The 144,179-nt window shown below is 41.4% G+C and overlaps 1 protein-coding gene across 2 annotated transcripts; it reads right to left on the bottom strand.

The window, feature by feature from the left end:
• Positions 1–26,471: 26,471 nt before the first annotated feature.
• On the bottom strand, positions 26,472–97,169 carry LOC134568672 (NXPE family member 2-like). Of its 2 annotated transcripts, XM_063427322.1 has the most exons (7): positions 96,988–97,169; positions 95,426–95,582; positions 50,055–50,157; positions 49,237–49,961; positions 42,548–42,609; positions 27,932–28,150; positions 26,472–27,080 (listed from the first exon to the last, which is right to left on the bottom strand). In XM_063427322.1, the coding sequence occupies exons 2-7, from the start codon at positions 95,434–95,436 to the stop codon at positions 26,545–26,547; spliced, it is 1,656 nt and encodes a 551-aa protein (XP_063283392.1). In that variant the 5' UTR covers positions 95,437–95,582; positions 96,988–97,169; the 3' UTR covers positions 26,472–26,544. The 2 variants fall into 2 exon arrangements, with proteins under 2 accessions (XP_063283392.1, XP_063283393.1); XM_063427323.1 differs by lacking the exon at positions 95,426–95,582.
• Positions 97,170–144,179: the final 47,010 nt, after the last annotated feature.

Below are 144,179 nucleotides of genomic sequence, written 5' to 3'. Positions count from 1 at the left end.
TCTGTAAATTAAATTATGCAAAACCTTAAACAATCCATGTTAATTCCAGTTTGTGAGGCAACAAAACACGAAAAATGCCAAGGGGGGGTGAATACTTTTGCAAGGCACTGTACATACTCATAATACAAATACAAAAAGAGAAGTCCTGCGCTTAGTAGCAGCAAGGACTACAATACACATCAGCCCCAATATATAGTAAAAACCAAAGAAAAGAAAATGTTACTTGCGCTTTCTCCTTAATCCCTATGTATATTTAGACAAATGGAGGTCATTTAGTTGCTCTATGGCCATTGGAGGGAATGCCCGCCTGCCAACGTCAAGGCAGACCCCCCTAAGCGGGTCCTAACACTGACCCTTCAGCCTGCTTCCTTGAGCTTCTGGCAAAGATATCTCTAATGAGACAGAAAGGGGTATTTTTTATATACACCCCTATACTTATTAACCCTTAATAGGGAACACATGGGATGGGCAGCAGCATTGTAACCAGGCTGTGTGATACAAAGTAAATACAAATACAAAAAGAGAAGTCCTGCGCTTAGTAGCAGCAAGGACTACAATACACATCAGCCCCAAAAACAAAAGAAAAGAAAATGTTACTTGCGCTTTCTCCTTAATCCCTATGTATTGTAATGCTATTACCTCCCTCCTTTACCCTTAATATAACTTTGAATAATATATATAGATATCAAGAGGACCGGTTTTTCTTTTCAAAATCAAACCAAAAGAGGTAGGAGAAAGTGAGGCTTGATATATCATCCAAATACAAGTAACACAGCACACCTATCAGACAAGTTGATATGAGTACAATTACACTGTGATCTATTTTCTTGGATCTTGCCATTGTTGAGATAAGTTAGATACTGAAATACTTAGCACTGTATTCTTAGAGCTAGATAGAATAGACTATCTTAAATAATGAGAGTAAAACACATACAGAGTTACAAGTACAAATGAACAAAATAGGAAAGGGAATTAAGGGATAGATGTGGCAGAACTTACTACCTATTTCATGTGTTTTCCCTTTATTTCGTCCGCTTCGTACTTCATACGAACAATATCCATTTGTCTCATTAATGAGGATCACCCCTGTACCCCATTAGAACATTCACACCAGCAACTTAAGTGTGAAACCGCAAGGGAAGTAATTAATGAATGCCACCCCTGGGTGTCCCCCATTTCGTTTAACTTAACGTACATGGTCGACAAAAGAATGTCAGCGAGGCACTCACACGAACCCCAGTAAAGGTTAGACCGCTGCCCACTTATACGAACGACATTCGGGAGATATGAACTACCGAACATAGGAACTAAACCTTGTTTTATTATATTTTGTATGGTTAAGTTTTTAAGCAAGAAAAAGTAACCAATAGAGGAAAAAAGAAAAGGAGTAAAACTATTTATTTTCCACTCTATTACTCACTTCTTACTCGATTTGTGAATAAATCAATATTTAGTGAATGTCCACTAATCATGGTTTTTTTTTTTTTTTTTATCAATCGCCTATTTATTTTGGCATCAAGGGTGAAGCTCAAAATAACAAATCAGAGGAACATGCTCATCGATTTCTGTTTAGGTTGGAATCAATAAGGTTGATTCTACAGAACAATTATTTTTGGTTCCAGGGTAAATTGTACCTTCAAACGTGTGGTGCATTGATGGACACCAGGTTCACCCCTAGCTTTACCAATTTGTTCATGGCACACTGGGAATCTCAAGATAGGAATTTTTGCGGGGAGTGGGGAATAAGCCTGGTGCTTTATAACAGATAAATTGATGATTTATTTTTAATTTAGGATGGGGGATGGAGAAGACTTTTATTTATAGATTTTATTAATTCTAATGACTGAGGTATTCAATTAACTTTTATGTACAGCCAACAAGAAGTAAAATTTTTAGACCTTACTATTTATATTGAGGAAGGGGGCATTAAAACAAAATACAAAATTGTGTAATGGCCTGCCAGGCGCTCGGCCAATAGAAAGCCTTAGTAATCACCTTTGTAATCCCCATGTGGCCTTCCAGAGGGACTTCATAGGCCAGGGTCATCAACTGGGTTCGGCAGTAGTAGGGGACAATCAGTTAGCATGTTGCCTTTCACTCCTGTCCTGGTTCGCTCGCCCTTGTCTCCGGTTTAACAAACCCTTCTCCCAGTGAATCCTATCTCTAGTGTCTTTCCCTTCCCTAAGACTATCCAGGTCAGGGTCCATCAGGGTCTAATCCCTCAGGGTCTCTGGATCTGTCCAGGGGGTCTGGGTCAAGTAATGGGGGTCAGGTCTTACCTGGTCAGCATTGGGTGCAAGGCAACTCTGCAGTCTCCACAGCCTCTAGGACAACGCCTCTGTCAGCGGTGCAGGCACCTCCCCTGCCTCAGAACAACAGAGCTTGGAGCCACCCTGTCCTGGCACAGGCGGAATGTGGGTTGCCAGGTACTTCCTGGGTCTACTTGGACACCAGTAGTGGGGCTTAGACTGGCCTGCCGCTGGTGGGGATTTCTGTCTGGGGTTTTGAAGCTTAGTCTTGCCTGCGTGGCTCCGGGTAACAACCTGGACAAAGTAACTCCATCAGTCCCAGGTCATTCCTCAATAGCACATCCACAGAGATGGAGTTCAGAACCCCCACTTCCCTGTATCCAACACCCACTCTCCAATTAAGCCACACTTGGGCCATAGGGATGGAGAGGTGGCTCCCTCCTGCCACAGCAATAACCTTCCTCTGGGGCAGCGGCTGAACACCCTTCAGCAAATCTTCTTTTAAGAACTGTTCATAAAAACATTGCAACAGCAGCCCTCCTCTCTTAAACCTAACCTCCCAGCAGGAGCTCCTGAGGTGAACAAGTCTATGCCCTTTTGGAAACTGGGCAGAGTGAGATGGCAACTTCCTGGCTCGAGAGGGCAGAAAATCTGGACTCCCTCGGCCTGACGTAGCCGCAAAGACAAAGAGTAAAGAGAGCAGCATTGGATGGATATCCTATGGGGTCGCTCAGAGCCTTGCGTCTATGCATGGGATCGGAGGGCTAGCAGTTGGATTCTAGTGGCTGAATCTGGTCAAAGTGAAACCCAGCTAAAACTTCTGTGTGGCCCGCACTCTGAGCTTCTGGAACAAGCCCTCAGGGTTGGCATAGGATAATAAGCATGGACTTCCCCCACGAACTTGCCATCTTTGCAAAAGCACCTTTGCAGGGCCCAAATGACTAACCTAATCCTAGATTTGCTTTATTTTGACGATATCTGAGTGCATGTGCCTTACAGTCACAGTTTTGTTTTCTTTGCAGTTATGTTTGCTGATCAGCAGCTTTTTGTAGCTTGAGCCAATATAGTTAACTCATATCTAGATGCTATGGATATATCAGTCTTTTTATTAGTAACCTAGTAACCTGATGATTTTTGTTTTTGCATCTCCTACCTTGTCTCCCACTCAGACACCAAAGTTTAGCATAATACATCCCTAATATAAAATAGTGCAGCTCTTGTGAAATATGTTTTGCCTCTCTGATTGTGAATAATGCCATAACTCCTCGTGTTATTGTAATTTATGCATCTGTTTTAAACCTCCCTGCACTACAAAAATAAAGAATTAAAAAATATATATTGGCGCTGCAACTGGACTCACCTTACTCCTCCGCGGATGAAGTTCTTGATGCCTCTGATGACATACCGAGATCGGAGGGCTTGGATCCTTCACCACTGATGGAAGACATGCAAGCCCCGGCTGCTTAAGTGGATATTAAGCCCTAATGAACAATATCCGTGCTTTCTTTAATGCTGACCTGGATATCATCAGGTAAGACATGTCTGTGGTCACTGCCAGAGTGAGGGGGGGGGCGAGGAGTCTGTCTCCTCCATATCCCAACACCAAGAGAGTAACGCGGAGCAGATCCGTCAACTCTAGGCAGCACATAAATCTGTCCAAATATAAATAGATTCTCTGGAAGATACAAGACGACACACAAACCTCAACGTTAGAGGTATCGCGGAAACAGTCAATGACCAAGAACTGCCGCACTTCCTACAATGCATATTTGCCTCTATAATAACTCAACATTCAGCTAAAGGCAAACAAATAGATGGCTGCTTCAGGTTGGCCAAATCCGCCAGAGCTCTGGCTGGGGTCTCTCGAGATGTGCTGGTGCACTTCCTCATGCTTCAAGACAGGATGGTTGTTCAAAACACGGTGAAGAGCAAGATGCCTTACCACTTTGAAGAGATGCAGCTCTACTTTCTACAGGATTTATGCCACTCCACTCTGACCTGGAGAAGATCCCTGCAGCGAGTCACGCAGAGATTGGTGGGTATTGTCTACAAATGGGGCCCCTCACATACCCTGATAGCTACCAAGGATAGCTGCAACTACCACATCTAATCCGCAACCGACACAGCAGCTTTCCTCCAGACATCGGTATTACCCAACCTGCAACCACCAGTGAGGTGCAGACATGCACCTGGAATGTTTCCAAGATTATTCTGTTCACTCCACAATCTGGTGCTGACACCGGTTGACACCATGAAGCACATGAAGAACCGAGACTTGGCATGCTCACATACATTCTGCTACTGTATATCATTTGTTTTAGTTTTTATCTAATGATATGGATAGCCAAAGAATTCAAAACCAACCCCAAAAAGTACATCAATTCTAAAAAAAAACAGAAAATTAAAGTGTAGTTAAACTGGAAACAGAGATGGGGTTGTTAGTTAACGAAGACCACGAAAAGGCAGACATTTTAAATAACTATTTTTCTTCACTATATATTAATGAGGATCCCATGGCAAGAGATATGCAAATGATTGCTGCAAAAAACTTGCATATAACTTGTGATTGGATGACTCGAGACAAGATGCTACAGTAGTTAAAGAAAATTAATGTTAATAAAGCTCTGGGGCCTGATGGAATTCACCCACGAGTACTTAAGGAGCTAAGTGGGGAAATATGTGAACCTCTGTAATTAATCTTTCAAGATTCTTTTGTTTCAGGTATTGTACCGGAGGACTAGAGGAAGGCAGATGTCATTCCTAAAAAAAAACAACAGAATCGGGATACGGCTGTGAAATCTACAGAGAGAACATATAGAAAAAATAGTGTGATACAGTATGCACAAAGAAATATTGCGCTGTTAATGGGTACACTCATGAGAAGTTGTAGAATATAAGTGCTCATAAGGTGCCTCCCCCGAAGTAATGGGCGGCTAGTGGTCCACTCGTCACTGGGAAATAGCTACTGGTAACACAGGACTCCAGGTAGAGGGTAGTTGAAATTTTAAATTATTTTATTTGTTAAAAGGTGATAAAACACCATAAATACAAAATAAAAGTGCAGGCAATATGTCCAACGAGTTTCGTTCCGCTAAGGAACTTCCTCAGGGACCGCAATATGAATACAGTTAAAAATAATATACAAATGTTATCCAACAAATCCTACTATCCCCTTAATACAATCCCTTAAAATATGGCCATTGCCAGAGTCCAATTGGTGCATACTGTGGGTGTGTGTATCCATTGATCCATGGCTCCATTGGTGTACCGGCAACCTCTTCCAGCTGATAGTATGCTTGCCTTTGATGCTGCAATCAAATTTGTCGCGTTCTGTGGGACCGGAACCAAAAGTGCAGGTGCTCGCGCATTTCCGCGTTCCATATGTGTTCCACAAGCGTGTAACGTTCATAGCAATAGCGGAAAAGAAGATCGGATAGGCACAAGGTCCATCAAACATAGATTGATATAAAAACAAAATGACTTAATGCTCATCTAAGTGAAAGAAAAAACATGTTAGTGTTTGCTCTTGTGGAAAAATTTGGATTGCCAAATATCATACAATCAATAAACAATTAATCAGATCCACTTTGTGGTAAGATTGATATATGATGCAATAATTAGTGATTGTGCACATTAATATTATATTCATATGACATAACATATACATTCATTGTTTACATAACTAAAGATAAAAAGATGGATATGAGCTAATATAGTATAAATGGTAACTTACTAATGGAGTGAAACGTTCATGCTCAAATAGAGTATAGCTTACACCTTCTTTAGGTGATAATTATATAGCAAATAAAAACAACCAGTTAGGTGAAAATAATAGTACTAACATTTGTAAACCAAAAATGATCACTATGAATCCTAATGAATTATGACATCCTCTTAATGTAAAATGACTAGTCAATTAACCCACATGAATTAAGTGAGACAAAACCATATAAATATGAGAAATTAATGAAAAAATTACCAATTGTATTATAATATATGTTCCCCGTAGTAGATTTATTTAAAAAATATTTAAATTTACTAGAAGAGATTTTTTAATATTTCCATTCATTTCGAATATCACACACATCGATTGGAAAAAAACATTATTATACATAAATGCTAGCAGAATAACCAGGGGATCCATGAGGGGTCTTAAAGAATATATTAAAGATTAACACTTAAGCCCAATAAGTATTCTGTACATGTATCAGTCAATAAAATATAAAAAATAAATAAAATAGAAAAAAAAAATATATATATATATAATAATAAAAAAAAAATAATAATAATACTTACAATTACAAATAAAACAGAAATACATATATATAAAAAAGTAAAATGTGAGTTTAATAAACTTAAATAAATGTCGGATCCCGGTGCTATAAACCCCAGTTAATTTAATCGAGAAAACAGACCAGATCAATACCCATATTGAGACCCCTAGGTTCCAGAGTTTTAAGTCTGTGTATCCAGAAGGACAATTTTTTAACTCTGTCTCCCCCCCCCTGCCCCCTGCCAGAAGGGTAAAACTTCAATACCAATACATTTAAACCCCTTGAAAGTAAATTGTGGGCAATTAATACAATGCGCTGGAACTGAGTGTGTAGTAAGTTGTTTCCGAATATTATTAAGGTGTTCAAGAAAACTGACCTTCAGAATACGTTTGGTCCAACCCACATATTGTTTGCCACACGGACACTGCAGCAAATATACTACGTGATCCGTGTGGCAACTAATCTCCCTTTTGATATAGAATACCTCACCCGTTATTGTGCTATGAAACTCCTAGGTTCTCCCAGTTGCAGCTGTGGTGCAAGCCTTGCATGAATGGCTTGCTTTGCACCTCTGCAAGCCAGCACCTTGTGGGAAGGTGATTGTTATCAAGGTTTTTCTAAAGTTTAAAGTTGCACCCCTTGGCAAGCAGAGCAACGACAAAACCCTAAGAAAGTTTGGACGTAAAGGAGGGAGAGGGTCGCCTTAACGGACCCTAAGGCGCAAGAACTTGAGCTAAGTATTTTTAGCTCAGAAAATTGTGAGTCATCACTTGGAACTATTTCTCACACTTTCATTATACTGTACTGCACTGATTTGTATTGTGATGTTTTGTATTTAAAGGTATACACAGAAATACTGGTACCTCTAGAAAGAGAATACCATTTTAAAGGTATACCCCTTTTATATTGGGCTACTCTGTAACTACACCAGAGCCGGTTCTATAATCTATTATTCTTCATATAAGCGCTTCCCGAGACACTCCTCTTTCTAACTATTTATGCTAAAAGATAAACCACAGTGTTATTGTAGCTTCTTTTACCTCTTGTATATATAGATTAGTAGGAAACGTATTACTCAAATTAGCGCTAGTACATCACTGTTTTTATTTAATCTGCTGTTGCTAAGGCCCGTAAAGTTTTTTCATGAATAAAAAGGGGCATAGATTCTAGGGATGAAAGCAGACTCTATTAAGTAGACTCTTTCAAGTAGGAGTTAGAAAACCAGGAGTTGCTTGGAGTGGTTTGTATACTGTGGAGAGTGGTTTGTATATTGTGGAGAGTGGTTTGTATTTTATTTTTGTTTAATCTGTTCTATTCGTAAAGTTGTTTGTTTGTTTTTAAAAAAAAAGGTGTTTTAAAAAAAAAAAAAAATGTTCCTGTGTTCTGGTTTTTCCCCCAATCAAGCTGCTGCTTGATTGGGGGAGTGTTCATTACTTGCACCTGTGTGGGATTTGTATCCCCATAAAGGCACACCCCTAACTCACTGAGCTTGCTCAAATTACTTGAAAGCAGACTCTGTTAAGTAGACTCTTGAGAGGAGTCTGCTGCTCACTGAGCAGAGTTTAGTGGGGACAGGTAGTGGAGAGGGAGGAGATAAGACAGATGGGGAACAGGCATGTAGCTGGGTGACAGTGGGGCGAGTAAGCAGGGGTGAGGGAAGAAAAAAGGGCTAGCTAGTCCTGATTTAGTGCAACCTTGCAGATTTGAGTGAAGATGTTGGGAGCATCAGCTCAGGAGTAGCTGTATTAGCGGAAGCTGTTACTTCTAACAGCCAAGGGAACAGCCCCTCTAGTACGGGTGGGGATCAAAATGTAAGGAAGGCAAGACAAGTTGTGGTGGTAGGGGACTCTATCATTAGGAGAGTAGATAGGGCAATCTGCCACTCTGATCGGCTCAACCGGATAGTTTGCTTTCTCCCGGGTGCTCGGGTCCAGCATGTTGCTGACATAGTGGATGGATTATTAGGAGGGGCTGGGGATGACCAACATGATCCATGTTGGTACCAATGACAAAGTAAGAGGAAGATGGAAGGTCCTAAAGATTGATTTCAGGGAATTAGGTAGCAAACTTAAGAAAAGGACTTCCAAGGTGGTATTCTCTGAGATATTACCTGTGCCACACGCTACAGTGGATAAGCAGCAGGAGATTAGAGAGGTCAATGCGTGGCTTAAGTCTTGCTGCAGGAAGGAAGGTTTGGGGTTTTTAGAGCACTGGGCCGACTTTGTGCAATTAGATTTGCTAAACTTCAAAATGAAAAAATGATAGCTAAAGAGAGCAAAACCAACCCCAAGGCCTTTTTAAGTACATAAATTCTAAAAAAAAAAAAAAAAAAAAAAAATGAAAGTGTAGGTACACTAAGAACTGAAACGAGGGTGTTAGTTAATGAAGACCAGGAAAAGGCAGGAATTTTAAATAACTATTTCTCCTTCGTATATGTTAAGGAAGAACCCATGGAATTAGATGTGCAAATGATTGCTACTAAAAACTTGCAGAATAATTGTAATTGGTTAACTCAAGACAAGGTGCTGCAGCAACTAAGGAAAGTTAATATAAACAAAGCTACAGGGCCTGGCGGTATCCACGAGTACTTAAGGAACTAAGTGTAGAAATAAGTGAACCTCTGTTTTTAATCTTTTTAAAGATTTTTAAAGATTCTTTTCTTTCAGGAAGTGTTCCGGAGGATTGGAGGAAGGCAGATGTGGTACCTATATTCAAAAAGGGTTCAAAATCCTTGCCTGGAAATTATAGACCTGCGAGCTTAACTTCTGTGACTGGGAAAATATTTGAAAGGTTATTAAGGGATGATATTCAAGAATTCCTTGAGAAGAACATGGTTATCAGCAAAAATCAGCATGGTTTCATGAAGCACAAGTCATGTCAAACTAACTTGATTGTGTTCTACAAAGAAGTAAGTAGAAGTATAGATCAGGGTGTTGCAGTGGATGTGATCTATTTGGATTTTGCCAAGGCATTTGATACAGTTCCACACAATAGATTAGTGTTCAAACTCAAGGAAATCGGTCTAGATGAAAATGATTGTTTTTGGGTAGAACATTGGCTTAAAAACAGAGTACAAAGAGTTGTCATTAATGGTATATTTTCAAGCTGGACAGAGGTGGCAAGTGGTGTCCCTCAGGGGTCTGTTCTGGGACCCCTTCTATTTAACATGTTTATAAATAATCTTGAAGACAGCATTGAAAGTCATGTTTCAGTGTTTGCAGATGACACAAAACTCTGTAAAATAATACAATATGAGCAAGATATTACTTTGCTGCAGATGGATTTAGATAGACTGGGCACTCAAATGGCAGATGAAATTTAATGTTGAAAAATGCAAAGTTATGCACTTCGGCGTAAAGAATACACAAGCAACGTATACCCTTAATGGAAGCGAATTAGGGATAACAACACACGAAAAGGACTTGGGAATTGTTATAGACAACAAACTATGCAACAATGTGCAATGTCAATCAGCAGTGGCCAAGGCCAGTAAGGTATTGTCATGCATGAAAAAGGGCATTCATTCTCGGGATGAGAATATAATTTTGCCTCTTTATAAATCACTGGTAAGACCACATATTGAATATTCTGTGCAATTTTGGGCACCTGTTTTAAAGAAGGATATTATGGCACTAGAAAAAGTGCAGAGGCGGGCTACAAAATTAATAAAAGGAATGGAACATATCAACTAGGAAGAAAGGTTAACAAATTTAAACCTATTTAGTATAGAAAAACGTCACCTGAGTGGGGATATGATAACATTATACAAATATATTCGGGACCAATACAAACCATTGTGTGGAAATCTATTCACAAACCGGACTTTACATAGGACACAAGGTCATGCGTTTAGACTGGAAGAAAGAAGGTTTCGTCTAAGGCAAAGGAAAGGTTTTTTTTACTGTAAGAACAATAAGGATGTGGAATTCTCTACCTGAAGAAGTGGTTTTATCAGAGTCCATACAGATGTTCAAACAGCTACTAGATGCATACTAGACATGTGCAATTCGTTTCGGTCCGAATATGCATTCGGATGAATTTCGGGCAATTCAGACATTCGGGTACTTCCGAATGTCCGAATTGCTGAAGTGCCGAATTGCCGAAGTGCCGAATTGCCGAGGTCCCGAAGTTCCGAAATTACCGAATTTCCGAAGTACCGAAGTGCTGAATTGCCGAAGTTCCGAAGTTGACGAAGTTCCGAAGTGTCAAAGTGCCGAAGTGCCGAAGTTCTGAAGCACAGTATTGCCTAAGTACTAATATACTTACCCAGTGAAAGAAGAAAAATATTACATTGTATACAATTTTAAATAAAAAGTATACAAACATAGCAAGGATTCACCTGTAAGCATTTGCAACACTTACAGCAATCAAGTAACATACATTCATATAAAATGTAAGTTACTTGGCCATTCAATGTAATGACAGGAATAAATAAGTAGATAACTCCCTAATTCCCACAGTATTAGGGAGCTATCTACTAAAAGGCTGAAAGGCCTAAATTGATTTTTCAGCCAAATTTACTAATACTAAGTAAAGATTACTTAGTATTAGTAAATTATGCCCCTACTTGCTATACCGCGAGTTGGGGCATGTCTATTAAACAGTGAGCAGCCTGTGGCTACTCACTGTTAAAAAAAATTGTCCTCCCCCTGGCCCCCACCCCTGAGCGGTGGGTGGGGGCCCTAAATTATAATAAGGGGGGACCTAATGTCCTCCCCCTGGCCCCCACCCCTGAGCGGCGGGTGGGGACCCTAAATACTAAAAAGGGGGGGACCTAAGGTCCTCCCCCCTGCCCCCACCCCTGAGTGGCGGGTGGGGGCCCTAAATACTAATAAGGGGGACCTAATGTCCTTCCCCCTGGCCCCCACCCCTGAGCAGTGGGTGGGGGCCCTAAATAGTAATAGGGGGGACCTAATGTCCTCCCCCCTGGCCCCCACCCCATAGCACTCATAACTCTCTGATTGGTTACTTAATCCACCAATCAGAGAGTTATGAGTCAAATTACACAGCGTGGGAAAATTCCAAAGAACTTTCCCACGCTGTGTAAAATGACACAGATCACTCTGATTGGTGGATTTCAAACCAACCAATCAGAGTGCTGTGACAGGTAAATGTAGAGACTTACCTGTCAGTCTTTTCATTTACATGTCATAGCACTCTGATTGGATGGCTTAAACCCACCAATCAGAGTGCTCTGAGCCTAATTGCAGGGCGGGGCAAGGCTTTATATGCCTTCCCCACCCTGCAAAGCTCAGTCTGCGTGAAGCCCTCCATGGGTGAAGAAGGATTATTTTTTTTGGCGCTCGTTTTTTTTTTTTTTTCATTGCGTCGGTTATTATGGTTTTTTATTTGGCCTTTTTTGGAACTGAAAAAAGAAGATTTTAGAAGAAAGGAAAAATCGAATGGTAAGTTATTCTTTTTTATACAGGTTCTTAGTTAAATGTTCCCCCCTCATTATTTTTAGGGTGAGGGGGGTAGGTAGGGGGATCATTTTTTTTTGGGGGGGGGGGTGACTAGGGGTTTGGGGACCCCTAGTCACCTGGGGGAAGGACATTTTTTTTAGGGCACCCACCCGCCACTCAGGGGTGGGGGCCGGGGGGAGGACAATAGGTCCCCCCTATTGGTATTTAGGGCCCCCACCCGCCGCTCAGGGGTGGGGGCCAGAGGGGAGGACATTAGGTCCCCCCCTTTTTTATGTGAAGTGCCTATTGAATCAGCAATAGTAAATGCAGGACTCTGTGGAAAGGTATTTGGTACTTGAATATATTATACAAAGTAGCAATATTCTGAAGAAAATGTATCAGCCAATTGTATCCTTTCTTACCATGTAGTGGTATGAAAAATATAGAGTAGCTGAATAAATGATCTAGTAGAGGTATTATTAATTCAATAAACCAATGCACTAAAAATGTAGTAGGAAGAAATAACAAAGTATCTCACTGTGGTAGAAGTTAAAAGTGCTGCATTAATCATATCATGTGACCGACAGGTTGCTTTAAAATATAGAAGATTTTATTCGCATTAATACACTGTCTAAACACATTCAAATAAAAAATAATTAAATTTCCCAATTCTGAAGAACAGTGGCTAACAGGTTTAACAGCCTGAGTGTCCAAAAGATGCAAGTAACTCTCTCACCGGCCGGATGAAAATCGAGTATAGGACCTCCTCGTGCTGTGTAAAAGCTTGCTGCCAGCCGCGTGCGTTCCACTGCGGCTCTGGATGCGTTCCAAGCCTGCTCTCCTGGAAATCGATACACACTGCCGCCTTACGCGTTTCGTGATCATAGGATCACTTTATCAGAGGATGGCAGTCTCGGTTCTCCATGCTGTTATATACTGTCTGTTCTCATTAGCCCAATTGGGATTTTAACCCTTCATGTTATCCACAAAATCATGATTCTACCACATAAAAATCTTTTGTTATCCCTTTCTGGGGTCAAAATTCTGCTACATACATTTCACTTAACAGTTTCTAAAATTACAGATTGAGCATTATCACATAAACCCTAGTTTAGGAAAAAAATATATATATAATAGTATCTTTTTATTCAGACATGTTATGTTTAAAGAAGAACCTAGTAATACATTGTTATAAACTGTCCAGTCTTATTACACAGTTCATAAATTTAAACAGCACACTTAAAAAGTAAATTCAAATCAAATTTTAACTTAATAGGTTAAATTAAGGAAGAATAGTGGACAGATACTGTGAATTCTTTTAGATACTTGAAAATAAATAAAATACAAATAAAAATAAAAATAAAATAAAAAATAATAAAATAGAAAATAAAAAATGAAAAATAAAAATAAAAAATAAAAAAATTATAAATAATAAATAAAAAAAATATAAAAAAAATGGAATATAAAAACAGTTACTTCCTACATTATTACTCTCTACCCCTTAAATTAATCAAAAGTGTTATTACTAAAGACAGAACAATATTTTTTAAACCAATAAATAAATTGTACAGTATTGAAACTATATGGCCAACTTAATAATTTCATATATTTTGTATATAATTCTTCTTGGATAGATCACTGAAAAACATAAAAGTTCTCATTAGTGATTTTACACACATAAAAAATCATCATTAAGAATTTAGAAGAAAAAATTCTTATAAAAATTAAATATATTTTTATAATAAATATTACAATTGAAAAATTAAATAAAAACTTTATAATACCCCTTAAAATTGGGTTGGTAAATTCCCTATTGTAAAAAATATATAATAATTAATAATTTAAGAGGAAAGGGGAGTTAGAAAAACTTATAAAAAATTATATAGGATAAGAAGAGAGAATATACTAAAGGAATGCATTCAGCTCGAAGTCTATATTGAGACCTCGTGGTTCGAGACTATCAAGTTTAAAAATCCATTTTGCTTCGGTTTTGTCCAAAGCTTTCTCTGGGTCTCCTCCTCTCCAGTGAACATTCACTTTTTCAATGGCTTAAAATATGAGACCTATTGGATTATTGGAGTGATGAATGGAAAAATGTCTCGAAAGATTATGAGTGCTTAGTCTCTTCTTGATATTACGGATGTGTTCCCCTAATCTTACTTTAAATTTTCTTTTGGTCCGTCCTACGTAATGTTTCCCACATGGACAAATCAATAGATAGATAGCACCACTGGAATTACAACTCAGATTCGTCCTAATTTTGAAATCTTCATCGCCTGTCATATTCTGGAATTGTTTAATTATTGAATCTTGGGTTTGCCACATTTGTGAAAACCTATATTTTCTGAATTGCTGTTCTGTTTCTTTACTTCTGTTAGTGTTGGGGCTAGCATTGTTTTCAGGTTTGGTGCACGTGAGTAAATTACTCTGGGTTTTTCTTCCAATATTGCACCTAGTGTGTTGTCTCCCTTCAAAATCTTCCAGTGTTTGTTCAGGATGTTTCTAACTTTTCCTGCTTGATTGCTAAACTGGGTTATAAATGCTGGAGTCTTCATATCCAATTTGCGTAATTCTTTTCTTTTATCTAATGTTTCTTGTCGTGGTAGGCTGAGAGCCTTCTCCATAGCATCAGTCAATCTTTCTTCTTTATACCCCTTATTTTCATATTTTCCATTTGATCTTTACAGATGTCGAATTCGGTACAGTTACGTCTAATGCGTCTGAATTGTCCATATGAGATGTTATCAAGCCACGTCCTTTTGTGGTGGCTATCTGACGGAACATAGCTGTTGCAGTCAACGGATTTGTTAAAAGTTTTGGTACAGATCATCTCTTCTTTTATGTATATCTCTAGGTCTAAAAATTCAACTGAGGTTTGAGAATAGGTAAAAGTGAATCGTAAGTTGTATGGGTTAAAATTCAGATATTTCATAAAATCTTCAAGTGAGGATAAGTTTCCTTCCCAAATAAAAATGCAATCATCTATATAGCGTCGCCATAGGACCAGGTTTGCGCCGAATGGGGAACTCTTCCAGATAAATTCTTCTTCCCATTTTCCCATGAAGAGGTTGGCATAACTCGGCGCAAACCTGGTTCCCATGGCATTGCCTTCTATCTGTAGGTAAAATTTCTGCTGTGCCCAAAACGAATTATGACTTAAAATGAAAGCAATAGACTGGACAAGAAAACTGATTTGATCATTTTTTAGTTCCGAGTATTTGGCAAAGGAATACTGTATGGCTTCGCAGCCTTGGAGATGTTCAATTGCTGTATATAAAGACGTCACATCTACAGTAACTAGGAAATATTCCTTTTTCCATTTTACAGTTGAAAGAGTGTTAATTATTTGCGTTGTGTCTCTCAAGTATGATTGCAATTTTAGACCTTTTTTAGTATTTAGGTGCCCCCACCCATTGCTCAGGGGTGGGGGCCGGGGGGAGGGCAATATGCCCCCCCATCGTTTTACTTTAGGGCCCCCACTTGCCAGGGGGGCCTTTTTTTTTTAAAACAGTGAGCAGCCACAGGCTGCTCACTGTTTACTAGACATGCCCCTACTCGCAGTATAGCAAGTAGGGGCAAAATTTACTAATACTAAGTCATTTTTACTTAGTATTAGTAAATTTGTCTGAAAGAAATGCTGAAGTTCCGAAGTGTCGAAGTGCCGAAGTTCCGAAGTGTTGAAGTGCCGAATTGCCGAAGTCCCGAATTGCGAAAATTCCAAATTTCAGAATGCCAAACCGAACCGAAAATTTTCCCCATGCACATGCCTAATGCATACTTGCAAAAACAGAATATTCAAGAATATAATCTTTCAATGTAGGGTAATAACTGCTTGATCCAATGATAAATCTGACTGCCATTCTGGGGTCAAGAAGGAATTTTTTTCCTAGCTTGTTGCAAAATTGGAAGTACTTCAAACTGGGTTTTTTGCCTTCTTTTGGATCGACAGCAAAAAACAAATGTGAGGAAGGCTGAACTTGATGGACGCAAGTTTATTTTCAGCTATGTAACTATGTAACTATGTAACTATGTAACATAATCTTGCCTCTTTATAAATCGCTGGTAAGTTTACATCTTGAATATGCTGTACAATTTTGGGCACCTGTTCTAAAGAAGGATATCATGGCACTAGAAAAGGTGCAGAGAAGAGCTACAAAATTGATAAAAGGAATGGAGCACTTTAGTTAGGAAGAAAGGTTAAAAAATTTAAATCTCTTTAGTTTGGAAAAATGGCGCCTCAGAGGGGATATAATAACATTAAACAAATATATTCGGGGCCAGTACAAACAATTATCTGGAAATCTATTCATAAACAAGGCTATACATTGTATACATTTTACATTAAGAACTATAAGGATATGGAATTCTCTGTCTGAAGAGGTGGTTTTATCAGAGTCGATACATATGTTTAAACAGCAATTGGATAAATACTTCCAAAAACATAACATACAGGGATATCATTAGAAATTAGTGGGGTAATAGCTGCATGATTCAAGGAGATATCTCACTCCCATTTTGGGGTCAAGAAGAATTTTGTACTAGTCTGTTGCAAAATTGGAAGAGCTTCAGACTGGGTTTTTCGCCTTCTTTTGGATCAACAGCAAAAACACGTGAGGAAGGCTGAACTTGATAGACGCAAGTCTCTTTTCAGCTATGTAACTATGTAACTATATAATAATATAGTTACTTAAGGTTTACCTACTTAAAGGGAAACTCCAGTGCCAGAAAAACGATCAGTTTTTCTGGCACTGGAGGGTCCTTCTCCCTCCCACCCACCAATCCCCGGTTACTGAAGGGGTGAAAACCCCTTCAGTCACTTACCTGGGACAGCGGCGATGTCCCTCGCCGCTGTCTCCGCCTCCGCGACGCTCCTCCTAATGATTACGTCGGCCGGTGGGCGAGACTAATCTCGCTCACCGGCCGAGGAGACCTAATGCGCATGCGCGGAAATGCCGCGCATGCGCATTACGTCTCCCCATAGGAAAGCATTGAAAAATCATTTCAATGCTTTCCTATGGGGTTTTGAGCGACGCTGGAGGTCCTCACACAGCGTGAGGACGTCCAGCGACGCTCTAGCACAGGAAACCTGTGCTAGAACCCAGGAAGTGACCTCTAGTGGCTGTCTAATAGACAGCCACTAGAGGTGGAGTTAACCCTGCAGTGTAAATATTGCAGTTTATGAAAAACTGCAATAATTACACTTGCAGGGTTAAGGGTAGTGGGAGTTGGCACCCAGACCACTCCAATGAGCAGAAGTGGTCTGGGTGCCTGGAGTGTCCCTTTAACTTTAGCAGTGTTTTAAAGGATCAATAAGTGCCTGCCCCAGAACCCCTCCCCCCCTCCCCCCAAGTGCTCAGGGGTCAATGAGCGACGCATCACAGTATGTCAACTTACACATGAAGTTAAAAATGGGTAACTCCTATTATTACTTTTACTCAGATGCCTACCTTGATTAGATCTCTCGTTAGCCCCCTAGTACTGTGCCGGTGGTGAACTACAAGTGGCCAAACCTCTCACAATGACCATTCCATCCCCCTGTTACCCCAAAAACAAGCCAACTAAGCTGTGAACACAGGCGATACACCAGAGCTGTATTTGCCGCGAGGCAAACAAGGCATTTGCCTAGGGCGGCACTTTCAGGGTGCAGCAAAAAAATGCCGCCCTAAGTGCCCAGGCAAATGTCATGTTTGCCTCACCTTGGTGGGCCCAAGAGGTGGCCAGCTGACCACCTTAAGGCCCCCCCAGTGCGTTCCAATACTGATCGTGTAGGTGGGCGGTGAGGGAGCGCAGTCTTCTGAGCGCTTCCTGCTCCCTCGCATGCCCTTCTATGATGCCAGGAGCCGGAATATGACATTACTCCGGCCGGGGCGGTGCACAAGGGAGTAGAACAGGGAGAGCTCAGTTCCCTCGTGGCCTTCATTGAGTGGCTGCCCATCCGCCCAGCAGCCCCAGCCAGAAGTAGTCTGCCAGCAGCCCCAGCCAGCCCAGCCAAAAGGAGCCTGCCAGCAGTCCCAGCCAGCCTAGCAAAGAGCCCCAGTCAGCCTAGCCAGAAGGAGCCTGCCAGAACAGCAGCCCAAGCAAGGAGCCAATCCAGCAGCAGTTAGAGTCAGGATCCACTCCAGCTCTCCCAAAGGTAGGAAGGCTTGGTGGATTTAAATAATAATAATAAAAAAATAATAATTGATGAGTGTATGAGAAAATATGTGTTTGTGTGTGTGTGTGTGTATGTGTGTCAGTCAGTGATGGTGTGTGTGTTATGAAGTGGTGGGACAAATTTAGAGAAGGGGGTGCCCGAATTTAGTCGTGCCTAGGGCAGCACAAATTCAAAATACACCACTGCGATATACGCCATAATCACCCTCCTAACAGCTGATACAGAGAAATGGGTCGCAAGTATGTATGCCTGTACATATCACTCACCCCGGGAACTCAGACGGGCGAATATAGAGTACGGGGAAGTACCAGATCGGACCATGTTAGCTAAGTCGAGTACTGGACCCCTGACTGTTTTTTATTACTTATACTACTTTTATCATTGAAGGGTTACAATTGTCTATTGCATTACCTTTTAGTTAATTCACTTGAAGTGGTTAATCTAATAACTGCTGACAAATACTGATTGTGTAACCAAGGGCATATTGAAACTGTGACATATCTGCCAAAAGGAACATTGAAACCATACCATGTCAACGTGACCTAGAACATGCCCTGTTGTTATTGCCATATGTTCTTGAGTCAATACTATCAGAAATGTGTATACGTGCTTCTAACCATGTGTCACGATTCCGGGAACCCAACACGCTAACAGACACACACACACACAGAAAAGGTGCCGTACCGGACCTTAGAGTGGCCGGGCTAAGCACACACAGAATAGTCAGGAGACAAGCCGAGTCAGGGGAACCAGAAGACAGGATAACGATAAACAAGCCGAGGTCAAAGGGTAGGAGAAAGTCACAAAGTCAGTTTAACAAGCCAGAGAGTACGTAACCAGAAATCACAAGTTCAGAATCAATACTATACAGCAAAGACCACAACAGGGCAGGGAGGAACAGGAAAGGTAAGTATAAATACCCTAGGTTTAATTCTGATTGGATAACTTCCAATCAGAATTAACAATCACAAGTGGGAGATATCTAAGCCTCCCACTGTGATTGTGGTACTGTTGCTTTAACGCCAGGTCACTCACATGACCCCGGCGTTTGCATAAATTAACGACCTTCCAGCGTGCAGCGTTATACATGCTGCCGCTGGGAGGCGTGAAGGATGCGAGCGGCGGAGAGGAGACACCGCTCGCCGACAGGTAGGAGGAGGGGAGACCGCGGCGATGGACTGAGGGTGAGTGCTGCAAGTTGCGAGCAGCCTCCCCTCCTAGCCGCCCGCGGACCCCTGACACCATGTAACTGTACCTTTTGAATTTGTATAAAAACTCTGCCTACAGTCATTAAAATTTGAACTCGTTTAGAAACAGCTACCTTGTGTGTGTGTGTCCTTACTTGTTTCCGGAGTACTCTGAGGAAAACAGGTACCGTCAACTAGAAGCTACTTTCCCCCACCAATTATATCCTTCACAATTGCTAGCAAGTTACACAGCACCTTCATGCTATTGCTAACACAATGGCAGGCTAGCTAATTTCTTGAGAGTCTCAGCCTAGTGTCTCGATTTATGATAACTATGTTTGGCTGTATAATGCTGTCTAGCTCACAGATTTGTTTTCTCTCTAATACAACTAGTAATCATCCTGTCTGACGCTTTTTATTATTAAATCTCTTACCTAGTCTCACACTCAGTCATGTATGTTCAGCATGTTTATTACGTAAATATAAAATAGTGCAGTTTCTTGTGACATGATACCTGCCTCTATTACCTATATGATTGTGAACAATGTTATACTTCTTTGTGTTATTGCATCTGTCTGTACTTCCCTGCACTACAAATATAAAGAATTGAAAAAAAAAAAATAACAAACAATGTGAAAATCCACAATAGTTGTGACTATTTGAAGTGTTTCAAATATTTTTATGCAGGTAAATATTTAAAGTGCACTAGTGACAGCAATGTTCTCAATGCCAAAACAATTGCACTAATAAAAAATGCCAAAATTCTGGAGCATGTTCACACCAAATCCTGTGGGGAGGGTGCTGTGGAACACTAGCACCAGTCAACGGCTTAATGATTTATACTTTGTGCAATAGAAGTGAATAGGGTTATCTTGACCTCTGTGGTTCTGCAGATGGGTTTCGTTGCTATTCCTTTTTACCATTGTTTTGTTCACAATGAACTTTGACGTATTGTTTCAGATAGACAGGTTTAAGGCTTACACAGTGGTTAACTCCTAAATGGCTATACTAAAAAAAAAAAAAAAATGAAAAACATTTAAAAAAGGAAAGAAACAAACAAAATTGTACTACTTGGGGTCCTGCTTGTCCTTCTATCATTGTGTATTCATATTGTTGCTAAATGACAATAAAACTTTAATTTACAAAAAACAAATTGGTACATGCAAAAATCACTATAAATAGCAATAGAGAGAGAAAGACCAATAGATTTGCACAGTATCCTTCTGTTGGACCAAAAGTTATATTAATGAAAAACATAGAGGCACACATTGTTAGATAAATCAGGTAAAAAGATTGAAACTCTAAATTATTAAACTCACAAGTGCCGAGTGGTTAAAGTACCACTCTAAACTGTAGAGCTCAGGAAGGATTAGTCCCTTGAGAGCATGGGATCCAATGATACCTATTTATTAGTGTACATTATAACATACAACAACTATATTAAAAATATAATTTATTGTGACAACAACAATTTATGCGATAGTAACATTATCAGTGATCAAACAACACGTAACAAAGAAAATTGCTTCAAACATGTTAGAATATAATTTCCAAAGTAGATAATGAAAACAAGTAATTTAGATAATTATAATTTCAATGGAAAATAGCTAGATAACTTGCTGTAAAGTTCAGATAGTTAGGAGAATGGTGCATAACAATAGTACAGTTTAATAGGTGAAATGATTTTAAGAAAATTAATTTGTAGAGTATCAGATCAGAATAATATTATAATTATTTATAAAGCCACAACAAATTCTGCAGCACTGTACAATGGGTGGACTAACAGACAAGTATTTGCAACCAGACAAGTTGGATGCATAGGAACAGAGGGGATTGAGGGTCCTGCTCAAATAAGGGCCCTGCTTACATTCTAGTGGAAGTGGTTGTGAAGGAATGCCCCATCACATGGTTTGGTGATATTCGTTTTTCCCTGTTCGTTTGATCATTCGAAACTTCCTTAGTTCGGACCACCCCAACATCTTATTAAAACGTGGAATACAAAGTATCCAGTGCGAAACCACAACAGATACTCCCAGCATACAGTCTTGACTAATGTTTGGGGAGAAAGGTGATCCCAACGCTATTTATTTTTATGAGTGAGAGCTACGTTACTTGGGGAAAGGGAGTCCGTGGCAGCCATATACTGGTTGTCCATCACAGTGAGGTATAGTGGGGTATAATTAAACTGTTAATGGCTCCCAACTCTTCTCCTTCAACTGTCATTAAATAAAAAATAAAAAAAACACCCACACTAAGTCTTCAGTTAATACTATTCTACTAATCTGCTTTCCTAATACTTTCATTACCTTTTGTGTCACTTTACTCCACTCCCTCTAGCATGTAAGCCCATTGAGGAGGGCCCTCAACACCTCTGTTCCTGTGCGTCAAACTTGTCGGGATACAATGACTTCTTTGTTAGTCCACCCATTGTAAAGCGCTACAGAATTTGTTGGTGCTATATAAATATAACAATAATAATAAAAGTGACACATATGGTAAGTGTAGTTTTCACTGAGTGTTTATTTATTTATTTATTTATTTATTTTGATAAGTAGTGAGTCATGAGAGAGTGATGGTAGAGTGATCAATCCAAAATATACATTCAAGAGAGCAATCCCTTCCAGATTATATGAATGTTTCCTTATCGCAGATAACTTAAAGTACAACTTTGCAGACACCATAGATCAACATAAAGAATTGGAAAAGGAACCATCCTGGGACATAATAAACATGCAATACACCTTTGTCATCAAATAATATCTTCATCAAATATTATGTGCCACCCACATATTCTGCAGTATTTTATAATTTTAGAAGATAAAACAAATACCTTCAGATGGAACTATATAATAATATCAGATGCTGGGCAAGAAGTTGATTAAACACTGGGGCCACTTAGACTAACATAGATGTATTCTGGTGCAGATTATACCCTTCTGTCTATTTTGGACAAAAGATAATTATCACTTGTCTGTGGAAGTTATAATTTGACCACAGATTAATATAATTCACATGGATCCTGATCTCTAACTAATTTAAGCCAGCTTCATATGGAAGCATGAACAGAATATGTTAATATTAATTCCCAAATAAACAACACAAACGTAAACAATAACAAAATCTCGCACATCTAGTTTTATAAAAAACAATTACACATGTATAGAAATACTAATTTAACAGGCTAAATAACATCATTTGGCTAAATAAACCATTTGACAGATAAAAATGTATACTGGACTAGACCATTCAAAAAACTAACTTTCAAAAATCCCTAATTACACTATACTCATTATGCTGGAAATTTAGGATTAACACACACTCAATGCACTCCTTACAGACACACACTGCATTACATTACATACACAGAAACACACCTTGCATCCCTTACACATACACATACAGAAACACACAATGCATTCCTTACACACAAACACACACTGATTCCTCTATACACATACTATATCCCTTACACAAATTGGTATCCCTATACACTACATTTCATATGAACACACTCACATTACATTCTCTACAATAACACATAACACATAACACATCCCCTGCACACATACACTCCGCTCCCTGTGAGAGAACTCATGGGTGAGCCATGTAGGTGGACTTATGATCAGGTCTTGTATGCATACTCACCGTAAGGGGCATACTCACGGTCAGGCCCTGGGGCCCAGACCTTGAGCTGTTTAAGGTGCCCCAAAAAATGGAGCTTCTTGCTGTTCAATTTTTATAAGGACAGTTACAAACAGTCTCCAGAGATCCTCTTCTACACCAGACCAGTAGAGCCACACTGCAGCCTGAGCCCATCATCATCCTCTTGTCCTCATCTGGAGATAAGTAGGCAATCCAGTATATTATTAGTGGCACTAATCTTTAATTTACCTATCAATAAAGGGCCACTATAGTCACCAGAACCACTACAGCTTAATGTAGTGGTTCTGGTGTCTATAGCCTGTCCCTGCAGGCTTTTTAATGTAAACATACTGTCTTTTCAGATAAAAGACACTGTGTGCAGCACTGACGTTGGCTCATATGGCAGATCATATGGGTGGGGCATTGTGATGTCATATAGTGGGCAGCAAATATGGGGGGGGGGCAGGAAGTATGGGGGAGGGGGGGGCAGCAAATTTTTGTTTGCCTAGGGCGGAAAAATCCTTGCCCCGGCCCTGACCTTAATAAGATCTCTTCACACTCTTTACTTCTTCACAAACATCCCACCTAGTTGCTCTTCTGACTTTAAAACTTTAAAACTCTATTCATTATGACACCTCAAACACTTCATTTTTCACATACTACATGGGACTCAGGTTTTCAAAATTATGTGATACAGTGATTTGCTAAGTTACATAGTTACATAGTTACATAGCTGAAAAGAGACTTGCGTCCATCAAGTTCAGCTTTCCTCACATTTGTTTTTTGCTGTTGATCCAAAAGAAGGCAAAAAAAAAAAACAATCTGAAGCACAATTTTGCAACAAGCTAGGAAACAATTTCTTCTTGACCCCAGAATGGCAGTCAGATTTATCCTTGGATCAAGAAGCTATTACCCTACATTGAAAGATTATATCCTTGAATATTCTGTTTTTGCAAGTATGCATCTAGTAGCTGTTTGAACATATGTATGGATTCTGATCAAACCACTTTTTCAGGCAGAGAATTCCACATCCTTATTGTTCTTACAGTAAAAAAAACTTTCCTTTGCCTTAGACGAAATCTTCTTTCTTCCAGTCTAAACGCATGACCTTGTGTCCTATGTAAAGTCCGGTTTGTGAATAGATTTCCACACAATGGTTTGTATTGGCTCTGAATATATTTGTATAATGTTATCATATCCCCTCTCAGGCGACGTTTTTCTAAACTAAATAGGTTTACATTTGTTAACCTTTCTTCATAGCTGATATGTTCCATTCCTTTTATTAATTTTGTAGCACGCCTCTGCATTTTTTCTAGTGCCATAATATCCTTCTTTAGAACAGGTGCCCAAAATTGCACAGCATATTCAATATGTGGTCTTACCAGTGATTTATAAAGAGGCAAAATGATATTCTCATCCCGAGAATGAATGCCCTTTTTCATGCATGACAATACCTTACTGGCATTAGCCACTGCTGATTGACATTGCACATTGTTGCATAGTTTGTTGTCTATAACAATTCCCAAGTCCTTTTTCGTGTGTTGTTATCCCTAATTCGTTTCCATTAAGGGTATACGTTGCTTGTGTATTCTTTACGCCAAAGTGCATAACTTTGCATTTTTCAACATTAAATTTCATCTGCCATTTGAGTGCCCAGTCCCCCAGTCTATCTAAATCCCTCTGCAGCAAAGTAATATCTGGCTCACATTGTATTATTTTACAGAATTTTGTGTCATCTGCAAACACTGAAACATGACTTTCAATGCTGTCTTCAAGATCATTTATAAGCATGTTAAACAGAAGGGGTCCCAGAACAGGCCCCTGAGGGACACCACTTGCCACCTCTGTCCAGCTTGAAAATTTACCATTAATGACAACTCTTTGTACTCTGTTTTTAAGCCAATGTTCTACCCAAGAACAAGCATTTTCATCTAGACCGATTTCTTTGAGTTTGAACACTAATCTATTGTGTGGAACTGTATCAAATGCCTTGGCAAAATCCAAATAGATCACATCCACTGCAACACCCTGATCTATACTTCTACTTCGTAGAACGCAATCAAGTTAGTTTGACATGACCTGTGCTTCATAAAACCATGCTGATTTTTGCTGATAACCATGTTCTTCTCAAGGAATTCTTGATAACCCTTAATAACCTTTCAAATATTTTCCCAGCCACAGAAGTTAAGCTCACAGGTCTATAATTTCCAGGCAAGGATTTTGAACCCTTTTTGAATATAGGAAGTGAATATGTATTTCTAAATCCAAGGAGGGAGTCACTCTATGTTTACTCACATAAATTTCAGACATATCTACATTCATTCTGCTTAAACAATATCAGAACACATACCACACATTCATTGTTTCACTAACAGACTGCATTTATATGAAATAAAAGATTCTACAATTCAAGAGAATGCAACAGCCTCTAGCAAAGCAAAATATTTAGGGAGGCAAAATGCGATGTTAAACGGTCCTAGGAATTAAGATGTTGTCAGTGGAGACCCCGCAAGAATATTTAATTTACTAAAACACACATATTACTAAGACAGAGGGGGACTCAAACCCACCTCACAGAGGGACTTTTACTCTCACCAAAAGAGAGGGGGACTTTAACCCACCTCACAGATGGACTTTAATCCTCACAAAAACAAAGGGGTACTTAAACCCATCTCACAGAGGTGCAATCCACCATAACAGAGGGGAATTTTAACCCACCTCATGGATTGGGAACTAAATCCAACTCATTCGCAGGAATTTTAACCTTGTCTACAATTACAGCCCCTTACAGTAACAGCAGGATCCTCCGTTAAGGCAAACAACATAAAAAAAATTATCAACCCACTCTCTGTGGGCATCCTACCACTATGACCATGTTTGCTGATGCTCCTCTGCTTGACCCAGGGAGACTTTTCCCTGTATTCAGGCGAGGTCCAGCCACACCCTCAAGTGTTTGGGGTGCAATAAGCTCAGACTAACATGAAGTAAAATTAATAAGTACTTAAGTTTATTAGAACAAATCAAGGATTTATATAGTCTTGCTAACAGAAAGTTCTAGACTTTAAGTAATGTGAATAATTAAGCAATAAAGAATGTACATAATTGAGTAATATGGGGGTTGCTTTTCCTACTAGTAGAAAGTGTGCATGGTAGGGAGCCTTTCTCATTCTCCAGAGCACACATCTCAGTGAATGAATCAATGCCATTGAAACAGTGTATATAGTGAGTTAAGCTTGGAAGTCAGAAATAAACATGTGCTATTTATTAGCTAATTGTCTCAGTTCAACGCTCCCAGCAAAAGGATTTCGTTTCTATGATGCCAGGAGACAAAATGGCAGATGTGGTTAATTAAAGCAATAAAAAACAAAACATCTTCAGCACTAATACTCATTTTAACATTTGAAGTTAATGTTTGTGTATACACATTGTTGTGACTGAGATTTTTTTTTCAATCATCTATTTAAATGTTTTGCTCATTTCTGTAATAAACACTTATTTAAGAAATTTAGAGCATTGCAACAAAATCTGAAAAAAAAGTTAATCTGTCTATATGGACCAAATACTGTAACTGTTTATGAATGTCCACAAAAATCATATTTTTTTTTTAATAACATTAAATCACCATTCAATAACAAGTTAACATATATATGACAAGAACATGTTGATTTGGTTCCTAGTGACAGTCTCTGGAGGATGAAGATTGTAAGAAGCAAAGGCTTGTGTCATTTCCCAAGCATCAATTATTCCAACATTAAGTCTTTTAAATAAATCTTTGAATGCAAGATATTGGATATAGCCATGAAAATCACTAATTCGTTCTACATCTGTGTTTACTTCCCTTGAATTCTCTACTTTGATGAAGATCTTGGTTTCAGGACTTCGTTGAAAAATACGTTCAATGGCCTTTCGCACACTGAGTAGTCTTCTGATGAACAAACGTAGAGGGAAACCTCTGAAATGTTGTCCAAGTGTAATAACAATGATTGTGTTTGGACTCCCAGGAAGTCCATCAATTTCACGGGCGATGTAAGCACAGTCTTTGACAGAGTAGATACCTGGGCTGACAAATGGATGACCATGCTTCTTCCACTGAATATATATATTCCTATCCATGTCCAGAGCTAAATATCTTTTATGTATACCATGTCCAGGAAGATTAAAAAACTTGAGGCCTTGGAAAAAAAATAAAAACATAAAAAAAATATTGTGAGGTAAAAAAAACTTGATGTGTAGCATGAGATAAAAAATGTTTTATTTGGTATGCGAAAATATTATATACTCAATAGTAACATTTCTAAAACACTAGTAATTTGAAATAATGACAAATTCATAACTCTACATGATACACTTGTAAGTAATCCAAAAAAAAGGTTTTACAATTAATACAATTGTTAGCAATTACTGACAATAAAAGCATTAAAAATTCAGGTCTGGAATAATTTTAAGAGGAAATTAAATAGGGATAAATATTTTATAAATATAGTGTCATTTTTAGCATTTTTTAGCAGTCAGTAGTCAGCATGTCCCTAAAGTAAAAACTATTTGGAATACAAACATATATTCCTAAAGTTAGAGTGATGTATGGCATATTTACATGTTTACCAAAAATAATAAAATAAATAAAAATAGATGTATATACCTTATTTCTCTTGGTGGGCCTGTCCCCCCACTAACTCTCTGCTGAGATCATCATTACTGATGGTTTTAGCCCATCCAATGTTTCCCCTTATTGGGGGGCTAGTGTGCATGCGCAATAGTTACCATTTTGTGCCACTCAGCATCTTCTTATAAGCATGCATCAACTCAATAATATTGTGAGCATAAAAGGTTGGGGTAAAGAGATACAGAAAGAAACAGAAATATACAAAGTAGGTAGGTAACTGACACATTATGTCGCTAAATGGCAAGCAAAGACTGATGTCAATAGTTAATCTAATTAATAAAGTACTAATATGCGGATATTTTGTCTAGAAAAATCAAGTACTTATACATAGTTATAATTGCAAATAATGTTAACACTTACTCTTCATATGTGTTTGGAAGTATTCAATCCACTGACGAAGTGTTGAATCTCCCATAAGGTATATCAACTTCCCAGTCAAACACTCATTGATTTGAGACAAAGGTTCAAAAGAAGAAAGTTTGCAGACGTTTGAGTGCCATAAATTATTTAAAAAATATCCACTTGGATATGGCAAAGGCATCCCAATTCTACATTTTGGTTTCATGTCCGTAAAGTTTCCTGAAAAATGCATAGATTACAACAAAATACAATTCCATCTTTTACATTATTTTTGTCTTTGCACATTATCACATTGCCATTTTAAACTTATACAGATAATATTATACAGATATACAGATAAAATACAATATACATTTTAACATGTTTGTTTTTGAAAACTGATTTATTTTCTTGAAACATGGCTATCAGAGCGCTCGGATATATTGGCGAGTTGTTAGGTCCTCCTCCCTTGAATTTTACTATTAGGGCCTCTACCTGCCTGCCATCTCTTTTAATATATTCGTATATTGTAATAACCCCCCCCCCCCCCCAATCTAGCTACAGGTGGGGGCAGGGTGGTGGACAATATATTTTTTATGTCCTCCACCCGATGTCCATGTTCTTTCTTGTTATTTCAAAGGCCCCGTTCCCTGTTATGGGGTGTGTAACAGACCGTTTCAGCAGAAAAGGGTAAAAACCAGTTTAGGCGATAATCCCCTTTTCACAGACAGGCACAGCTACTGTAAAAGCACCAAAACTCACGAATTGGATATAAGTGAATGCACCAAACACCCAAACTGCATACAAGGGAATAAGGTAGCACTCCAAACTCCCGAACTGGAACCTCACGAATAGCTGCTAGCAGACGAACAGGTCTGCTAGCAATCAATCTCCAGCAGCATACAGTGAATCCCCCCAAGAACGAGACAAGGCTCCGTGTTGAGGGTCAAGCAGTGGTCTGTTTATTGAGTGCTACCTGCCCCTGTATTTATGCAGGTCTCCCACCTGGTGGACACTCCCCTAGGGGACCAAATGGAAGACTGAAACAGCAGACAGACATGTATCACTTTCGTACACACAGCCACAATACTTTCCCACAATGCATCCTGGTTTCCTCCTCTCTGTCCTGGAGATAATTAATGAAGTAATTCAATTATCTCCTAGGACAAAGGCAAGACTCCATTATACACGTGGTGACACAGAAACAGACTATCACTTTAAAATACATAAAGACACATTTTATACATAAAACACAGACATGTAACATATCCCCAGATAGCTCAGGTCTGGGTGCACATTATTAGGTGAATGGCACCCAGACCACCCGAATACAGTTTAAGTGCCATGGAGCTAAAGTCTTTAATTATACGAATTGGCTCCATGGCATTGCTATCTGGGTTAAAACATTCACATAAAACATAAAATACCGAATTTCCCTGCATTCACCAAATCCATACGAATGAGAACCAGGGGCTGGAGGTTCAGCGGTGCCTGCACGTAAAAGTGTCCGATTTTGGTGCATGAAAGCCAGGCAGAAAAGCGCTGGCTGCCCGGGGAGCTCCAGAACACCGCCACCTAGCGGCCACTAAGTGTAACAGCGTCCACCCAGTTAACAAGCAATTAAGCTGCGGTTAACCGCAGCTTCAGGGAGGTAAATAGGAGGCACACTCCAGCTTCTGGGTGGCCAATTAAAAACGCCGGCCGGCTTCCCACGGCTCTGGGGAGGTTGGTGAACGGCTGTTTGTTCGGTAGATGAAATCTACCGAACTGCTGTGCAGAAAGGGAGAAATAAATCCTTCTGCACAGTAAAATTAACCCTTTAGCTGCCGGTCCATAATCTAAAGGCAGCAGGCGGGCAACCAGGCTCCTCCAATACAATGTGGCAAGATTGGTTTCGTCACATCTCTCCCCCTTTCCAAAAAGACTAACAGGGTACCTGACCTCCTGCCGGTCAGTGCCCTTGTTAGTCCAGCAGCCCACCCACAAAGCAGAAAAAAACAGTACCGCCCACCCACAATAAATGGTTACTACACCTGGGTAGAGGAGAACTTTGTCCATGTCCAGGTGCCTCACCACGGCTGTGTGGTGGACTGGTAGGCTGCCTTGGTGGGTTGCTGAGTGGGCAGAGACCAGCGGTACTCTGTCCTGGTGCCAGCACTACCACCGGAGTAGTCTGGTTGGAGCCTGGTTGCTGGAGACGGACCTTCCCTACCCCCTGTGTGGTGAGTGCAGAGACCACGGTCCCATCTGCACCGGTGGGGGGTTTACAGTCTCCCCCTGGTACATTAAGCTGCCGCTGGGGAGAGGGGGTAACAATCTCCTCTCCTGATATAACACTCTGCCCATTAATGATCCGCCGCTGGGGAGAGGTGGTAACAATCTCCTCTCCCATACATACTTCCAGTCTTTGTGGAGGGAGACTGACTGTCTCTCCTCCCAATACAGAGTTCTGCTGCTGGGGAAGGAAGACTGGGCTCTCTATTCCCTGCTGGGTACTCTGCCGCTGGGGACTGGAGACTGGGCTCCCAATTCCCAACAAATCACACTGCCGCTGGAGAATGGAGACTGGGCTCCCAATTCCCCAAAAATCACGCTAACGCTGGGGAGGGAGGACACTGCTCTCCTCTCCCTGTACTTCACACTGCCTTCCTGGCATATCACTCTGCTGCTGGGGGGCAGGAACAACTACCTCTGCCCCCTGTAACTCAGCCTGCCACTGGGGAGGGAGGACACTGCTCTCCTCTCCCTTCACTTCACACTGCCTTCCTGGCATATCACTCTGCTGCTGGGGGGCAGGAACAACTACCTCTGACCCCTGTAACTCAGCCAGCCGCTGGGGAGGGAGGACGCTCCTCTCCTCTCCCTGCACTTCACACTGCCTTCCTGGCATATCACTCTGCTGCTGGGGGGCAGGAACAACTACCTCTGCCCCCTGTAACTCAGCCAGCCGCTGGGGAGGGAGGACACTGCTCTCCTCTTCCTGCACTTTACACTGCTGCTGGGGAATGGAGACTGGGCTCCCAATTCCCTGCAGGACCGGTGGAGAGACCTCGGTCCCATCTCCACCGGCCACCTGGGGTTCTTCCTAGTAAAATTGTACCATCTCGTCCCCTCTGAATGGGTCTGGCTCTGGGTCTGTACTGCTGCTCTCCTGCTGAGCCTTCTCATAATATTGGAACAGCTGTTGGTAGCCCTGTTCTAACTCCATCTCCCGGGTCACCAGGTGGACCAGGTCTTGCTCAATTTCATGAGTGTTGTCCCAGTCATACCTGCTCTCCCTCCACCCCAAGAGATCACTGAACCGGGCTTGTGTGGGGCTCCCAAATTCGAGCTCTGAAAAAGACCCCCATAACAAGCCAGGACCATCAAACTCCTCTCCCTCTGGCTTGTCATGCTCGGCTGTCCAGGGCAGGTACTGTGCCCCATACCACCAGAGCGCCTGGTAGGCATCCTCCAGCCACATTTCCTACCATACTAGGTGTTCCAATTTCCTCACCCATTCCTCCAGGGGATGCTCTCCCAGGAAGGGCATCCGCAGGGCTACTATGTTCTGCAACCGCTGCTCTTCCTTGGGGAATCTCCCGTCCTGCTGGTACTCCACAATGCCCAGTGCCTGGTACCAGATGCCTTTAGGGACTGCATCTCGGTCATCCATGGCACCCTCATCGAACTCCACTGCTGGTTCCATGCTGGTGCTGTCAGGGTCGCTGTACTCAGCCATGCGTTGCCCTCAATTTGTAAAAATCCAAAGCAATGGTGTCTCCTGTAGCTGTCCTTCTGGCTGTAGGAACGATCCCGCCGCTTGCCACCAATTGTAACGGACCGTTTCAGCAGAAAAGGGTAAAAATCCGTTTAGGCGATAATCCCCTTTTCACAGACAGGCACAGCTACTGTAAAAGCACCAAAACTCACGAATTGGATATAAGTGAATGCACCAAACTCCCGAACTGCATACAAGGGAATAAGGTAGCACTCCAAACTCCCGAACTGGAACCTCACAAATAGCTGCTAGCAGACGAACAGGAAAAGCAGACATCAGCTTACACTTCTAGCAATCAATCTCCAGCAGCATACAGTGAATCCCCCCAAGAACAAGACAAGGCTCCGTGTTGAGGGTCAAGCAGTGGTCTGTTTATTGAGGGCTACCTGCCCCTGTATTTATGCAGGTCTCCCACCTGGTGGACACTCCCCTAGGGGACCAAATGGAAGACTGAAACAGCAGACAGACATGTATCACTTTCGTACACACAGCCACAATACTTTCCCACAATGCATCCTGGTTTCCTCCTCTCTGTCCTGGAGATAATTAATGAAGTAATTCAATTATCTCCTAGGACAAAGGCAAGACTCCATTATACACGTGGTGACACAGAAACAGACTATCACTTTAAAATACATAAAGACACATTTTATACATAAAACACAGACATGTAACATATCCCCAGATAGCTCAGGTCTGGGTGCACATTATTAGGTGAATGGCACCCAGACCACCCGAATACAGTTTAAGTGCCATGGAGCTAAAGTCTTTAATTATACGAACAGGCTCCATGGCATTGCTATCTGGGTTAGAACATTCACATAAAACATAAAATACCGAATTTCCCTGCATTCACCAAATCCATACGAATGAGAACCAGGGGCTGGAGGTTCAGCGGTGCCTGCACGTAAAAGTGTCCGATTTTGGTGCATGAAAGCCGGGCAGAAAAAAGCGGCCGCTAAGTGTAACAGCGGCCACCCAGTTAACAAGCAATTAAGCTGTGGTTAACCGCAGCTTCAGGGAGGTAAATAGGAGGCACACTCCAGCTTCTGGGTGGCCAATTAACAACGCCGGCCGGCTTCCCACGGCTCTGGGGAGGTTGGTGAACGGCTGTTTGTTCGGTAGATGAAATCTACCGAACTGCTGTGCAGAAAGGGAGAAATAAATCCTTCTGCACAGTAAAATTAACCCTTTAGCTGCCGGTCCATAATCCAAAGGCAGCAGGCGGGCAACCAGGCTCCTCCAATACAATGTGGCGAGATTGGTTTCGTCACAGGGTGTTTATAAGCAACAATGACTGCCCAGTACCTAGTTTTAAACATTTAGTAGCCATGCTGTAGGGTTTTTTTTGTTGGTTTTTTTTCAGACAGTACAAGACAAAATATTTTTTGAATACTTCATTGTTTAAGGCTTTGGTAGAGAGTCATCATCAATAGTGTATTCCCTTCTCCTGTCTTTCCCTTAACTTAATCCTAATTTAACCTATGTTTTTAAAATTGTCACCTGGTTCTTAACATTCTTTAATTTAATCCTGTGAGAGTCTGTATCTCAGCCAATAAAATGAATAAAGGGAGGGTGTTAACACCTCAACTTATAGGGGATAAATTTCTCAATCCACATTCATTCATCAGTCAGTCATACATTTTCTTGGTATAGGAAGGACATAGGTTCTTAGGGTGTTGACTCTCCCCCACCATGATATTTCTGCTTGGCGCCATTCCTTTAGATCTTTGTTGGTATTTTTTAAGAGGTGTAAAAGATGTATTTCCATTAGTCTATTTATATGTTTATTTATTCTAATCCCTAGATATACAAATTATTCTGGTTGAGAGAAGCTATATTTGTTTTGATATTCAGCTATTTTACTTAATTCTAAATTTTTGTACATTGCAATCGATTTTGTCATATTTAATTTATAGTTTCATATATTACTGTATAATGCGATTTCTTTAACAAATAGGAGGGTGTCGTCTGCATATAATGATATTTTTATGTCTCCATTAGATGTGTTAAGGCCCTTTATTAACTGATTTTGTCTTATTTTTAAAGCAAAAATTTCTACTGTAATGATGAATAGGATTGGAGACAGGGGACATCCCTGCCTCGTTCCATTTTCTAATCCAGACCAGGTGGAACATATATTTTGGCCTATAGATCTTGCTGATGGGTTAGCATACAAAGCGCATATCGCATCCACCATCCACCCCGAGATATTGAATGCTTTCAAGGCCTTAAATATGAATCCCGAGCTGACCCTGTCAAACACTTTCTCTGCGTCTAGAGACTGGATCAGCAGGGGATCACTATTTCTGGTCTTAACAAACTTATGAACCGAATTGATGAACTGGTAGTAGGTAGACTAATAATAAGGGGAGATTTCAATCGTATAATGGATCATAAATATGACAGGAATAATATCAAATATCGGGCTAATTTTTAGATTTTAAACACATCTAATTCAATGCAAATATTTTTGCATAAAAAACAGCTATATGCTTGCTGGAGAGTAAACAATCCAAGGGGACGAGACCATACTTGTTTCTCCCAAGTACATCAAACATACACTCGTATTGATTATTTTTTTGCTGAAATCTAATACACTGGATCTTGAGACAAATACTAAAATAGGCTCAATAACGTGATCCTACCACTCCCCCATCTTTGTCTCCCTTAAGAACAACTTGGAATACAAAATTAGAAATAAATGGAGACTTAAAGAAAGTTTGTAATGTAAAATTGAAAATATTGTGTCTCTTTCATCTCAAATTCAAGATTTTGTTAGACCAGAATGACAAGGGGTGTACTCTAAAATGTTACGTAAGAGGCCTACTCATAAAAATAGGAACACAAACAAACAAAAAAGTATGGAGAGACATTGGGTAACTTGTATATCAAATTACCTAAACTAGGAAGACACCATAAGGTCACCTTGGACCCCTCCACCTTGCTGATATGGTATTATGCCGCTAACCGATCCAGCAAAATCTTAACAAACAAATGAAAGAATTGTCACATGACCAGACCGGGGTGGTTACATGACCGCGTGTGGCAGGCACAACCGGGTACCTGCGCCAGGCCAGCACAACTGCATACCCGCGGCTGGCCGACGTGATCGCATGTCCACGTCCGAACAGCACAGACACATAGAAGGTATACTTACCTCTTGCCGGGTTTCCATCCGCTCTCCATGCTACATGGCCGGAAGTCGTGCTGGCGTTTCCAAGGATGCCGGCCGCTTCCACAGGCCGCGATTTAAAGGTACAGACACAGAGTTGATGCTGGTGACACGGACGTGCGTGCATCGTTACGTCATCAACATGCATGCACATTTTGGTGTCTCCAGGTCCCAGCAACCAATTGGAACCCTTCTTAGCTTATTTCAACTCACTTTACCTATTGTTTGATGCCCTGTCGTGGTTTCCATTTTGTGGTTTATCTGAGAGCGCGTTTATTTCTTGTATTTTCTGGCATTTTGACCTTGGCTTGTCTTTGACTATTCTCCCTTCTGATTTGACCCAGACCTTTGGCTTTTTCCTTATGTTTATTCTGTATTCTGTAATCCTGACCTTGACTTGTCTTGTACTATTCTTGGTGCGTTTAATCCGGCCATTCAAAGGTCCGGTAATACGCTAGTTGTTCTTTTAGCATTTGCTTTCCTTATATTTGCCTGTTGGATCCAGTCTGTCTTTGACAAGATTAAGAGAAATGCCGAAATAGTCAAAAAAAATTGTGGTTAATGGGAAACAGCTTTTAACTCCAAAACACATTGGTCAAGCTTTTGGGGACTATTATTGATCCCTGTATAACTTTAAAGATAATATTCAGTCTATAGTCGATATTTCTAACTTTCTAAATAATCTAAAATTAAAATGTCTTCAAAATAATTAGATTTACGAAATAAACCTATATTAATATCAGAAATTAAAAACTGTATTAATTCTCTTAAATCGAATAAGTCACCAGGGCCAGATGGGTATTCTACTGCTTTTTTTCAGAAATTTGAAAAACTTCTATTGCCTTTACTATAAAGTATTAAGTGCTATTAACGTATAAATTATTGAACTCTAGTAACATCATTCCATCAGAAATGTTGCAGGCAACAATCACCCCCAAAATTTAATAAAGATCCGACCTCTATCACAAAGGTACAGACACAGAGTTGATGCTGGTGACACGGACGTGCGTGCATCGTTACGTCATCAACATGCATGCACATTTTGGTGTCTCCAGGTCCCAGCAACCAATTGGAACCCTTCTTAGCTTATTTCAACTCACTTTACCTATTGTTTGATGCCCTGTCGTGGTTTCCATTTTGTGGTTTATCTGAGAGCGCGTTTATTTCTTGTATTTTCTGGCATTTTGACCTTGGCTTGTCTTTGACTATTCTCCCTTCTGATTTGACCCAGACCTTTGGCTTTTTCCTTACGTTTATTCTGTATTCTGTAATCCTGACCTTGACTTGTCTTGTACTATTCTTGGTGCGTTTAATCCGGCCATTCAAAGGTCCGGTAATACGCTAGTTGTTCTTTTAGCATTTGCTTTCCTTATATTTGCCTGTTGGATCCAGTCTGTCTTTGACAAGATTAAGAGAAATGCCGAAATAGTCAAAAAAAATTGTGGTTAATGGGAAACAGCTTTTAACTCCAAAACACATTGGTCAAGCTTTTGGGGACTATTATTGATCCCTGTATAACTTTAAAGATAATATTCAGTCTATAGTCGATATTTCTAACTTTCTAAATAATCTAAAATCTAAAATGTCTTCAAAATAATTAGATTTACGAAATAAACCTATATTAATATCAGAAATTAAAAACTGTATTAATTCTCTTAAATCGAATAAGTCACCAGGGCCAGATGGGTATTCTACTGCTTTTTTTCAGAAATTTGAAAAACTTCTATTGCCTTTACTATAAAGTATTAAGTGCTATTAACGTATAAATTATTGAACTCTAGTAACATCATTCCATCAGAAATGTTGCAGGCAACAATCACCCCCAAAATTTAATAAAGATCCGACCTCTATCACAAAGGTACAGACACAGAGTTGATGCTGGTGACACGGACGTGCGTGCATCGTTACGTCATCAACATGCATGCACATTTTGGTGTCTCCAGGTCCCAGCAACCAATTGGAACCCTTCTTAGCTTATTTCAACTCACTTTACCTATTGTTTGATGCCCTGTCGTGGTTTCCATTTTGTGGTTTATCTGAGAGCGCGTTTATTTCTTGTATTTTCTGGCATTTTGACCTTGGCTTGTCTTTGACTATTCTCCCTTCTGATTTGACCCAGACCTTTGGCTTTTTCCTTACGTTTATTCTGTATTCTGTAATCCTGACCTTGACTTGTCTTGTACTATTCTTGGTGCGTTTAATCCGGCCATTCAAAGGTCCGGTAATACGCTAGTTGTTCTTTTAGCATTTGCTTTCCTTATATTTGCCTGTTGGATCCAGTCTGTCTTTGACAAGATTAAGAGAAATGCCGAAATAGTCAAAAAAAATTGTGGTTAATGGGAAACAGCTTTTAACTCCAAAACACATTGGTCAAGCTTTTGGGGACTATTATTGATCCCTGTATAACTTTAAAGATAATATTCAGTCTATAGTCGATATTTCTAACTTTCTAAATAATCTAAAATCTAAAATGTCTTCAAAATAATTAGATTTACGAAATAAACCTATATTAATATCAGAAATTAAAAACTGTATTAATTCTCTTAAATCGAATAAGTCACCAGGGCCAGATGGGTATTCTACTGCTTTTTTTCAGAAATTTGAAAAACTTCTATTGCCTTTACTATAAAGTATTAAGTGCTATTAACGTATAAATTATTGAACTCTAGTAACATCATTCCATCAGAAATGTTGCAGGCAACAATCACCCCCAAAATTTAATAAAGATCCGACCTCTATCACAAATTATCGGCAAATATCCCTCATTAACTTAGATATTAAAATCTACTCTCAAATTTTATCTGAGAGACTAAAAGAAGTTATTCCAGATTTAATTCAGTTAGATCAATGCGGGTTTGTTAAGGGGAGGAGTACAAATGATAACACCAGAAAAATGATAAACGTAATTCATCATATAAATTAACAAGATGAAGGTTCAGTCATGATGGCCCTCGATGCCGAAAAGGCATTTGACCGAGTTAATTGGTGTTTTTTTAGATGCGGTACTGGGAGCCTTCAGCATCGAGGATGCATTTAGGAAGAGTATCATGCTATTGTATACTAAACCTACGGCTAGGATTGCGGGATATATGCTTCTATCAGATTGATTTCAAATAAGAAATGTCACAAGGCAAGGTTGCCCCTTAGCCCCAATGCTGTACATTATGACGATGGAACCACTGGCAAATATGATCAGAAAAGCTAAAGAAATAAATGGCATAAAAATTGGAACAATCGAAAGCAAACTTAAACTATATGCGGACAATGTCTTTTTAACTCTTGCTAACCAAAAGGTTTAAATTTCCAAAGTAATTGAGATGATCGAGGAACATGGTCAAAACTCTAACTTCAATTAAAGTTTTAATAAAACTCAGATATTATTGTATAAAGTATCAACTGCTGATTTTGAATACATTAAATCAATATTTAAATTTGACTGGCATTCTAAATATATAGATTATCTGGGGATTAAACTATATATGGATCTGGACGAAATCATAAAAGAAGAATATGGACCAAACTCATATGGTCCAGAGCCACATATGGATAGGCTCAAATCGCTTGGACAGAGGTATATTGGGTAATACCAAACCTTCTTTGGGTTCTTGATCAATTTATCCCCAAAGAAGGTTTGGTATTACCCAATATACTTCTGTCTAAGCGATTTGAGCCTATCCATATGTGGCTCTGGACCATGTGAATGTGGTCCGTATTCTTCTTTATACCACATTGTTGGGCTCGATATACTTCACTATTGCATATTATTTTTTCCCTTGTAGGGAATTGGATATTCATACACTTCCTCATATTGTATAGGGGTAAGTTTATCTTGTGTTTTAGCGCTCCACTAAGTGAACTCTTTTGGTGGTTTGTTCCACCTGGGTTATCACGTGGGATAATTTCTCAACCCCTAGGCTGATTTGGCTGGAGATTGAAAAACATGTCCTAGGAAAATTAGAACCCTTACATTTGCTTTGGTAAAAAAAAAGATCCAAATGGTAGAAAGAGCTAATTTACTCTTACTAAAAACCCGATAATTAGAGATCTGTACACTTTTTTTTTTAAATCTAAAGGTTACTGTTTTGGCATTACAAAATTCTCTTTTGTTAAACACGCCATTAGAAACAATAGATTTGGACATTTGTAGTATTAATTTATCAAGTTGGAGAGAAAATAATATTACATTTCTAAGTGATTTAGAACCAAATGGGACATTTTTGTCATTTAACTTGCTACAATCTAAATTTGATTGTAAAGGAGAACCCTTCAACCAATTTTTTTTGTTTTTTAAACAAACAATATAAATGCAAGATCACTTCTAGGGTTTCTAAATGTATTAACCAATTGCAACTGCAAGAAAAAATCTTACCATGGATTAAATAGGAAAAGGAGTTGAATGTTGATTTGGAATATGAGGAGTGGCTGAAGGGCTTAAAGGGACACTCCAGGCACCCAGACCACTTCTGCCCATTGGAGTGGTCTGGGTGCCAACTCCCACTACTCCTAACCCTGCAAGTGTAATTATTGCAGTTTTTTATAAACTGCAATAATTACCTTGCAGGGTTAACTCCACCTCTAGTGGCTGTCTACTAGACAGCCACTAGAGGGAACTTCCTGCTTCATAGCACAGGAAACCTGTGCTAGAGCGTCGCTTGACGTCCTCACGCTGTGTGAGGACCTCCAGCGTCGCTCAAATCCCCATAGGAAAGCATTGAAATTAGTTTTCAATGCTTTCCTATGGGGAGCGCTAATGCGCATGCGCGGCATTGCCGCGCATGCGCATTAGGTCTCCTCGACCGGTGGGCGGGATCAGTCTCGCCCACCGGCCGACGGAAGCACAGGGAGGAGCGTCGCGGAGGAGGAGACAGTGGCGAGGGATATTGCCGCTGCCTCAGGTAAGTCACTGAAGGGGTTTTCACCCCTTCAGTAACTGGGGATTGGTGGGTGGGAGGGAGAGGTACCCTCCAGTGCCAGGAAAACGGATCGTTTTCCTGGCACTGGAGTTTCCCTTTAACAATAGTAAAAAAAAAAGAACATGCATAGCAAGAACTTATTAGAAACTCAATACAAACTAACTTTAAATTGGTATTTAACTTCTACTAGATTATATAAAATTAATTTAAACTTATCACAAATTTGCTGGAGATGTGAAGTAAACAATACATGTGATGTGAAGTAAACAATTAATTTTCTCATATCTGGTGGTGATGCCCTGAGCTAAAAAAAATATAATTAAAAACTTAGGAAACGTGTTAGTCTCCTCACTAGGAATCATATTTGATTTATCTTCTCAGACTTTTCTATTCAATGTTCAACGACCGGGGGGAAATTATACACAGAACTGCCTAATGGTACACATAATGTTATCAGTTAAAATCTGCACTGCACGTAATTAGAAATCTGAAGGTGGTCTATCATGGACAGAAATACTGCAACAAATAGATTACCAACATAGAATGGAGGCAGGCTTTCACCATGACCCATTCCAATATGAAAATTATGTGAAGATTTGGGCCCTATGGATTCCTTTTAGATCACTATAAATATACTGAGGTAGAGGCAAGATATCTACCTACACAAATTTCCATATAGACAAAAAAGGTTTCCACAGTGCAGAGATATCCCCACACTGTAGTTCTGACAGTGTATAGTAGCCAACTAGAAAAAAAGAATGGAGTCTTCGGCAATTTGAATTTGAAGTGCATTCCCTGATGCTACATCTTTAATCCAGAAGGACAAAGTACAACAAATGTTTTGGGCAATAGCCCTTTATCATTGCTAATGTCCTCCTTAGCATTAGCAATGATAAAGGGCTATTGCCCGAAACGTTTGTTGTACTTTGTCCTTCTGAATTAAAGGTGTAGCACCAGGGAGTGCACTTTAAATTCAAGTTGCGCAAGACTCTATACTTTTTTTTTTTCTTGCTGGATACATTTTAGAGAGAGATGCTACGTCATACCCTCAATGGGTATTGCTTTTTGACCCACTTCCACCTTTATCCCCCACTCACACTGTGACTTTAAATTAATGATGTGGGATTTAGCATTTACTGTTTATGTTAGTGTTTCAAGTTTTTAATTACATATATTCACTAATTAATACTGGTATATTGAAATTATATCTGGAACACTCAAGATAAAAAATGCCTGGTAAGTTATTTATTTGTGCACCATTTAACTCATATATTGTCTGGAAAATGTAGACATTTTATTATGGAAATTTGTACTAAGTATTTGAAATGCATTGCACTGTTGTAAACTGAATGTAATGTCATTTGTAATTATAATGAAAAGAAAAAGAAAAAAAAACAACAACTTTTAAACAGGCATTAGGGGGACTGCCTGAGAGTTCAGGCAGTACCCTTGCAGGCAGAGCTGTAGATCGTGAGGACCCCATGTTCACATGGTCCAGGAGGGTGTAATCTGCCGGATGGGGCTTGCCTGTGCTCCCAGGCGGTCCCCAGGATTGTGACCGCCGGCTGAGGACCCTGTAAGTACAAAGGACCGCAGGGACGTTCTATGCCTCTCTGTGGCATTAAGGACTGCCCATGCAAGGATTGCATTAAATGGCCACCATCCTTACGCGGCTAACTATTTGCCCACTAGCTACTAGTGCTGCCAGGGGAAAATTTGTAATTCAAAATTATTGTTCACTTGCTTTTATACAAGCGAACAGTAATTTAAACATGCATCTTTCTGGAAATTGGTGTTTTGCAAATAATCGCCTAACTTTGTATAGGATTTGAATGCAAAAGTACTGATTTAATCCAGACACCAAATACATGAGTGATTCAGGCTGACCAATTTCTAACCATATTTGGCATTAGTAATCAGTTGCAGTCGGAATTTCTTTATTTTGACCGAATTTTGGCCAATGAATAACCTTATAAAACATCTAGGGAATTTGGGGTGTCAGGGATTTGTGGCCTGCAGCTTAGTATGCAGGAAGAAGCATTCATTTATAAAGACGCCACTAACCAGAAGACCTGTAGGAATAGAAGATGATTAACAAAATAGAGGATGTTAATAAAGGAGGTAGAAGAGGTTCATTACAAATTAACAAGGTAGAAATGAGCAACACTACTTAAAAAGTGATCAAATTTTGAAAACAAAATTTATTTTAACCATGTCCCCAAAAAATATATATTTATCTTAAAGGACCACTAAAGTCAACAAAGCCACTCAATGAAGGCTCAATGAAGTGGTCTGGGTGCAGTGGTCCTGTATGTTTAACCAGGCAAGGTAAACCACTACCGAAAAGTAGTTTTACTGAAAGGGCTATGTTTGTCATATACCGGTAAACATGTCTCTAGTGGCTGTCATACTGTCATACTAACAGCCACCAGAGGTATTTCCACTGCTCTGAACTGCCATGTAACGCGGCAGCTCATTGAAAAGGATTGGATTTAATGTTTTCCTATAAGAGGCATTCGGTGGATGCGGCACTCATCGCAGTTAGATCCACTATGCTCCTCTATAAGAAGTCTTGGATTGGACCATTGGTGGAGGAAGCCATGCCTCCTCGATGATATGACAAGAGGTAGAATGGTGAGGTGCACTGAGGATTTCTTCGTGCTGGAAAAAGGTGACTAAAGCTTTTCATTGGAAAAAAAAGTGAGGGACATGTATAATACTACAGACAGGGAAACTGCAAACTTATATTTCTAAGGAACGTAACAGAGAAAAAGCAAGAACAAACTTACTTTGGCAATTTGTTACAGCAATGCTTCCAGGGTCTCTGGGAATTTCTACCCCAATATTTGACCTTTAATTGGAAAAAAAATAATAATAATAAATATTTTAATAATATACATCACATTTTAATAAAATAAATGTATAGAATTTTTTGTTTGTACTTCTTCTTTGATAAGTTTAACCGTAGAGATGTATATAAAGGTAAGGTGAGCATCATCATTGATGAGTAACTGCGGGTGGATTTACAGGGAATGCAATAATTTCACAGGTGATTATCAGTTTGTTTTATAATTTATTGTTTTGCATATATTTTAATGCAACATTTATTAGTCAGTGACAATAGCCATAAGCAAAAATAATTTCAGTCTGTTATCTGTTAAGGGAAAGATACGCTGTTAGCCTTTTTTTTTTGTTTATTATATTCTTTATTTTTGTTGTGCATAAAGATGCAGTTATGCTTGCAATGCCCCAACAGCTTGAGCAAGTATATCAAAGAATATAGCATAACAGTAATTACGCATTCAAGAGTTTTGCACCATTTTAGGATGAAAAATATAATAAAAAGGCTGATATCTTTACACTAGACTTAGAGATTCATTTAGAGCCGAACTGCAATCACCGACCAAATGATCGGTACAGTGCTAAACATGTTTGGTATGGGGTCATGATTCTGAATTCATCATGTGGCGCCCGAAAAAGAGATGATTCATGAGAAAAAAATGATGAATGATAACTAGGGGACAGTCAATAAAAGTTGATTTTATTCAAGACAGCGAATAAAACGTGAGGAATGCGTGGACAAAAAACTCTCTCTATATTTTATATTCAATAATTAAATAATTAATATATATATATATATATAACAAGAAAAATAATCTTGCACTCCAATCACAAAGTATATTCGCCCGGTGCTTGTCCAGCAAAATTCAAAAATCCAAATAAGATAGCACTCCCAGGACTTGTAAATCAAAAGTTAAAACTTAACTTTTAATTAGCTTGAAAAAATCGACGTTTCAGTCTGTTAACCACAGACTTTCATCAGGACTAATACACACACTGTAAAAACACATATATATACAAATATACATATTAGCAATCAACTTACCCACCACCGAGATAATTGCATCTCCCTGTCAGCTCAGTCCGGGTTTCCCGCGGGTTCCGCCGACGTCAGTGCGTGCGTCAAAAAATGACGTCATAAGGTGGCGCCGGCGTCATTACCGCAACACGTGACCACCCGTCCGGCAGCATCATGGGGAGGCTGTTGCCATGGAAAAGAGATCCATGGTAACAACTAAAAACAAAAACACAAATGCCTGAGGAGGCAGTAGGAATAGAATTAAATAACATTGCATATGAAAAACCCACATTGTAGCATCTATCCCTATAAACTAGGGAGATTAGAAGTTTGGACATAATTACTGCGTTATTGTAAAGAACGCTATCCTAAAAATATCACTTAAGGGGCAGCACACATAAGTGCCAAAGTATATGGGGAATCCACTCATCGTTGAAAATTAAATGCAATAAAGAAATAAAGAAAGAAAGAAATAAATATGTCCTAGGGAATAGTATACAAGTAGGAGCAAATATACAGCCACCGATAGTGTCCCTCAAACATGCAACTACCCAACCCGACAACTCAAGCAAGTAAGCAAGACCTAGCAAGGATAATTTAAACTTATTTTACCATCATCTATGAGGTGTCAAGCGAATGTGCCTATCCCACCGGGTGGGCAATTTTAGCCCATATTCATCACATCCAGTCACCAAAGTATACCTAATCATCAGTTTTAAGGTATATTTATCATATCATCAGTCCAAGTCCAACATATTAAGAGACAATAATGGATACAACAGAGGATAACACATGTGGTGACTCCACCAAAAAGTGGACACCCATGCCATCGCTGTATCTGTACTGGTAGCCACCGAGACAAAGAAAGAAAAAGAATAACCATCCTCAAAACTGAATATACAGAGAGGTAGCTTAACCCCAAGGGTGAGCCCCCATCTCCTATGTCAGTATCCGTCAGGTTATGTATATTTCAAAATCACAAAAAAACAGATAATGAATATTTTTCATTTAGTCCATGAGGATGAACTGTTTGTAGTGTCCTTATCCAGAACAATTCTCGTTGTAGGAGCATCTTTTTGCGGTCACCACCTCTCCTAGGCATAGGGACATGGTCGATAGCCATTAGCTTCATGGATGGCAAAGTATGACCTAGTTCAAGAAAGTGCTTCGCTACCGGTAACTCCGACTTGTGGTCCCTATATGCTGTTCTAATGCTGGACCTATGGTTCCGGATACGTTCCCTCAATGGTAAATCCGTTTTCCCAATATACGTTAAGCCACAAGGGCACGTCAGCTTGTAAATCACGAAGTCACTGGTGCACGTTAATCGATGTTGAATGCGGAAACTTGTTCCTGTATGAGGATGTGTGAACGTCTTACCAGGAATCATGTGTCCACACGTCACACATCCTAGACAGCGATAGCATCCCAGATTCTGTGGAGTGCTTCCCTTGGTGTAGCAGTGAGATGGATCGGTGTTAACTAGCAGATCTCTCAGATTTTTATTCCTCTTGTAGCAGAACATGGGAGGGTTCTGAAATATTGGAGGTAATGTCACATCATTCTTGAGTACTCTCCAATTTTCCTCAACAATTTGTTTAAATTTAAGGGATGATGTAGTGAACGTGGTAGGAAAAATCAGTCTGTTGCTCTGTGTCTTTGGAGCAGGAGTGTCAATTATAGCCAGTCCTCGATCAAGTGCTTTCTGTAAGACTTGGCACGTATATCCTCGTTGTCGAAATTTCTCCCACATCATACCTAACTGTTCTTGGGCTCTTTTCGGATCAGAGTTGTTTCTCAGGACACGCAGGAATTGCGAGTAGGGCAGTGAATTTTTCAAAGGACCAGGGTGAAAACTGCTGGCCTGAAGTATTGTATTGCGGTCCGTCGGCTTTGAATACAAAGTATAGGCCAAGCTCATCCCCTCACGCAATACTCTGATGTCCAGAAAATCCACAGATGTTTCATCCATCACCGCCGTCAATTTGATATTGTCGGTACTTGAATTGATGGATCGGACCATCTCCTTTGCTTCAGATAAGGACCCAGTGACCAACATAAAGATATCATCGATATATCTTACATACTTTAGGATGCTATCTTTGTAGGGTTCCAGAATGTATCTGGTTTCAAAACCAAACATATAGCCATTGGCATACATGGGCGCCATGGCTGCCCCCATGGATGTCCCAGCAATTTGTCTACACCTAGAACCCCCGTGATTTATTCACTACCTAAGGTTCATAAAAACATGGATAAACCTCCAGGTCGCCCCATTGTTTCGGCAATTGGGGGCGTCCTGGAACCTTTAGCCAAATGGCTGGATTTTTTATTTAAAAAACCAATTGAACACCTCCCAACCTGTATAAAGGACACTCCGAGCTTTGTGAAAATACTTTCTGAGACGACATTACCCTCTGGACCGGTAGTCCTATTGACGTGTGATGTGTCAAGTTTGTATACCGTGATACCCCATCAAGACGGAATAGATGCAATGAGATTGATACTATCGCAATCTAGGCATTACACAGGACCTCCTATAGAATTCGCATTGGAGCTCTTGGAGATAGTCCTTTCCCAGAATTATTTCAGGTTTGAGACGGAATGGTATAGACAAATTGCTGGGACATCCATGGGGGCAGCCATGGCGCCCATGTATGCCAATGGCTATATGTTTGGTTTTGAAACCAGATACATTCTGGAACCCTACAAAGATAGCATCCTGAAGTATGTAAGATATATCGATGATATCTTTATGTTGGTCACTGGGTCCTTATCTGAAGCAAAGGAGATGGTCCGATCCATCAATTCAAGTACCGACAATATCAAATTGACGGCGGTGATGGATGAAACATCTGTGGATTTTCTGGACATCAGAGTATTGCGTGAGGGGATGAGCTTGGCCTATACTTTGTATTCAAAGCCGACGGACCACAATACAATACTTCAGGCCAGCAGTTTTCACCCTGGTCCTTTGAAAAATTCACTGCCCTACTCGCAATTCCTGCGTGTCCTGAGAAACAACTCTGATCCGAAAAGAGCCCAAGAACAGTTAGGTATGATGTGGGAGAAATTTCGACAACGGGGATATACGTGCCAAGTCTTACAGAAAGCACTTGATCGAGGACTGGCCATAATTGACACTCCTGCTCCAAAGACACAGAGCAACAGACTGATTTTTCCTACCACGTTCACTACATCATCCCTTAAATTTAAACAAATTGTTGAGGAAAATTGGAGAGTACTCAAGAATGATGTGACATTACCTCCAATATTTCAGAACCCTCCCATGTTCTGCTACAAGAGGAATAAAAATCTGAGAGATCTGCTAGTTAACACCGATCCATCTCACTGCTACACCAAGGGAAGCACTCCACAGAATCTGGGATGCTATCGCTGTCTAGGATGTGTGACGTGTGGACACATGATTCCTGGTAAGACGTTCACACATCCTCATACAGGAACAAGTTTCCGCATTCAACATCGATTAACGTGCACCAGTGACTTCGTGATTTACAAGCTGACGTGCCCTTGTGGCTTAACGTATATTGGGAAAACGGATTTACCATTGAGGGAACGTATCCGGAACCATAGGTCCGGCATTAGAACAGCATATAGGGACCACAAGTCGGAGTTACCGGTAGCGAAGCACTTTCTTGAACTAGGTCATACTTTGCCATCCATGAAGCTAATGGCTATCGACCATGTCCCTATGCCTAGGAGAGGTGGTGACCGCAAAAAGATGCTCCTACAACGAGAATTGTTCTGGATAAGGACACTACAAACAGTTCATCCTCATGGACTAAATGAAAAATATTCATTATCTGTTTTTTTGTGATTTTGAAATATACATAACCTGACGGATACTGACATAGGAGATGGGGGCTCACCCTTGGGGTTAAGCTACCTCTCTGTATATTCAGTTTTGAGGATGGTTATTCTTTTTCTTTCTTTGTCTCGGTGGCTACCAGTACAGATACAGCGATGGCATGGGTGTCCACTTTTTGGTGGAGTCACCACATGTGTTATCCTCTGTTGTATCCATTATTGTCTCTTAATATGTTGGACTTGGACTGATGATATGATAAATATACCTTAAAACTGATGATTAGGTATACTTTGGTGACTGGATGTGATGAATATGGGCTAAAATTGCCCACCCGGTGGGATAGGCACATTCGCTTGACACCGCATAGATGATGGTAAAATAAGTTTAAATTATCCTTGCTAGGTCTTGCTTACTTGCTTGAGTTGTCGGGTTGGGTAGTTGCATGTTTGAGGGACACTAACGGTGGCTGTATATTTGCTCCTACTTGTATACTATTCCCTAGGACATATTTATTTATTTCTTTCTTTATTTCTTTATTGCATTTAATTTTCAACGATGAGTGGATTCCCCATATACTTTGGCACTTATGTGTGCTGCCCCTTAAGTGATATTTTTAGGATAGCGTTCTTTACAATAACGCAGTAATTATGTCCAAACTTCTAATCTCCCTAGTTTATAGGGATAGATGCTACAATGTGGGTTTTTCATATGCAATGTTATTTAATTCTATTCCTACTGCCTCCTCAGTCATTTGTGTTTTTGTTTTTAGTTGTTACCGTGGATCTCTTTTCCATGGCAACAGCCTCCCCATGATGCTGCCGGACGGGTGGTCACGTGTTGCGGTAATGACGCCGGCGCCACGTTATGACGTCATTTTTTTACGCACGCACTGACGTCGGCGGAACCCGCGGGAAACCCGGACTGAGCTGACAGGGAGATGCAATTATCTCGGTGGTGGGTAAGTTGATTGCTAATATGTATATTTGTATATATATGTGTTTTTACAGTGTGTGTATTAGTCCTGATGAAAGTCTGTGGTTAACAGACTGAAACGTCGATTTTTTCAAGCTAATTAAAAGTTAAGTTTTATCTTTTGATTTACAAGTCCTGGGAGTGCTATCTTATTTGGATTTTTTTATATATATATATATATATATATATATATATATATTTTGTTACAGCTCTTTTTGTTTTTCCCTCTGTTGTTACACATTTGCATAAACGAGAGCACTCAAAAGTCTTCACTGATAAGGATACATTTTTGCTGTTATTGCAGTCAATGTTTCATTTCTCAGACATGGATGTTTTTCAAGACAAAAGACCCTGTTGCTCATTGCTATTGTTTACTTTTGATGGATTAATAAAAGGAATTTCCTTTATTCTAGGTGGGGGAAAGAGCTCTTTCTGGCATATACCTTTGGGGCTCTGTGATTTATTTGTTTCACTGACACACTATAACTAAACCATTTTAAAGTAAACGGTAATCTTCAAGATTTCTATTCATCTGAAAAAAGTGTCTTATATTCAGACTGCTAGAGAACCAGGCTGCCAATTTCCTTGACGACTCTGTACCCTGACAACTCAACCTGAATGTAATCAATCACGGGGTACATATAGTGGAGGAAAGGGTTTGTAGCCTGAGAACCACACTAAAAACTCTTTTTTTTTCCCAATAGTTTTACCTTCAAAAGTCACCTAGAAGTCAGACAACTTCCTCCAGGCTAGAAAAAAATATTTAAATATAATACATGAACTATAATTTTATTTATCATGCCCCAAGAAATACTTACCTGGTAAAAATAGTCTTTTCTGATTTGGTAAGATATGAATGATGATGGTTGTTGGCCCTCATTGAAATTAGTGCTTCACATGGTACATTTGGAGGTTTGATGCAGTAGAAAAATTCACCATCTCTTTTATCTGCATAAACACATTTTTCCTGTTGTGATTCTAAATAAAATCCACAAACTTTCTCAATCTCCTGAGTTTTATAGAGAAAATTTCCAGTGAAAATAATATTTTTATATCCCGCATTCCGAGCTCTCCATAAAGCAGACACACCCTCACTTGGATGATACAAAATAACTGATATTTTCACATTCCCTTCCCAAGATAGAATGAAATGGATGTTATAGGATCCATTATTGAAATCTTCAACCCTTCCGGAAGCTGCAGCTCCAAGATCGGTGGAATAGATCCGTGCTGTTAAGAAATCTCCTCCATATGTCTTCCTTTGGCCCAAATAATTGAACATATCAACACGGACAGTTAAAGAATCTCCATTGCAATACTGTTGTCTGTCAGATAATATCTTTGCTCTGCTCATTTTTGCACTTGTTGTTAGATTTAAATGTCTGAAAGGGACACTCGAAATACTGTTACTTATGGTATCAAAAATCTGGTTTATTTCCATGTCCTTCTCCTCAGAAATATATTTTGTATTGGATTCATAAGAGTCTCTCAATGTAACATTGTTTTCTGAATATGATATTTGAAGAATTTGAGGTTTGCAAGACTGTGAGGAGAAAACCAATAAAATAGTATTTATTGATTAAACTCTCTCTTCTTTAACTTTATATTTGAAAGAGTAATCGTTGAATAAACATACCTGGAATAATATTCGATGGTAGTTGAAACTTAACTTTAGAACAACAATCAGTGAAATAACCAAAATGATTTTATAGCCTTTTGTCGTACAGTAGAACATGTTCCTAGTTGTAAAAGAGAGAATTGGGTTATTTATTGCTAATTCACGTATTTAATAATCAGCTGAAAGATGCATGAATAAAAAATTCAAGTAGTTTTCTATACCAGCACTAAAACAAAAATATAATAATTACATTGTGGACAATAATTAAAATGCATTAATTGATTGTTGTGGATATGCTCAATAGTCAGTTCAAGACATGGCAGGACTGTCACAACAAGGGATTTGCCAAACGCTGTTTGCAATTGGCTTAAGAGCGTAAATGTTGTTGAAAATAAATACATAGATTTATATGCTATATACACTGATCAGCCACAACATTAAAATAACATTGATTTTATTGGAGGTTCATATTATGCTCTCTTTTTCTTTACTTAATTATAGCAGCAAAGAGAATTAGTAAAATGAAACAGATTTAAAAATTCACACAAACTCACATTAACGAATAGCCAATCAGGTAACAGAGTAGGTTATGGGTACTGCAGACAACGTTCCAAGGTCCTCTTTCTTTGCAACCAAAAAGGTCCGTAGTCCCATAAAACGAAACAATTCAAATCATGAAAAACGTGAGAGAATAATAATAGAACAGGAATTCTGAATCAGGTTACAGAGTAGGTTATAAGTAATGCTGACAACGTTCCAAAGTCATCTTTCTTTGCTGCTCCTCACCAGAACAGATGAGTATTAGCTATATATTACGGATATTTTTATTTCTGGTTTATAAACTCAGATTTTGAACTTGTTTATGATCCTTTATTTACTAAACTGCGTTTTACTTTATTTCACTTTAATTCTGTCATTATGTTTTGTCATTTAATTTAATTATTATTATTATTGCCATTTATATTAATTATCTATTTTATTATTTATTTAACTAGTATGTTCACTTAATGTTTTTATTTTTTATGTAATAATCTCTTAATTTTTTTGGGAATTGTGGAATGATTTTTCTTTATTTGACTTTCCTGACAGACATTATTTCAGTCTCACGCACAAATTTGCCGCAGTTCGTAAGTTTGGGGTGTGTGAAAAAAAATCAATATTCTGCTTTGAGCATTTTGGCTCATAGTTAAACATAGTTAAACATGCGAATCATTGCATTTGTGACTTGTAATGTTTTCTGTTTACAGTAATGTTTACAGTACAACTACAGCTCATTATCATCTTTTCATTCAGTTGAATTTTTTAATTGTGTGTTCAACTTTTGACAGTTGGGCACGAGAGCAAATTTCTCTTAGTCTGCCCTACAGCTTCTTGTGTTGCTAGTTAACACTGTCCATTCAGTGGATTTCAGTTGAGGCAAAGCTAGTCTGTTTTTAATTGTGCTCTGGATATTTAGTAAAATTATTACAGAAAATATTTATTTCAGATAATTATCTCTGTCAAAAAAATGTAATATTTACCTTACAGATCATTAGTATTTTAGTTAATTTTAAAGAGGTGTTCGATTAATAAGAACACCCTTTCATCCCACGTTCAATTAACGTTAGATCTTCTTTCAAATTTAGGATTTGGTTCAATTTTGGTTCCATCTCAAAAGCATGGGATATTTTTTTATCATGTTTGATAAAGTGCTTTGAGACTGAGTGGTTAGGGCAACCTTTGATGATGTTCCGACAGTGCTCTGCCAGTCTAATTTTTAGGCATCGACCACTAGATGCCTTAACACTAGACTGGCAGAGCACTGTCGGAACATCATCAAAGGTTACCCTAACCACTCAGTCTCAAAGCACTTTATCAAACATGATAAAAATCCCAAACATCTAAAATGTATTGGAATTAAAAAATGTAAAATACCGTGAAGGGGAGGGGATTTAAAAAAAACGTTTGGATCAGAAAGAAATGTATTGGCAGGGCCGGCGCTACCATAAGGCGGCCCAGGCGGCCGCCTTAGGGCGCACCGGCCCTGGGGGTGCAAAATCAGGGTGACCGGAAGGAGGGAAGCGCACTGCGCTCCCCTCTATCGACGACCTATTGTAGCGTGGCCGAGCGTCCGGTTCTGCGGGCGCGCGAGGGAGCACTCTCCCATGTGTGCTTCCTCTTCAGCTCCCTCGTGCGCCGCATACTGATACCGGAGCCGGAAGATGACGTCATCTTCCGGCTCCAGCATCCCTACGCGGTGCGCGAGGGAGCTGAAGAGGAAGCACACATGGGAGAGTGCTCCCTCGCGCCCGCCCGCCAGCCAGCCAGCCTGCCTACCCGCCCGCCAGCCAGCCTGCCTGCCTACCCGCCCGCCAGCCTGCCTGCCTACCCGCCTGCCAGCCAGCCTGCCTACCCGCCCAGGAGCCCAGCAGCACCACTGGACCCTAGGGAATCCCTTCAGCACTCCAAAAAGGTAAGGAGGCTGAGGGATTAAATTAAAAAAAAAACATGTGTTAGTGTGAGTGTTAGTGTGTGTGTGTCTGCTAGTGAGTGTCAGTGTGTGTGTCTGCTAGTGAGTGTCAGTGAGTGTGTCTGCTAGTGAGCATCAGTGTGTGTGTCTGCTAGTGAGCGTCAGTGAGTGTGTCTGCTAGTGAGCGTCATTGTGTGTGTCTGCTAGTGAGCGTCAGTGAGTGTGTCTGCTAGTGAGCATCAGTGTGTGTGTGTCTGCTAGTGAGCGTCATTGTGTGTGTCTGCTAGTGAGTGTCAGTGTGTGTGTCTGCTAGTGAGTGTCAGTGAGTGTGTCTGCTAGTGAGTGTCAGTGAGTGTGTCTGCTAGTGAGTTTCATTGTGTGTGTCTGCTAGTGAGTGTGTCTGCTAGTGAGTGTCAGTGTGTGTGTCTGCTAGTGAGTGTCAGTGAGTGTCAGTGTGTGTGTCTGCTAGTGAGTGTCAGTGAGTGTGTTTGCTAGTGTCAGTGAGTGGGTCTGCTAGTGTCAGTGAGTGTGTCTGCTAGTGTCAGTGTGTGTGTCTGCTAGTGAGTGTCAGTGTGTGTGTCTGCTAGTGAGTGTCAGTATGTGTGTCTGCTAGTGAGTGCCAGTGTGTGTCTGCTAGTGAGTGTCAGTGTGTGTCTGCTAGTGTGTCAGTGAGTGTGTCTGCTAGTGAGTCTCTTACTGAGTGTGTTTGTGTGTGTATTAGTGAGTCTGTTTGATGTCTGTTAGTGAGTGTGTGTTTGTCAGTGAGAGTGTATGTTTTGTAAGTGAGTGTGTATGTCTGTCTGTCGCTGAGTGTGTCTGTCAGTAAATGTGTGTCCGTTAGCTGGTGTTTATGCATCTGTTCGTGAGAGTGTGTGTGTGTCTTCAGCACTTACCTTTCTCCCTTGGCGCTGGGGATTCCTCCGCCTCTCAGCTCCGAATGCTCTTGCCGCACACGCATTCAAACCGCCCATAGGAAAGCATTACTCAATGCTTTCCTATGGACGTTCAGTGTTTTAGAATAGCGGAAGCTCCTCTAGTGGCTGTCAGTGAGACATCCACTAGAGGCTGAATTAACCCTCGGTGAAACATAGCAGTTTCTCTGAAACTGCTATGTTTTCAGCTGCAGGGTTAAAACTAGAGGGACCTGACACCCAGACCACTTCATTGAGCTGATGTGATCTGGATGTCTGTAGTGGTCCTTTAAGTGTGTGTGCATCTGCATGCACTGGCGTACATACCTCGGTCGCAGGGGTCACAGCCCTGCAACCCCTGCGACCAGGTGCCCGCCGCCATGTGTTGCGGGCCCGGCCCGCGCAGAGTAAGCGCGAGGGGGGGGCACGGATCAATTTGCGCACTGGGGCCCCATGGGTCATGTGTACGCCACTGCACCTACCCCGGTGTCTGCCGCAGGCTGTGTGGAGGGGGCGAGGATATGAATGACATCATATCCCTGCTCCCTGTGTACCACACAGCGTGGCTGGCGCCCTGTGATGGGGCTGGGCTGCAGGACAGGACTCCAAGGAGCCAGACAGCATGCATCCAGGGGACAAGATTGAACTGATGTAAGTATGTCATTGTGTATGTCTCTGTATGTATGTATGTATGTCTCTGTATGTATGTATGTATGTAGGTCTCTGTATGCCTGTATGTCTTTGTATGTATGTCTCTGTATGCCTGTATGTCTCTGTATGCCTGTATGTCTGTACAAAATGTATGTGTCTGTATGTTTCTGTATGCCTCTATGTCTCTGTATGTACAAATGTATGTGTCCGTATGCCTGTATGTCTCTGTATGTACAAATGTATGTGTCTGTATGCCTGTATGTCTTTGTACGTATGTGTCTGTATGCCTGTATGTCTCTGTATACCTGTATATATGTATGTGTCTGTATCACGGTATGTCTCTGTATGCGTGTATGTCTTTGTATGCCTGTATGTATGTTTCTGTATGTCTATGTATGTATGTATGTGTCTGTATGACGGTATGCCTCTGTATGTATGTTTTTATATGCCTGCATGTCTCTGTATGCATGTATGTCTCTGTCTGTGTCTGTATGTCTCTGTATGATTATTTCTGTGTTTGTATGAACCTTATTTTAAACGAGGGTGGGGGCCACCAAAATGCATCTTTGCCTGTGTAACTAAAAATCCTAGCACCGGTCCTGTGTATTGGGTGTTCCTGTTAAAAACACTTGCCCATGAAGGTTTAAACGTTGATTTTGATATTTTTTACTTTTTATAAATTTGCATATTCTGTTTTGTTTATAATGTGATACAAGAATAATAATGTTATTTTATTTTCCTTTATTCTTACCCTATATTTACATGTGCTCTTTTAAATCTTCATATATGATTTTAAAAAAATATAGGCATATATATTTGAATACAATTTTGCAAGAAAAAGGCATCATATTACACATATCCTTTTTTTTCTTTTACCCCTATTTATTATTATTGCCTTTGCCTGACCATTTTTCTCTTTATTTAAAATTTTCTGTAATATTCTGTGTTTCTTCATATTCATTTTTTTCAGTTTTTTTACAGTTTGTATCTTTTATTTTATTTTACCTATTATTATTTTTTATTTGTTATCAAATGTTTCTGTGATTTTTCTGTGACATTTGCAATTTACTATGACCTTTTTATATTTATTATAATTTTCTACTATCATATTTTAAAATGTAAGCTAAAAAAAAAACCTGGTCTGTGCACTTGCTACTTGTCACCAGGGCCGGCGCTACCATAAGGCGGCCCAGGCGGCCGCCTTAGGGCGCACCGGCCCTGGGGGCGCAAAATCAGGCTGACCGGAAGGAGGGAAGCGCACTGCGCTCCCCTCCAACCGACGACCTATTGTAGTGTGGCCGAGCGCCCGGTTCTGCGGGCGCGCGAGGGAGCACTCTCCCATGTGTGCTTCCTCTTCAGCTCCCTCGCGCGTCGCATACTGATACCGGAGCCGGAAGATGACGTCATCTTCCGGCGCCGGCATCCCTACGCGGTGCGCAAGGGAGCTGAAGAGGAAGCCCACATGGGAGAGTGCTCCCTCGCGCCCGCCCGGGAGCCAGCCAGCCAGACACCAAGGGAGCCAGCCAGCCACCAAGGGAGCCAGCCAGCCACCAAGGGAGCCATCCAGCCATCCAGGGAGCCAGCCAAGGAGCCCAGGAGCCCAGCAGCACCACTGGACCCCAGGGAATCCCTTCAGCACTCCAAAAAGGTAAGGAGGCTGGGGGATTAAATGAAAAAAACGTGTGTTAGTGTGAGTGTTAGTGTGAGTGTTAGTGTGTGTGTGTGTGCGTGTCTGCTAGTGTGTGTGTGTGTGTGTGTGTGTGTGTGTGTGTGTCTGCTAGTGAGTGTCAGTGAGTGTGTCTGCTAGTGAGTGTCAGTGAGTGTGTCTGCTAGTGAGTGCCAGTGTGTGTGCCTGCTAGTGAGTGTCAGTGAGTGTGTCTGCTAGTGAGTGTCAGTGAGTGTGTCTGCTAGTGAGTGTCAGTGAGTGTGTCTGCTAGTGAGTGTCAGTGTGTGTGTCTGCTAGTGAGTGTCAGTGTGTGTGTCTGCTAGTGAGTGTCAGTGTGTGTCAATGAGTGTCTGCTAGTGAGTGTCAGTGAGTGTCAATGAGTGTCTGCTAGTGAGTGTCAGTGTGTGTGTCTGCTAGTGTCAGTGAGTGTGTCTGCTAGTGTCAGTGAGTGTGTCTGCTAGTGTCAGTGTGTGTGTCTGCTAGTGAGTGTCAGTGTGTCTCTGCTAGTGTGTCAGTGAGTGTGTCTGCTAGTGAGTGTCAGTGAGTGTGTCTGCTAGTGAGTGTCAGTAAGTGTGTTACTGTGTGTCTCTTACTGAGTGTGTTTGTGTGTGTATTAGTGAGTCTGTTTGATGTATGTTAGTGAGTGTGTGTTTGTCAGTGAGAGTGTATGTTTTGTAAGTGAGTGTGTATGTATGTCTGTCGCTGAGTGTGTCTGTCAGTAAATGTGTGTGTCTGTTAGCTGGTGTGTATGCATCTGTTCGTGAGAGTGTGTGTGTGTCTTCAGCACTTACCTTTCTCTAGCGCCGGACTCCCTTGGCGCTGGGGATCCTTCCGCCTCTCAGCTCTGAATGCTCTTGCCGCGCACGCATTCAAACCGCCCATAGGAAAGCATTACTCAATGCTTTCCTATGGACGTTCAGTGTTTTAGAATAGCGGAAGCTCCTCTAGCGGCTGTCAGTAAGACATCCACTAGAGGCTGGATTAACCCTCGGTGAAACATAGCAGTTTCTCTGAAACTGCTATGTTTTCAGCTGCAGGGTTAAAACTAGAGGGACCTGACACCCAGACCACTTCATTGAGCTGATGTGATCTGGGTTGTCCTTTAATTGTGTGTGCATCTGCATGCACTGGCGTACATACCGCGGTCGCAGGGGTCACATCCCTGCAACCCCTGCGACCAGGTGCCCGTCGCCATGAGTTGCGGCCCCGGCCCGCGCAGAGTAAGCACGGGGGGGGGGGGGGCACGGATCAATTTGCGCACTGGGGCCCCCATGGGTCATGTGTACGCCACTGCACCTACCCTGGTGTCTGCCGCAGGCTGTGTGGAGGGGGCGAGGATATGAATGACATCATATCGCTGCTCCCTGTGTACCACACAGCGCGGCTGGCGCCCTGTGATGGGGCTGGGCTGCAGGACAGGACTCCAAGGAGCCAGACAGCATGCATCCAGGGGACAAGATTGAACTGATGTAAGTATGTAATTGTGTATGTCTCTGTATGTGTGTATGTCTCTGTATGTATGTATGTATGCCTGCATGTATGTCTCTGTCTGTGTCTGTATGTCTCTGTATGATTATTTCTGTGTTTGTATGAACCTTATTTTAAACGAGGGTGGGGGGCACCAAAATGCATCTTCGCCTGTGTAACTAAAAATCCTAGCACCGGTCCTGCTTGTCACATATATGTTTCATTCATTCATTCCCCCATTCATTCCCCCATTCATTCCCCCTTTCATTGCCCTCCCTAATATGGCTGACACATGTTTCATTGCCCTCCCTAATATGTCTGAAGCATGTTCAATAATAAAGTGATACACAACAACAACAAAAAAGTGGTCATGAGCTCCTGACGTAATTTTTGCGCCATAATCAAGTAATCTGAGGCCTATATAAAGCCAGTGTTGTCATGTACATGTTTTTATCCACTTGGGAAATTCCCAAGGGGAGAAACGCGTTGTGGTATTTTATTTGCTGTATTTTATTAAAGGTATTTGGCCACTTTCGACTTGTGAGTCAGCCATTTTATTTATTTATTTATTTATGTTTACCTTTATTTTTACCTGGCACCAGAGTTTTTACTGATCCAGTGAGAATTTTACTCCAAAGAATCCTTGGTGGGGATTATACTACTCAAACTGTATTCATTGAGCAGACTGCCTGCTCAATAAAATGTGAGTAACCACTTGGTGTTTTATTATTGGCTTTTATACAATAAGCACTATTATTGTTTCTTTTATATATCATATGATCCTTATACCAACAAGATATCCATCTACTAAAAAACTTCACGTATCCCATAAGTGGGGATTGAACCACTGTTTGCCATCCAGAGTAGAGCTAGTTTTATAGCTCTGGAAAATATGAGTAGGACCATATAGACCTCTTACAAAATAGTACTTAGTACCTGTTGGGATAAACTGCAAATAATGGCGTTTTTTTTCTTTTTTCATACGGATCTCACGAATATCCCATGCCCATACCTTACTGAGGGATACTTCACCTGACAAGATTGTGATTGACGTCTTATACAAGGGTTTTTTTTTTACTTTTTGCTGTATTTATCAGACATAAACTCTTTTGGACTTACTTTTTGGACTCCTGATTATTATTCATTATCTATATTTCGAACTCTTCTTTTTTATCTAATATGTATTCTCTCTTATGTAGTGTCTTGCATATATGCTTGTATAGTTTATGATCAGGTTTTTTTTTTACCTGTGGCGCCCCTCCCCCTCCACCTTTTTTATTTTAGATTTTTGTCTCATATGTTCAAATCAGGGAATGCTTATCCAACTATTAATCTTTATAGATCAGCAATTTCAGCAAGTCAAGATGGATTTTTAGGTTCTTCTGCAGGAGGGCAGCCACAAATATGCCATTCAATGAAAGGCATTAAAAATATCTAGATATTCTTACATTTGGGATGTTAACCAAGTCCTTACCTTCTTTGACTCATAGCCAGATTATAATGAACTCACTCTTCACCAACTTTCTGGAAATCTAGTTATTTTATTATGAATCATTTCCTGCAAATGTGTTTCGGATGTTCATGCCTTAGATATAATTGCACATTTTTACATCCCAGAAGGAGTTCGTTTTAAAATCTCACAGAGAACTGAAACCAACTTTTCTTCAGTATTTTATCCGGATTTTCCTCAACTACCTTCACTTTGTCCTGTAATGTGTCTAAAAGAATACAAATATCGTACTTTATCTCTCCGGAACCCACAACTCCCACAGCTTTTTATATCTTTTCAGAAACCCCACAAACCCATTTCTACTGTAACTCTACCTCCTTGGGTCAAATGGTCCTTGGACTTCACTGGGATTGACATTTCTACTTTTGGTTTACATTCTACTCGTGGTGCAATGGCTTCAAAAATATTTACATCAGAAGGTAGATTGGAGGATATTAAGAAATCCGCTGATCGATCTAACGAGTCCACTTTCAGATATTTGTATTTTAAACCGATTCATCATAGTTCTTCTTCTATTATTTCTCAGTTTTAAATGAGCGTAATATGCTCCGTGTCTTGTAATAAAATTAATTGATTTTGCTAAAACATGACGTAAAGTCCTGATTTTATTAAAGACACAGAGGCAAGTATTATCCCACCAAATGTATTTATTGATATATAGTTTGTTGTATCTATAATTATGTACTATATATAATTGATTGTGATTTTTATATACAACATGATTGTATTCTAATATATATATAATTCAATTCATACTTAATTGATGTTTATTACATTAATTGATATAAATTTACGAATTTCAATTTATCTTTCAACCATAGTGTAATTCTACTCTGAATTTCAATGTTTGTCATCACACATCCTGGTACCCAATTCTTATGGTTTCATGAGGATTATTCCTGCATTCAGAATTCCTGTTTTGTTATTATTTTCTCACGTTTTTAACCCCTTAAGGACTGGACTGTTTTTGCGATGTTGTACATTTGCGACCAGGCCTCTTTTTACACTTTTGTGGTGTTTGTGTTTAGCTGTAATTTTCCGCTCTCTCATTTACTGTTCCTATACAAATTATATATTGTTTTTTTCAGGGCAAAAAAGGCTTTCTTTACATACCATTATTTATATAATCTCATGTAATTTAATTTTAAAAAACAAACAAATATGATGAAAAATTTTAAAAAATACATGTTTTTTTGACTTTTACTTGAAAAATCTTTTACTCATCTACAAAAGCGAATAAAAAAACCTGCTAAATAGATTAAAAATATTGTCCTGAGTTTTAAAATACCCAGTGTTTACGTGCTTTTTTGCTTTTTTTTGCAAGTTATAGGGTTATAGGTACAAGTAGGATATTGCGATTTCAAAACATATATTCTTTCAAATTTATCAATAGTGACATTGTAACACTATTATCTGCCAAAAGTCTCTGAATAACACCCCACATGTACATATTTTTTTTTTAAAGTAGACAAACCAGGGTATTCAATATAGGGTATGTCCAGTCTTTTTTAGTAGCCACCTAGTCGCAAACACTGGCCAAAGTTAGCGTTCATATTTGTTTTCTGTGTGAAAAAACAAAAACTAAATTGAATGCTAATTTTGGCCAGTGTTTGTGACTAAGTGGCTACTAAAAAAGACTGGACATACCCCATTTGCAATACCTTTTGTTGTCTTCTTTTGCAAATGGTATGCCATCATGGGGGTAATTCTCATTCCTGGGCTACCATATGCTCTCAAAGGCAACATAACCAACCTGGCCATTTTCAATGTAAAAATATTTGACCCATATATTTGACCCTGTAACTTTCAAAAACGCTATAAAATCTGTACATGGGGGGTACTGTTATACTCGGGAGACTTTCTTGAACACAAATATTAGTGTTTCAAAACAGGAAAACATATCACAACAATTATATCATCAGTAAAAGTGCTGTTTGTGTGTCAAAAATGCAAAACAAAGTCACTTTCACTGACAATATCATCGCTGTGATAGGTTTTTCTGTTTTGAATCACTAATATTTGTGTTCAGTAAAGTCTCCCGAGTAAAACGGTACCCCCCATGTACAGGTTTTAGGGTGTCATAGAAAATTACAGGGTAAAATACAGTGCTAGCAAATTAAATTCTCTGGAATTTCGGCCTGGGTTGGCAGGCAGGTCCCTCAAATTGCAATTAATAAAATTACTTAATTATATAAAAATATTACATAAATATGCACGTAGAATTTAAATATATATGCATATTTATATATTTGAAGTCTACGTGTATATTTATATAATTATTTAAGTAATTTTGTATATGGACATATGTATATTTCGTATTATATTTATTTATTTATATATACATAGATATATATACAATTTTATTCTAAGTGTATTTTGAAATAAATATATATATTTTAATATCAAAATACAGTTAGAATAAAATTGCATATAGATATGTAATTTTTTGTAAAAATTTTTATTATTATTTTTATTTTTTTTAATTTAATTTAATTTACTTATTATTTGTATTTTATAATAATATATATATACAATATATATAGTTATTATATATATTATATATATACGTGTGTCATTTAATTATAAGTGTATTTTTATATTAATATATGTACATATTAATATAAAAATACACTTAGCATGACATTATATATATGATATATAGACGTATATTATATAGGTATAATATATGTCTATATATCATATATATATACACATATATAATTATTATTTCTTTTATTAACTTTAACTTTAATTTTTTTTTATTTTACACTAGCAGGGAGACTGCCTGTCAGCACAGACAGTCCCCCTGCAGGCAGACACATGGACACCTATTGTGACCATGTGGTCGCCCTGTTGGGCGATCACATGGCCACAGGGGTCCTAATCCGCCATGGGGAGACTGTCTGGGCTGCAGGCAGTCTCCCCACAACGGGAGCACCGCCGATTGCCGCCGGGGGAACGACGGCGATCAGGTAAGTACATCTGACCGTTAGGACGGTTCAGGACCGTCATCGGTCGGCAACGCAAAAATGCCGATGACGGTCCTGAACCGTCCTCGGTCGTTAAGGGGTTAATAGTTTGAATCTTTTCGCTTTATGGGACTACGAACCTGTTTGGGTTGCAAAGAAAGAGGACCTTGGAACGTTGTTAGCAGTACCTATAATGTACTCTGTAACCTGACTGACTATTCATTAAAGTCAGTTTGTGTGAACTGTTAAATCTGTTTCTGTTCATTTCACTAATTGTCTTTACTGCTACAATTAAGTAAAGAAAGAGAAAGCATAATACCTGCCTCCGTGTCTTTTATAAAATCATGACTTTACGTCATGTTTTAGCAAAATCAATTAATTATTTTATTACAATAGTAACTGTCAAGGGGTGGGATATATTAGGCAAAGTGCAAAGTGAACAGTCAATTCTTGAATTTCATGTGTTGAAACAGGAAAAATGGACAAGCAAAAAGATCTGAGTGACTTTGACAAGGGCCAAATAGTGATTGCTAGACGACTGGGTCAGACTATCTCCAAAACGGCAAGTTTTGCAGGGAGTTCCTGGTATTAGGTGGTTGGTACCTACCAAAAGTGGTGCAAGGAAGGACAACTAGTAAAATGGCGTAAAGTCATGGGGACCAAAGGCTGAAGAGCTACTGTAGCTCAAATTGCTGAAAAAGCATAGTGGTGATAGAAAGATGTCAGAACACACAGTGAATTGTAGACCGATCCGAGTGCCCATGATGACCCCTGTCCACCAAATAAAGTGCCTTCAATGGGGACTTGAGCATCAGGAATGGACAGTGGAGCCTGGTTTGATAAATCATGCTTTATTTTAGTTCCAGTGAATGGCTAGATGCGTATGCGTCTTTTACCTGAGAAAGAAATGGCAGCAGGATGCACTGTGGGAAGAAGGCAGGCTACAATGTTCTGCTAGGAAACCTTGGGTCCTGGATACATGACACAGACCACCTGCCTAGTGATTGTTGCAGGCCACATACACTCCTTCATGACAATGGTGTTACCTGATGGTAGTGACCACTTTCTGCAGGATAATGCACCCTACCACACTGCAAAGAATTGATCAGAAATGGTTTGAGGAACATGACAAAGAGTTCAAAGTGTTGCCTTGGCCTCCAAATTACCCTGATCTCAATCCGATTAAGCATCTGTGTGATGTGCTAGAACAACAAACCCAATCCATGGAGGTCCCGCCTCGCAATTTGCAAGATCTGCTGCTTATGTCTAGGTGTCTGATACTACTGGACATATACAAAGGTCTTATGGAGACCATGCATGATGCGTCAGAGCTGTTTTGGCAGCACAAGGAGGACCTACACGATATTTGGCAGGTGGTTTTAATGTGGCTGATCAGTGCACTCCATTGTTTCAGTGCATAAAAGCAATCTAACTGGTCATATCAGTTTTGTGCAACACTTGGGATTGTCTGACTGCAGTGATTGAAAAATGTTTGTGATTTTCTATATTACTTCTAGGGTTATGGTAGGGAAGTTACTAAACCTACTGGTGGCTTTCTTCTCTATACTGTAGCAGCTTTGAGCAAGGTGCTTTCATGTCAGATTTTTTTAATAAAATCATGCATGCTTTGTAGAGTTTTTCGCTTTAATGTTTTTCCGTATACTTACTATATAATTTACTAAAAAACATATTCTCCACTCAGCCCTTCAACCCTCTGCTCTTTGTTATATTCTACTGTCCTCTGTAAAGCATTTAAGATTTATAAGAATGGGGGGGGCCTGACTGCCTCGCGGGTCAGACTCGTCTCGTCTGAGCTCCCGCATTTGTCGCCTGAAATCCGAGGCTAACGGCGAGCCACACGTTAATCTTGACCCTAATTGGTACTCACCTTGTGAAGTCGAAGCCAGTGAACCCAGAGAGACCTCACACAAGCTTGTACAAAGCGGGATTGCTGGACAAAGAAACGGAGGCCTACTGGTGCTTGAGCTGGGGTGAGATGGTCACTCCCTCAGTCCGACCAGTGCCTGGCTGTCTCCCCTCCCCTTTGGACCGGTGGGGGGATATCCCAGTCCCCACTGGAGGACACCTCCAGCCTTCAGCCTTCAGCCTTCCAACAGCTACAATAATGCAGGCCCTGAACGGGGCAGACCACGCCAAGATGGAGGACACGCTACAACTACGCGTGCTAGAAACTAACATGACCACATGAGACACATCGGAGCAGGTACAGCAATGCCTGACCGAGATTTTTAAGAGATTCTGGGCCAAGCTCCTACCACACCTCGAGACAGATACGGTAGAGGGCGGAGACGGGAGAAGAACGGGCTCCTGGGTTGCTCCTTCCACGATGGTGGTACAATCACCCACATGGGGCCCACCCAGGCTGAAGACCAACAGGGAAATGATCCCAGTGCATCAACCACACACGCGGAGGATCCATCACCACAGGCAGCTAGAGACCATCAAGATCCACTGCCGTCCCCCTACAGGGAAATACTTGTTCTCCAACGAGAGCTCCAAAGTTCGTGGTTAATGGATGCAGGCCTTCGTGACGGCCTGGGGCGGTGACATGGCCCTGTTCGGACTCAGTCTCTTCATGCAACTCACCTCCCCTCACCTACCACCTAGCAAGGGCATCAGCTGACTTGAGCCTGCTCTTCCCAAGCCCCCAGATAGATAACAATTGGATTTACTTAATGGACTGCCATAATACATGCTCGCCTTCCCAAGTTTTTCCCTCATGCTGATATCCATACTATTTGATTTCCTTACCCTCATTGCAAATATGATGGGCCACAGTTCTGATATGATGTTTGCAGTGCCTGCACTCTCTCTTTAGTTAGTCTATTATCCATTTGTTTGCTATCGCACATAGCTATAGCCACTTAAACCTCAAGCATAGTCTAGTGGCTTCCAACTTAACTTCAACAACATGTTTAGCCTGATATTACCCAATCACTTTAATTATATTAGTCTAGACCAGTGATGGCGAACCTTTTTGAGCCCAAGTGCCCAAACCGCAATACATGCCAACTTTTTTTCCTCAAAGTGCCAACACGGCAATTAAACCTGAATATTGAGGTTTACGTTTTAAAAAAACAACTCATACAGTTGTTAGAACTAATTCTCATTTCTCCCCCCCCCAGCATCTTCCCTTCTCTATCCACACTCTCCCCCCAGCATCTCCTCCTCCTCCTCTCCCCTTCTCCCCAGCATCTCTTCCTCCTCCTCTCCCCTTCTCCCCCCAGCATCTCCTCCCCTCCCATTCTCCCCCCCAGAATCTCCTCTTCCTCTTCCTCAGACTCTCCTCTCCCCCAGATTCTCCTCTTCCTCTCCCTTTCTCCCCCCAGCATATCCTTCTCCTCTCCCCCAGCATTTCCTCCTCTCCCGCACCATCTCCTCCTCTTCTTCCCCAGATTCTCCTCTTCTTTCTCCTAGATTCTCCTCTTCCTCTCCCCCAGATTCTCCTCTTCCTCTCCCCTTCCCCCCACAACATCTCCTATTCTCCCTCAGCATCTCCTCCTCCTCTCCCCCACATTCTCCTCTTCTCTACCTCAGCATCTCCTCTTCTCTCCACCCAGCATCTCCTCTTCTCTCCCCAGCATCATCTCCTCTTAATCTCCCCCAGATTCTGCTCTTCTTACCCCCCGATTCTGCTCTTCTCTCCCCAGCATCTCCTCTTCTCTCCTCCCAGCATCTCCTCTTCTCTCCTCCCAGCATCTTCCCTTTACTAGCTCAGTATATTCCCCTCCCCCATTATACCCCCCTCTCCCTCCCAACACATAAATAATGTTTAATTTTTTTGGGTGTGGGTGGGGGTTTGAAGTCCACCCAGGCTCCCTACCTGGTGGAACCGATTCCTTCCCGCTGCTGTGAGTGGGTGTGGGTGTGAAGGAGTACTGACTTACCTGCCCTTCCAGCACTACTCCCTCCGCTGATGCCACCGGGAAACATGAAATGATGTCAATCAGGCGGCGCCTGATTGACGTAATTTCCTGTCTCTCGGCAGCATCAGCTAAGGGAGCAGTGCTGGAACAACACGAAAGTCAGTGCTCCCTCACAGCCCTCCATCCCACCCACCAGTGCCATCTTAACAACATTATGGGCCCCCGGGCAAAGAAGTGCACTGGGGCCCTGCCTGCACACAACTCACAGGAATAAAAATTTACATTATAGATAAAATCAGGCTTATATTTATTAGTATCTCCAACAAAAGGAGATACTGAAGGAGGGGGGGACACAGCCATCCCTGGTGGTCCGGTGTAGGACAGGTTCTGGCTACAGCTCTCTTGTCCTCCTGCACGCAGAAGCTGTGTAGAGCGTTGCCATGGTAACGCGCAGCAACGCTCCACACAGCCTGCTCACAAGAGGACAGGAGAGCTGCTTCCCAAATCCCTTCCCCTGCTTCCGGGTCCTCCCGATATGAAAGCAGAGTAGGCGCCTACCGTTGGGCAGGCAGGTGCCTACTCTGCATTGCTGCCGACCAGCGCCAGCGGCCCCCTCCCCCGGCGACCCATGGCCGCATGCCCACAGAGAGGGCCCAATCTAGATGCACATCCATAACCTGTTACCGAGCCTGTGATATATACCACATAAGAGATGTCTTTCTTGTTCGGAGCATTGCACGTCTAACCGCATATGTTGATCTTGTTGCAAAGCTGACTTGCTCTGAATTACTATATCTCTCTTCTATACAATGCTATCATCTCAATAAAAGAAAGATTGACAAAGATTTACAAGAGTGATAGTGATATGAACATCAACAGTGAAAAAGATGAATGCAATAGATTATATCATATCATATTATGATTACAAAGTAAAATGGAGCAGCACTCATTTTCTCTTTCCAGCTCGCCTTCTTTTATTAATACAGTACACAAAAAGTTAAATATACACAGACCTTTTTCAACATAAGAACGCCAATCTTAAAGTGTTCAGAACAGTAAAACAATATAGATGTTTAAATACATAACTAATAAAACTAAACCATAAAACCCTTTCAGATAACATAACACACCTTTACAAACATACTAACCCTTAGGTTAAACATTTATAGTAACAGTACTAGACTTTCAATTAAAAGAAAGGGATACATAGGTATCAAAAATGTTTTGCTTAATTAAAAAAACTGTTGTGGTACACAGATCATGCCACCGCTGTCTCACTGATCATTTCTCTGCCATTTAGAAGTTAAATTTGTTTCTGTTTATGCAGCCCTAGCCACAACTCCCCTGGCTGTGACTCACACAGTCTGCATTAAAAAAATGGTTTCCATTTTCAATCACATGTTAACTTGCTTTAGAAGTTTTTATATCCTGCTCTGTAATTTAAACTTTAATTACAATCAAATCAACTTTTTATAGAAGACCCCTGCAAAGTCCAGCTGGCAATGAACAGAGCAAGAGATAATAAATTGTAAAGTAAACAGAAAATGCTGTGAAGGAAAGAAAAAAGTTGCTTACGCACTATCTCAAATCCTCATGCATATTTAAATAACTGAAGCTTTAATGGCCAATTAAGTGCAAGCTCATCTGGCACATCAAGGTAAAACCTATTAGGTGAGTCCTGCACTAACAATTCAAAGAGAACGTTACCTGCTCTCTGGCCTAAATCCCTATGTACATTTAAACAAAATGGAGGCTCTTTAGTTTTATTCCAATGGCAATTTGAATATATAAGTTCACCTGCCACGTCAAGGCAAGCCTCAACAGGTGAGTCCTACTCTAGCCATTAGATATGCTGATATCATTAGAGATGTTTACACTTTGTCTAATACCAGCAAAGTTTATTGTATGTGTAGAAGCCCTATAAAGGGTTAAATGTGAAAGTTTTTATAAAATACCCCTTCCTGTCTGGAGATTCTTGACTGATAAAAAAAAATCTTATTTTCTCACATTTTTTTAAATTTTATTCATAATAAATTATGTTCCACATGGACACAGTTTGGTTTTGATATCGTGTGCCGTTTATGTGTTCAGTCATTGAAGATTACATGTAGTTTCTGTGAATACTATGCTATTACTGGATGCAGTCACATTCCTATATGCTCATTTACTCCTACTTACGGCTGCTAAGAACCTCTGCGTAGGTCCCTTGACATGATATGTTATGTTAATGCCTAATATTGCTCAACTTAGTCTCAGCGAAGGCAAAAGTAGAACTGCACCCCTGATTTGCTGTTTAACTGCTCTTATTCTGATCAAAATGTAAAAAAAAAAAAAAAAGTTTAAAATAGATTGGGTAAAATCCATTTTATCAATATATAATGGACTATAATACCTATATAGAAACTAAAAAGATATTTTAGATTCAAATCCAATTAATCTAAGTACCACACTGTGTGCCATCACTACAAAGCATATGTGCCTATATAAACAAAAGAAAAAAAAAAGAAAAACAAGCTTAATGCTGTTAGAAGGATATAAAAAAAAAGGAATGAGAATGGGCAATGGCAGAAGAACAATTGGCTGTTTTTCCTGCCAAGTGTTCTTCCTGGTAAAAAAAAGATAATAAAGAGTTTTTACCCAGCTTTAGCCCTCACCACGCTGGTTTCACTGTGACTGCCACAAAGGTAATGTTTACAGTTGAGAAGTAGTGGCTTTTGATAGTTAGTGTCCCTTTAAGAAGTTGCTGGGCATGTTACAATTAATCTGTTCATATTCCTATTTTGATGTCACCTTTTTTTCAAATCAGCATTTATTTTAGCCTTTTTGCAGTCTTCCATATAAACAATCAGCTAATACATTTAGTTTGTTATTCTGATTTTGCGACTTAGTGATCTACATATTTTGAGCAACAGGTCACCATTCTGGTTGAAGCAGTCCAAAACTTATAAAGACAGAATAGATGATTGCTTCTACTTAAAAGGGAATGAAGCCTGTCCAGTTGTGTTTTTTTTTCTTACTCATCTGTATTTTCTCCTGGCAATGACCCATTGGTGGTTTATATTTTTTGCAAAATTAACAGATTTATTAAATAGATTTTGTATAGATTAGGCCTGTGGCATTTAAAATGTAAAAATGTTGGCTAATTTTTTACAAAAAAGTACAGCGACAGTAGCTGCAAGGTTTGGGTTGTCAGATGAAGAGGTTAAAAATATATATAAAAGTAGTATTTAAGCCATATATATTCATCATTGTATATAGAATTGTATATATTGTGTTAGTACATTTATTTGTGAGATGATTCTAAGATTGTATAGATTATTGGTCATTTGGTCTCAGAGGAGAGTTGAGGAATGGAAATATAGTCTCAGTTTAAGCTTTAAATTCGAAGATGTGTTGATAGTTTGTGGAGTAAGTGGTTTAAGACATGGTAAGGTTGCAGATGTGATAAATGAGTGTGCTATTTGGCCAAAACCACGTGCATTAATTGTACATGTTGACAGAAAAGGCATTTGTTGCATTGTTTCTTCAGTAGGGATGTGCATGGGCAAAAAATTTGGTTTACTTCGGTTCGGAAATCCGGGTAAGAAAAAAAAATTGGGCAATTCGGTTCGGTTCGGTTCGGCACTTCCAAAATTCAGAACTTCGGAATTCAGAACATCTTTAGGGCTCCCTAACCCTAACCCTACCCATACTTCAACCCCTACTTCTACTCCTCTCCTGTACCCTAACCCTGTCATCATTCACGTAATTTTCCTACCCTCTCTTGTTTTGCCACTTTTCAGAAATCCAAAGCACTTTGGCACTTCCGAAATTCGGCAGTTAGGTTCGGTTTCGGCATTTCTGAAATTTGGCACTTCCGAAATTCGGCACTTCAAAAATTCGGCAATTCGGGGCTTCAGCAATTCGGGACTTTGGAACCTCTTTAAGGCTCCCTAACACTACTCTTACCCCTGTCATCATTCACACAATTTTGCCTCCCTCTCCTGTTTTGTCACTATTCAGAAATCCAAAGCACTTTGGCACTTCCGAAATTCGGAAATTCGGCAATTCGGAAATATGGCACTTCACTACTTCGAAATTCTTCTGAGTTCACATTCGGAACTAAACGAATTGCACAAGTCTATTCTTCAGACATTAGAGTTAATTAAATCATTTATTTTGCCATTTCAAGAAATGTTCCATTGTACGTGCCTACAATGCTCAGAGATTATATAGTTAGTGTGTTTGCACAGGCCAGAATTTAACCCCTTAAGGACACATGACGGAAATATTCCATCATGATTCCCTTGTATTCCAGAAGTTGTGTCCTTAAGGGGTTAAGGTTTTGGAAAGGACTAAGGAAAAGATTAACCTGTCAGTATCCACACAGTATCTTATCAGTTATCTCTTGCTCGTTTGAATACTATACCATGCTGTCATCATCTACTACCAGACCAGGACGGACTCCTGAATTCATTAACTCTCAAACAAATTGGATTTTATTAAAGACGCGGAGGCTCCTATTATGCATATCTCTTTCTTTATTTCCTCAGTAGCAAAGATAGAGGAATATAAATATTATCAAAAATGAAAGAAAAAACTGTACAGGCATAACAGGTAGCCAATCACATAACAGAGGAAGTAGCTATATAAGTCCTGTGTCTCCCACAATCCCCCTCTTTCTTTGCTGCTTCCTCAGACATCTAAGTATTTTACTTGAGCTCTCCTACTCATTGCATTTTTGTGCTTCATGTTTTGATTATGCTTTGTTTCATTATTGTCGTTTTTATTCATTGTTGATAACTATCTGGTACCTACATCGTTGGTGTATTTGGGGGTTCCCCTGGGGGCTTTACCCGCCGCCGCGGGCTGTTTTTTCCCCTCCTACCGTCCCTGTTTGCCGCTTCTCGGCGCTATCTCAGCCGCGTGGCCCTTCTCCGTGACCGCGGCTGAGTGTGCTCGTTTTTTCCACTCTCGCGGGCTGCCCACGCGGGTAGGTGCACGCGCCCCTTCCCCCGCCTGGAGCCGGTCCACGGGCACACCCTGACACGTGCGGCGGCCATTTTGGGCGGTCATTCGTATCACCCTGTTCTGCCGTGCGGTCGGTCCCTTTGCTCCGGGTCCCCTTGCTACACCAACGATCAGGTTTAGTTTTTCTGTTCTGCTGGGTTAATCAACCCATTTCTAGTTTTTTCGTTTTGCTTCTATTGTGCCTCATTATGCAGGATAGCAAGGATGGGCCTACTGACCCCTCTGGGGATTTCCCAATAGATAATCCTGAGGGTGCTATGGCCTCTCAGGAACTCCAGGCCTTGTTAGAAGCTACTATGGCTTCCTCCCTTCAAAAGGCTATTGCCTCCGCTATGGGGACTGTCTCATCCTCTTTTGCCCAGTCACTTCAGTCTGTGTTTTTACCTTCCATGGCTGCCCCTAACCCCCTGGGTGTGGGGTCCCCTTCCCCTGCCCAAACTGTGCCGGGTGCCCGTAAGGCGAAGGCAAAGTCTAGACATATCGGATCCCACTCCTCGATGCAGGCTTTGCCTGCCATGATTGACACGCCTCTGGCGGTCGCAGATAGCGCGCATCCCACGCGCACAAGAGCCCCTGGCCGGGCTAAAAAGGCTAGATTGTGGAAACGGGCTAGAGCCCTGGATGATGGGTCGGATACCGACCGGAGTGTGGACAATGATTCCGATGTTATGGAATATGACTCCTATGGGGAGGACGAGTCAGGCGAGGATCAACCCCTTACGGGCGTAACCCCTTCTGGGTCCTCTGCCGTTCCCCGTGGAAAAGTGCCAGACCCCGCTGGGGATAATGATAAAGGGCTTTTAGACCCACAGGGTAACCCCCTGTTTGACCCGGACGACCTGCGTCACCCGCGGTCTGCTGAATGGGTCCCTCCGGACCATATCGCCCAGTATGTGGCTAAGAGAATTCGCACGCCTCTGTCCAAGGAAGGCCGCAATAAATTGCGTGCCGAATGCCCACGACCTTCCCTCCCTGGCGCTGCCTGTAAGACCCCAGACGTTGACCCTCAAATTGCCCAATTTCTAAATAAGTCTGGGTGGAAGCCTAAAAAGGGTCTTGATCACTCCCTGAAAGGGTGCCAGGATAAAATTCTGGATACGCTGGGCCCCCTGTCTAAGCTGTACGAGCTCCTTGAGGCCGCTCGTAATGGTGACTCAGTTCTGGATATGGATGTGGCCATCGGGTGGGTCCAGCGAGCTATATGCCTTGTGGGGAATGCCAGCACGGCTATGTCCTCCGAGAGACGCAAGGCTATTCTTTTGAAAATAGACCCTAAGTTGGCTGCTATGACCGTAGCTGAGCCTGACTCAGCCGATGAGGGGATGTTGTTCGGCACATCCTTTGTGAAGGACATGGGGTCCTATGTCAAAACCTTTACGGCTATCGACAAGGCGCAGGCAAATATGAAGCGCGTCTTCGCGCCCAAGGTTTTCGGTGGGGCCGGGCGTAGCAGGAACCGTCCACCCGGCCGTGGTTTCCGAGGCTCATTCCGTGCCAACAGAGGTTCCTTTTTCCCCTCTCGGGGGTTCCAGGACCCGAAAACGCCTCCTTTCTTCCCGGCTAGAGGGAGATCGTGGGGCTCTAGATACCCCCGTGGTGGGTCTTCGGGCAGACGCCCTTATGGTGAGTACCCCTTCTTCCCTTCTCGATCAGGTTCGGGTGGCGGGGAGGCTAGCCTTATTCTACCCAAGGTGGGCAGTTATAACCTCAGATGCTTGGGTTCTGCAATGCGTAAAGGGTTACCAACTAGATTTTGTCTCCCTGCCTGTTCAAACGTATACCCCCAGGGAATTGTCCCTCCCACAGGAGCAGGACGCGATGATCTCCGCGGAAGTCGCGGAGATGTTCTCGAAGGGCGCCATCGAGGAATTGCCGTTCGCCACTCCAGGCTTTACGAGCAATCTCTTCCTTGTACCCAAGAAAGGGGGCGGTGTCCGCCCAGTGATAAACCTTCGCCCTCTCAACGCCTTCCTACGCTACCAGCATTTCCATATGGAAGGCATTTATTGCCTCAGAGACCTTCTGAGACAGTCGGATTGGATGGCCAAATTGGACCTGAAGGATGCGTACTTCACGGTTCCAATAGCGATGGAGTCCAGGGACTACTTGCACTTCACCTGGCACGGACGGCGTTGGCGTTTTACATGCCTTCCGTTCGGTCTCTCCTCGGCCCCTTGGTGTTTCACCAAGGTTATGAAGCCGGTGGTGTCGTTCCTCCGTACCCGAGGGGTTCGACTGATTATTTACCTGGACGACATCCTAATCATGTCCCAGTCGTTGGAATGCCTGAAGTTGCATTTAGACTGGACGATCAACCTCTTACAGAACCTAGGTTTTCTGGTCAACTGGGACAAGTCGGTCCTGAAACCCGCCCAGTCTATGGAGTTTTTGGGGTTCCAGGTGGATTCCGTACGGCAGTTCCTGTACTTGCCAGAATCCAAGATAAAAGCCATCCAGAAGGAGCTCCGTCGAGCTCTTCGTGCTTCGGACTTGTCAGTCCGGCAGTTGGCGAGGATCATCGGCCTGCTGGCCTCCTCCATTCAGGCGATATTCCCAGGCCCCTTACATTCCTGGGCTCTCCAGCGGCTCAAGGGGTCACACCTACGTTCGGGTCGATCGTACGAATCCCGAATTTGTCTGGACGAGGAATCCAGAGACGAGCTTGTATGGTGGTTGGCACACATGGAAGCCTGGAACGGAAAAGCAATTTTCGGTTCCGTTCCGGACGTGATCATAGAATCAGATGCCAGCTTGCACGGCTGGGGGGCTCGTTGTGGCGACATTTCCACGGGGGGCAGATGGTCCGACGCAGAGAAGTCGTTACACATCAACTGCCTAGAACTTCTGGCGGGGGCCTTTGCGATTCGCAGCCTTACCCCTGGAAGGGCGAACTGTTGTGTTCTCCTCAAGTTGGACAACGTATCGGCGGTCCGATACATAAATCACCTGGGCGGCACCAAGTCCAAGATGTTGGCTCTCCTGGCGAAGGACTTTTGGCAATTCTGCCTTCTAAACAACGTTTCGGTGACGGCGGAACATATTCCGGGTCTGGACAATTCAGGTGCGGATTGGAACTCCAGACATTTGAGAGACTCGGGAGACTGGCGTTTGCACGCCTCGGTCTTCCAAGGCTTAACCAGGCTGTGGGGTCGGTTCGAGATGGACCTGTTCGCATCTCGACTGAACACTCAGTTGCCGAAGTTCTACAGCTGGAGACCGGACCCGGCGGCAGTGGCGACGGATGCCTTTCTCCAAGAATGGCCTCCAGGCCACCTGTATGCTTTTCCCCCATTCAACATGATCGCTCGTACGATCTCGAAGCTGGTTCGTCACGACTGTTGTCTGGCTCTGATCACCCCTCTGTGGAGATCCCGTCCGTGGTTCCCTCGTTTGATGGAGTTGTCCATAGACTTCCCTCGTCTGTTGCCGAACTTTCAGAACCTCCTTCTGGATCCGGATGGGAACTCGCACGAATTGGTGCTCCAGCACCAGTTGCCCCTAGTAGCATGGTTCCTTTCAGGGGACGCTGGCTTGTCCCTGACGTTCCGCAGTCAACTCTCTTGCTCCTCGATAACGCCTGGGCTCCGGGCACGCGATCAGCTTACCGAGCTGCATGGGAATCTTGGTCTGATTGGTGCGTGGAACGGGCAGTGGATCCCGTATCTGCCCCTCTCCATTTGATCCTGGGGTTTCTCACAGCCCTGTTCGACTCAGGCAAGGCGTACAGGACTATCAATGTTTTTCGATCGGCCATATCGGCCGGTCATGGTGGTTTGGAAGGTTTACCCGTCGGCAAACATCCTTTTGTATGCCGTCTTCTCAAGGGTATTCGCTTCGTCCGTCCGCCTAGGTCGCGGTTTTCGACATTTTGGGACGTCAACATTATGTTGCGGTTCCTGACGGAGTGGTACCCTAACCAGGACTTGACTCTTAAACAACTATCCTCCAAGATGGTTATGCTGTTTTGCCTGGTCTCTTGTAAGAGAGTCTCCGATGTTAGGGCTCTTGATTGGGGTGCCTTTGTGTTTACGCCGGATGGCGTTACTTTCACCATATGTAGGAGAACTAAGTCGGCGTCCAAATCCTTCGTATATCCTAGATTCCCGTTATGTCCGGCACTCTGTCCGGTGGATTGTTTGAAGGCCTATCTAGAGGCTACACGTACGTTGCGTTCACCTGAACGCCATCCCCTATTCATTTCGTTTAAGGCTCCTCATCGCCCAGTATCGACTCCGACGCTAGCGCGTTGGATTCGTTGGCTTTTATCCCTAGCGGGTATAGACACGTCTGTCTTTACGCCTCATTCTGTACGGGGTGCTATGGCTTCGAAGGCATCCACTGTTGGTTGCCGCCTGGAGGACATCATGCGCGCAGCGGACTGGTCCCGAGAGTCGACCTTCAGAGACTTCTATTTCAGACCAATTGAACACGTCGCATCTCAAGTGATAGCACAGCTTTGAACTTGCATAATAGGAGCCTCCGTGTCTTTAATAAAATTCCCAGATTTTACTAGTAACATGACGTAAAGTCATGATTTTATTAAAGACACAGAGGCGAGTATTATTCCCTCCCACCCTCCCGGTGTGGGTTTGGGATTAGAGATGCTTCGATGCTATACAAGTATGTTGTCAATTGGGTCTGTATTGAGTTCATGTTTTGTATCGTGTAGTTTTTATCATGCTTAGATGATTTGACAGTTTTATATTGATTTCTAATCTTATATATTTTTCTATTTCAGAATCCTGTTTCATGTAGATCCCTCACGTTTATGTTTGGTAAGTCTACAGTTTTGAGTTTGGAAATTACCATATTTCTCTATCTTTTTTAGCTTGAAGTTATCGTTTTGTTTCCCGTTTCCTGTTTGGATCAAGTGGGACATCGTTTATCTTACCTGGTCTTCGGTTTCGCAAGAAAGAGGGGGATTGTGGGAGACACAGGACTTATATAGCTACTTCCTCTGTTATGTAATTGGCTACCTGTTATGCCTGTACAGTTTTTTCTTTCATTTTTGATAATATTTATATTCCTCTATCTTTGCTGCTGAGGAAATAAAGAAAGAGATATGCATAATAGGAGCCTCCGTGTCTTTAATAAAATCATGACTTTACGTCATGTTACTAGTAAAATCTGGGAATTGTTACTACTAAAATACCTAGATATATTAATCCCTTCAAAATCTTCTAATAACTTAATCTTCAGGAATTTCACGGAAAACCATAGTATCACTAAATAGTTTCTATCAATTTACTTCTTGCTGCAATTCTGCATATAAGTTTCATCAAGTTCTATGTGCCACTTATCAAATCTAATTATTGCTGCAACTCTGCATATAAGGCTAATCAAATTCTATGTGCCACTTATCAAATCTAATTATTGCATATAAGGCAAATCAAATTCTATGTGCCACTTATCAACTATTAATCAAGTTATTAAGAACTTCTGCTACTTAAAGAATTGTTACATTTCTACAATCTATTCAACACTAATTCCTATGCTGCATTCTAACTCCTACTTCACATAATTAAGGACATTGTTACTTTTTCTTTTTTTACACTTGTTGCAAACAGAACATTTCGGCAAAGTCTTTCTTCTTACTACATGCCAAACTGCAATTAAGTGATAATATTTGTCTTCAACTTAAATTCACTAAAGATAAATAAAATCTCTCAAAGAATCCTAAGTAAATTATTTTTTTCTTTTCTTAAAGGTATAGTACTACCTATTAATTCTGCAGTTGTGTTCCTCCATCTTGTTTAACATTCCTGAAACATAACAAGATCCCTGCCTCTTTAAGGACTAGTATGCAGTAATGACTCAAATTGGTGCAGAGAGGAAATTTGCATAAAGACTTGAAACTGCACCAATCTGTGAACTTTTGGAGAGATACACGCTCATAAGGGCAGACTTAAAAGATGAACACTGACCGATACACGTGATCTAAAGAAGCCAATTGTGTAGAAACATGCCATCATGTTGTGACTCAGGACGTTGTGGACCTTGCCTCCCGGAATGAGCAAGGAGACTCCGAAATGCCAGAGGTGCCAGCATCTGGTAAAAAACGAGAGTTACTCCTGAGTTGCATTGCCGTGGAGAGGAAGGACCAAATTGGATTGCCTGCTGTTTTTTTTTTTTTTTTTTTTTTAAAGTTAAAATAAAGTTGTTACAATTTTATTTTGGTCTGTCCATCGCATTTATTGAGGATTGAAGTCTGGACACAATGTGATACAGTGAGAAAGCCCAAATAGCCTGAGCAGTCACTCAACGTTTGTGAGTGCTATAACATGTTCTTCTTTATTAATTATGTGTGTTGGCAATATTACATTATTTTTCTTTTTATGTATTTTTTTACATGTAAGAGAGCGACTTTTGTGAACAAAGTTTGTAAGTCCAATAGCAGGTTTAAATTTACATTGTATATTGGCTCACTTAAGCTGTATAATGCACTTTTCTATTGTGAAGCAAATAGATTTATGTTCGGTATTTTCTTCTTTAATTCGTGACTTTCTGCTGTATTTCGTTATTTTGGATTTATTGGTTAGGTAGATTAAACTACTGAACACCGACCACCCTCCTGGCTCATTATCTTCAAAAGGAACCATCTGTTAAGCGCTCTCAACAGCTCAATTTGCCTACCTTTCGCTGGGTCCCCGCTCAGATCTCAAGCTGGTTTTAGCTCATCTAGTGCCATTACAGAGAGAACATATGAAGAATATCAGACTGGTACCACCCAGAGGGGCAGTCCAGATCCAAAATACCAGCAAGTTCCCTCTGCACGAGAGATACAGCAACCCCAGGGTTTATAGTGGTTATGGTGTTCCAGTGCAGTGCTTTTGGTGCTCGCAAGTACTAGGAAGCAGCGATTAGCAGAGGTACCCGGTCGGGGTGCCAGGCGTTCCATCACACATTACAAGGTTGAAACGATCATCTGGGGTTGCTGTATCTCTCATGCAGAGGGAACTTGCTGGCATTTCGCATCTGGATTGCCCGTACGGGTGGGATCAGTCTGATATGCTTCAGATATGTTCTCTCTGTAATGGCACAAGATGAGCTAAAACCAGCTTGAGATCTGAGCGGGGACCCACCGAAGGGCAGGCTAATTGAGCTGCTGTCCGTTCTCACCTCTCTTGCTACTTGTTTTTCTCTGTTTTTAAATATCATTTTGGAAAATGGTTTATTACATTTTAACAATTCTCAAAAAACTAATAGAGCTGTAATCAGTTCTCACCTCTCTAGCTACTTGTTGTTCTCTTCTTACGTTTAAAGGGCAATCCAGACGTGGACCCCTTGCTTACAGTGCCTAGAGGGATATTGGCTATACCTCACTGATGATACCTTACAAGGTTGAAACAACTGTCTGGGGTTGCTGCATCTCTCGTGCAGAGGGAACTTGCTGGAATTTTGCATCTGGACTGCCCATCCGGGTGGGACCAGTCTGATGTGCTTCAGATATGTTCTCTTTGTAATGGCACAAGATGAGCTAGAACCAGCTTGAGATTTGAGCGGGGACCCACTGAAGGGCCGGTTAATTGAGCTGTTGCCGTTCTCACCTCTCTTGCTACTTGTTTTTCTCTATATTTAAAAACATATCTCACAGTTATTGGACCCTATTAAAAAAGTGGGCTTTTTAAAACTATTTAGATCCATCTAAAAGGAAAATGTGTAGTATTATGTATTTAAATCAACTAGTGAAGACCTTAAATATCAAATATTTCCCAATGCAATGTCTGATTTAACCAGTCTCTGTCTGAACTTTAATTTATCTAAGGGTAAATATAGCATATCATTTGGAGTTAAAGAAAACGCCATCAAATAATTTATTACAGAATGTTTTTTATTATAATAAAGTCCATAAAATACTATGTAAAGCTTTAGCCCTTGTAGAAATTAGCAATACAGGTGAAAAAAACAACTGATCTAAAAAAAATAGGAAAAATAATTAAATATTAAGATCTTACAGACCAAATGTTACAATTCATTCAGAAAAGCTACCCATTGTCTGAATTTACAAGATAATCACTATAAATTAATGTTATCTAGTTCCTTCTATGTAACTCAAACGTTATGTCATCTGGGATGTGCTGGAGATGTAAGGTGAGAAGAGGATCCTATCTACATATATGGTGGCGTTGTCTACAGATTCTACTCATGTGGAGAACGCTATTAACTCTTATCCACCAAGTGATGAAAGGTACATTAAAAGTCACCCCAGAAGTTGCTCTCTTTCATTTGAAGTGGCCTCCTTTTTGAAAAAAAAAAAAAGCTGATTTTTTTTTTTTGTTATTCATTGCCTTATGACTTAAAAAAAAATAAAAAATTGCCTGACACTGGAAAATTAAAATAACTCCACTATGAATCGCTATAATTATCGCTCTGAATTATTATACCAATTAATAGAATTAGCTATTAGTAACTCCCCTGTTATAACTGAAGAGAGTAACTCACTATGGAAAAACTGGATAAGTAAATTAACTCTACTAGGGTTCCCAGGTCCGTGTGGCTGATATGATCTGGCCAAACTATAGGTACTTTGGTTGAAACCCTGATGATCTAGTTATTTGACACCCTAATGTGCATTTGTTTGTCATTTTAAGTTATATAGGGTATTTTAAGTGATCATTTCGGAAAGATGTGCCATATTACCTGCACTGTAAACATTTTTAATACAATTTTATAAAGATAAATGAAAAAAGTCCTTAAAAATTACTTCCATTTTTAACTCCTCACTCGCCAGCAATGAGTGAGAGTTAGAAAACGATTTGGTTTGTATGAATTTCATATGAACCGAAATTCGGTGAATCAAACCAAAGCACAAATGAAATTCGACTTGCTCAAAAAAAAAAAAATTGGAAAATAGCAAATTGGAGGAGCCAAATTTTCCATCCATACAAAGTTCTGTATTTATCACCTCAATTATACAGCATTGAACAATATTTTGACACTTGTCCATGTATAAATTATAATGATAATAATAATAAAGGAAGAAACTAAAGCGATGTGCATAAAATAGATCAAAGAAACTCCTGACCAACTTTAGGCTTCTTGTTAACATCACAACAAAAGAGTTTTAAAGGGTGTTGGGACACATTTATAATGGTAAGGATAGAAGCACTAATAATAAGAGTGAGATACAGATACTAAAGGGTTTATTCGCTACATGTGAATACGTTAACATATCTTTTTTATCACATTCTCAATTTTGGGACTAAATAAGTGTAAAACAGTCCATGCAGAGGAAATAAATTGTTTGTAAATCTGAACTGTACGGATCAATCTTTCTATCTGCTGTGGCCATGGTTATTAGGGTAACTGAGATCACAGTCAGTGGAGGACTTAAGGTGTCAAAAATCTGATAGGCCCAATGCCACTGTGGTTCTGGATTACAAATGTGACATATAGCACACCTACTTCTTTCTTGATCATGATCCCTGGACTCTCGATCTTATGTGATTGACATCCTCCTGCGTATCTGAGGAAGGATTGTGACTGCTGCTCCCACCTGTTGGGGTGGTTAGCCTGGAATTTGTTATTGCGTTGCTAAAGTAAATAAAAGTGGATTCACTGGGGTTGAGTGAGGCTGTCCTGCTTTTATCCTCCCTCACCATTATTTGTTCACTTGTTTTGGTCCGTCTGTTTTATTTATTTTCTTTCCTTTTATTCCTGCCAGCTCAGTAGTTAATTGAAGATGAAGCTTTGCCAATCACGGGCTTGGGGATTCACAGTCTGCATGAAGGCTGATGGTGTAATACAGACTTCTTCGGATGATTGGTCATCCATATTAAAACTGTTGACTCTCACCCAGAAGCTGGCAGATTATATTTGTTATTGTTGTTGGCAAGTTAAGCATGTCAAAAAAGCTTTGCCAATTCCTTATTTAATATGTTGGCAGTTTTCTTATTTGGGTGGGGCAGATGGTGTATTGTAGGAATATAGGGGCATTTTATATATATATATACACACTAGCTTTCTTATTGTGGGTCAGCAGTCATGAGATGTTGCATCTGCTTTTGATGTTACTCTATCAAGCTCATTTGAGCAGGATCCTTTTCAGCTCTTGTATTTCCAACATTGCTTTTGTCTGTCAATTAATTGTTATTATGCCCTTACTGTACGACTGTAAATTGATGTGGAATCAGTTGCTGTTATATAAATGCTAATAATATAACACCAAGCCTTAGTGCCCAGTACAGACTGAGTGCTGGGAAGCAATTCATGAATAAAAAAATAGAAATTAAAAAACACAGTAGATGAGCAAACAATGTGGTTAATGCATAAATTAACTGAATCATCAGAATTAAAGATCATTTTAATCCATTAACCTGGAAAATAAAAGTGAATTGATTAATGTGGGTGAGGATTAAAAGGATTTTGATTTGTTTATGGACGAACAGCATTTTTGCACCTGGCTAAAAGACAGTTTGATCATAGATAGTGGAGCACCATTGGGTGACTGCACCCCATTTCACAGTTAATAAATAAAAATAACATTTATTTTTGTGGCAACATGGGGCCTATTTCAAAGAATGTGTCTGGAGACGTTTATACACTATTCAATTATTTTGTCTACAGAAGCCCTAACTGGCATCTCTTGCCCACAGGTCACTTGAAAGATCAGAGAGCACTTGGGGATCTTCTCAAAAGCTATAGACAATGTATTCAGTACAGAAAGGACTCAAGTGCTATAAGTCAGAAGAAATACGTATGCATTTGTAGACATATATAGTTGATGTTCCATATGTATATGCTAAAATAACAGAAAAATAGAACAGCACATAGTCTATACTGTGATGACCGATAGATAAATATAAAATACAGAAATACACTCACAGATTACAGAGCCATACCAGGCTCTGTATATTGCGCCCAAGGGTGCCTAATAGGCAGAATTGGAGGTCCCGAGTGATTAGGCCAGTCTCAGATGGATCAGGAGGTGCAGCAATAATGGTAAAAAGTAGCGATTTATTGAAGCAAAGTATTAAAACAAAATAAAATAAACTGCTAAATAACTCCCTTAATGGTGACACACAGTCTTTAACACATGTAGATGCGTTTCAACTCTCCACGAGTTTTCCTCAGTGCATAAGAAGATGTCCAAATTGCTGCCTTTTGAATTCGCCCTTTGTAAGTCAGCCGGTCACATGGGCTGAAGTTCGGCTTTTCTGGCATCTGATATCACTACCGTTTTTTCGGTACGAATTTATCATATCTTCCTTAGTGGTTTCCTTGTGCCCATTCTAGGCATAGTCCTCCATATCACTACAGGGAAAATGTACAGTCAGGTCCATAAATATTGGGACATTGACACAATTCTAATCTTTTTGGCTCTATACACCACCACAATGGATTTGAAATTAAATGAACAAGACGTGTGTGAAGGACTTGTATGTATTTACCTGTGTGCCTTCGGTTATGCCTTCTCCCTGCAGTTTCAATTCATATAATAAGTTTGTTTCGTTTATGTATGTTGAGCAACGTATTCGTCTACCGAACAGAGACCACCCTGGGTAGCAATCAGAACTTAGAACATTGAGGAAACCGCACTTAATTGCTCCTAGGTGGCCGCCATTCGGCATACGAACACATGGCGAGAACAAAGGATGGCGGCCATCTTAAATCTCACGAACGCGGTCAGCGGGACTGACGCATAAATTGCCTGGAACTGTTTTCGGCATGGCAATTCCGCGAACACCCGGTCATCATGGAAGTCCCGGCTGACTACTTTCCACTTCACAAATTAAACGGGCATTCGGGAGGTGTAATCTACCGAACAAGGGGAGCATTTCTATATAACCAACTGCAACGTTCGTATGGTAGTTTTCGTGTAATTAGATGCGAACGGAGACCGGCTCTTGCTACTGATTTCATGGAACTGTAAAGCATGGCGAGACGGTCAAACTTCCACACGATGCGACACGGAAACTACCGAACGGAATTTCGTGAGATTTGGATATGTGACTCCCAGTATCCTCAGCTACCCAGGGATGTAAATGTTATAATTGTATGTGTTATAGAAAGTACTTTTCTAAAAATGTTGAAAATTTTAATGTTTCTGGCCAGCAGATAATTGAGTTTAGTATGTTGCTGAAACTCAATTATCTAGCCTGGCCCAGAGGAGGAGTCTTTTACTGTTTAAATTGAATGCCTGTTGCTTCCAGTAAATCAGTCTTGTTCCAGCATTAAGCCTTGGCTCATGTGTGGATTATTTGGCGATACTAGCAATATTCATTCCTGTGGATTATTGGGAATATTCTTTTATGGGGAAAAAGGGAATACTCGACGGTGATATAAAATACTACCGTCACAATGTGCTTTAACTGCAGACTTTCAGCTTTAATTTGAGGGTATTTACATCCAAATCAGGTGAACGGGGTAGGAATTGTGTCCATGTCCCAATATTTATGGACCTGACTGTATCTAATACTAAACGGGCAATATATAATCAAAATATAAATACATAAAGAGGTAAAAAAATAATAAGAATAAAAACAAACCATATAAATATAGATTTTCCAAACGCTGGTTATATTGTTCCTTAGGAATATTAAAAAATAATGATAAATAATAACAACTAAAACAATCTCCACTGTATATACCATTAAGTCTAACCTATAAAAAACAAAAATATATATGGTGAGAAAATCTATACAGTAAGATCACATATAAAAAAATATATGTATAATTAAAGACTGGATAGGCATAGAGGACCTAATATAAAAAAGAAAATCTCAAAAATATTTAAAGAAAATAGACCAATTCGAAATCTAAATTAGGACCATTTGGGTATAGAGTGTCCAACTCAAATATCCACCTACTTTCCAAGTTACTTAAATCTTTAAACTTGTACTTGCCTCTCCAGTCTTTGTTTTTCTGGCTAATAACAGTAAAACGAATACATGAAGGATCGCTATCATGGTGCTGTGCAAAATGTGCAGAAACACTATGTTTAGTATAACCCCTCTGTATATTGCCCATGTGTTCTTGTATACATGTTTTGAATGACCTAGTGGTCATCCCCACGTACGGTGGAATTGGTGGAATGGCACGTCAAAATAGAGTTTAGTAGATTTTGAAATGAATTTAATCTGCGTGTCCTTTTTAAATTTTGTTTTTTTACATGCTGTGCACATCTTAGAAGGGTAAAAGCCTTTCTTTTGGTTAAAAGCATTACATTTATTATTTGCTTTAATATGGTTTTTACCAAAAGAGTCTGAAGATTTCTTGTACCTTTATATACAATTTTCGGTTTCTCATTAATTATCTTATTTAGGTCCTCATCTGTTTTTAAAATATACCAGTATTTATTGATAATAAATTTTACTTGATTAGCATCCCCATTAAAAGATTAAGAGGGGTTCTTCTGTTTTATTACTAGTCTCTTTGATCTTATATTCCAACAGTGTCTCTCTTTTCAATTTTTTGACTTCCTGAATTTGGTATTTCCAATACAAGCTGATCGTATTTTTTCTCTACATAAAATGTTTTTATACGTTGGGCTTGTTTTTTGTATTCTACAGTATTACTACAATTTTTAAAAATATGAGTGAACTGACTTTAAGGTACATCGTGCAGCCATGGGTCGTAGTGGCAGCTTGTGGTGTCAATGTAACCATTAACATCTACTTTCTTTAAAAATGTCCTAGTATGGGTTTGGTTATTCTGAATATAAATATCTAAATCTAAAAATTGGACTTGAGTCTGACTAATATGACTAGTTAAAACAATTTTCATATGGTTACTATTAAGATCACCTAAACATTTGTCTAAAGTGGTCTTAGTGCCTTTCCATATAAAAAATATGTCATCTATATATCTGCGACAGAGGACCAGACCCGTATGCCCATCGCCACACCTTGGTAGGAAAGATTCCTCCCAATGAGACATAAAAAAGGAGGCATAACTGGGAGAGAATCTGGTTCCCATTGCAGAAGGAGCCATCGAACCTCTATTATAAAATTTACTTGACTATCAATGAACTTCTGGCTCTGTATTAAAAAGTGTTTAATCGCTTCACAGCCCAATTCATGTAAAATAATCATATATAGACTGGATACATCACGTTACCAAATATGTAGGCTTTGTAGGATATTTAATAATTGCGTTGAGTCTCTTAAATATGTTGGTTATGATGTAACCAGTGACTGGAGTTGTCTGTCAATATATTCAAACAGTCTACTTAATAGGGAACCTATCCCAGACACTATTGGTCTTCCGGGAGGTTTCTTATGATCTTTGTGGATTTCTGGGAGTATATAAAATACTGGTATATGGCATACTTTCATATTCACGTATGAATATTCATTTTTGTTTAAGATACCATTTTTGAATTCCTTATCTAATAGCTGGACATATTTATTTTTTCTGTATACTTCTTCAATGTAATCTTTAACATTCAGTATCACGATGCCCTCACATTTATCTGCTGATTTTATTATAATATTTTGATCTCTTTGTAGTTCCCGAAGAGCTTTAATTTGTATAAAATTAGGGTTATTCCTTTTTTTTTCTACATTTTCCTTACATCTTTTAAAACAAATTTTTCAAACACTTTCATTGCTCCGCTAAAGAGACGTTTGGGAAAAAAAAATAGATTTTTCTTTTAGATTGGTATGTATGAAATTATCTTCATTTATTGCCAGTTTAGTATTAGATGCATTTGCCCTGTAGTGGTATGGAGGACTATGCCTAGAATGGGCAAAAGGAAACCACTAAGGAGGATATGATGAATTTGCGCCGAAAAAACAGAAGTGACATCAGACGCCGGAATAGCCAAACTTTTGTCCACGTGACCGGCTGACTCACAAGCGGTGAATTCAAAAGGCAGCAATTTGGACATTTTCTCATGCACTGAAGAAAACTCGTGGAGAATTGAAAAGCGTCTGCATGTGTTAAAGACTGTGTGTTACTATTAAGGGACTTGTTTTACACAGTTTCTTTTATTTTGTTTTAATACTTTGCTTCAATAAATTGCTACTTTTTGCCGTTAGTGCTGTACCTCCTGATCCATCTGTGAATGGCCTAACCACTCAGGACCTCCAATTCTGCCTATTAGGCACCCTTGGGCGCAATTTACAGAGCCTGGCACGGCTCTGTAATCTGTGAGTGTATTTCCATATTTGACATTTATCTATTGGTCATAACAGTATACACTATGTGCTGTTTTTCTGTTATTTTAGAATATACATATGGAACATCAACTATATATTGTCTACAAATGCATAAGTATTTCTTCTGACTTATAGCACTTTAGTCCTTTCTGCACGGGAGAGGGTGTGTATACTTAGTGTGTGTGTTCTTATCTAAGTAATTCATTGTTTATTTGCTTAGGGCAGGGCCGTCCTGCTCAGGTCGTCCGGGTCCCACATTCAGTGGGTACATACCGGGTCGCAGGGGGCCCTGCGACTCCGGTATGTACACACTGGGCCAGCCTCTTCTCCTGGGGGGCCCAGCAGCCGGTCACCTCAGGACCCCCCAGAGGCTGGCCCTGCTGACAACCGGAGGGCACGCGAGGGAGCACTCTCCTCTGAGTGCGTCCTCTTCAGCTCCCTTGCGCACCGTACTGATGCCGGAGCCGGAAGATGACGCGCGCGAGGGAGCTGAAGAGGAAGCACTCAGCCAGGGAGAGTGCTCCCTCGCGCGCCCGCCGGGTGTCAGGGAGGAAATTTGAGTGAGTGGGGGGGGGGGGGTGAGGGAGGACATTTGAGTGAGTGGGGGTGGGGGGGAGAGGGAGAGGGAGGGAGGAAATTTGAATGAGTGGGGGGGAGAAGGAGGGAAGGGAGGAAATTTGAATGAGTGGGGGGAGAGGGAGGGAAGGGAGGAAATTTGAGGGAGGGGGAGGGGGAGAGGGAGGGAGGAAATTTGGGGGAGAGAGGAAGGGAGGAAATTTGAAGGGGGAGAGGAAGGAAATTTGAGGGGGAGAGGAAGGGAGGAAATTTGAAGGGGGGGAGAGGAAAGAAATTTGGGGGGGAGAGGAAGGGAGGAAATTTGAAGGGGGTAGAGGAAGGAAATTTGGGGGGGAGGGAGAAGAAGGGAGGAAATTTGAAGGGGGGGAGAGGAAGGAAATTTGAGGGGGGAGAGGAAGGGAGGAAATTTGAGGGGGGGAGGAAGGAAATTTGAGGGAGGGGGGAGAGGAAGGGAGGAAATTTGAGGGGGGAGAGGAAGGAAATTTGAGGGAGGGGGAGAGGAAGGAAATTTGAGGGGGGAGGGAGGAAGGATATTGGAGGGGGGAGAGGAAGGAAATTGGAGGGGGGAGAAGGAAGGAAATGAGAGGGAGGGGGAGAAGAAGGAAATTGGAGGGGGGAGAAGGCAATGAGAGGGAGGGGGAGAAGAAGGAAATTAGAGTGGGGGGAGAAGAAGGAAATTGACGGGGGTAGGGGGAGAGATTGACATCCATCACACACACACAATGCACCCCTTGCTCACAGAAAAACACACAATGCATTACACACAGACACACATACACAAGCAATGCATCCCTTCCACACAGCAACACACAATGCACCCCTTCCACACACTCAGTGCATCCCTTACGGACACACACACTGCATCCCATACATACACAAACTCACCTTGCAGCCCTTACACATACAAACGGGGGGGGGGGGGGGGACTCGGGTGCAGGTGCCGGGGGGCTCAGACCTTGAGCTGTGACAGGGGCCCCAAAATTTCTGATGGCAGCCCTGGCTGGGGTGTTGAGGAACACCATTCACACCTACAACCGTGTTAGCACTGTGAAAGCGCCATTCACATATATAGTTTTGATTATTTAATGTATTCAGTTCATTTTAATGACATTTGTGAACGGTCAATGTTTTACCCCAAACATAAGCTTTCATTAAGTCCATTAAGCCCATGTTCTGCTAGAAACGTCAACTGCAAACACACTGTACGCAAATGTAATTTAACTTTCTGAATACTGGAGTTTCTTCAGAAAATGCAGAGTCCCTGGCTGCTTTGGTAATAAACAGGTGTTCCTTCTTCCCACACTGTAAACTTTACGTCAGAGGAGAGAAGAAGAATGCTTAGGGTGCATCATAAATGTGTACGTCAGTTTACCTTTTTTTAATCTTATTTTGGACCCTGGAGCACTTTGCACACTGACAGATAGGAGTTTATTGTTATCAGATTCAGCTTACAGTACTGTAGACTTTGAAGCTATTATAGTTGCTGAACTCCAGAGCACATATTGAACTTAAGAGTGATATGCAATACAAATTGCATACATATGGTCTTTGGGGGTATTTGACCTACATTCATAAAAACTTGTGTATTAGAGAAGATTTATGGTTTCACAAGGAGTATTACAATGGATAAACTGAATTGCATATAGTGTTCAGAGATAGCTAGTAAACCTTAATCAAAAGCATAGATCCATTATCTACTGCAAAAGTATTGGTGCTTACAAAAACATTTTATTTTTTTCTGTATAATTCTGATGTAAATTCAAATGTGTCTTGTACTGTATGTCAAGCATCTAATATAAAATGGTGGGGTCAATTACCAACGAAATAGAACAAACGTGTCCCGATTTAATTTTCCCTTCTTATTTGTTCTTTAACTTCCAAAGTTCAAAATATTTCAAACATACTACGGTGATGAACAATAGCATGCACTGATGAGTTTACGGCCACTGTGAAATTCTTCTATAAGCTGTAAAATGTCTGCAAGGTTGCCTGTCACCCAACAAGGAAAAAACACATAATTTCAATGTAATGCTGGATTGCTCTGGTTTCTTATCTGCGGGGCTGTCTTCAGATGTTTTAAAGTATTGCCTTAAGAAAAATCTAAATTAAATATATAGGTGAAAAAGTAGAGAAGCAATAATAAAATAATAAAATCTATGGGTGGCTTTACACCAAATAAACTTTGGTTAAGAATCTCAAAAAATGAAGAAAGTGTGAGCGCTATTGTCTTTGGAAATACGGTCATGCAACAATTCTAAATTATAATGTTTATTTCTCAGTATTGGCAATACGTGAAAATATGGTATAAAATCTTGTTCTATGGCACAGAGGGACCACAGTCCACATGATGATTTACACGTTTGGAGGTTACTGCTGTAGCAGAAATAAACAGATAACCATTAAAACCATCTAGTCTTAAACCTGCCTACCTAAATTTCTATTTGCATAAGCAAATTTACAAATTACCAATCACTGAGCAAGGTTTGGAGACATTGTATTTTAGATATTTACAATTTAGATATTTATTAGAGCAATGGTTTAATTTTGCTTCACATATGAACACTTCTAAGAGCAATAACCATCAGCCCCAATAACTCTGCTTGTGATTTTCATCTTGAAGTAAATACCTTGAGTAGTTTACTCACAATTTACACCCAATAGCAAGTTGCTTGAGTTTTTAATTACATTTTTGCTGGCACTTTACTCCTGAGCTAATAAGATTATCTGTAGACTTGTGAATGGACAAAATATTTGATTTCCCTAAATCAATTCATATAAAACAAAATAATAATATTAATTAGGAGGGTAGTCCGAGATTTGCCCACTGAGTGGCTCTACCTGCCCTAATATTGTCCATGCAAAATATTTGAGAAAACAGTTCAGACAAACCAAAAAGGTGCCATAATGAGCCAATAACTGTACTGTAAACTACACCGTTCAAAACAATAAAGGGAACACTTGAACAACATAATGTAACTCCAAGTCAATCACACTTCTGTGAAATCAAACTGTCCACTTAGGAAGCAACACTAAGTGACAAACAATTTCACATGCTGTTGTGCAAATGGGATAGACAACAGATTGCCTATAGATGGTCCTATTTTTAGGCCACTTAGCGACCTACTGGACAAATCCACATTTGACTTTAACACAAATCTGGTTATTAAAGCTGCCATCTTTATGGCTTTCTACGGTTTCCTCAGACCTAGAGAGTTCACAGTCGTACGTCAAATAAATACCACATTAAGCCTGAAACTTTCTCATCTAAAGAAAGTAGAAGACCACTACATAATTTCATTACCTTCTACTAAAACTAACCACAACACTTATCCCACTATCATTCCCTCTTCCCTAACGAGAATGTTTGGTGCCGAGTCAAAGTACTTGACATACTCTTATTGTCTCACTACACGCACTCACCTGACACTCCACTATTACTACTCCAAGGGCACCCACTCAGCACATCTAAATTCCCTTCTCACGTCAGAACTCTACTAGCAAGGTTGGGCTACAACCCGGCTTCCTTCTCTGGTCACTCCTTCTGTATAGGCGCAGCATCTTCAGCATTTAGCTCTAACACACCAGTCCACATCATTAAGAGACTGGGCCACTGGAAATCCTCAATTTATAATACCTACATACCACGACCAGAGAGGGAGCTACGACAAGCTTTCAGAAATCTTGCTTTGCAACTTGTAATAAACATGTGGTGGTTGCACTCACCTAAACATGCTTAAATAGGGTGCTACTGGGGGCCATGTTATACAATAAACAATACACAAGATCCATCGCACTCTCCTATCTACTAAACAGCAACGTTGATGTTGACAGATTTTATTAGTTTTTTTTAAAGTTTTTTCTAAAGGTTTTTTTTTTTTTTTAAAACACCTAATCTAGGCAAAAAATAATGGGGATTTAGTTATATTATATGATCATACATTGCATAAGCCTGCCACTACGTCAATGTACCCCATCTTTGGCAGGTCCTACTCTCACAGTCTAATGTCTGCTCTTATGTGAATAACTCACTTACTTGGGGAAAAAATTCCATCTGAGGCTCTCTGCAGTACAAGGCTAAATAGGGACCTGAGATGAGGCACCTGTAACAGGGAGGGGTGCAAAACCAAGGAGTTGGCTAGACTCCCAAATATATATATATATTTGGGAGTCTAGCCAAAAAACTAATAAAATCTGTCAACATTGCAGTTGCTGTTTAGTAGATAGGAGAGTGCACTGGATCTTGTGTATTAACCCCTTAACACAGCAGCCAAATGGCAGCCAAAGTTGTGAACGAAACAAAATGTAAACAAAACCTGGCATTGGCGCTATATGTCTGTCCAACCGTAATTCACCTCTTTCATATTAAATGCACCCCCCCCTTATTAAATATCATTTTATTCAGGGTAAACAGGGCTTTCATTTAATATCAAATATTTAGCTATGAAACATAATTTAATATGAAAAAAATGGGAGAAAATAAGATTTTTTTAATTTTTTTAGTTCTACATGACATTTTAACTGTCAATGTCATAATACTGTTTGCTTTTACTGCAATAAAATACACATATTTGTATTCAGCTAAGTCTCACGTGTAAAACAGTACCCCCTATGTACAGGTTTTATGGTGTTTTGGGAAGTTACAGGGTCAAATATAGCGTGTTACATTTGAAATTGAAATTCCCCAGATTGGTTACGTTGCCTTTGAGACTGTATAGTAGCCCCGGAAATAAATTTACACCCATAATGGCATACCATTTGCAATAGTAGACGACCCAAGGTATTGCAAATGGGGTATGTCCAGTCTTTTTTAGTAGCCATTTGGTCACAAACACTGGCCAAAGTTAGCGTTAGTATTTGTTTGTGTGTGAAAAATGCAAAAAACGCCAATTTTGGCCAGTGTTTGTGACTAAGTGGCTACTAAAAAAGACTGGACATACCCCATTTACAATTCCTTGGGTTGTCTACTATTGCAAATAGTATGCCATCATAGGGGTAATTTTCATTCTTGGGCTACCATAGGGTCATAAAGGCAACGTAAGCAATCTGGCAAATTTTAAAGTGAAAAAAATGAAGCACAAGCCTTATATTTGACGCTGTAATTTTTGAAAACACCATAAAACCTGTACATGAGGGGTACTGTTGTACTCAGGAGACTTCGCTGAACACAAATATTTGTGTTTCAAAACAGTAAAAAGTATTGCAGCAATAATATCGTCCGTGTAAGTGCTGTTTGTGCGTGAAAAATGCAAAAAACTTAACTTTTACTGGCGATATCATCGTTGTAATACATTTTACTGTTTTGAAACACTAATATTTGTGTTCAGCGAAGTCTCCCGAGTAAAACAGTACCCCCCATGTACAGGTTTTATGGTGTCTTGGAAAGTTATAGGGTTAAATATAGTGCTAGCAAATTAAATTCCCTTTACTTTCGGCATGGGTTGTCAGGCAGGTCCCGCTAATTGTAATTAATTAGGATACCTAATTATGTAAAATTATTACATAAATATATGTGTAGAATTAATATATGTATATATATACATATGTGTATATATACGTATATATATATATAATTTTTTAAAATATTTTTATTTATATATAGGTATATATATAGTGATATATACGTATATATTTATGTATATAGATATATATATTATTTCGTTCTACGTGTATTTTGATATAAATATATATATATATATTAATATCACAATACAGTTAGAACGAAATAAAACACATCTATATATTTTTTAATATTTTATTTTTAATTTTTTTTTTTTTTTACGTATTTACATATTTTTTTTATATTATTTATAAATATATATATAACAATAATTATATATATATTTAATCAGTATCAGTCTACGTGTAATTTGATATTAATATATATATATATATAATTACATATATTAATATTAAAATACACCTAGACAGTGTATGTGTATGTGTGTATATGTATATATATATATACTTAGATCATATATATATATAATATATATATATGATCTAAGTATATATATATTTTTTTTTACACTTATTTTAATTAATTTGAATTTGATTTCAGCCAGCAGGGGGACTAACTGTCATTACAGTTAGTCCCCCTGCTGGCATTGCTGCAGCCAGCTATACCGGCCGTGTGATTGTGAGGTCCTCGCAAGGACCTCACTCTCACATGGCCCGGGGGGGCTGAAGAGAGCAGACGTGCCGCAGGGGGCTCCCTGGGAGTCCCCCCAACCGCGATCGCCGGCGTGGGATCGCCAGCAACCGGGTAAGTTACAAAAAAACGGAGGGCGTACTATTACGCCCTGCGGCGTTTAGAGACGCTTTTAAAAGGACGTAACAGTACGCCCTCCGGTCTTAAGGGGTTAACTTGTAATAAAGTGTGTTTACTTTGAATCCTCCTTTTGCCCTCTTTTTATTACAGGCCTACTCGTACGTTGGTTTCGGCACACCTCAACCAACTTTGCATCTTCTTATACATTCCATTACCTATTAAAAATTCCGAGCACAAATATATATATTATATATAAATATGTAAATATAGATTCTAACTGCTCCTCCATTTGTTTCTCTGTTGGTCACTTTACACTTAATCTGTAAAGTTACCAATAGAATAAAACATTTAGTGGCTGTCTTTCTATCAATCATCTCTTTTTGAAGTTATGGAAAGAACCCAGAATCACAAAACAAATGAACATGCTCGTCCGTGTCCAGTTTCCTCACTGGCAGCACTAGCAGTCAGCAGGCAAATGGTTAAATAACCATCATGACGCAAGGATTAACCATGTAGTGATTGGCCAGCACTTGCCAGCCAACTTGCACATTATATATACACACAGAGATACAGGGCCGGACTGGGAGAAAAATTCGGCCCGGGCATTTTTTTATCACAGCGGCCCACTAAGAAGGGGGCGGGGCAGAGAGGGTGTGTTTCGTCATCACCAATGACAAACACGCCCCCTCTCAAAGTGAGCATGTTGGTTCAATACTCTTCAAGGGCAGACCATGCGCAGAGCTCTGCTAAAGAGCTCTAGCATGAGAAAAAAGCCCTGTATTTGTTCTGCACAGCGCAAGCAAATTTAATAACATGCTTGCACTGTGTTTCCTTGCAATTTGTCTCTGGTGTCTCTATAAATGGATACCAGGAGACAAAAATGCCAGGAAAGAGTATTGTGCATGTGTTTGGAGCCTGCTTGTGGTATTGCGTGTGTGTAGAGTGAGCTGATTGTGGTGTGGTATTGTGTAACAAGGTCGGTTTTAGTAGTGTTGTGTATTTGGTGTAATGTAATGCATATATGGCTAGGGGCTGTAGAGAATGTGTGTATAGGGGATGTAGTAAGTGTGTGTGTATATAGGTGATGTAGTGTTTGTAGGGGTTGTAGAGAGTGTGTGTTTGTTTACAATGAATCTAGTGTGTTTATAAGGGATCCAGAGTGTGTATTTTAGGAATGAAGTGTGTGTGTGTAGATGGCGCAGTGTGTGTGTATACAGGAGTCTAGTGTGTGTTTGAAGGACCCAGAATGTGTAGGAGATCTAGTGAGTGTGTGTATATAAGGATTCAGAGTGTATAAATGGATCTAGTGTGCGTTTATAATTCAGAGTTGGGTAAGGGATCTAGTGTGTGTCTGGGACGTAATGTGTTTAGGAGTGCAGTATGTGTGTGTGTGTGTGTATATATATATTCAGAAGTATTGTGTGTGTGTTTGGTGCAGTGGGTGTCTGTCAGGGATGTAGTGTGTATATGAAGGGTGCAGTATGTGTGTGCGATGGATGCTGTGTTTGACGGGTGCTGTGTGTGATGTGTGTGGGTGCTGTGTGTGAGGGTGCTGTTTATGATGTGTGTGATGGGTGCTGTGTATGATGTGTGTGATGGGTGCTGTGTATGATGTGTGTAAGGGTGCTGGGTGTGAGAGTACTGTGTGTGACGGGTGTGAGGGTGCTGTGTGTGCTGGGTGTGAGGGTGCTGTGTGTGATGGGTGTGAGAGTGCTGTGTGTGATGGGTGTGAGAGTGCTGTGTGTGATGGGTGTGAGAGTGCTGTGTGTGATGGGTGTGAGAGTGATGGGTGTGATGGGTGTGAGAGTGATGGGTGTGAGAGTGCTGTGTGTGATGGGGTATGAGAGTGCTGTGTGTGATGGGGTATGAGAGTGCTGTGTGTGATGGGTGTGAGAGTGCTGTGTGTGATGGGTGTGAAAGTGCTATGTGTGATGGGTGTGAGAGTGCTGTGTGTGAGAGTGCTGTGTGTGAGAGTGCTGTGTGTGATGGGGTGTGAGAGTGCTGTGTGCGATGGGGTGTGAGAGTGCTGTGTGAGAGTGCTGGGTGTGATGGGTGTGAGTGCTGGGTGTGAGAGTGCTGTGTGTGATGGGGTGTGAGAGTGCTGTGTGTGATGGGGTGAGAGAGTGCTGTGTGTGATGGGGTATTAGAGTGCTGTGTGTGATGGGGTGAGAGAGTGCTGTGTGTGATGGGGTATTAGAGTGCTGTGTGTGATGGGGTATTAGAGTGCTGTGTGTGATGGGGTATTAGAGTGCTGTGTGTGATGGGGTATTAGAGTGCTGTGTGTGATGGGGTGAGAGAGTGCTGTGTGTGATGGGTGTGAGAGTGCTGGGTGTGAGTGCTGGGTGTGATGGGTTGAGACTGATGTGTGTGAATATTAGAAGGGATTTTGTGTGTGTGTGTTTGGGGGGTAAAAAAATAAAAATAATAGTTATAATGTCCCCCCCCCTCCCTTCTTACCTTTAGCCTGGGAGGGGGGAGGACCGGCATATCTTGGAGGGGCGGACCGGCGCTCGCACACCATCCCTGGTGGTCCAGTGGGTGAGTGAACTCCAGCCTGCGAGGCTAGAGTTCACGCTCGCGAGATCCGGTCGTTGCCATGGCAACGCGCCGGATCTCGCGAGAGGAACCCAGCGGAGCTGCAAGATAGAGCTCCGCCGGGTCCTCTCTCTCCCTCCCTCCCTCCCCAGCCGCAGATCTATTCAAGTGGGCCGGTGAGGGAGATCTTTGATCTCCCCACCGGCCCTTCATGGCACACAGCGGGCCGGCGCTCGGATAGTGCCGGCCCTGCATAGACCGGCAGGGGAGATCCTGAGACTTCCCCTGCCGGCCTCGGCCCATGGCCACCGCGGCCCACCGGGCATTTGCCCGGTGTGCCCGATGGCCAGTCCGGGCCTGCAGAGATACATATATATGTTTGTACATACCTAGTAAACATAAAAACGACTGCGAGAAAATATGTTCCCCCTTCTGCCCCCACATGAAAATCAGGTGTGTGTTTTTAATTTTGGTAATAGGGGGTGGACAGAGCACTCCTCCATATCACCTTGTGCCAGTCATTGTTACAAGCTCTGTCCTTTACACCTGCCAGGCAGCATATAGAAGTGGAGAAATAAAACAATGTTTGCTTTTATTTATCCTGGCTTTGCCTTGTCTGAAATAGAGTGTGAGGTGATTTGCTAAATAGTTAATATAAATTTAAAAGACAAAAAAAATGTATCAAAACAAAAGTTTTTCAATTTTTTTTTTCAGTAGCGTAAATTCTCCTTTAAAGAGTTATCTGTATCTAAAAAAAGTTATCTGAAAGAGTTTAAAGGCAGAATACCAACAATAAGTGTGCTCTTTATAGAAACAAAGAATGTGGCGGCAGATAAGAACCATTCGGCCCATCTAGTCTGCTCAATTTTCATAAATATTTCATTATGCAATGGCCTTATCTTATAGCTAGGATAGTCTTATGCCTATCCCACACATGCCTAAACTGTGCTAACTTCTACCACTTCAGCTGGAAGGCTATTCCATTCATCCACTACCCACTCAGTAAAGTAATACTTCCTGATATTTTTTTTAAACCTTTGTCCCTCTAATTTAAGACTATGTTCTCTTGTTGTGGTAGTTTTTCTTCTTTTAAATATAGTCTCCTCCTTTACTGTGTTGATTCCCTTTATATATTTAAATTTTTCTATCATATACCCCCGTCTCATCTTTCCTTCAAGCTATACATTAGTACTACATTAAAAATATAGCAAATACCACTAAATATAGAGGTAAAAGTCAATTTGATCTTGCTGTATAAAAGCGTTAGTCTATCTTAATATAAATAAAAATAAATGATCAAATTAAAAGACTATGGGGAATACCCCATTATAGTAACAAAACCCAAAGCAACAATATGTATTATTAAATTCATTAAAGTAGATAATACACGAGCTGGCCTATACCGCATGAACTAAACCTTTTACAAATTCATATTATACAAAGTATACAGTGTAACTAAAAAATAATAATTAAGATAATGTCTGTACAAAGGATATGTCAATTAACGTATGTGCAGACTTCCATGGAGTCTTGTCCTTATATGCCAATTTGCAGAACTCGGAAAACCTACACACAGGTGTGGCAACAAGAATGGCTAACACACTACCTGGCTATAAACGGTTGCAGCATTAATAATCAGGAACACGTATTTCTTATGTTGTGTGCAAATTATGTAAAATAAATAAATAAAAGGACATGCATTGAAAACTCATTTATCAAACTAAAACGTAAGTAGTTTTATAAATCACCAGAAACATTGTATTTACAAAAATAACAATTTGGGAAACGATGAACACAATTTAAACTTTTTGATTAGTGTTTAGTGATTAGTACATTTTTATCAAGAACATTTAAACATATTCAAACAGTGCATTTCCAGTACATTTCACTGCTTTGTGCGACTCTGTCTCTTGGTCTGTTTGCTGTCTAAGTGTAAAGTGGGTTGGCATACCTGGGGGTCCTGGTGTTTTCCAGCTGTGATCTGTGGACCTTCTCTTGAATAAAAAGTAGATGTAGGGGTTTATTATGTGTCCATTCCTCAAATAGGACTTCAGCTCAAGGAAGTGTCCAGATCAGATAGAACAGCAATGTATAATATCAGCTCTTCTCATTATGTTGTGGAAGTTCGTAGACTTCCTGGTTTGTTACTTCATAATTACTCTGCTCCTTGAATCATTCTGTGAATGTTACTTTGCAAATGTGAATCTTTTGGTCAGAAGCTACAGTGTGAAAAAAAAGTGTTCAGAGGGCAATTCAAATCAATAATATTCAACAAACACCTAAGTGTTAACATGTTAACCTGTGCCATATAGTTACCTATAAAACAGTGGAGCTTGAAGAATTGACATACACTGCCGCTCTAATTTCCATTTGAGAGACCATACCAGAGAGCTAATTCTGCAACAATAACTACTGAGGGCGCCAGAAGCGTCTAAAATGTTTTATTTGCACAATTATACTATTTGTGCTTTACTATTTTAACATTGTATACTATATCATTTTAAGGTTTTATTCATTTTTCTTTCTTTTTTATGGCACTTTTTAGAGTGTCAAAATGTCTCTGACTCGTGTCTAGACTGGTATGGAAATTATTTTATATCTGCTTGCTAAGATAAGCGTACAGTTGAAAATAGGGACTCTCATTTTACAGGATTTTTAATATTATGTTTATTTATCTCTATGTTTAACAAATGAGTCTTCATGAGGTGTGAGCTATATACAGTGAGGAAAAAAAGTATTTGATCCCCTGCTGATTTTGAATGTTTGCCCACAGACAAAGAAATGATCAGTAGAGATGTCCCGAACAGTTAGTTGGCGAATAGTTCCTGGCGAACATCGCTTGTTCGCGTTCGCCACAGCGGGCGAACATATGCGATGTTCGGTCCGCCCCCTATTCCATATCATTGAGTAAACTTTGACAACCCCCCCACCCGACGCTCGGGGGTGGGGGCGGGGGAGTTGTCAAAGTTTACTCAATGATATGGGGGGGACCTACTGTCCTCCCCCCGGCCCCCACCCCTGAGCAGTGGGTGGGGGCCCTAAAAAAAAAATAGGGGGGAACTTCTATCCCCCCCGGCCCCCACCACTGAGTGGTGGGTGTGGGGCCCTTAATACTAAGAAGGGGGGGACCTAATGTCCTCCCCCTGGCCCCCACTCCTGAGCAGCGGGTGGGGGCCCTAAATACTAAAAAGCGGGGGGGACCTAATGTCCTCCCCCCCAGCCCCAACCCCTGAGCGGCAGGTGGGGGCCCTAAATACTAAAAAGGGGGGGGGACCTAAGGTCCTACCCCCTGGCCCCCACCCCTGAGCGGCGGGTGGGGGCCCTAAATACTAAAAAGGGTGGGGACCTAATGTCCTCCCCCCGGCCCCCACCCCTGAGCGGCGGGTGGGGGCCCTAAAAAAATTTGTGTGTCCCCCAGGTGACTAGGGGTCCCCAAAAATTAACCCCTTTACCCCCTCACCCTAAAAATAATGATGGGGGGACCTTTAACTAATTACCATTCGATTTTTTCTTTCTTCTAAATCTTCTTTTTTCAGCCCCAAAAAAGGCCAAATAAAAAACCATAATTTAAAAAAAAAAAAGCGCAAAAAAAATAATCCATGTTCACCCGGCGAGGGCTCCGCACAGACTGAGCTCTGCAGGGCGGGGCAAGGCTTATAAAGCCTTGCCCCGCCCTGCAATTAGGCTCAGAGCACTCTGATTGGTGGGTTTAAGCCATCCAATCAGAGTGCTCTGACAGGTAAATGAAGAGACTGACAGGTAAGTCTCTACATTTACCTGTCACAGCACTCTGATTGGTTGGTTTGAAATCCACCAATCAGAGTGCTCTGTGTCATTTTACACAGCGTGGAAAAGTTCTTTGGAATTTTCCCACGCTGTGTAATTTGACTCATAACTCTCTGATTGGTGGATTAAATAGGGGGGTAGGGGGTTAATTATTTTTTTTGGGGGGGAGGGGTGACTAGGGGTTTGGGGACCCCTAGTCACCTGCGGGGGACATTTTTTAGGGCCCCCACCTGCCGCTCAGGGGTGGGGGCCGGGGGGAGGATATTAGGTCCCCCCTTTTTTAGTATTTAGGGCCCCCACCCGCCGCTCAGGGGTGGGGGCCAGGGGGGGAGGACATTAGGTCCCCCACCCTTTTTAGTATTTAGGGCCCCCACCCACCGCTCAGGGGTGGGGGCCAGGGGGAGGACCTTAGGTCCCCCCCTTTTTAGTATTTAGGGCCCCCACCTGCTGCTCAGGGGTGGGGGCCTGGGGGGAGGACCTTAGGTCCCCCCCTTTTTAGTATTTAGGGCCCCCACCCGCCGCTCAGGGGTGGGGGCCAAGGGGGAGGACATTAGGTCCCCCCATTGTGATTTATGCCCCCCCCACCGCGCAGGGGTGGGGGCCAGGGGGAGGACAGTAGATCCCCCTCATTATTTTTATGGCCCCCACCCACCGCGCAGGGGTGGGGGCGGGGGGGGGAGGACAGTAGATCCCCCCCCTCATTATCTTTATGGCCCCCACCCGCCGCCCAGGGGTGGGGGCCGGGGGGAGGACAGTAGGTCCTCCCCCCCATTGTAATTGATGGCCCCCACCCGCCGCCCAGAGGTGGGGGCCAGGGGGGAGGACAGTAGGTCCCCCCCTCATTATCTTTATGTCCCCCACCCACCGCTCAAGGGTGGGGGCTGGGGGGAGGGCAGTAGGTCCCCTCCCCCATTGTAATTTATGGCCCCCACCCGTCGCACAGGGGTGGGAGCCAATAGGTTTTTTTGGGGGGGATATGAGGAGTAAAAGAGAGGTCAGAATCAAGAAGAAACCCTATGCAGCGAGCCTGCGAGGTAGAGGTGATAGTAGAGCTGTTGACTTGGATGGAGACAGACACAAGAGTAGCAGCACTTGAGGGAGGAAAAACTAGAAGTTCTGTTTTGGACAGGTTGAGTTTAAGGAAGTGAGCAGCCATCCAGTTGGAAATAGCAGAGAGGCAGTCAGAAACACGAGTCAAGGTGGGTGGAGAGAGATCGGGGAGGACAGATAGATTTGTGTGTCATCTGCATATAAATGATATTGGAAGCCAAAGGAGCTGATGAGTTTACCAAGGGAGGCAGTATAGATAGAGAACAGTAGGGGGCTGAGGACAGAACCTTGGGGGACGCCGACAGAGAGGGGTTGGGGAGAAGAGGCAGAGGCAGAGAAAGAAACACTGAAAGAGCGCTGGGAGAGGTAGGAGCACCAGGACAGAGCAGTATCCCGTAGACCAAAGTTACGGAGAATGTGAAGAAGCTGTTGATGATCAACAGTGTCAAGGGCAGCAGAAAGATCAAGGAGGATTAGGATAGAGTATTGGCCGCAAGATTTAGCAGCAATTAAGTCGTTGGATACTTTGGTCACAGCAGTTTCGACAGAGTGACCAGCGCGGAATCCAGACTGAAGGGGGTCAAGCAGAGAGTTGGATTCAAGAAAGTCTGTCAATCTGGCTTACACAACTCTCTCGAGTATCTTGGAGGCAAATGGCAGTAGCGAGATAGGACGGTAGTTGTATGGGAAGTTGGGATCAAGGTTGGGCTTTTTCAGACTCAGGGTTATGGTTGCATGTTTGAAGGGTGAGGGAAATGTGCCAGAGGAAAGGGAGAGATTGAAAATGTTAGCGAGAGGAAGAGCAAGAGAGGGAGACAAAGTGTAGATGAGATGCAAGGGAATAGGATCAAGGGAGAAGGTGGTGGGGCGGGAGGACAGGAGCAGAGCAGAAACCTCTTGTGCTGTAGCAGGTGCAAATGAGCATAGGATGGCAGGGGGAGTGGGGTTGGGTGATATATTGATAGGGGTAGGAGAGAGATTAGAGATCTCTTTCCTGATTGTAGAGATCTTCTCAGTGAAATGAGATGTGAAGTTTGTGGCGGACAAGGTGGTGGAAGGAGGGGGAGTCACAGGGCGAAGAAGAGCATCAAAAGTGTGAAACAGATGTTTGGGTTGATGGGACAGTGTGCTTATGAGGGCGTTGAAATAGTTTACTTTTGCAGAGGAAAGAGCCATGCTGTAGGAGCGCAGCATAAATTTATAGTGGACAAAGTCAGATGCAAGGTGAGACTTTCTCCAGCAGCGTTCAGCAGTTCTGGAACATTTTTGGAGGTAACGGGTCAGCTTGGTGTGCCAGGGTTGTAATTGGGGGCGCTTGCTGTGTTTAACTGTAGGAGGTGCCCCGATGTCAAGTTGAGAGGAGAGAGTGGAGTTGTAGAGTGAGGTTGCAGAGTTAGGGCAGTTGAGATTTGAGATGGGTAAAAGGAGTGTTTGGAGTTTGATGGAGAAGTGCTGGAGATCGAGGGAGTTGAGGTTTCTGCGAGGTTGGAGAGTTGATGGTGGTGAAATTTTGGTATGGGGTATGCAGATGTTAAATGTTAGCAGATGGTGGTCAGACAAACAAAATGGAACAGTGGATAGATCAGAGGTGGTACAGAGATTGGTAAAGATGAGGTCAAGAGTGTTTCCTGCGGTGTGAGTTGCTGAGGTAGAAATCTGTGTGAGTCCAAAGGAGGAGGTTACAGAGAGCAGACGGGAGGCATCAGGGCAGTTGAGCTTGTTGATAGGGATATTGAAGCCCCCAAGTATGAGGGAGGGAGTGCTAGAGGAAAGAAAGTGGGGTAACCAGGAGGAAAAGTGTTCAATAAATAGTTTAGGGTGACCGTGGGGGCGATAGATGATGGCAATTCTTAAAGGAGTAGGCTTAAAAAGTGTGAACTTCAAAGGAAGTAAAGGATAGGGCAGGGGCAGGGAGGATAGGTTGAAAGATACAATGAGGGGACAGTTCTCCCATAGTCTGGGAGTATGGGAGAACTGTAAACCACTGAATCATAAAGAAGCAGGAGTAGCGGTATCGGATGGGGACAGCCAGGTCTCAGTGAGTGCCAGTATTGTGAGTGAGTTAGAGATGATGAGGTCATGCATAGCTGTAGATTTGATATTACTACAAATGGAGCGAGCGTTCCAGAGTGCACACTGAATTTTGGTAGAGGAGGATAAACTGCAGGGTATTTGGAGGAGGTTTGCAAGGGTTCTGGTTATTTTAGTGTGAGCAGATGAGGTGAGGGGCCCTGGGTTGGGAGAGATGTCCCCAGCTGCCAGAAGTAGGAGGAGAGATAGTGACAGGAGGTGTGAATGGGTTTTATATGGGCTGCAATTAGGGTGAGATTGGCTTAGAGCAGGAGAGAGAGAATAGAGAAATTAGTGCAGGGCTTGAGATGAGAGAAGGGGGGAGTGTAGCAAAGAGGGATTAATGTAAATGTGAGTGTGTTGTTGAGGGAAGTGGGTGGAAGGGGATATTTTGATCCAGAGGGAGATGAGAGAGAAGGAGAAGAGGAGAGTATAGAGCATTGCTCTGATGGGTAGGTAATTAGAGGAAAGGAGAATGAGCAGAAGTAAGGAGAAGGACTGGGTGTTAGGGGTTAAGAAGGTGGATTGTGCTCATTACTGGTAGTGTTTGCAGCTGCTATTTGAAATTATCTAAAGTTGTGTGTGGGATTCTATCTATAAATGTAGTAAGGAACGTGGGGTGGGGAGGGGTGGGCGGGCGGGAATCTGAGCACTGTTCAGGTTTGCTAGAAGTGGTCTTTTAAACTCAGACTGTGGAAGACAGAGATGATAGGGTCAAATCAGGACTGCAATAAAAGCTATGGAATGGAGATGCACAGAGGAGGTGAGGGTTGGTCAAGCAAGACATTCAGGAGGGTATCAATAAAATAAGGGGGGGGAGCAGAAATAACAGAGAAAGTCTTTAATGGGACTGATGGGAGGGTGAAATTAGGCTGCTTTTTTGGTAACATTACTTATTTTAATGTATTTTATTGTATATTGGTCTTTGAGAAAGTCCCATAGTGGACGAAATGTGTAAGACCAAATTTTATTTATTTTATTGCTTTTTTATATACAAACTTCTTTTCTACTCATCTACTTGTTGGAGTATTGCATGGTTCCTGATATTGGGTGATACCTGTACCTGATACCTGATACCTGAGATATTAGCCCCCCAAAACATCGGGGAAGGCACCATTAGAGCGTATATAACTTCAACATCCTGTGAGTGCAATCTTTAGCAGGGAATATTATATTTCCATCAACTGTATTATGCTATGTTCTATTCTTATTGTATTTTACTTTCGATTTATCAGCTGAATCCCACATGTATTGTATGTTTTGGCTTGTTCAGACATAACACTATTTGGGAGGTGTTCGGTGGGAAGCAGTTTTCTGTTTATTTGATAAGTATATGATTTAATTTTTGTTCTATGACACCAAGCGATAATGAGCAAGATGGCGGACGAGATATTCCACAATATTCTAGTAGGCAATTAGGAGTGACACCAGGTTTATGTCTTTGCCTTCCAGGATATCTTTCTTAATGTTAGCTGGGATCATATGGGCTGGATTAATATCTTGTTGTAACTCTGAAGTGGACAATAAATCACTAGTAATGTCGCGAACACAAAATTTTCGGAACGCGAACTTCCGCAAACGTTTGCGAACCGGCGAACCGGGCGAACCACCATAGACTTCAATGGGCAGGCAAATTTTAAAACCCACAGGGACTCTTTCTGGCCACAATAGTGATGGAAAAGTTGTTTCAAGGGGACTAACACGTGGACGTTGGCATGCTGGAGGGGGTTCCATGGCAAAACTCCCATGGAAAATTACACAGTTGATGCAGAGTCTGGTTTTAATCCATAAATGGCATAATTCACCTAACATTCCTAAATCACAATGGATACGGATTGACACCTGACATATGACATATTGACACCTTGACATATGGATTGACACCTGTCCTCAGAGACCCTGATACACACTGACACAGAACAGAATAGGGACTGTTCCCCCTACATAGGGTCACTTGGCAGATATGGATTGACACCTGTCCTCAGGGACCCTGATACACACTGACACAGAGCAGAATAGGGACTGTTCTCCCTACATAGGGTCACTTGGAAGATATGGATTGACACCTGTCCTCAGGGACCCTGATACACACTGACACAGAGCAGAATAGGGACTGTTCTCCCTACATAGGGTCACTTGGAAGATATGGATTGACACCTGTCCTCAGGGACCCTGATACACACTGACACAGAGCAGAATAGGGACTGTTCCCCCTACATAGGGTCACTTGACAGATATGGATTGACACCTGTCCTCAGGGACCCTGATACACACTGACACAGAGCAGAATAGGGACTGTTCCTCCTACATAGGGTCACTTGGCAGATATGGATTGACACCTTTATGTATTTTTTAGAAACATAGAATGTGACGGCAGATAAGAACCATTCGGCCCATCTAGTCTGCCCAGTTTTCTAAATACTTTCATTAGTCCCTGGCCTTATCTTATAGTTAGGATAGCCTTATGCCTATCCCACGCATGCTTAAACTCCTTTACTGTGTTAACCTCTACCACTTCAGCTGGAAGGCTATTCCATGCATCCACTACCCTCTCAGTAAAGTAATACTTCCTGATATTATTTTTAAACCTTTGTCCCTCTAATTTAAGACTATGTCCTCTTGTTGTGGTAGTTTTTCTTCTTTTAAATATAGTCTCCTCCTTTACTGTGTTGATTCCCTTTATGTATTTAAATGTTTCTATCATATCCCCCCTGTCTCGTCTTTCCTCCATGCTATACATGTTAAGATCCTTTAACCTTTCCTGGTAAGTTTTATCCTGCAATCCATGAACCAGTTTAGTAGCCCTTCTTTGAACTCTCTCTAAGGTATCAATATCCTTCTGAAGATAGGGTCTCCAGTACTGTGTACAGTACTCCAAGTGAGGTCTCACCAGTGTTCTGTACAATGGCATGAGCACTTCCCTCTTTCTACTGCTAATACCTCTCCCTATACAACCAAGCATTCTGCTAGCATTTCCTGCTGCTCTATTACATTGTCTGCCTACCTTTAAGTCCTCAGAAATAATCACCCCTAAATCCCTTTCCTCAGATGTTGAGGTTAGGACTCTATCAAATATTCTGTACTCTGCCCTTGGGTTTTTACGTCCAAGATGCATTATCTTGCACTTATCCACATTAAATGTCAGTTGCCACAACTCTGACCATTTTTCTAGTTTACCTAAATCATTTTCCATTTGGCTTATCCCTCCTGGAACATCAACCCTGTTACATATCTTAGTATCATCCGCAAAAAGACACACCTTACCATCAAGACCTTCTGCAATATCACTAATAAAAATATTAAAGAGAATGGGTCCAAGTACAGATCCCTGAGGTACCCCACTGGTGACAAGCCCAAGCTTCGAATATACTCCATTGACTACAACCCTCTGTTGCCTGTCACTCAGCCACTGCCTTACCCATTCAACAATATTGGAATCCAAACTCAAAGATTGTAGTTTGTTGATAAGCCTTCTATGTGCAACAGTGTCAAAAGCCTTACTGAAATCGAGGTAAGCAATGTCTACTGCACCACCCTGATCTATAATTTTAGTTACCCAATCAAAAAAATCAATAAGATTAGTTTGGCATGATCTCCCTGAAGTAAACCCATGTTGTCTCTGATCTTGAAATCCATGTGTTTTTAGATGTTCAACAATCCTATCCTTTAACATGGTTTCCATCACTTTCCCCACTACTGAAGTTAGGCTTACTGGCCTATAGTTGCCCGACTCCTCCCTATTACCTTTCTTGTGAATGGGCACAACATTTGCTAACTTCCAATCTTCTGGGACTACTCCTGTTATCAATGATTGGTTAAATAAATCTGTTAATGGTTTTGCTAGTACACCACTAAGCTCTTTTAATAGCTTTGGGTGTATTCCATCAGGTCCCATTGACTTATTTGTCTTTACTTTTGACAGTTGAAATAGAACCTCTTCCTCTGTAAACTCACGTGTAATAAATGACTCATTTATCCTTTTTCTTAACTGAGGTCCCTTTCCTTCATTTTCATCTGTAAATACCGAACAAAAATATTCATTGAGGCAGTCAGCTAGACCTTTATCCTCATCTACATACCTTCCTTCTTTTGTTTTTAATCTAACTAATCCTTGTTTTACTTTTCTTTTCTCATTTATGTATCTAAAAAAGGTTTTGTCCCCCTTTTTTACTGACTGTGCTATTTTCTCTTCTGTGTGTGATTTGGAAGCTCTTATAACTTGCTTAGCCTCTTTCTGCCTAATCTTATAGGTCATTCTGTCTTCCTCACTCTGGGTTTTTTTATAATTACTAAATGCTAACTTTTTGTTTTTTACTATTTTGGCTACATCTGTGGAGTACCACAGTGGTTTCTTGAATTTTTTGCTTTTACTGACAAGCCTAATGCAATTTTCTGTTGCGTTCAGTAGTGCAACTTTTAAATAATCCCATTTCTTTTGGACTCCATTTAAATTGCTCCAGTCTGATAATGACTCCTTTACACATATTCTAATTTTGGAAAAGTCTGTTTTTCTAAAGTCTAAAACTTTTGTTTTTGTGTGGTGTGACTCGGTCACTGTTCTTATATTAAACCACACTGACTGATGATCACTGGATCCTAAACTTTCACCTACAGTAATATCTGATACCAAATCTCCATTTGTTAACACTAAATCTAGTATGGCCTCTTTACGAGTTGGCTCCTCAACGACTTGTTTTAGAGACAATCCCAGTAGGGAGTTTAGAATATGTGTGCTCCTGGCACAAGTAGCTATTTTTGTTTTCCAATTTACATCAGGAAGATTAAAGTCACCCATGATGATAACTTCCCCCTTCATTGTCATTTTAGCTATTTCTTCAACTAGTAGATTATCTAACTCTTCAATTTGTCCTGGGGGCCTATAAATCACACCTACACGAGTTACTGTGTGATTACCAAATTCTAACGTAACCCAAACTGACTCTATGTTCGCCTCACTAACCTTTATTAGGCTAGATTTTATGCTATTCTTTACATACAGGGCCACCCCTCCCCCTTTCTTGCCTTCCCTGTCTTTTCTATATAAAGAGTACCCTGGTATTGCTATGTCCCAGTCATTCTTCTCATTATACCATGTCTCAGTAACAGCGACTAAATCTACACTATCAGTTGCCATTATTGCCACAAGTTCATGGATCTTATTCCCTAAACTGCGAGCATTTGTAGACATGACTCTAAGCTTATCATTTTTTAACACACTTGCTACAGGCACCTTCTGTCCTTGTTTTGGGGGACAATTGGATTGATGTTTTATCACCCTTTTGCCCCCCCCTCCTAGTTTAAATACATCCTAGCAAAACCTCTGAACTGCTCACTGAGAACATTTGTTCCCTTTTGAGAAAGATGCAAACCATCTTTTTTGTACAGTTTATTTCCATTCCAAACAGAGCTACCATGAGCAATAAAGCCAAATCCTTGCTCCCGACACCATACACCAAGCCACAAGTTAAAGTCCCTAATACGCATCCGCCTGTCATTCTGAGTGTTATGCACAGGCAGAACTTCAGAGAATGACAATGTGGAAGCAACCTGCCGTATATCATTGGCAAAAACACTAAAAACTTCCTTAACCTCTGAAACCTCATTGCAAGCCAAGTCATTTGTCCCTAAATGGACAAGTACATCCAATTCCCCTTCCTGCTTTGCTTGCTTAACAATATTACAGATACGTCTCCTGTCTCTGTGAGCAGTAGCTCCGGGAAGACACCTCACAAGACCACCTATCCTAAGGATCCCTTATACACACTGACACAGAGCAGAATAGAGTCTGTTCCCCCTACATAGGGTCACTTGGCAGATATGGATTAGGTGCTGACACCAATAATGTGTCAGTATGTGTCCAGAGCCCCTCTCTGCTTATCAATTGCTAAATTACCGACATCAAGTTCTTTCATGTCCAGCATCTCAGGAGTGCATATTGGAGACTCTTAACACTAATTTTATGTACTCTGTACATACTTTATTTCTCTTTCTTTTTCCTTTATTATGTTTATGGGGGGAGATTGATAAGACCAGGCATTTTATTAAGGGGTGCCCTCGAAGGCACAAGACTCAGGAATCTTTATTCTATACGCCTTCCTCTGTCACTGTCTGTATATTTTCTACTACCTAGGCAACCTGTTCAAAACTGTTTGCAAACCCTCTCTTTACACTTTGACCTATTATTTAGATACAGCTAGCACGTAGGCTACTTGTGTGACTTTTAACCGGTTAACTGCTGCTTGTCAGCAGTCCTTCACAGGTGAGCTACTTCTTTGTGCTCCACTGTGGTCAAGCATAAGATAACATCATTCAGTGCAGGCAGCCGTTGTTACACTAGAATATACTGCTAGGTATCTTGCAGAAAAAACGGAGCCAGGTCAGCAACCCCTTATTTTTCACTTCACTGCTTGACAGAAACCTTTATTTATTATCAATACGCTGCTATGATCTAGGCAGCTTTTGTGATATTTAACTGGCTAATTGCCGTCTGTCAGTAATCTGTCTTAGCTGAACCATTATCGTTGATCTTTCTGAGGTTAAGTACCATAGAACATTATCAATTATTGTATGTGGAGTTAACCCATGTCGCTAGTTATACTATCATGTAGGGACTTACTTATCCATAAATCTTTTAACTATTGACAGCACTGGTTTAGCAGTCATCTTATCTCCCCCCTCTTGTTGCAGCTATTAGTGATATTTAATACAGTATCACCTCTATTACTTGGGAATACCCTGATGTTATATTATAGCAAAACAGTATTGCTTCAGCATTAGTGTTATTATGTATACACTTTTACAGCTTGTATAAGTAGTCACAGAGTTTTACTCGCTGTATAGTCTCCACTCACTCCTGCTGTTCATATTATTATTTTTCTTTAATATATTTTTCTTTTAGATTTATTTATTAAAAGTTACTTTTTAAGCTTATAATCTTCTCAGTAAATCATACACAGGTAGAATGGCATTTTTTTCTTTTTTTGTTTATTCTCTATGATATCCATCCGGTAATAATGTGCGCTCAGATATAAGCTATCTGGGGATAGGTAGAATGTGTATGTTCTATGTGATAAATGTAACAGTATGTATTTTTATGTCTTTTATTGTACTTTGTCTGCCATGTGGCTAATGGAGTTTTGCCTCTGTCCTTGGAGATAATTGGATTACTTCTCAATTATCTCCAGGATAGAAGACTCTGAAACTGGTTTGGGCCGGAAAGCCATGCTGGCAGTGGGTTTTTAAAAATACTTTTACTAACTTTTGAACCCCTGGTCTGATTTGTGCCATTTTTTTAAATATGTTGTTCCCCTGAATGGATTGATTATGAAAATGTATGTTTTATGTTTGTGACATGTATATTTTATAAGTTATAGAAATGTATAAAAATGTATAAGTTTTAGCTTGGAGATAATTTTGTAGATACAGTAGGAAACTCAATTATCTCCCAAGCAGAGGGGAGGCTACCCCCTCTCCCTAGTGGCAGTTTACAGTTCAGAGAAAGGAGCTTGTTACACCCTCTCTCCAGCGGCAGCCTAACCCACTAAGGGGAGATGTTACACCCCCCAACGGTGCAGATGGCACCGTAGTCTCTGTACTTGCAGCACAAGGGGTCATTAAACCAGAGTTCTTCTTGACGTCAATACGTATCCTTGTCTCGTTATTGGAGGGAACTGCTATATCACACTGGGGATTGCTATGCTCTGCATACTCCCTTGAGCTTTAATCACTTAGTTCTTGTTCCTGATACCCTCTCCTGGAGGAGAGGTCTTTCCCACACGGTCCTGAATGCTGGAGGTTCATTCAGGGTGGAAGGAAGACGGCGCAGCTCCAGTTAAGCTACGGCGGTTGTGGAGTCTGCAGTGTTTGGGGTGTCATCTGCAGTGCTGGGAGTCCTCAGGAAGCGCTTGGAGCATCCGTCAACGGAAGGTGATCCGTTACAGGATTGTTCCCCCTACACAGATATGGATTGACACCTGTCCTCAGAGACCCTGATACACACTGAAACAGAGCAGAATAGGGAATATTCACTAAATGCCAAACATTGTTATGCAGGGGAATATTCAGTAAATAAGGATAAGGGGGGGTGTCCTACTGTCCTCCCCCCGGCCCCCTCCCCTGCGCGGTGGGTGGGGGCCATAAATCACAATGGGGGGGACCTACTGTCCTCCCGCCCGCCCCCACCCGTGAGCAGTGGGTGTGGGCCATAAAGATAATGAGGGGGGGACCTACTGTATGATGTTGTATCGATCAGGTAGTGTAAGGGTTACGCCCGCTTCACAGTGACAGACCAAACTCCCCGTTTAACGCAACCGCAAACAGTCCATTTGCACAACTGCAAACTCCACATTTGCACAAGGTTGGATACCAAGCTAGCCATGTCCATTCCTTGTCCTCACTGATGTCATTGAAGGTCTCTTTCTCCACCCAGCCACGTACAACACCAAGGGTCCCTGAAAGTATGCTAATAAACGGAAAAAAGAAAAAATCTCCCAAGAAGGAGATCTAAAACTGGCATAGGAAAATGTTAGACAACTATAATGAAGTGATACCTACAAATCCTAGTGAGCATAGGTGTATAATAGAGGGAGAAAGGGAAAGCAGAGTAATGCTTCCTAATACCGTGGTTAGTACCCTTTGTTAAAGTAAATTGAGTAATGGACAAAAGTCTTTCTTGTATCATTTATAAATAACAAAGGGATACTATAGTCATTCCCCTATAGTGGCTAATTGTGCACTAATGGTAATACTATTACCTATTATATAATATTGGCAGGGGCAAGGAAATTCCCTCTAAATAGATGGGTATAGGCAGAGAGTATGGAGACCGGAGTGATAAAGTGTCAATAAGGTGATATAAAGTTAAATGTATCACAGACACACAGCCACCCTTTCTCTTAGCTAGTTTCCAGAAATGCTGGATAGGTAGAAGGGCTATAAAGACTCAGAGAGGTCTAAGAAGAATCCTCTAAACTAGCCCTAATCTCCTTAAACACCTTCAAGGGTGTTCTAAGCTAAAGCTTAATCTAAACGTTTAGATGACTGCCTGATTTCCCATCACAGATGCTGGCTAGGAATAACACTGTGCAAGACAAAGAGTGGGTCTAAAAAAAAAGGGAAAAGAGAATAACGAGCTGGCGCCCAAGAGAATAACGAGCTGGCGCCCTATCAGGGGACGTGTATATGGCATTGATTTTAGGAACCAGGAGATGGAAAAAGATGTTTGGTCGGTCCTCCTACTTCAAATTTGGGGCACTGCGCGTGCAATCTAATGTGCCACCAGATAGGAGTGGTGTGTTAAGTAGTACTATTCCTATCAGTTTAATCCCTGTTATGTGCCCTTTTTTTGGTTTGGTTTTTGAAGCCACAGTGCAGCACCAGACGGACGAAAAATTAGGCATGTACACATGCCTGAAAAATTTGGCATTGTTGCAGCCGCTGCTGTAGCAGCGGGCAGAAATTTTTTTGTTTCCCAGGCAGAAAGTGCGCTAAAACATTTCGGCTTGAACCCTAGTTGATGGCAGATAAGTCACGCTAGTCAACCAGCATTCAGAGCTAAAATACAGCAGCATGTGGACCATTTTTAGCCCAAGGCAGCTCATCTCATCAGGCCTTTTTTAGTCGAATGTATCGCCCACTGTCAGTCCCTTCGGGATCCATCCCTCATTCATCTTAATAAAGGTGAGGTAATCTAGACTTTTTGTGACCTAGGCGACTTCTCTTCTCAGTGACAATACCTCCTGCTGCACTGAAGGTCCTTTCTGACAGGACACTTGAAGCGGGGCAGGCCAGAAGTTCTATCGCAAATTGGGATAGATCAGGCCACAGCTCAAGCCTGCACACCCAGTAGTCAAGGGGTTCATCGCTCCTCAGAGTGTTGATATCTGCAGTTAAGGCGAGGTAGTCTGCTACCTGTCGGTCGAGTCGTTCTCTGAGGGTGGATCCTGAAGGGCTGTGGCGATGCGCTGGACTTAAAAAGCTCTGCAAGTCCTCCATCGACAACACGTCTTTAAAGCGTCCTGTCCTTGCCGGCGTGGTGGTGGGAGGAGGAGTATGACTTTCACCTCTTCCCCTGTTAGATTCCTGTTGTGCTGTGACGTCACCCTTATACGCTGTGTAAAGCATACTTTTTTATTTATTTTGCAAATGCTGCATCCTTTCTGACTTGTTGTAATTTGGTAACATTTCAGCCACTTTCTGCTTATACCGGGGGTCTAGTGGCGTGGACACCCAGTATAGGTTGTTCTCCTTCAGCCTTTTTATACGAGGGTCCTTCAACAGGCACGACAGCATGAAAGACCCCATTTGCACGAGGTTGGATGCCGAGCTACTCATTTCCCGTTCCTCCTCCTCAGTGATCTCAATGAAGGTATGTTCTTCCCCCCAGCCACGTACAACACCACGGGTACCAGATAGGTGACAACGAGCACCCTGGGATGCCTGTTGTGGTTGGTCTTCCTCCTCCTCCTCAAAGCCACCTTCCTCCTCTGACTCCTCTTCCTCACAATCCTCTTCTAGCGTTGCTGCAGGTCCAGCAAGCGATGCTGATAAGGCTGTTTCTGATGGTGATGGTGACCACAACTCTTCCTCTTCACGCTCATCTACGGCCTGATCCAGCTCTCTTCGCAGGGCACGCTCCAGGAAGAAAACAAACGGCATGATGTCGCTGGTGGTGCCTTCGGTGCGACTGACTAGGTTTGTCACCTCCTCAAAAGGACGCATGAGCCTACAGGCATTGCGCATGAGCGTCCAGTAACGTGGCAAAAAAATTCCCAGCTCCCCAGAGGCTGTCCTAGCACCCCGGTCATACAAATATTAATTAACGGCTTTTTCTTGTTGGAGCAGGTGGTCGAACATTAGGGGTGTTGAATTCCGTGTCCGGCTGTCGCAAATCAAGCGCCTCACTGGCATGTTGTTTCGCCGCTGGATATCTGCAAACTGCGCCATGGCCGTGTAGGAACGCCTGAAATGGCCACACACCTTCCTGGCCTGCTTCAGGACGTCCTGTAAGCCTGTGTACTTATGCACAAAGCGTTGTACGATCAGATTATACACATGTGCCATGCATGGCACATGTGTCAACTTGCCCAACTTCAATGCCGCCAACAAATTTGTTCCGTTGTCACAAACCACTTTGCCGATATCCAGTTGCTGTGGAGTCAGCCACTTTTCCACCTGTGCGTTCAGGGCGGACAGGAGTGCTTGTCGGGTGTGACTCTCTGCTTTCAAGCAAGTCAAACCCAAGACGGCGTGATCCCGTATCCAGGATGTGGAATAGTACCTGGGGAGCTGGGGGGGTGCCGTTGATGTGGAGCAAGACGCAGCAGCAGAAGAGGACTCAGCCAAGGAGATTATGGAAGAGGATGGAGTAGGAGGAGTAGAGGAGGTGGCAGCAGGCCTGCCTGCAAGTCGTGGCGGTGTCACCAACTCCTCTGCAGAGCCACGCATTCCATGCTTGGCAGCCGTCAGCAGGTTTACCCAATGCGCAGTGATATACCTGCCCTGACCATGCTTTGCAGACCAGGTATCAGTGGTCAGATGGACCCTTGCCCCAACACTGTGTGCCAGACATGCCATTACTTCCTTTTGCACAATCGAGTACAGGTTGGGGATTGCCTTTTGTCCAAAGAAATTTAGTCCGGGTACCTTCCACTGAGGTATCCCAATAGCCACAAATTTTTTGAATGCCTCAGAATCCTCCAGCTTGTATGGTAAAAGCTGGCGGGCTAATAGTTCAGACAAGCCAGCTGTCAGACGTTGGGCAAGGGGGTGACTTTCTGACGCTCAAACATGTCCTTGACAGACACCTGACTGTGGGCAGATGAGCGAGAACTGCTCAAGGCGAGAGACGGAGTGGCGGATGGTTGAGAGGGGGCAAGGAGGACAGCAGTGGTTGACGTGGCTGAAGATGCTGGACCAGGAGGAGGATGGCGGCTTTGAGTTTGTGTGCTGCTTGTACTCATGTGTTGATCCCATAGGCGTTTGTGATGTGCGATCATGTGCCTACGCAAAGCAGTTGTACCTAGGTGGGTGTTGGACTTCCCACGACTCAGTTTCTTTTGGCACAGGTTGCAAATGGCATCGCTGTTGTCAGAGACAGACACACAAAAAAAATGCCACACTGCTGAGCTCTGCAATGACGGCATTCTGGTGGTGGACATATCATGCGTTGATTGGCGTGCTGTCGGGCTGACCCCGGGTGCCGATGCATGCTGTCTGATTGTGCCACTGATTGTCACCACCAGAAACAGCCTTATCAGCATCGCTTGCTGGACCTGCGGCAACGGTGGAAGAGGATTGTGAGGAAGAGGAGTCAGAGGAGGAATGTGGCTTTGAGGAGGAGGAGGAAGACCAACCACAACAGGCATCCCAGGGTGCTCATTGTCACCTATCTGGTACCCGTGGTGTTGTACGTGGCTGGGGGGAAGAACATACCTTAATTGAGATCACTGAGGAGGAGGAACGGGAAATGAGTAGCTCGGCATCCAACCTGTTGTACCAAATTACCAAATTACAACAAGTCGGGGTCTTTCATGCTGTCGTGCCTGTTGAGGGACCCTCGTATAAAAAGGCTGAAGGAGAACGCCCTGTACTGTGTGTCCACGTTACTAGACTCCCGGTATAAGCAGAAAGTGGCAGAAATCTTACCAAATTACAACAAGTCGGAAAGGATGCAGCATTTGCAAAATAAATTAAAATGTATGCTGTACACAGCGTATAAGGGTGATGTCACAGCACAACGGGAATCTAACAGGGGAAGAGGTGAAAGTCATCCTCCTCCTCCCACGACCACGCCGGCAAGGACAGGACGCTTTAAAGACATGTTGTTGATGGAGGACATGCAGAGCTTTTTAAGTCCTACGCATCGCCACAGCCCTTCGGGATCCACCCTCAGAGAACGACTCGACCGACAGGTAGCAGACTACCTCGCCTTAACTGCAGATATCAACACTCTGAGGAGCGATGAACCCCTTGACTACTGGGTGAGCAGGCTTGACCTGTGGCCTGAGCTATCCCAGTTTGCGATAGAACTTCTGGCCTGCCCCGCTTCAAGTGTCCTGTCAGAAAGGACCTTCAGTACAGCAGGAGATATTGTCACTGAGAAGAGAAGTCACCTAGGTCACAAAAAGTCTAGATTACCTCACCTTTATTAAGATGAATGAGGGATGGATCCTGAAGGGACTGACACTGGGCGATACATTCGACTAAAAAAGGCCTGATGAGATGAGCTGCCTTGGTCTAAAAATGGTCCACATGCTGCTGTATTTTAGCTCTGAATGCCGGTTGACTTGCGTGACTTATCCGCCACCAACTAGGGTTCAAGCCGCAATGTTTTAGGGCACTTTCTGCCTGGGAAACAAACATCAATTTTTATGGCCGCTGCTACAGCAGCGGCTGCAACAATACCTAATTTTTCAGGCATGTGTACATGCCTAATTTTTCGGCCCTCTGGTGCTGCACTGTGCCTTCAAAAACCAAACCAAAAAAAAGGCACATAACAGGGATTAAACTGATAGGAAAAGTACTACTTAGCACACCACTCCTATCTGGTGGCACATTAGATTGCACGCGCAGTGCCCCAAATTTGAAGTAGGAGGGCCGACCAAGCATCTTTTTCCATCTCCCGGTTCCTAAAATCTATGCCATATACACGTCCCCTGATAGGGCGCCAGCTCGTTATTCTCTTGGGCGCCAGCTCGTTATTCTCTCTTTCACTTTACTAGGGACACTTTACTGCACTATGGGCACTTAGACCCACTCTTTGTCTTGCACAGTGTTATTCCTAGCCAGCATCTGTGATGGGAAATCAGGCAGTCATCTAAATGTTTAGATTGAGCTTTAGCTTAGAACACCCTTGAAGGTGTTTAAGGAGATTAGGGCTAGTTTAGAGGATTCTTCTTAGACCTCTCTGAGTCTTTATAGCCCTTCTACCTATCCAGCATTTCTGGAAACTAGCTAAGAGAAAGGGTGGCTGTGTGTCTGTGATACATTTAACTTTATATTACCTTATTGACACTTTATCACTCCGGTCTCCATACTCTCTGCCTATACCCATCTATTTAGAGGGAATTTCCTTGGCCCTGCCAATACTATATAATAGGTAATAGTATTACCATTATTACACAATTAGTTCTCTGAGGACAGGTGTCAATTTATATCTGCCAAGTGACCCTATGTAGGGGGAACAGTCCCTTTTCTGCTCTGTGTCAGTGTGTATCAGGGGCTCTGAGGACAGGTGTCAATCCATATCTGCCAAGTGACCCTATGTAGGGGGAACAGTCTCTATTCTGCTCTGTGTCAGTGTGTATCAGGGGCTCTGAGGACAGGTGTCAATCCATATCTGCCAAGTGACCCTATGTAGGGGGAACAGTCTCTATTCTGCTCTGTGTCAGTGTGTATCATGATCTCTGAGGACAGGTGTCAATCCATATCTGCCAAGTGACCCTATGTAGGGGGAACAGTCTCTATTCTGCTCTGTGTCAGTGTGTATCATGGTCTCTGAGGACAGGTGTCAATCCATATCTGCCAAGTGACCCTATGTAGGGGGAACAGTCTCTATTCTGCTCTGTGTCAGTGTGTATCAGGGGCTCTAAGGACAGGTGTCAATCCATATCTGCCAAGTGACCCTATATAGGGGGAACAGTCTCTATTCTGCTCTGTGTCAGTGTGTATCATGGTCTCTGAGGACAGGTGTCAATCCATACCTGCCAAGTGACCCTATGTAGGGGGATCAGTCTCTATTCTGCTCTGTGTAAGTGTGTATCATGATCTCTGAGGACAGGTGTCAATCCATATCTGCCAAGTGACCCTATGTAGGGGGAACAGTCTCTATTCCGCTCTGTGTCAGTGTGTATCAGGGATCCTTAGGACAGGTGTCAATCCATATCTGCCAAGTGACCCTATGTAGTGGGAACAGTCTCTATTCTGCTCTGTGTCAGTGTGTATCATGGTCTCTGAGGACAGGTGTCAATCAATATCTGCCAAGTGACCCTATGTATGGGGAACAGTCTCTATTCTGCTCTGTGTCAGTGTGTATCATGGTCTCTGAGGACAGGTGTCAATCCATATCTGCCAAGTGACCCTATTTAGGGGGAACAGTCTCTATTCTGCTCTGTGTCAGTGTGTATCATGGTCTCTGAGGACAGGTGTCAATCCATATCTGCCAAGTGACCCTATGTAGGGGGAACAGTCCCTATTCCGCTCTGTGTCAGTGTGTATCAGGGATCCTTAGGACAGGTGTCAACCCATATCTGCCAAGTGACCCTATGTAGGGGGAACAGTCTCTATTCTGCTGTGTGTCAGTGTGTATCAGGGGCTCTGAGGACAGGTGTCAATCCATATCTGCCAAGTGACCCTATGTAGGGGGAACAGTCTCTATTCTGCTCTGTGTCAGTGTGTATCATGTTCTCTGAGGACAGGTGTCAATCCATATCTGCCAAGTGACCCTATGTAGGGGAGCAGTCTCTATTCTGCTCTGTGTCAGTGTGTATCAGGGGCTCTGAGGACAGGTGTCAATCCATATCTGCCAAGTGACCCTATGTAGGGGGAACAGTCTCTATTCTTCTCTCTGTCAGTGTTTATCAGGGGCTCTGAGGACAGGTGTCAATCCATATCTGCCAAGTGACCCTATGTAGGGGGAACAGTCTCTATTCTGCTCTGTGTCAGTGTGTATCAGGGTCTCTGAGGATAGGTGTCAATCCATATGTCAAGGTGTCAATATGTCATATGTCAGGTGTCAATCCATATCCATTGTGATGTTAGGTGATTTATGCCCTTTATGGATTAAAACCAGACTCTGCATCAACTGTGTAATTTTCCATGGGAGTTTTGCCATGGATCCCCCTCCGGCATGCCACAGTCCAGGTGTTAGTCCCCTTGAAACAACTTTTCCATCACTTTTGTGGCCAGATCATCACTAATTAATATAAGGCAGAGGAGAATTAGTAATAAGATGCACTTATGAATTTACTTATTTTTAACTATTGGTATGGTGAGCTGTTCTCTGAGATTCTGCGATTTGGCCACTAAAATCCCACGGATGCATGGATAACTTAATAATGATTCCACGATAGGTAGATTAATAATAGAATTAGAGATTCTTATTTCTTTTTAATATATTTATTTTTCTTCACTATGTTATTATAGTTTAAAGGAATATAAATTAATCAATATAAGGCAGAGAAGCAATCAGTAATAAGATATACTTCTGAATGTACTTATTTTTTAATATTGGTATGGTGAGCGTCTCTCTGAGATTTAACCAATAAAGTCCCACGGACACATGGTTAACTTAATGATGAATTCACTATTGGTAGATTAATAATAGAAGCAGAAATTATCTATATAAACACTTATATATAGAAAGGGTACACTGTTTAAAATTAATGAAGGATATCACTATCTTAAAGGTATTGAAAGTGCTATGTAGGTTGTTAATAATAAATTGAAAGGGTGCATTATAATGGAAAAACGTGTTTTGCTTTTTATTTCTATTACTAAAATTTAAAGGGAGATATATGTATTAGTATGAGGCAGATGAGAATTAGAAATAAGATACATCTAAGGATTTACTTAGTTATTAATACTGCTATGGGGGTGCTTGGCTTTCTGAGATTTGTATTAAGGAAAATTGACCTTCAAACTATACGGATAACATGGCAATTTAAGGTTGAATGCACTATAGATAGACTAATAGTAGAATCAGAAATCCCTCGTACTAATACTTATATATAGAAATGGTTCAATGTCTAAAATTAATGAAGGTTACAATTGAAAGTAATATACAGGCTGTTGATTCCAAATTGAAACACTGTGCACTTTAAGGGAATTAGTTTTTTCTCTTTTTTTTTTCTCTTGGGTGATCTCATCTTAACGAATTTTCTGAAAGAAGCCAACAGCCTTTAGGAATTTAAGATTTAATACCCAGGATATATCTCCACACCCGGATCTCATAGATACTATGAGGTGATTAACATATCTCTACAGCTCGTATGAGCCTAGGAGACACTTTCTAAATTTCCAATTTAAAATTAGGACTATCTTTATGTTATATATGTTATATATGTATGCTTTCTTTCTATGTTTAGCTCTGAAGCCAAGGGTGGTTGTATGTCTGGAAACCGCCTGCATGGGTCAACAACAATTTGACTTCAATGGTCAGGCTTATTTCTATTAATGCGCAGGGCCTCAATTCATTCCAAAAAAAGGTGTATGGTTCTAGACACGTTAAAAAAAGAAAAAGTTCAAATAGGATGCATACAGGAAACACATTGAAGATTGTAGGATACAATTAAACTCCATACAAACAACTTTCCCCTCATGATGCAGTCTTCTCTTAAATACAAAAAAAGGAGGGGGGGTAGCAATATTATTTTCTAAAAATATTAATCCGATAATAAAATTTCAAGATATAGCCATAGAAGGAAGATGGATCATTTTGATCTGCGTGATTCACAATATACCGTATATACTCGAGTATAAGCCGAGTTTTTCAGCAAATTTTTTGTGCTGAAAAACCCCAACTTATACTCGAGTCAGTGTCTGTATTATGGCAATTTACATTGCCATAATACAGACTGGGGGCTGTCAGCGAGCGCTTACCTCTCCTGCAGCTCCTGTCAGCTCCCTTCTCCTCCACGCCGGTCCGTTCAGCACCTCTTTTAGCTCCCAGTGTAAATCTCGCGAGAGCCGCGGGGTCATAGTGCGGCTCTCACGAGACTTACAGTGTGAGCTGACAGAGGAGCTGCACGGACCGGCGCGGAGGAGAAGGGAGCTGACAGGAGCTGCAGGAGAGGTAAGTGCTCTCTGACCGCCCCCCTCCCCCCACTGAACTGCCAATGCCACTGGACCACCAGGGAGTGAGAGCCCCCCTCCCTGCCATGTATCAAGCAGGGAGGGGGGACGAAAAAAAAAATAATAATAATAAAATAAAATATTAAAAATAATAATATTAAAAAATAAATAAATGGGGGGGCGTGGCCGACTGCGGAGCCTAATGGACGCATGCTGAATTAGCTCCAAAGGACCCGGACACCAATCCACCACAATCGGAGACTAAAACACGAAATGGGCAATCAGAAGAAGCAAGGTACTACTCAAGGGCACTCAGGGAGAACACCTTCCGCGAAATCGGGAACATTAACCCGATACTTTAAGGAAAATCCTGACCGCGAGGAGGAGGCCGCGCCGTCCCCTCGCGTAATGGCGGATACAGACCCGCAACCGAGCAGCCCCTCAGCTTCAGAAGTATCACATACCTCCTCAGATACAGTACAAGAGGCAGATATTCGTACATTGCTGAAAAACTTGCCCTCAAAACTGGATTTACAAAGTATGAAAAACGATATACAAACCACAATGGGAAAATTAGAAGCCACGTTCCATACAAAAATGGAGGCGATAGGCACAGAGGTCCGCCAGCTGAACCTCAGAGTGGTGGATCTAGAAGAAGAAAGAGACATAATCCAAGCCCAATTGACCAATATTACAACTACCATAGATTCCCACTCCCTGTATTTCGCATCCACACAGAGACACTTAGACGACCTTGATAATCGGGGGAGAAGGAACAACCTGCGAATCAGGGGCCTACCGGAATCTCAAGGTGAGAACATAGAGGCAATTCTAACAGAACTGTTTAACCTAATACTGGGAGAACAAAACGACAATAGAATTCTATTGGACAGGGCCCACCGATCACTGCGTCCTAGAGGCCTTACACCTGAAACTCCCAGAGATGTCATCTGCAGGATTCACTACTTCTCAATAAAAGAAAATATTTTAAAATCTCTAAGAGACACCTCTCAACCTCTCCTTTTTCATGGGCACCCAGTCCAGATATTCCCGGACCTGTCCCGGTACACCCTACAGGCACGTAGAGCCTTAAAACCAGTTACGGAACACCTCAGGAATAGAAACATTAAATATCGCTGGGGATTCCCTTTTGCCCTAATTGTGAATCACAAGGGAAACCTTCTATCAATTTCATCTATATTGGACGTCCCACCATTCCTTCAAGCACTAGACTTACCTGTCACAAATGTCATGGACTGGAACGGGATACATCCGCAACAGGACACGACAATTCTCCCTCAAAGACAACGATGGGTCACACCTGCCAAAAAAAGAAGAAATGATCAACGATTTGTCTCACCGCAGCAGAGATCAAGGATTCCAACGGACACTGTCAACCTCCGTACTATGCAATCCCCTGAATAAGGGAGATTAATCCCTATGTACATCTCACACTATACTCCCAAGTTCCGTACTATTTACAGAAACAAGTCAGGAAATCACAAATTGACTCTCATTGCTCCGCATCCAGACATAGACGACAATTATCTACAACAACCTTTTCCGTCACACCCGCAGATGTCCAGATGAAAACCTCAGTCACCTCTACTCAATATCCATCAGACAACTCCTCGATCAACACAGAGGTCTGATTTAAAACACAAGAGCTTTTCTACAATATCGAAGATACCGATATGGAACTTGAATTGGACTAACTAACCTAATCCAAAAAAGTTTCGAGCAATCAAGCCGCTCAGATTCCACAAATGAGGACAGGTTGTATATAAAACACTATATGTCGGAAATTCTGTTAAGGTTAAGTTCAAACTTAAAAAGTGATTTAATGCAATCCTAGCAATTTGTAAATACATCGGATTATGTATATCAGCTGATTTATACGAGATTGGTTATGGTTAAGAGTCAGGTGAGGTGGGAACATTACTCATGCAGGTCACTTTACCTCAAACTCGCACCTTTCTCCATGCATCCTCTTCCTTACCATCTCTCCACTGTTACCATTAATAAACTAATTCTTTCCTCCGTATAACTTAACTCTCTATAAGAAATTCTAATCGCTAGTCTCCATAAACATATTCTACTGTCAAATATTAGAAGATTGGATGGTCCGGGATCCTTACCCTTGGTATTGGCACACCGATCCCCCATTCAAAAACAGGCATCTATCGGTTGCGTCACGATAGATTGCTCCCTCTCTCATCACTTGAGAGATTTCCCGCTGCTGGGAAAAGCAGACACCCCTTAATCCTAACCCGTTAACTCCCCACCTCTCTACACCCTTCACACCCTTCCACTTCCTCCCTTCTATCCCCCTTACCTCCCCCGATCTATCTCCAAATTCCCATCTCCCCCTCTGTGCCAGGTTTTAACATAGCTCAAATTCGAGAGATAAGTCAGTATTGCTGTAACACTCCTGAAACTTGATTACTTATATAAGTTAATTCAACAGATCCAGGTGTCAATACAACCAACAGAGTGTAATCCTGACTTACAACAAAAGCAATATTACTGCAATCATTTGTTACCTAGGTTTTGTTCGTATATGTTCTTTTCATTTTACTCACTAGTCTATTTAATTCTTAGTGCGCTGTGTTATTTGTATTTGTATATTACCATTAGATAACCTGCTGATATTGAGACTAACTGTGTTTAATTGGGTTACATTTACAAGTGTATAATTACTATTTTAGTTATTTGTAGAATAAGGTAGTCATACTCAAATACAGTGTTTAAGCGTGATATTCTTTGGTTACCACATCCCCACACAAGGAAAGGTATATATAAAACTTGTACACCCATATCCCCCCAAAAGGTCCAAAAGTCCAATTAACCTCACTACCCAAAAACTGAGAACAGCTCACAAACGATGGCATCACTCGTCATACTAACTCAAAATGCCAAAGGCCTTAACACCCCAGAAAAAAGGTCCATAGCACTATCTGACTTTCAAAGACAGAAAGCAGACATTGTTTTCATACAGGAAACACACCTGCGCAAGGGCACAAACACAAAAATTCGCAACAAAGATTATCCCCAGGGATTCTATGGTCATTACTCAGAGTCTAAATCGCGAGGAGTCGCGATACTGATAGGTAAACACACCCCGTTCACCTTTCAGGAGCAACTAACTGATGATTCGGGTAGATTCTTGTTCGTAAAAGGGGTTATAGGTTCGACCCCTTTTACGCTAGCCAACCTATATGCACCCAACAAAAAACAGAACCAATTTTTAAAAAAAATCCTTCACAAGCTATCAGACTTTCAGGAGGGTATCCTGCTGTTAGGAGGGGACATAAACGTTTCACTAGACGGGAAATTAGACTCTACGGCCAAACTACAACCCCACATGACACAAATTAGGAAACAAATTAACGCTACGCTAACGGAAGCACAATTATTTGATTGCTGGAGGTTATTACATCCTACACGAAAAGACTACTCCTTCTACTCTCCCCCCACATGCACCTACACTCGTATTGACTCTTTATTCCTTCAGCACAGATATCTGAATCTAGCTACAGCTGCTACATATGGTCCAATCACTTGGTCGGATCACGCACCGTTGACACTGTCACTTAAAATCCCACATCTTCACCATCCCTCCACTCAATGGAAACTAAACAACCTCTTACTAAATGACAAAGACAACGTAACACTTATCACAAAAGCAGCCAGGGCATACTTTGAGGAGAACACACGGCCTGATATAACCCCACCAATCACATGGGAAGCCCATAAAGCTGTAATGAGAGGGGAACTTATCAGAATTGCATCCGCAACCAAACGTTCTAGAGAACAAAGAATTGCCCAACTGACAAGAGAACTAAAATCTTTAGAATCTTCACACCAGGATAACAACTATTCCCTCGACACATATAAATTGATCAGCTCAAAAAGATCAGAACTTACGACTACACTGCAATTACATGCTAAACGCAAACTGTCCCTAACAAAACAGCATTATTACGAAAAAGGAGGGAAAGCAGGTAAATTACTTGCACAATCATTGAAACCAGCCAAACAAACCACCTTTATCCCCGAAATTAAAAAGGATTCAGGAACACTGACTAAAAACATGCAAGATATAATGGGAGAGTTTCAAAAATTTTACTCCAATCTTTACAACATATCCAAGGTCCAACCGTCCAGAGAGGAAATTCTTGCATACCTAACCCCTAGAATAAAGAAAACAATCCCATCTAACGAGGTTTCCTTTCTGGACGAACCCATCACACCCGAAGAATTTACCAATGTGGTCAAATCGTTACCCATAGGCAAGAGCCCGGGCCCAGATGGGTACACAGGGAAATATTACAAAACGTTTACCTCAATATTAGCACGCCCCTTTGCAAAGGCATTTAACACCCGAAACCTTTCTCAGCAAATACCTAAAGCGTCACTAGAAGCCACAATCACTCTCATCCCGAAACCGGGCAAAGACCCAACAGTATGTGGCAATTACAGACCGATTTCCCTAATAAACATTGACCTAAAAATACTAACTAAAATCATGGCGACCAGACTCAAGGTATTCCTTCCGACCCTGATCCACCAGGATCAAGCAGGTTTTGTCCCTGGCAGGGAAGCAAAAAATAACACAATGAAAATAATTAATTTAATTCATTGGGCCCATACCCACAATATACACAGCTCAATACTTGCAATAGACGCAGAAAAGGCCTTTGATAGGGTCAATTGGTCTTTACTTACCCACACAATGCTTGCTCTAGGTTTTGGGCCACGCTGGATGGAGTGGATAGCAGCAATATACTCCAAGCCCACGGCGCGCATACGTATAAATGGCCAACTCTCACAACCGGTCCCAATAACAAATGGGACTAGACAGGGTTGCCCATTGTCACCCCTTCTTTTCATACTCATCCTGGAACCATTTCTTCAAGGAATAAGAGACAACCCAAAGATCAAAGGCCTCACAGTAGATAATCAGGAGTACAAAGTCATGGCATTTGCAGATGACCTCCTCTTCACAATCTCTAACCCACTTTCCACAATCCCAAACATCATATCTGAAATGGAGCTTTATGGGAAGCTATCCAATTTCCAAGCAAATATCACAAAATGCGACCTAATGCCATTACACTCTACTAAATTCCTAAACAACCAACTAAAAACAAGGTTTAAATTTACCTGGCAACATACCTCAATCAAATATCTGGGGGTCCACATCCCACACAAACTAAAACTCATATATGACTTAAACTTCCACAAACTACTTACAGAAATTAATCTTGACTTACAGAAATGGCACAAACCCTGCTTTGGATGGTTCAGTAGAATTAACATCATTAAGATGAACGTCCTTCCTCGCCTACTTTACACTCTCCAAACTCTCCCAATTCAACTGCAGTCTAGTTTCTTCTCTAAACTTAGATCAACTTTCACAAACTTTATCTGGTCACATTCCCAACCGAGAATAGCATACGAGACCCTGATCAAAAATAGGAACAATGGAGGCCTGAACTTCCCAGATTTAGATACATATCACAAAGCAATACATCTTAGTAGAATTTTTGAATGGACTAAAGCTGGCACGACACAACATTGGGTTCAGATAGAAAACAAATTCTCAGCTACACCCCTGATGGTTCTCCCATGGTTACCCAAACAACCTCCACACACTCCTCTCCTCTCAGACCCTCACCCGACCATTAAACCCACTATTCAGATCTGGCACAAACTAATAAACAACACTCCGATTTCCCCCTACCCCTCTCCTCTTTACCCGCTAACGAACAATCCGATATTTCAAAGAGGTCAATCAGGGACAACTTACGCTACTTACCACAAGGGCAACACACTTTTGCTCCGTGACATGATCACAAATAATAAATTGAGAACAATCCAACAAATTTTTCCTAATAGAACACCAACAGGAAACCAAATACTACAATACACGCAACTTAAAAATTTTATAAACTCTCAAAACCTGTTACCGGATGGTAACCGCCCCACGACAGACTTTGAAAACATTTGTACAAATCATAAGCCTCAAAGGAAAATCTTATCTACCCTATATCAGGTGATAAAAAATTCAAGACCTCTTGATTTCCCAAAATTCACACAAAAATGGACGCAGGAATTACAAACAAATTTCTCACATAAACAATGGCAAGCCATATTCACAGCTTCACATAGAGCATCAATCTCTCTAACAGTCCAAGAAAGTAATTACAAGCGAATATCACGTTGGCACTACACTCCAGCCAAAATCCACCATATACATAACACAGAAAGCGACAGGTGCTGGAGATGCAACAACAACACTGCAGATCATACACACATTTGGTGGCAGTGCCCACACATCACTAAATATTGGAAAAGAATCCACACAATCACACAAATGATCTTGGGCAAAAAAATCCCACTAGAGCCCTTACACTTTCTCTTTCTAGAACCACCCAATACTCTGAAGCTAAACAAAATGCACTGCACTCTCTTTCAACATTTAGCTATGGCGGCGTCTCAACTAATCCCCATATACTGGAAATCGCCGCAAGTCCCCTCCACTAGGGAGTGGATCACGAGAGTGGAAAGCACTAAACAAATGGAAGCGATAACATTCGCCAAATCAAAGGACTACACTAAGTTCACCAATATTTGGAAACCTTGGACACAATTCATGGACACCACAACCACTCACTAAACCCTCACTCCCCCTCCCTCCTCCCTACCCCCATTCCTTCCTTTCCTACAATTCCACACCTACCACCATCTGCCCACCCGCACAAATTCATCCCACTGAGGTTATATAACCTTTCACTACAAGGTCGCAACAGAACCCTAAACAGCATGACTATCTATGAAGCGAACTCACGTACTTATATCTCATGTTAAACCTCTTTTTTATGATTCTTTGTATAATTAATCTACCTTTATTGAATCAATATCAATTATAATGTGTTATTGTTACATTTACTACATATGTTTTCAACTTTATATTCTGTTACATTTTGACCTTATGTACCAATTGCATGTCAATGTTGTAAAACTGTATGCACATAAAAAGAATAAAAATTTGAAATAAAAATAAAATAAAAAAATAAATAAATAAAATAATAATTAAAAAATTAATATAACAAAAAATTACAATTATTATAATTAAAAAATAATAATAAAAATGCCCACCCCCCACCAAGGCTCTGCATCACACTCTGCATCACACACACACTGCACTCATACACACACACACTGCATCCACACACACACACTGCACTCATATAAACACACTGCACTCATATACACACACTGCACTCATACACACACACACACTGAATTCATACACACACTGCATTCACACAGACACACTGCATTCACACACACTGCACTCATATACACACTGCACTCATACACACACACTGCATTCATACACACACACTGCACTCATACACACACTGCACTCACACACACACTGCACTCATACACATACACACTGCATTTACACACACACACTGCACTCATATACACACTGCACTCATACACACACACTGCATTCATACATACACACTGCACTCATACATACACACTGCACTCATACACACACTGCACTCATACACACACTGCACTCATACACACTGCACTCATACACACACTGCACTCATACATACACTGCACTCATACACACACACTGCACGCATACACACACAATGCACTCATACACACACTGCACTCATACACACACACTGCATTCATATACACACACTGCATTCATACACACACACTGCATTCATTATATACACACTGTAAATAAATATTCAATTAATATAATTTTTTTAGAATCTAATTTTATTTAGAAATTTACCAGTAGCTGCTGCATTTCCCACCCTAGTCTTATACTCGAGTCAATAAGTTTTCCCAGTTTTTTGGGGTAAAATTAGGGGCCTCGGCTTATATTCGGGTCGGCTTCTACTCGAGTATATACGGTAGTTTATACTATAGCAAATATTTATGCACCAAATCACTCCCCAACCAGATTTATAACTAAATTTATGTCGACACTGGAAAGGATCAGGCAGGGATCAGTCATTATCTCTGGGGACTTTAACTGTATTCTGGATCCACTATTAGATAAAACAAGAGAGGATAAAAAGCCTGATAAAAATATTATCAATCAAGCTAGTACATTTCGTCAAAAATTGGTAAGATCTTCATTATTAGACACATGGAAGACTCTACATACAAAGGAGAGAGACTTTACATGTTTCTCTAAGTCCCATTGTGCATATTCGCGAATAGGCTTGATTCTAGCATATGGCGGCTGCAAATGACTACAGTACACATCAGCCCCAATATATAGTAAAAACCAAAGAAAAACAAGTTACCTGCGCTCTCTCCTTAATCCCTATGTATTTTTAAACAATGGAGGTTATTTAGTTACCTCCAATGGCAATGAGAGGATAAGCACACCTGCCAACGTCAAGGCAGACCCCCCTAGGTGGGTCCTAACTCTAACCATTCACCTTGCTTCCTTGAGCCTCTGGCAAAAATCTCTACTGAGACAGAAAGGGGTATTTTTTATATACACCCCTATACATCATTAACCCTTAATAGGGAACACGTGGGATGGACGGCTAATTCAATTATCAATAAAATTATCAGAGATCAAGAGACGCTCCTGTCACCAACAGCGATAGCCCAGGCCTTTATAGAGTACCATCAGGGATTGTACAACCTTCCTGCACAATGTACTAATACACAAATTGAAGAATATCTTCACAATAAACAATTCCCTTCCTTGACACTGGACCAACTGACCCAATTAAATAGACCCATAACTGTTCTTGAAGTAGAGGAAAATATAAATAACTTAAAAAGAAATAAGGCCCCTGGCCCAGATGGCTGTATAGATCTGTTCTACAGACTATATAAAAATAATCTCAGCCCTAAATTGGCAGAAATGTATAATGGTTTCATGGCTACAGCTGAGATACCGAAATAAATTTTGTGGCAAAACTAGCCACTTTTTTGTATAAGAGACTGAGTTGGTTCGACTATTTCTACTTCCCGAACAGAATATGGACATATTGTTCGTTAGTCGAACAGGAGACCACCCAGTGGAGTCGTGTGTCTCCAATTGAGGATTGTAACACTTTGAAACCGCAAGGTTCTAATGGTCGGATGGGTGGCCGCCGTTCAAATGAACGAACACGTGGCGGCGGCCATCTTTGCGCACAAAAGCCCAGCAGTGTTTGGTCGTTGAGTGCGTGGAACTAAAATCGGACACTAAACCTCGCGAACACCGCTGGACTTCCATCTCGTTCAGACGTGCAGTTCCTTTTGTCTCAGAGAAGCAGCATTTGACTAAATGGAACGAACGGCCATCAGACACACGACTACCCAGTTTGTGAACGTGTGCATTCATTAGTTTGTTCGTGAGAACACCTGAAAGAAGACCGGTCAAAGCTTCCAATCTCATGGAACTGTTTTGGGGCTTCAGCTCGTGGCTGACCGGTCTAAAACTTCACTCGAATGGCTTTCCTATGCTACCGAACGGATCTGAGTGGTATTTCGACAGATTGGGCACTCAGATCCCTGCTATTCGGTGAAGTGTCTTTTGGGGAGTTCTGATTCATATTATGGGAGTTATAATGTTTTAAAATATTGTTTAATTTTCTGTACTTGGGAGATAATCTAATTAAAGAAGGGTTATTGCGCAATTATCTTCCAAGTACAGAAAAAGATCATAGGAAATGTGTCCTTGTTCCCTGTGCTCCACAAGGTCAACCGGGGGAAACCCCTGGAATGTAATTAAAGAAACCCCTGCATGGGGAATTATAGGAAGCCAGCTGTGGCTCAATAAAAATCAGTTGACTCCCAAAGCTGTGTTTCATTCAGTTGTTGGGGAATGGGATTGGAATTATAACACTACCTTTTATTTGAATGCTGATTAAGTCTACCAGCTGAGATATTGCAGTTCATACTTCTACTCCGCTACAAATTTTAAATGCTAATATTTTCCCAATATTAAAACAAGAAAAAAATAATTAATATATAACATAATCCATTCCAAAAAAATGCCCATTCTAATGTTGGCCCTAGACGGAGAGAAAGCCATCAATAGGGTAACCTGGAAGTTTATTGAGGCAGTTTTATTTGGATTTGAAGGGAATATTAATCGGGCTATTCTGGGTTTATACTCCGCTCCTTCGGGTAGATTAATAGGGAATGGCATAAACTCAGACTGGTTAGATATAAAGAATGGTACCCGCCAGGGATGCCCGCTTTCACCTCTTCTGTATATTTTGTCAGCTGAACCCTTTGCAATGGATACCTGCACTAATCAGAAGATTAAGGGTTTTAGGTTTAAAAATGGGGAAATAATAAGTCAATATGCAGATGACACCTTAGTGACCCTTACAGATCCTATGAGGTCTATTAAAGAAGTGATGCAATCAATTCAGACATTTAGTTGTGTTTCGAACTATAAATGAAATGTGGAAAAGACAGTAGCAATGCCATTTTATATGGATGCTCAAGAAGTCAAAGATCTAGACAACAAATTTTGATTTGAATGAGAAAAGAAAAGTTATAAATATTTAAGGGTTAATATAACCTCCTAACCCCTATTAGGAGGAACCTATAATTCTTTACAATTATGGAGAACATTGGAGATATCTTGGTGGGGTAGGGTCAATTTATTGAAAGCGTATATATTGCCAAAACTTTATTTGTTTAGAATGGCCCCGTTAGAAGTATCCACCCCTTGGTTAAAGATGCTTAATACAGTCTTCTCGAAATTTGTTTGGCTGGGTAGAAAACCAAAGATAAGCATTAATACCTTATATCTGAATAAGAAGCAAGGCGAAATAAGCTTTCCGAATATCTTTTTATATCATAGGGCGGCTTTATTGTCACACATCATACATATGCATTTAGAGAATTATAAAACACAGCCATGGTATGCACTTGAAGAGGCCAATTTAAAATCCCCATTTAAGCTTATCAATGCCTTGTGGGATATAAAGTCTAATCGAAAATACTTTGAGGGAGAGGAACACAGTTTAATTTTTGATAATCTACTTCCTTTTTGGTACTTGTTTAAAATATCACTTTTAACGGACGGTACAAGTCTTTTCGAAAGACTTATACAATCTGCCAAAGGAACAGTTATTTAACTACATTAGAGTTAGAAGTTTCTTGTTTGTAACACTTCCAAGTAGTGATGTACCGAACTGTTCACTGGCGAATAGTTCCCGGCGAACATAGCATGTTCGCGTCCGCCACCGCGGGAGAACACATGCGGTGTTCGGTCCGCCCCCTATTCGTCATCATTGAGTAAACTTTGACCCTGTACCTCACAGTCAGCAGACACATTACAGCCAATCAGCAGCACACCCTCCCTAGCAGACCCTCCCACCTACTGGACAGCATCCATTTTAGATTAATTCGGAAGCTGCAACCATTTTTCTTTTTTTTTTCAATTTTTTTTTCAATTTTTTTGTGCATATAAATGTTACAAGCAGATACTCCCCCCCAGACACTCTGTATTACTGCAGATACTCCCTCCAGACACCATGCGTTACTGCAGATACTCCCCCCAGACACTCTGTGTTACTGCAGACACTCCCTCCAGACACTGACACAGAGCAGAATAGGGACTGTTCCCCCTACATGGGGTCACTTGGCAGATATCCTAAGGATCCCTGATAAACACTGACACGGAGCCCTCCATGGGTGAAGATGGATTAATTTTTTTTTGCGCTCGGGTTTTTTAGTTTATTTTTAAGTTCGACGGGTATGATGGCTTTTTATTTGGCCGTTTTTGGGGCTGAAAAATGAAGATTTTAGAAAAAATAAGACGTTGAATAGTAAATTGAATTTTACTTTACAGGGTAGTAATTTTATTCCCCCCCTCACTATTTTTTAGGGTGAGGGGGGTAGGTAGGGGCTTTTTTATTTGGTTGTGTGACTAGGGGCTTAAGGACCCCTAGTCACCTTTGATGGGGGAGGAGAGGATTTTCATTTAGGGCCCCCACCCGCCGCTCTACACACACTATACACACGCTACACACACTATACACACGCTACAGACACTGCATACAATCTACACACTGCAAACACTGCACACACACTATGCACACACTCTACACACACTGTACACACTATACACACACTGTACACAATATGCACACACTATACACACACTGCACACACTCTACACACACTGCATACACTATACGCACTCTGCACACACTGAATACACACTGCACACACTGCATACACTATACACACACTGCACTAACTATACACACACTACACACACTATACACACACTGCACTAACTATACACACACTGCACACACTATACACACACTGCATACACCCTATACACACACTGCATACACACTATACACACACTGCATACACACTATGTACACACTATGCATACTGCACACACACTATGTACACACTATACATACTGCACACACTATACACACACTGCACACACTGCACACACACTGCATACACTATACACACTCTACACACCCTGCATACACACTGCACACACTGCATACACTATACACACACTGCACTAACTATACACACACTGCATACACCCTATACACACACTGCATACACACTATACACACACTGCATACACACTGCATACACACTATACACACTGTACACACTATACACACACTGCACACACTATACACACACTGCATACACACTATACACACACTGCATACACACTATGTACACACTATACACACTGCACACACTATGCACACACTGCACACACACTGCATACACTATACACACTCTACACACACTGCATACACACTGCACACACTGCATACACTATACACACACTGCACTAACTATACACACACTGCATACACCCTATACACACACTGCATACACACTATACACACACTGCATACACACTGCATACACACTATACACACTGTACACACTATACACACACTGCACACACTATACACACACTGCATACACACTATATACACACTGCACACACTATACACACACTTCACACACTATACACACACTGCACACACTATACACACAATACACACACACTGTACACACTATACACACTGTACACACTATGCACACACTGCATACACTATGCACACACTATACACACACTACACACACTGCATACACACTGCACACAATATACACACACTATGCACACTGCACACAATATACACACACTGCACACAATATACACACACTGCACACACTATGCACACACTGCACACTCTATACACACACTGCACACACTATACACACACGGCACACACTGCACACACTGCATGCACTATACACACTCTACACACACTGCATACACACTGCACACACTGCACTAACTATACACACACTACACACACTATACACACACTGCATACACCCTATACACACAATGCATACACACTATACACACACTGCATACACACTGCATACACACTATACACACTGCACACACTATACACACACTGCATACACACTATACACACACTGCACACACTATACACACACTGCACACACTATACACACACTACACACACTATACACACACTGCATACACCATATACACACACTGCATACACACTATACACACACTGCAAACACACTGCATACACACTATACACACTGCACACTCTATACACACACTGTATACACTATACACACACTGCACACACTATACATACACTGCATACACACTATACACACACTACACACACTATACACACAATATACACACATTGTACACGCTTTACACACACTGTACACACTATGCACACACTGCATACACTATGCACACACTATACACACACACTGCACACACTGCTTACACACTGCACACACTATACACTGCACACACTATACACACACTGCACACACTATACACACACACACTGCCGACACTATACACACTGCAAACACACTATACACACATTGCACACACTATACACACACTACACACACTATACACACACTGCATACACCCTATACACACACTGCATACACACTATACACACAAGGCATACACACTGCATACACACTATACACACTGCACACACTATACACACACTGCATACACACTATACACACACTGCACACACTATACACACACTGCATACACACTATACACACACTACACACACTATACACACACTATACACACAATATACACACACACTGTACACACTATACACACACTGTACACACTATGCACACACTATACACACACACTGCATACACACTGCACACACTATACACACTGCACACACTATACACACACTGCACACACTATACACACACTGCATACACCCTATACACACACTGCATACACACTATACACACACTGCATACACGCTGCATACACACTATACACACACTATACACACAATATACACACACACTTTTCACAGTATACACACACTGTACACACTATGTACACACTGCATACACACTGCACACAATATACACACACTACACACACTATACACACTGAACACACTATACACACACTGCACACACTACATGCACTACACACACTGCATACACACTATACACACACACTATACACACACAACATACACTATGCACACTCTATACACACACTGCACACTCTATACACACACTGCACACACTATATACACACTATACACACAATATACACACACTGTACACACTATACACACACTGCATAAACATACATTTAAAAAAAAAATTGCAGTTGTTTTTTACATTTCAAAGTTGGGGAGGGGGCTGCCAAATAAAGGATCCGCCCCGGGGGCCAAATGCTCCAGGTACGCCCCTCAATAGAGGGGAGCCATGTTACTCTGTATATAGAGAGGAGCCATCTTTACACTGTATATAGAGGGAGCCATGTTATTGTGTATATAGAGGGAGCCATGTTTACACGGTATATAGAGGGAAGCCATGTTACTCTATATATAGAGGGAGCCATGTTATTCTGTATATAGAGGGAGCCATGTTTACACGGTATATAGAGGGAAGCCATGTTACTCTGTATATAGAGGGAGCCATGTTATTCTGTATATAGAGGGAGCCATGTTTACACGGTATATAGAGGGAAGCCATGTTACTCTGTATATAGAGAGGAGCCATGTTTACACTGTATATAGAGGGAGCCATGTTTACACGGTATATAGAGGGAAGCCATGTTACTCTGTATATAGCGGGAGCCATGTTATTCTGTATATAGAGGGAGCCATGCTTACACGGTAGATAGAGGGAAGCCATGTTACTCTGTATATAGAGGGAGCCGTGTTATTCTGTATATAGAGGGAGCCATGTTTACACGGTATATAGAGGGAGCCATGTTACTCTGTATATAGAGGGAGCCATGTTATTCTGTATATAGATGGAGCCATGTTTACACGGTATATAGAGGGAGCCATGTTACTCTGTATATAGAGAGGAGCCATGTTTACACTGTATATAGAGGGGAGCCATGTTACTCTGTATATAGAGGGGAGCCATGTTACACTGTATGTAGAGGGATCCATGTTACTCTGTATATAGAGGGAGTCATGTTTACACTGTATATAGAGGGAAGCCATGTTGCTCTGTATATAGAGGGAGCCATGTTATTCTGTATATAGAGGGAGCCATGTTATTCTGTATATAGAGGGAGCCATGTTTACACGGTATATAGAGGGAGCCATGTTACTCTGTATGTAGAGAGGAGCCATGTGTACACTGTATATAGAGGGGAGCCATGTTACTCTGTATATAGAGGGGAGCCATGTTACACTGTATGTAGAGGGATCCATGTTATTCTACACAAAAAAGTATAGTTACCCCAACCTATATGGGGGATGAATAAAAATTTTGTAGGAGATGTAGAGTGATCTTACGTATAATAATAGAAAAAAAATGGTAACCTACTGTAGGCTGAAAGCAGTGAGGTACACAATTATTCGAAGGAGTAGAAAATAGGTTGTTACCTAGAATCTAATAATGAAAAAATAACAAAAAACATGTGTCGGAGTGTAGGATACATGAAAATCATGAGTAGCCAACAAGACCCACCTTGACAAAGTAGTAACCCAAACTGGTCCGTGAGATCTGACATAGGAGATCAGCAATTGTCATGAAGATGACGAATATAGATTAGCTGTCACAGTCAAATACGCCCGTAACGTAGCAACTACACAAAGTTATGGTTCCAACTGAAAAAATGGGTAAAAAATAACGTTGAGTTAGATTTAGTATGACTGTAAATGCAGAATGTGAAACCTTCTGGAGAAAAGTAGAAAGTAATCACGTCAAAAGCGTGTATGTCTAAGACCTGCCGGAACAAACAAGGCAAAGAAGAATCGTCATTTTAGCTGTAGGTTGACGTAATGACAATCCTTTGTAGGAAGGCCAATCCTTCAAAAAGCAAAGGACTGTGTCTTGTACTTTGGCACCGGTGGTAGCACAAGTCAAATACACCACAGTAAGTGGCAGATCAACGGGTTTTGTCCCACCGGTTTCACTTCAATCTGGACAGCTAAGATGGCTGAGCAAACTACATTATTAGAACGATAAGACTTACCATCTGAAAAGAGAGACGACAGAAAGTTCAAAATTGAGGAAACAGAGGCTGTTAAGGAATCAAGATTCCATCCGATACACCAATTGGCCCAGGAATGCCATGCGGAGATGTAACACCTCCTCGTTCCTGGGGCCCAAGAGTCCCTGAGAAGATATTTAGCTGTTGGCGATAATTCCTTGATACTCCAGGAGCCCCTAAAAGACTCTAGTCCACTAAAGAGATGTGTAACATTGGATGGGGGTTACCTACTGGGTCCCTGAGTAACATGGGTGGTCCGGTAGGAGAAGAGGAGGTTAGCAAAAAAGGGCAAGGAGGTCCGGAAACCAAGGTTGACTTGGCCACCACAGAGTCAGAACGAGTACCTTCACTCTTTGTAGGCAAATGTTATGCAAAACTCTCGCTATCATTGCAAATGGAGAGAAGGCATAGGCCCTGTGGTGTGGCCATCTCTGAGAAATGCGTCCACCGCTGCACTCTCCGGGTCCGGTAACCAACTGTAAAAGAATGGTAGTTGATAGTTGGTGCATAGAGGTCTATTCTCAATGGTCCCCTGTGCATGTCCAGGTTTGCAAACAGTCGGGAAACTGCTGTCCTGCCAGTGGCGAGAGACAAGTCTGCAGTGAGGTTGGTGTCCCCCGGGAGATATTCTGCCAGCAGTGTTATGTTGCGTGGGAGGCAATAATCGAATATCAACATCTCCTTTGTAAACTCTGTCAATGTCTGTGAATGTGTGCCACCCACATGGTTAACATAGCGGACAGTGGAGAGATTGTGCATGCGGAGGAGAATAAAGCAGTTGGATCTCCCGGGGCTGTGTGTGGTGAGGGCTCCTGCCAGCAATTCTAGACAACTGATATGCAGTTAGAGTTCCTGCGTAGTCCATACACCCCCCGTGGATGTTCCTCCACCGGTGGCTCCCTAGCCCTACCTGCTGGCACCTGATTTCAGCACAAAATCTGGGCAAGTGCCAAAAATTGCCCACATGCACTCAAGCATTCTTGGCAGACTTCTCCCATCATCAGGACCAGTTGATCATAAGTAGGATTCTTCCACGGGTAATGAGCTTTCAGCCATTGCATGGCCCAATAATGCAATATTGCAATGGACCCGGGAATATCACTTGAATTGAGAATGATAGTAGTCCCACGATGCATGCAAGGAGTCAGAGAGGGATTGCATCTCGTTGTAGTATCTTGCGAATCTCCTTGCATATGGCCAAAAATGTTCTGGAAGGTATGCCGAAGTGTACAGGACTGAGACCTAAACCTAGAAATTGGACACACTGAGAGGTAATCAGCACTGATTTTTCCCAGTTGACCGTGAAGCCCAGGGACTCATCCCATATAGTATGCCCAATTTTCTAAATACTCTCATTAGTCCCTGGACGTATGTTATAGCAAGGATAGCCTTATGCCTATACAACGCATACTTAAACTCCTTCACTGTATTAACCTCTACCACTTCAGCTGGAGATCTATTTAATTCATCCACTACCCTCTCAGTAAAGTAATACTTCCTGATAATGTTTTTAAACCTTTGCCCCTCTAATTTAAGACTATGTCTTCCTGTTGTCGTAGTTTTTCCTCCTTTAAAATATAGTCTCCTCCATTACTGTTGATTTCCTTTATGTATTATAATGTTTCTATCATATCTCCCCTGTTCCGTCTTTCCTCCAAGCTATACATAATAAGATACTTTAACCTTTCCTTGTAAGTTTTATACTGCAATCCATGAACCAGTTTAGTAGCCCTTCTCTGAACTCTCTCCAGACTCTGGGGCTGGTGTGTTGTAGTTGCAGGGGACTAAGGTACACTCTTACCAGTCCAACACTCATCTTCTGGAACGCATAGACTGAGCGTGTTGACAAATAGCCACAGTCTAGATGGGTGCTCTATCTCTTCATAATGCCATGCCCAGTGTTATTTGGAAAATTTAATTTGTTTCAGCCTGATTTTCCTCATGTTCTACTCTTCTTACTGGCATTTTTCTTGCAACTAAAGCATTAATATTTACTTTTATTTTATTCTATAAAGTGCAGTACAATTAACATTTTCTGCCTAACCCACTATTTTTCGTGAAATGTTTTCATGCTTATCAATCTATGCCCTACAAAAAATAAAGAATGTAAAAAAAATAATAATTAGTGAATGGGTAGGTATTGCTATTGTTCATCCAATACATAACCACATACATACATACACACATACACACACACACACACACACAAACACACACACTGCCCCAGACATGCACACAATTACAAAAGTACAGACACATAATTACACCAGACATGCACATGGTGTATTTATCTGAGTCTCCCGGTGTAAATATTTAACTAGACTTGTGCAGAGAAAAAAACAAAACTATTTGGACTGAATCAATTTGTCCAGAAAAAAAAAAAAACATGACAATAGAATGTTATTTTTTTCCATACATTTTCTCTAGAATCAAAAAGTATGCATCACAGTGCACAGAGAGGGGCACAAGGAAGGATGCACTTATGCATTACTTGCCTTAAGGCACTTCCTCAGAGAACAGTAGTTGCAATTTCTTGCGTCTTTATTGGGCAGACCCACTTATCTACGACTTGGAGGGCAAAAACATATAAAGTTCTCTTTTTACTTTAGCATCTTGTGTTTTGATTCTGAAACTGAACCTGTTTTATTATATTTTGCATGGTTACGTTTTTAAGCAAGAAAAAGTAACCAATAGAGGGGAAAAGAAAAGGAGTAAACAGATTTTTTTTACTGCTCCTCCTTTTTCCCACTCTATTACTCACTTCTCACTTGATTTGTGAATAAAATCAACATTTAGTGAGTGTATAGTAATCCTCTTTTTTTTTTTTCAATCGTCTATTTATTTTGGTTTCATGGGAGAAGCTCAAAATCACAAATCAAAGGAACATGCTCGTCCATTTCAGTTCGAGTTGGAATCAATAAGGTTAATTCTACAGAACATTTATTTTTGGCTCCAGGATGAATTTTACCTTCAAAATTGCGGTGCAGCGATAAACACCAGGTTTGCCCCTAGCTATGCCAATTTGTTCAAGGCACACTGGGAATCTCAATACATGAATTTTGGCAGGGAGTGGGGGATAAGCCTGATGTTCTATAACAGATAAATTGATGATTTATTTTTAATTTAGGATGGGGGATAGGGAAGAGAATAAGGTAAAACTTTTTGGGGAGGTTTTATTTATTCTAATGACTATTAGAATTCAATGAACTTTTATGTACAGCCAAAAAGAAGTACATTTTTTAGACCTCACTATTTATATTGAGGAACGGGACATTAAAACAAAAACTCTTTTCAAAGTTGTTGATGTAAATAGTTATATTGAAAACATAAGTTGTCACTATAGCCCATGACTCAACAATTTACCTAAAAACCTGTTAGTTAGAATTAAGATGAATTACACAGAAAATAATGTTTTTATAAAACAAAGCCAAAAAATAATACAGGATTTTATAGATAGAGGCTATTGTGAGAATATCTTAAGTCAATATTTTAACTGAGAAGACTAATACAAAGATTGTGCATAGGGGAGTGCCTAATCATAAAAGGATTTTAACTGATGTTAGTAACACTGCATTTTATGGACCATCAGAATTGTCCCTATTAACTTTTATAGGTATTCAGAAGGTCAAAATGAATTTAAGAGGTGGGAATTTTAATCAAAAACTAGAACAGATGGAGATGAAGGGGATTTTTGAACTAGACACTTATGGTCTCAACAATGATTTTAAGATCTGTCATTTTTTGAATTATAGTTTTGTTTTTTCCCTCCGTCTGTCATAGAGAACCTTTTTAAATCATTTTAAATTATGGTATTTTTAAATATGGTATTTTTATTGTGTATATACAGTCAGGTCCATAAATATTGGGACATCAACACAATTCTAATCTTTTTGGCTCTATACACCACCACAATGGATTTGAAATGAAATGTGCTTTAACTGCAGACTTTCAGCTTTAATTTGAGGGTATTTACATCCAAATCAGGTGAACGGTGTAGGAATTACAACAATTTGTATATGTGCATCCCACTTTTCAAGGGACCAAAAGTAATGGGACAATTGACTGCTCAGTTGTTCCATGACCAGGTGTGTTTTATTCCCTCATTATGCCATTTACAAAGAGCAGATAAAAGGTCCAGAGTTCATTTCAAGTGTGCTATTTGCATTTGGAATCTGTTGCTGTTAACTCTCAATATGAGATCCAAAGAGCTGTCACTATCAGTGAAGCAAGCCATCAATAGGCTGAAAAAACAAAACAAACCCATCGGAGAGATTGCAAAAACATTAGGTGTGGCTAAATCAATTGTTTGGAACATTCCTAAAAAGAAAGAACGCACCGGTGAGCTCAGCAACACCAAAAGACCCGTGGAAGACCACGGAAAACAACTGTGGCGGATGACCGAAAAATTATTTCCCTGGTGAAGAAAACACCCTTCACAACAGTTGGCTAGATCAATAACACTCTCCAGGAGGTAGGTGTATGTGTGTCAAAGTCAACAATCAAGAGAAGACTTCACCAGAGAGAATACAGAGGGTTCACCACAAGATTCTTCATCTAAGTGTTGCTTCTAAGTGTGTGGTTGGAGATTTTCTGGAGATAAACTGGAGGTAATCTGAGGTATTCGGGAGGATAAATAAAAAGTTAAGATTTGTTTGATTTAAATTATTCACCTCATTGGAATGGCAGACTTAGTTCAATGTAATAGTTGCTATGCATTTGTTTCACGTTCCACTTTTTGGAGGTTTGGTTGTTGTCTAATCTGTAGACAGTTCTCTATCTTGTGGCAGGAGATTGTATTTTTGAAGACTGCGATTTGTAAATTATCTGGTAAACAAACTCTGGCTGGAACTGCTGCAAAGCCACTGCTGCAGAGACATACTAGGAATGACAGATGGATCACTGTAGGATTTGGTAGACTTAGAGTTGTGGATAAAAGGCATATTGCACAGTCTGTTGCTCTACATAATTCATTTTCTGCACTTTCAGAGTGTAATGGTGATATGGAGAGAAGCATTGAGGCTAGTGGTGTTGTGGAGAGAGGCATTGAGGCTAGTGGTGTTGTGGAGAGAGGCACTGAGGCTATTGGTGTTGTCAGTTGTGTATCCTGGTTTTGTGCTGCCCTAGGCAGGACAAAACTCAGGTGCCCCCCTCCCGCCCGCGCCACCCCCATCCAACCCTTCTCCCCGCCCGCACCACCCCCACCCTTCCCCCGCCTTCTAAATACACACACACACATTCACTTACAGATACGCATACACTAGCTAACAGAAACACACACTTACAGACACACTCACAATCACTAACAGACACACACTCACTAGCAGATACACACACACTAACAGACACACACTAACAGACATACATACACACACACTAACAGACATACACACTAACAGACATACATACACACACACTAACAGACATACACACACACACACTAACAGACATACACACACTAACAGACATACACAGACACTAACAGACATTCACACACACTAACAGACACACTAACAGACATTCACACACACACACTAACAGACATACACACACACACACACTAACAGACACACACTGACATACACAGACACACTAACAGACATTCACACACACACTAACAGACATACACAGACACACTAACAGACAGACACACACACACAGACAGACACACACACTAACAGACATACACACAGACATACACACAGACATTCACACACACACACTAACAGACATTCACACACACACTAACAGACATTCACACTAACAGACATACACACAGACATTCACACACACACACACACACACACACACACTAACAGACATTCACACACACACTAACAGACATTCACACACACACACACACACACACACTAACAGACATTCACACATACTCACTCACATATTTGACACATTTTTTATTTTTTTTAATTTACCCCCCCAGCCTCCTTACCTTTGGGAATGCTGGGGGGGGGGGTCCTATTTATCCCTGGTGGTCCAGTGGCTGCTGGGCAGTGCTGGCGGGCGGGCTGCCGGCGAGGGAGCACTTCCTCTGAGCTGTCTGCTCAGCTCCCTCGCCCGCCGCACAGTGAGGCTGGGAGGCGGAGCCGGAATATGACGTCATATTCCGGCTCCCAGCTTCACTCTGCGGCGCGCGAGGGAGCTGAGCAGACAGCTCAGAGGAAGTGCTCCCTCGCCGGCCGCCCGCCCGCCAGCACTGCCCAGCAGACCGCCCAGACGGCATGTCAGTTAGCCGCAAGGCTAACAAGGCATTTGCCCTGGGCGTTTGGGGGCGGCTTTTTTTGCCGCCCCCTGGAAAATGCCGCCCAAGGCAAATGCCTTGTTTGCCTCGCGGCTAATACGCCCCTGGGTGTTGTGGAGAGAGGCACTGAGGCTAGTGGTGTTGTGGAGAGAGGCATTGAGGCTAGTGGTGTTGTGGAGAGAGGCATTGAGGCTAGTGGTGTTGTGGAGAGAGGCATTGAGGCTGGTGGTGTTGTGGAGAGAGGCACTGAGGCTAGTGGTGTTGTGGAAAGGGGCTTGGAGACTATGGTGAGGCCTAATAGAAAGCAGTTGTTGTTAGGGGATTCCATCATAAGAGGTGTGGAGATGGACGATGGTGTTCTTGGGAGGTGTCTTCCCGGAGCTACTGCTCACAGAGACAGGAGACGTATCTGTAATATTGTTAAGCGAGCAAAGCAGGAAGGCAAATTGGATGTATTTGTCCATCTAAGGACAAATGACTTGGCTTGCAATGAGGTTTCAGAGGTTAAGGACGTTTTTAGTGTTCTTGCCAATGAAATACGGCAGGTTGCTTCCACACTGTCATTCTCTGAAGTTCTGCCTGTGCATAACACTCAGAACGACAGGCGGATGCGTATTAGGGACTTTAACTTGTGGCTTGGTGAATGGTGTCGGGAGCAAGGATTTGGCTTTATTTCTCATGGTAGCTCTGTTTGGAATGGAAATAAACTGTACAAAAAAGATGGTTTGCATCTTTCTCAAAAGGGAACAAATGTTCTCAGTAAGCAGTTCAGAGGTTTTGCTAGGATGTATTTAAACTAGGATGGGGGGGAAAAAGGGTGATAAAACATCAATCCAATTGTCCCCCAAAACAAGGACAGAAGGTGCCTGTAGCAAGTGTGTTAAAAAATGATAAGCTTAGAGTCATGTCTACAAATGCTCGCAGTTTAGGGAATAAGATCCATGAACTTGTGGCAATAATGGCAACTGATAGTGTAGATTTAGTCGCTGTTACTGAGACATGGTATAATGAGAAAAATGACTGGGACATAGCAATACCAGGGTACTCTTTATATAGAAAAGACAGGGAAGGCAGGAAAGGGGAAGGGGTGGCCCTGTATGTGAAGGATAGCATAAAATCTAGCCTAATAAAAGTTAGTGAGGCGAACATAGAGTCCGTTTGGGTTACGTTAGAATTTGGTAATCACACATTAACTCGTGTAGGTGTGATTTATAGGCCCCCAGGACAAATTGAAGAGTTAGATAATCTACTAGTTGAGGAAATAGCTAAAATGACAATGAAGGGGGAAGTTATCATCATGGGTGACTTTAATCTTCCTGATGTGAATTGGAAAACAAAAATAGTTGCTTGTGCCAGGAGCACACATATTCTAAACTCCCTACTGGGATTGTCTCTAAAACAAGTCATTGAGGAGCCAACTCGTAAAGAGGCCATACTAGATTTAATGATAACAAATGGAGATTTGGTATCCGATATTACTGTAGGTGAAAGTTTAGAATCCAGTGATCATCAGTCAGTGTGGTTTAATATAAGAACAGTGACTGAGTCACACCACACAAAAACAAAAGTTTTAGACTTTAGAAAAACAGACTTTTCT

Source organism: Pelobates fuscus, chromosome 7 (assembly GCF_036172605.1).
Source record: "Pelobates fuscus isolate aPelFus1 chromosome 7, aPelFus1.pri, whole genome shotgun sequence".
Taxonomy (NCBI): Eukaryota; Metazoa; Chordata; class Amphibia; order Anura; family Pelobatidae; genus Pelobates; species Pelobates fuscus.
The sequence above is the reverse complement of the archived record's forward strand: the minus strand, read 5'-3'. Positions and strand labels throughout refer to the sequence as shown.

Bases quoted from the DNA above. Each gene is read 5' to 3' on its own strand.
- LOC134568672 (XM_063427322.1), bottom strand. The intron at 42,610-49,236 runs GTAAGTATTTCT...TTCCAATTAAAG, and splicing joins GAAAAGACTATTTTTACCAG to GTCAAATATTGGGGTAGAAA. The intron at 27,081-27,931 runs GTAAGTGTTAAC...TTTTTTTCCAAG, and splicing joins CTTCCAAACACATATGAAGA to GCCTCAAGTTTTTTAATCTT.